The 108,675-nt window shown below is 37.7% G+C and overlaps 3 protein-coding genes across 3 annotated transcripts; 1 reads left to right on the top strand and 2 right to left on the bottom strand.

Moving 5' to 3' along the window:
• The first annotated feature begins 17,150 nt into the window (after nt 1-17,150).
• Nucleotides 17,151-52,034, top strand: LOC143384889 (cytochrome P450 3A9-like). The gene is made up of 13 exons (XM_076840067.1): nt 17,151-17,221; nt 19,722-19,815; nt 30,009-30,061; nt 31,670-31,769; nt 35,671-35,784; nt 36,228-36,316; nt 37,676-37,824; nt 42,741-42,868; nt 43,988-44,054; nt 46,828-46,988; nt 47,216-47,442; nt 49,479-49,641; nt 51,945-52,034. Exons 1-13 carry the CDS (start codon nt 17,151-17,153, stop codon nt 52,032-52,034), a joined length of 1,506 nt encoding a protein of 501 aa, XP_076696182.1.
• Nucleotides 52,035-52,809: 775 nt separating this feature from the next.
• On the bottom strand, nt 52,810-53,748 carry LOC143385093 (olfactory receptor 2AE1-like). Its single transcript, XM_076840365.1, has one exon. The coding sequence runs from the start codon at nt 53,746-53,748 to the stop codon at nt 52,810-52,812; it is 939 nt and encodes a 312-aa protein (XP_076696480.1).
• A 4,328-nt stretch (nt 53,749-58,076) lies between these two features.
• On the bottom strand, nt 58,077-83,217 carry LOC143384891 (cytochrome P450 3A9-like). Its single transcript, XM_076840068.1, has 12 exons — nt 83,147-83,217; nt 80,562-80,655; nt 77,754-77,806; nt 76,060-76,159; nt 72,061-72,174; nt 71,529-71,617; nt 70,021-70,169; nt 64,995-65,122; nt 63,793-63,859; nt 60,855-61,015; nt 60,271-60,630; nt 58,077-58,130 (listed from the first exon to the last, which is right to left on the bottom strand). Exons 1-12 carry the CDS (start codon nt 83,215-83,217, stop codon nt 58,077-58,079), a joined length of 1,440 nt encoding a protein of 479 aa, XP_076696183.1.
• Nucleotides 83,218-108,675: the final 25,458 nt, after the last annotated feature.

The following is a 108,675-nucleotide window of genomic DNA, read 5'->3' on the forward strand; positions in this document are numbered from 1 at the left end:
GAAACCCACATCTGACCCCTGCCTATTCTGCCTGAAGGCAGAAGATGACACCCTTAGCAACTACAGTGATACAATCACTGTATGCCAACAAGGCAGCTTGTAGACCAGGAAAGCCCATTAGATTTTGGCTGTAAAATATCTCTCTTGCCAGGTCCCCCTCTCTTGTTCTCTCTTTCTTATCTTACTTTTGCTCTCTTTCATTCTCCCTCTCATTCTCTTTCTCTCTCTTTTTTTTTCCCTATTAATCACACACTGCCACAATAAAGGTCTCTTGGTTGTTCTCAGTGTCATTGTCACTTTTTTTAGTTATAATGAAAATACAAAGTGAAATTAACAATAGCAAAAACATATATAGCTCGTATATAATTTTGAGCCTTGGCTGAGTTATATATTATATTTTTATTTGAGATTATAGTAATCTTTTTAATAAAATCAATCTTTGAATATAACTTTAAATTAACTGAAATCTGGCCTACTTTGAAGTTATTTTGACATGCTGTGAGGTTGGAGGCAGAGCCTTATCTCAAGTAAGGCAGGGCTCTTCACAAATCTTAGGTAAAGTGTTTTAGTTCTAAAGCTGACCTTTGTCTCTCTTTTTAGATATTATTTTATAAAGTTTACATATATTGTTTTCTGACTCTTTATGAATGTTAGCTATCACAATATGACATACATCTGAAACATTAGCTTATTTTTTAAAACCTATTAGATTTTTACTAAATATATTTTTATATTTTAACCTTTTAATAATTTTTTAATCCATTGATCCTTCTTTCTGTTTATACCTTGAAATAACCCTTATACATTCCTGAATTTAGATAAATTAATCTATTTTAATAAGATGAAATATTTGTTGTTTATGGTACTTTAATTGAAATGTAGTTGAAACCTCTTGACTCCTTGTATGTAGAATTATACCTGTTGGAACTTTTAATTTATAGTAACCTTGTTTTTATGATAACACAAAATATTTTTTAAGAGAGAGAGAGAAAGAGAGAGAGAGAGAGAGAGAGAGAGAGTGAGAGAGAATTTTTAAATATTTATTTTGAGGTTTTTGGTGGAGAGACAACATTGTTATTTTATTTTTATGTGGTGCTGAGGATCGAACCCAGCGCCCCGCGTATTCCAGGTGAGCACGTTACCACTTGAGCCACATCCCCTGTCTGACACAAATAATCTAAATTTTTTTTTCATTTTTTTTATGTTTTTATGTTTTTATTTATTTATTTATGTTTTATTGGTTGTTCCAAACCCTACAAAGGTAGCAGAATACAACAGTTACTAGTATGGTATTATGTAAAAAATGTGGATGTGTAACCCATGTGATTCTGCAAATTGTACTTGGGGTAAAAAAGGGAGTTCATAACTCACTCGAAGCTAATGTATGCTAATGTATGAAATATGATATGTAAATTTTTTTTAATTTACCAACTTATGAAAACACCAACATTGTCTAGGTGTTTTGCCTTATGGAATTTAAGGAGTTAAGAGTACTTGATATTATATTTAACAGTTAGCGTTTTAACTTTGTAAAACCATTAGATGTCTCTAACAAACACATCCATGATTTATTTTATATATGTTTAGATGTAATTTATGTTTCTTTTTTAAAAAACAAGGTATCACACAAGTGCATTCAACAGTGTTAGTAATCGTTTTTTCCTGTTGAAGAAAAATCCTAGAGACAATGGATATCAGACACTTCATAAATATTAACATTTTAACAGCTGTTTAACCATCTAGAAACAAAACTGTGCATTAGTAACTTTAAAGACATTTGTACTTTTATTTATTTTTCCAATTTAAATTGAACCTTTTAAATCATATTAACCAAAAGTATTTGGATTTGTTTTTTAAATTTTAGTTTATGAGTTCAGATGTCAATTTTTTTTGTACCAAATATATGTAGACATGGCAATACACGTAGATGGACAGTACACTGGTGCACCCACACAAAGCAAACAGACAAACAAAAGCCTTGTAGCTTATTTTTAAAAACCTATTAGATTGAGAGTTAACCCTTGTAAATTGGCCTTAGAATAAGTAGAGTGTAATCAGAAAAACATATCAATCTAGGCATATTGGATCAAAATTATCAATTTGATAAATATAGAATTTTAAGTTTTTCTGACCTTTTCCTTGAGGAGGTCCTGTTCATCAAAGCTAAAAAAAGTTAAGGGAATATAGACAAATGAAAGGGTCTTATTTTTTTCCTGAAGGAACTTCCCAAAGATGCAACACCTTTGGTCTCCTTGGGAGAGTCCCCCAGGTTGGGGTTCCATTCTAAACTGTTTTTTTTCTGGTTTCTTGGAGAGTGGCCACCAAATTTTAGCCTGACATTGAAAAATCTTTGGACCACTTTTTTTAATAGTTCTGAGTTATTCATGTTTGCAAATACTGAGAGACAAAATCCAAATTTCCTAGACAAAATTATGCTTTTTGTTATACAATTTAGGAATAATAATTTTATAAAACACTTTAGTTTTAATCTGTTCTTTATAGGAACTGACATGATTTACCCAGTTGGCCACCTGGCCCAGTTCCTAAGTGAAGGCATCTCCAGAATGCTTTTTTTTACCTTTAGCTTTTACTTTTGACAATTCTTTAGTGTTGGCAGCACTTTACATTTTAATGAAAGCTGTAGTGAGCACAGTTAAAACCATTTTAACCATTTTTTCTCATTAGAAACAAATTGAGGTAGAAATTAACACAGAACACAAAGGGAACAACAAAAACAAACCAACAAACAAAAGTTCTGAAAATTGTTAAGAAAATAAGTTAAAGGGGTCCAGGTAGAGATCTCTATAGAGCTTCCTTGTCCCATGATGATGGTGAAGGGAAGGAGTCCTGATGAAATAAGAGCAGCAGTGAGAACAAAAAAAAGGGCCCATGCACAACACACAGACAGATACACACAAGACAGATGGCTGGCAAACAGAAACTGGACAAATGACAAACAGAAAGGCAGAAGCTGGAGAAACGACAAACAGCAGAACAGACACAGGACAAGCAACAATTGGTAAGGTCACACAGGGAGACCTCTAATGGTGCAGAGACCTCCTCTCATTCTGCCCCCAGGAACAGATGAGGTCCCACAGGGAGGCCTCCAGTGGGACAGAGACAATGTCTCCTCTTGCCCCAGATATAGACAGATGAGGTCACACAGGGAGTCCTCCAATGGGTCAGAGACATGACTCATCCTGCCCCCAGGCACAGGTAGGAGCCCACTGGGTGGCCTCCAGGGAGACAGTGACAACACCTCATCCTGTCCCGGGAAAGGTGTAAGCAACTGTATCCAATCTGGCCTTTTCCCCAGAGGAGTCCACTCACCATATCTGACAGGCCAGCAGGAGGAGCATCCTAGGATGCTATAGCCCCCAGATATTATCGTTAAAGCTTCATCCTGGGGTTTCATAAACTGACTTCCAGACCACTCTTGTATAATCGAATCAAGCCTTTATTGAAGCACACTAGTGGCCACTGAACAGAATATAAATCTGTTCCCCTGATCAGCCCTGAACAATTGCAAGGGTGCTCCTTATAACCCTGAAAACCACAAAAGGGATGTTTGGGGGTCCAGTCAATGCAAGCAAGCCAGGTTACAGAAGCGAAAGAGTGCAGTCAAGTGGCAGGAAACCTAACCAATCACAGTTGGCTCAGTCACCCCAGTTACAGAAACAGAGCCCCATTACCCTACTTATAGAAACAATGCCCCATTAAGTAGTTCCATGTCCTTAAAGGTTTTGATAGCAAAAGGAAAAGAACATCTGGACCCAGTCGTGACCCTTCTACTTGGCATGGTCATTTTATAGAATGGAGGCACAAAACGAAATGGAGTCACATTTTTTTTTACTATCACAGTGTTTAATGGCAGGATTTGTACAGAATATATGAAACCTACACTGCCTTAATCATTCTCCTCTAAAAAGCAGCTGCAAGTTCTTATTGCAACTGTCTGGAACACATTATGGGTTCTTATTTTATATTGCATATTTTCTTCTCAGTCAACAGGATAGTTCCTGAACTTTGGAGGGTCCCCCTCCATGTAGATGAAAGGAATTACAGAGCATGCTGGGCCATTTATCCATGCCACAGTTTTCTCCTCTGCCACTATGGTGCCACTTTTGCAGAACTAGCTGTTTCATAGTTAAAATAGCTGCCAGGACTCTCTTGTACACCATTTCTTTTTTTCCATGTTTCCCTCATCTTTTGGGATGGTGGGGCAGGGATTGTATGACATAGAACACTCTGGCATGGGGCTGTGAGTATGACACATCTGAGTTGCTGGCCAGCCAGGCCAAAGGAGCACCAGCCTTTGTGGGTTTTCCTACAAAGGGAGTTGATGCATAGGGGCAATAAACAAACTGTGTTGTGACTGGCCACCTTGGTGAACATGAGCATGCCTGGCTCTGCACTGCCATCTGAGCATCACCAGTTGGAGGAACAGACTCAATGAGAGGGAGAATGGCCTGGAGATGATTCCTCAGTCATTCATTCCTTGCTGTAGCACTCAGAGGACATAGGGAATTCAGCCTTCCCTCTGGCTCAAGGAAACCAGATTGTCTGACAACAGACTTGGGTGACACTCAACATGGCTCACATTTGTGTGAGGTAGAGGGAAGTCTCATTGTTTCAAAATGGTACATTTGCCATTCAACAGAAGGATATTATTACTGCTTCCAAGGATCCTTATAAAGTCAATTTTAAAGAAGGTCTGGATGCTGAACTGGGAGCATGGTATGGAAAGAAGGAAAAGCCCAAAAGTTTTATTACCAAGTTGTAAGAAAAAATGTCACCAGAGGCTCTCAGTGGGCCCTCTGTGATTGAATAGACTGTGTTAAGCAAAATCTCTTCTTCAAAGTAACTTCAAAATATCACCCCCTTTTTAGACTGGGAAATACTACATTAAGGAAGGGCCAACATACCAAAGAGACATGCAAATGAAATGCCCTGGCAGAATGCCAGACTGGACCTTGTAGGAGCACTCAAGTCTGGGAATGTGTATTGAGTACAAACCTAAGAAATCGGGCATGAAGTCTCAATTTCTCTTAGCTCATCATTATGACTTTGGGGTAAGGAGGCTCTCTAAATGGAGTTGGGAAGGAGTGAATGTGCTCACTTTCTCTCACTGTCAGTTGGAGTTGTTGTTATATATCACCTACATGTTACCTCCTTCATTGCCTGGTCCAGTTTCTGAGTCAGAGACTGGTCAGGCTCTTATCTATAGAATGACGATCATAGTGACCTGGCTTTGTCTCTCACTTTATAGATGGTGAACCTATTCACATGTGCTGTTTGAGAAGCTTGGAATTTCTGAGCCAACCCCTTTGCCTTTCTTTGGAATGTTTCTGCACTACTGCAAAGTGAGTATGGTTGAGTTCACTCTTTTTTCTTTGGCAAAAAGAAAATACCAGTTTAATGTCATTGGTAAAAATGTACTTCTTTTGGAGGAAGTTTCCAGCTCTCATCCTTTTTGAAACAGTGTGCAAGCTCCACCCTGACCATGGCCAGATTTTCCCTGGGGCTCTCCTGTCAACTTTTCAAGAGCCTCAGTGGAACAGGTCAGATCTCTAGTTCATCTGCATTGGATGCTCATGATGTTGTTCAGACTTGCACATATCATAAAGGGGATGTTTAATTTTTGCCTTTTCACATTTCCAGGAAAGTTATATTGTATTTAATATTTGATCAAAAATATGTGAAAGAGAAGACATCAAGCACATTCAAACACTCCTATTCATAACTAGATCTCATGAGTAGCTATTTAAAAAATGTTCATGGATAGATTTGAAACTAAAATTTCTTGAGCAATGCAAGTATTCATAGTTAGATAATTTGCACATACATAATTTCTTAATGTCTAAATTTGTGGTTATTTCCATGGCACTACTCAAGTTTTACTACTGAAGGTACATTTAGAGAATTTGAGAGATGAAACCAAAGCATTCTGCATTTCTTATTATCCTCCAAAGATAATACCCTGTCTGTAAGTCTTAGAAGGGAAAAATTATAAATGAGATCAGACAGTTCTTATCTATGGACTTCACATAATTAAACACAAGATGAGTATTGTTTTTTTCAACAAAGGCACATTTAGTGATATCAAATGAGCAGAAATTGGGTGATTTAAAAATTATTAAAATTTAAAAGTCAACTGAATGGAATGTTCCAAAAGAAATGTGAATTTGTGGCTTGCATTTGGGGCTAACCTGGTTAGGTATTTGACTCAGGTCCTGACTACTGGACAAAAATTCATGAGCTCAAAACCAGAGGCCAGAAAAAAGGCTACACTCTGCTCAGATTATCTCTCCCAAACAGGCTTGTTTATCATATTCTAATTCTAAAATTCTGAGACTTAATAACCATCTGAGAATTCCATACTGCTATTTCTGCTGAAAAAGGCATTATTTCCTATTCATGCTTTTCAGTTCAACAGTATACTAGACAGACTGTAAGATCCACATAATTGGGGTCTCCCTGTGCATCATGAAAACATCGTCCCTGAAACATAGCAACAGGAAGATTTATTTTTAAATGTTAGAAGCAAAAACTTAGAGCAAGTACTTAATTTGCTGACTCCCATGGGTAGGAGTGGCATCTCTCCATCTTTTCCATATTGAGCTGGAAAACTGGAAGGTGAGCCCATTTTGTCAATCCTCACTCATTCTTTCTCACTCCACAACATACATGAGAATCACTGTTATGGTGTTGGTGTCCCCCAGAAGCTCATGTGTGAGGCAATGCAAGAAAGTTCAGAAATAAAGTGATTGAATTGTGAAAGCCTTAATCTACTCAGTACACTATTTCCTCAGTAAGGATTAACTGGATGCAACTGTAGGCAGGTAGGATATTGGTGGAAGAGGTGGGTCTCTGAGGGCCTGGCTTCAGGGCATACATTTTTCCCTGGTTAGTGGAGTTTATGTCTGCTTCCTAGTGTCATGTCCTAAACTTCTTTATTCCTTCACACTCTTCTGACATGTTATTCTGCCTCACTGCAGACCACAGCAACATAGAAAGCCATGTATGAACTGAGACCTCTGAAACTGTGAGTCCAGTGGTTCTTGTCAGGGTCACAGTAGTGAAAAAGCCAACTAAAATAATCACATCAACATGGTTAACTAAAGAGGTAATTTGTGCCTTTAATTTCCTAATTTCCCCATTATTCTAGAAGGATTCATGAAAGAAATGAAAAAGATCTGGGGAAAAAATGAGTGAAGTGTCCTTGAGAATGTCCCTGGGAAACTCACTTTCTCTCAGCTTTGATTTTTTCACATCCAGGTGGAGGGAATGATTCAAAGTTGGCAGGATTTCAGAAATAGTCCATGCACATGAGAAAATGATACAGAAAACTAGACTTGCTTCATATTCATATTCAAGGACAACTAGTGAAACTGTGGCACACACCTGTAGTCCCAACCACTCTGGAGGCTGAGGCAGGAGAATTACAAATCCAGGAGTCATTCTGAGGACCTTTAAGAAGATATATCTGCCATTTGTCACAGATATCCTACTCCTCAGTCTATACCCAACATAGAGAACATGGCAAAATCTTATCTCAAAGAAAAAAGAGGATAATTACTTCAATATGAACAATATTTCAAGAAAATTCAAGATTGACCCTAAAATCCCTTTTCTAATATCTTTTTTATTTTTTTCTTTTTTACTTTTAGATGTCTTAGAATAAGATCTTCCCTCTAATCTTCCCTTTTTAGTAAGAAAGTATAGAAGGTGGCATCACCATACCAGAACTTAAACTGTACTACAGAGCAATAGTAACAAAAACAGCATGGTATTGGCACCAAGATAGACTGGTAGAAAAATGGTACAGAATGGAGGACACAGAAACTAACCCACATAATTGCAGTCATCTTACATTAGATAAAGGCACCAAAAACAAACATTGGAGAAAAAAAAACCTTTTCAACAAATGGTGCTAGAGAAACTGGAAATCCATATGCAACAAAATGAAATTAAAATCCTATTTCTCACCATGCACAAAACTCAACTCAAAGTAAATAAAGGACCTAGGAATTAAATCAGAGACACCATGCCTATTATAAGAAAAAGAAGGCCAAAATCTCCATCATGTCAGATTAGGCCCCAACTTCCTTAATAACACTCCTATAGCACAAGAATTAAAACCAAGAATCAATAAATGGGATGGATTCAAACTGAAAAGTTTCTTCTCAGCAAAAGAAACAATCAGTGAGGTGAATAGAGAGTCTACATCTTGGTAGCAATGTTTTACCCCTCATACATCAGATAGAGCACTAATCTCTAGGGTATATAAAGAACTCAAAAAGCTAAAGACCAAAAAAACTAATATCTCAACCAATAAATGGGCCAAGGAACTGAAGAGACACCTCTCAGGAGATGATTTATAATCAACTAACAAATATATAAAAATGTTCAACATGCCTAGCAATTAGAGAAATACAAATCAAAACCACTCTAAGATTTCATCTTACTCCATTCAGAATGCAGCTATTAAGAATACAAACAACAATAAGTGTTGGTGAGGATGTGGGGAAAAAGGTACACTCATACATTGCTTATAGGACTGCAAATTGGTGCAGCCAATATGAACAATAGTATGGAGATTCCTTGGAAATCTGGGAATAGAATTACCATTTGACCCAGCTATCCTTCTCCTTGGTCTATACCCAAAGAACTTAAAAACAGCATACTTCAGGGACACAGCCACATCAAAGTGTATAGCAGCACAACTTACAATAGCCAAACTGTGGAACCAACATAGATGCCTTTTAGTAGATGAATGGATAAAGAAAATGTGATATATATACACAATGGAATATTAGTCAGCAATAAAAGAGAATAAAATCATGACATTTTCAGGTAAATGTATAGAGTTTGAGAAGATAATGCTCAGTAAAGTTAGCTAATCCCAGAAAAACAAATGTCAAATGTTTTCTCTGATATAAAGAGGGTGATTCATAATGGGATTTGGGGGGAGCATGGGAGGATTTAGACAAACTCTAGATAGAACAAAGGGGTGGGAGTGCTAAGGAGGTGGCATGGAGGAATAAAAAGATGGTGGAATGAGATGGATATCATTACCTTAAATACATATATGAAGACATTAAAGGTGTAAATATACTTTCTATAAAACCAGAGATATGAAAAAAATGTGCTTTATATGTGTACTATGAATTGTAACTCATTCTTCTGTCATACATAACAAGTTAAAATAAAAATAAATAAAACAGAGGATTCAGAGTGGGAGTAATAAAACAACTTTGTCTTGCATTGGGGTGCACTGGGACATGGACTTCATGTATGAGAAGATGCAGGCACCAAACCAGAGAGAGACCACAGTGAGGTGGGAGCTGCAAGTGGCAAAGGAATTTCTCTTACACTGTGCAGGATGAAGCCATAGGATGTAGAAACCAGGATGATATTTTATTTATCCTGAGTCCCTGGGGAAATAAGGAGTGGAGACCAAATGTGATGCCAGAAATATGGGATAATGTGTTCATAGTGATAAGGAACTTTTGATCCAAGAAAACAAATTGTAGAAAATTTTTTTTCTGTCTCTAATGATCTAGCAGCTAAAATTATTGAAATATACTTTTTTCAAATCAAGAGAAATCTAAAATCTGCCTTCATGATCATGATCACTCTGAAATTACAAAATTTCTGAACTTTATTAAAGACCAAATTTATGTCTCCTCTCAGTAAAAAAAAATGTGTATGTATGTGTATGTATATGTGTGTATATGTATACATATTATGTGTGTGTGTATATGTGTGTGTGTGTGTGTGTGTGTGTGAGTCTGTATATATGGGGTTGTTTTGTGTGTGAGCATGTGTGTGTTTTATATGGTTTGCTTGGGTTTGTTGCTCATTTTATGAGTCAGAGTTTAAGAAAAGGAGCTTAGCAGCTAATGTGTGTGTGTGTGTGTGTGTGTGTGTGTGTGTGTGTGTTCTGAATTATGTTACAGAATCTTGGTCATATACTGCCACCCACAACCAGTGTGGGCAGCTAAACTTAAGGTCACACGTGGGAATTTCCTGGGATACCAAATAAAACACAGACACACACTTTACCTTTGAATCAAGCTTCAGGATGGCTCCTCTGCTCTCGGCCTCAAGCTCCCCAAATGGGAGAGTGAGGAAAGTCACCAGAGGCTGGCAAGAGAGAGAGCTAGCGTGTTCAGAAGTGAGCTTTTATTGGGGGGAGGGACCCTCATTCTTGAAAAAGTTTCAACCAAAAAAGGTCAAGAGGGGCAGGGTTACAGGTGAGAAATTCAACCCCTGGGGCTGTGGGAAGGAACACCAATGCATGAAGACACATTCGGCTACCTCAAGGATTCAGGCAATATCTAGGTCCCTACAAAAGTAACCGACAGAATCTCTTCCAATCACAAGAAGGAGAATGCCAGTCATTCAACCCAACAGCCACCCTCATATTCCTGCTTTTTTTTCTTTGAAAAAGCAGGCGATGGGTCACTTTTTTGAATCCCTGAATCCTTATTTTGAAGGCTCACCATCCTACTATTACAATAGAGAATTAGTAGAGAGAATTAGCAGCAAAGAGAACAACACAAGAATATAACATGCAGAATGTTTAAGAATGTTTCCAGGGTTTTTTGATCAGCTAAAAAGTAGGATCTTTTAGTAGAGAGAATTAGTAGCAAAGAGAACAATACAAGAATATAACATGCCGAGTGTTTAAGAATGTTTCCAGGGTTATTTGATCAGCTAAAAAGTAGGATCCGAAAAATCAATTTTACTTTTTTTTTTACATCTTGAATATAATGATGGAGCTCCAAAAGATCCAAGCTGTTATTATTATTTTGCCAAATACCCAACAAATGGTTTTTAACCTTCTTCCAATCCCATTGGGAAGCATTGTATTTGGCTAGCATGACATTTAAGTCTTTCCTTAAATTTCAAATCTGAAAGTTCATTACTAATATTTATGACTGTAGCCTCTAAAGCATTTAGCTTAGTCTCAATTCTTTCATCAATATTTATTTGATTATGAAGAGCCTTGGAAGTATTCTGAGCCAAATTATTAAGAAAATTTGCATATTGAATATTTTGAGATATGGCCACTGAAGCTGTGACCATTGAAGCAATAAAAGAAACCAAGGCAACAACTCCCACTATTATGAGCACATTTAGATCTCACTAGCTGGGCATATATTTGTTGTAAGACTTGAAAACCAGCTTCAGTTTACCATGGCTCTGAAATATTAGCTGGTAATAAGACAAAAGAAGGCTGATGGAGTATTCCTTTTCCTCTATTATATCTGGTGATACAGTTAGTTAAATTACATTTAGTACATGTTACAAGATATCTATAATCTTTCCATTTAATTTTTACATTCCAGTAATTAAGACATAAGGAGATTGAACACAGGCTCATAAGCCATAGCAAGAACCTTCCTTACAGTTCTTGCCTACAAAGTCTGGTAAAGGCTTGTCAGTAAAATGTAAGAATTCTGAGGCAGCAATTAAGTACCAAACATCTTTCTGAACACCACCTTTTCTGAAAGTCAAGATGTTTCTAACGAATCCTCCAGGAGTTGGCAGTACTCTTTCTTAACTGCCTTTTATCAATTTTAGGAGACCAGTACAAAATATACCCACTATTTTTAGACACTTTATATTGTAGTGGAAAAGTATTTATACAATCTATCAACTTAGGAAAAGTACCAATTTTTATTGCAGAACAGTTAGGACAATGAGGTATTGTTCATGGACGTTCTGCTGAGATGACTCGTTTGTTATGGGAAAGTCCCATTTTAATAACACATCTAATATAAGGTTTTAAGTCTCCATTAACAGTACAATTAGTTGGTCTAAGTATCCTAATTCTGTCTTTCCCTCAAATAACACTTTTAGACAGCCAGCATGTTTATCATGGAACCAACACAACATAGCCAGAATAATTAAATCCAGTCACATCATTGAGAGTAATATGAGTATCTGTAAGTCCTCCCATCGTATGTGAGTCATTAGTAAATCCTGGGATGGATTCTCCAGTCCACACAGCTGGGTGTACTAGAGGTGGATCTGGAAAATATGTACAATAAGTTTCTCTCTGATTCCCTTTTACCCAACAGCTCAATAGAGCTGTTACTGCAGCAAGCATCACCATTGGAGTTTTAGCTTTCCCTTGCTGTCAAATCATTCCTGTAGCCCATAGCGTCAATTTCTTCAGGTCCTTCCATGAGATTAGCTTCCTTGTTCAGTTTCTCAGGGTCCCTCTTCTTCTCTTCTTTCGAGTTTTTTTAAAAATTGTTTTTAGTTGTAGATGGACACAATATCGTGTTTTTTAACTTTTGAGTGAAGGCTTCTCTGGGTCGATCTTCAGTCATTTGAATCTAGGTTCTAAGTCCTCCATGCCTGATGGTGTGTTCAGATACCCAAATAGGACAAAAAGCATCTTCTGGAAAAATACAAGCATGACCTCTGCCCCACATAATCACTGGGTCTTGTCATTTCCATTGATCAGTCTGTAAGTCCTAAAGGGCCTGTTGCTGTGGAAGACAGAAAATTTAAAACAAATAGAGCATTATTGAGGTTATGTTGGGGAGTCATAGTCCTATATCCCCCTTTTACTTTTTGTAATTGTAGCTTAATAGATAAATGAGCTCATTCTACAATGGCTTGACCTTGAGGGAATATGGAATATTCCTTATGGAATAACTCTTTTATGGTAAATCCAAAACTCTTGGTGAAATTGTTAAAAAGAAGAGCTTACATAAGCCAGTGGATTATTAGTTTTAATCTGTATCATAGTGAGGTCCTAAGCAATTAGCAAGACTCTCTTTCAAAATAAAAAATAAAAAGGACTGGGTAACAAAATCAGTAAGAAATGTTAAATGATCCATTTTACAGGGATCTGCATGGTGGTGAGCAGGTCATTCCCTGGATAAGGCCAGACTGCAGTCCCACCAGGCAAGTTAGAAAGTCACTGGCCCACATAGAGGGGAGAGTGTGCAGGCTTTTCAGGCGTTTTCAACATAACCCCATGATGCACATTTTGTCCTCACTGATTAATTCTCTCAGTTCTCTTTGATTTATTGGCTTTGACCTTTTTTCTTTATTGTTTTCCTGACTATTGGAATGATTCTGATTGCAAAATGGCTGAACTCCTTTTACCTCTGACTGTCTGCTGACTCATAGAATTCAGTCAATTCACATTTAGTAATAAATAAACAAAAGGTCGTCTGTGGATTTGTGTTTACAAGCAGTTCTGCAGCATTTTGTAACTGTGTTGGGAGTGTTCTGGGAGATGTGGAAAGAAATATGTAACCCATGTGAGGTTGAAACATCAACCAGGTTTTTTAGAAGGTCTCTTGAACTTTCAACGGAAAATGGAATCACAAGATTTTGCTCCAGGGCCCTGCTTTTTGATGGTAATAATTAGCTATGTAAGTGTATATGGTGAATTAAAATTTCTGGGGCTTAGTTGCTCTTTCATAAAATGATAATTATAGCCATACATATCTCATAGAATTGTTGGATGGGTTGTGCCAGTTAATGAAGGAGAAGTCCTTACAACAACAACAACAACAAAACAACAACAAAATATTTGAAAGAAAGTAGAAGGAATTGAACGTCACTTTCCTATGTTCATATATGAATACATGAGCAGTAAAATTCCACATAATGTACAACCACAAAAATCGTATCCTAATTTGAATAAGATATACTCCACATATGTATAATGTCAAAATACAATCTTCTGTCATATATATCGAGAAATCCCAAATAAAAATTTAAAGAGTTAAAAAATAAACACTAGCTAGTTTTTCTTGAGGTAAGGGGTGTGTGGGGGTGTGGTGTACCTCTCTCTCTGCACTCCCAGTTGAGAAACTTCTCTAGACTTTAGGGCTCAGAGCTTCCATGGCAGGTGTGTCTTCTTTGAGATCCTGCCTATTCCACCTTTGTGCATCATGATCATAGGATCTCTTGGTTCCTGACTGGACTGCAGGAACTTATGGACTTTAATATACAAGATAAGTAGAATAATGAGGAAGGGGTGTGTTTTATATCAATCCTGAGAGAGGCAGGCAGTCCTGAGCAAGTCCTGTCATTCAGATAACAAGACCCGTGGACATCTTAGGTCAATTCTAGGCAATATCCATCACCTACATGAGGAAAGGAGTCTAGGCACACCCAATGGCTCACAGTTCCCTTCTCTTTAGTTCTGTTGATTCTGCTGTTTCTATATTTTTTGAAAAAGAAGTGAGTTTTAAAAAGGAAAGAATGAGTGAGTCAAATCCTGCTACAAGTTTCAGTAAAGTATACTTTCACTTCACAGAACTCATTCAAATTTATAATTCAAAATCTACATGTGTGGTTTTTTTTTTCTTCTTGCTGTTTAGTGTTTCATTCCCCCAACAAAAGTTAAAATTCATGAAAGCCAAGTTTCTGAATAGTTTATGTGTAATGCTTGACACAGGTCCTGAACACAGTGGGCATACATCTCATTCAATCTGCAGTGACTATGGGGTGAGGAAAATTCCTCCGTCAGTCCAAGAGGATGTGTTCCTGGACCTGACAGTCTTCACACCACTCCAAACACAAGGCCCAGAATACTTGGCTATTCCCTCTCCCTGCCACAAAGCTTAGATACTGTCTGCCTCCCAAAGTAGGCAAGATGAAAATAGTCCCTACTTAAAAGAAAGAGCATTTGAGAGCTGAGTTTAAAAAATCATCTTTCTTTTTTTCTTTCATTCCATTCTTTTTTTTTCTTTTTGCATACTTAAGATTATGACCTGTGAGTTTTGAATGTAAAACAAAAGCCAACACCATGAGCAATTTATTTGCCAGTAAAAGTAATAACAGGCTTCTCAAAAGAGATATTATATGGGCTGACCATGCACAAGAGAATTGAGTGTCCCATGCCAAGAAAGAAGCTCCACTTTTAAAATTGATAAAAATGTTTTCTCTCATACCTCTATGATTACTTTATTTGGCATCCTACAATTGCCTGTTCATGTGTACCCCTCTCAAATCAGCATGGTATCTGGGGCTGAGTCTCTATATAACCAAGTACTTAGAGCAGATCTTTATACTTAAACTATGGAACAAACGTAGGTGTCTTTCAACAGATGAATATATAAAGAAAATGTGATATACATACATATATATATATATATATATATATATATATATATATATATATATACACACACAATGAGATATGACTCAGCCTTAAAGAAGAATAAAATGACATTTACAGTAAATGGTTTTACCAGTAAATTTTTTTTTACCAGCAATATTATGTTTAGCAAAATAAGACAATCCCCCCAAACCAAATGTCAAATGTTTTCTCTGATATCTGGATGCTAATTCACAATAAAGGGGGGTATAGACAAGAATAGAACTACTTTGGATTAAGTAGAAGTGTGTGAAGGGAATGAAGGGGGTTTATGAGTAGGAAGTATAGTAGAATGAATCTCTTGGTTATATATGATGTAGAGTTACCTGGATTGTGTAATTATATATGCACATAAAGTAATACTGTCTGATTCATTTTATTATCCTTCCATTTTTGTATCTTATTTTGAAAGAGGGTCTATCTAACTGGCATAGGGCTCAATGAATTTCTGAGGCTGGTTTTAAACTTGCAATCCTCCTTCCTCAGCTTCCAGAATCTTGGAGATCACAGCAAGGAATAAGTTGTCCTACTGCTCAAGATAAATTAGGAAAGGCTATACCAAAATAGGTGCTGTGGGAGCTGGATTTTGAAGGGTAAGCTGAAGTCTTTTGTGAGGCACAAAAACATTCTAGGTGCAGGAACCTGTGTAGCCAAATATTTATGGATGTAGCTTGTTTTGATGAAGGTCTCATGTATTATCATGTCAGCAGCTATGGTGCCATGAACACGTAAGGAGATTAAATGCTAATGGCTTTGCTTGAGTTCTCATGATATAAAATAACATTTGACATTATTGATTACATAGTGATATATTGATTTTTCCACCAAATATGAACTAAGCATACTACAGAAGTTCCAGGCCAGATATAAAATCTAGGTCTGGCCCCTCACCCCAAAAATCAAACCCAAAGGGTAATTGTAAAAAGCAAGTAAAGAACTTTAATCTGTGTAGCCACCCCAGGAAGACATATTTTTAGCATGTCTTCAGGGTGCTGACTTGACCTGAAGGCTTTAATAGAAGAAGAATTAGGGCAGTGGGGAAGAAGTATGCATTGTTAAGCAATCTTGCCGAAACTGTAGTCTCATGGATCACTATCTCAGTTCTAGCACTGTGAGGTGGCTCCTGAGAAGTCCTAATCACTTGAAAGGGGTAAATTTTTACTTACTGCTCAGGATGTTCATCTACCAGACCTGGAATCCTAGAAGAGGCAATGTAGGTGTCATGATATGATTCCTTTTGTTGAGGGAACCGTCTCTTCGTAGTGATCTGTCTACAAGCCTCTGCCATTCCTGGAAGGAATTGAAAAATGAATAAGAAATTCTAGGCACCACTCTGGGGCTCTGGAAAAAGCTACTGTAAAAGCTGACAATCAGGGCTGTGGCTATAGCTCAGTTGGTAAAGTGCTTGCCTTGCATGCACAAGGCCCTGGTTTCAATCCTCAGCACCAAAACAAACAAAAAACAAACAAAACAAAACAAAATCCCAAAAGTTGACAATCAAATGTCCATTCAATCTTGCCTCATTCTCCAAGGTGGTATCAGATTAGGTATATTGGGGCTAAAAATTCTTATTTTGCTAGTTTTTAGATAAGCACTCCTTAAATGATTAACCTGTCTTGTGCAAAGCTGTGTAGTCACAAATATTAGGTTAGTAAAAGATACCTAATGAAGGCAGAATGCCAAGATTTATTCTGCTTTTAGTTACCCATTGGACAGCTGCTGGCCTCAAAGTTAATGAAATTACCAAAGGAAGTTTGTTTAAGTCAATGGTTTAAAAGATCAAAGGAGGAGAGTGCATGATTCTTTGCCAACTGCAAAGAGGACACCTGACCCCTCCAATTCCAGGAGATGCATAGGTGGCTTTTCCACTGGCCGCATGCCTGGCCCCACCTCCTTTCCTAGCACATAAATTGGCCTCTCTAAATTACGGCTTAACACATTTTGGCAAAAAAAGCCCACATAGCAGAAAAAACAATTCAGAAGACAGAACTGCTGAAGAAAAGTGGTGATGGACCTGATCCCCAATTCTTCCATAGAGACCTGGGTCCTCCTGGCTATCTGTCTGGTGCTCCTATATCTGTGAGTAGCTGTCCAGCCTCCTCTCCTCTGTAACCCTGGAGGTGGGGACCTAATCACGTTCCTCTTTCCCTTGTCTATTTGAAAGATCAAAAGAGATGATGGAATTGAAATTTCTATAAACATTTAAAAAGTTCCTATTTAGCTTAAGCAGACCATTTGAGCTCCCTGCCCCCAAATCCATATTCCTGTGGATAGGGCAATTGGTGTTGAGATTTGTTTCTGGGGGTTATCTGATTGGCTCTGTGTTTGCATCTAGAGGAATAAACCAGAATTCAGCACATACAGCTAAATAATAACTATTATAATATGCAGTGGGAACCTCACTCCCTTTCAAACTTAGGGAATTCTGGGGACAACCAGTTTACTTGGGTTTTGTCTCTTTATCTTCTTGGATTTCTGCCTGTTGCAGAAGACATGCAAGAGGACTATCCCCTGTGCATGTGGTGACTCCTGCCCCCTCTTGCCCCCAGCACCATCTATACAACACACCAATTTCCCCTCAGACTCCCTGGAAGGTTGACTGCACAATTCCCTCTTTTTATCATGGCAGTTCCCTCCCTTGTAAAACTCAATTATTTCACCCTGAAATTCACAGAACTGTTTCCTTCTAAATGATAAGAGCACAGAATACCTGACAGAAATTTTAAGAAGTTTTATTCTTTCCTTTTGTATTATTTTTCCTCTCTCTGAGATATTAGCATCAGTAAAAAGACTTATTTCCCCTCAAAATGAAATCTTCTAGCAGCCTGAACAACATCAAAAAAACAATTTGGCTTTACTTTTTTTCCTTTACACTCCAATATGAACACATGAATGAATATCATCTAGTAGGGAAACTGCTTTTACTAATGGGATCTTGACATCATGAAGCAGAGGGAAAAAGGTTATTTTGATTGTGGGTAGGAGAGATTCCACACAGGTCACATCTGACGTTTGTCTCAATTTCACTCTTAAAAGTAAGGAATCAAAATAGCATGAAAAATGAAAATATAGAACTGGCTTTGATTCTCTGAAAGAAAAGGTACTAATTCAGGGTGTTGTGGCAACATACTCCTCTCTCTGTAGACATTTTCTAGTGAATCAATGTAGTTTAAGTTTAATGTATGTAATGACAGGATTTGTACAGAGTATGTAAAAACTATACTGCCTTAAACATTCTCCTCCAAAGAAGTAGCAAGTTCTTATTCAACTGTCTGGAACGCATTATGGGTTCTTATTTTATGTTGCATATTGTCTGCTCTGTCACCAGAACTGTAACTGAAATTTGGAAGGTCACCTTCCATGTAGCTAAAAGGAATTGCTAGGCATGTTGAGCTATTTAAACATGCCACACTTTTCTCTTCTGTGCTACTATGGGGCAATCTTTGCAAAACTGGTTGTTTCGTGATTGAAGTAGCTGCCAGGAATCTCTTGTTCACCATTTTTCCTTTACCTAGTCTTTCATCTATTATCAATGCTGATGGGGGTGAAGATTTTAGGATCCAGAACCCCCAGGCATGGGGCTGTGTACATGACATATCTGTGTTGCAGGTTGGCCAACCCAAGGAAGCACCAGCCTTTGTGGGTTTTCATACAAGGAGAGTTGATGCGTAGAGGCAATAAACAAAACTGTTTTGTGATTGACTGCTTGGTAAACATGAGCGTGCCTGACTCTGTGCTGCCATCTGAGCATCACCAGTTGGAGGATCAGACTCAGTGAGAGGAGGAATGGCCTGGAGATGATTTCTCAGTCATTTATTCCTCACAGTAGCACTCAGAGTATAAGGGAACTCAGCCTTCCTTCTTGCTCAAGTCACTTAGATTGTCTGACAATGGACTTGGGTGACACTCAACATGGCTCACATTGGTATGAAGCCAATGGAAGTCCCAGTTTTCTTAAATGTCACATTTGTCATTCAACAGAAATAAGAATACTATGACTGCTTCCAAATATCCATGTGAAGTCAAATTTAAAGAAGGGCTGAATGCTGAACCAGAGACATGGCATAGAAAGAAGGAAAAGTATGAAAGGTTTATGTCCAAATTGCAAGAAACAATGTTACCATAGGTTCTCAGTGGACAGTCTGTTCTTGAATGGATTTGGTTACCCAAAATCTCATAATGAAAATCATGTCAGAGCATTGGCCCTTTTTTTACTAGGAATCTCTACGTTAAGGAAAGGTTAACATACCAAATACACATAGCAACTGCGATGCCCTGGCGGAATGCCAGCCTGAACTTCTCAGGCGCATTCAAGGCTGGGAATGTTTATTAAGAACAAACCCAATTATTGGGCCCATGAAGACTCAAGTTCTTTTACCTAATCATTGTGCCTCTTGTGGCAGAAAGTTATCTCTAAGTGGTGTTGGAAAACAGAATGTGCCATTGGAGTTTTGTTGTTATGTATCACCTACATGTTACCTATCTCACTGCCTGGTCCAGTTTCTGAGTCAGAGACTGGTCAGGCCCTTATCTATAGAATGACAATCAGGGTGACCTGGCTTTCTATTTCACTTTATAGCTATGGAACCTATTCTCATGGGCTATTTAAGAAGCTGGGAATACCTGGGCCAACACCTCTGCCTTTATTTGGAACTCTTCTGTACTACCACAAGGTGAGTGTGCTTGAGCTTCCTCTATTTTTTCTCCTGAGTACAAATGCCAGTTTAGTGCCATCAGTCAAAATGTCCATCTTCAGGAGAAATTTAGTAGTTTTTATCCTTTGAGAAACAATGTTCAGGCCCCTCCTGGAGCATGGCCAGGTTTTCCCTGGAGCTCTGATGTCAACTCTTCAAGAGCCTCAGTGGAACAGCTTGGATCTCTGGTACATCTGCATTTGATCTTCATGATGTTGTTCGGACTTTGAATTCGTCATAAAAAAGATGTTTATTTATTTTCATTTTTTTACTGGTTGTTCAAACATTACAAAGCTCATGACATATCATCTTTCATACATTTGCTTCAAGTGGGTTATGAACTCCCATTTTTACCCCAAATACAATTTGCAGAATCACATCGGTTACACATTCATATTTTTACATAATGCCATATTAGTGACTGTTGTATTCTGCTACCTTTCCTATCCCCTAATATCCCCTCTCACCTCCCCTCCCATCTTCCCTCTCTACCTCATCTGCTGTTGTTCAATTCTCTCCCTTTCCCCCACTTTCCCCTCACAACCTTTTATATGTAATTTGTGTAACATTGAGGGTCTCCTTCCATTTCCATACAATTTCCCTCTCTCTCCCTTTTCCTCCCCCCACTCATCTCTGTTTAATGTTAACCTTTTCATCATGCTCTTCCTCCCTACTCTGTTCTTAGTTGTTCTCCTTATATCAAAGAACACATTTGGCATTTGTTTTTTAAGAATTGGCTAGCTTCACTTAGCATAATCTGCTCTAATGCCATCCATTTCCCTGCAAATTCCAAGATTTTGTCATTTTTTTAGTGCTGCGTAATACTCCATTGTGTATAAATGCCACATTTTTTTTTTATCCATTCATCTATTGAAGGGCATCTCGGTTGGTTCCACAGTCTAGCTATTGTGAATTGTGCTGCTATGATCATTGATGTGGCAGTATCCCTGTAGTACGCTCTTTTAAGGTCCTCAGGGAATAGTCTGAGAAGGGCGATAGCTGGGTCAAATGGTGGTTCCATTCCTAGATTTCCCAAGAATCTCCATACTGCTTTCCAATTTGGCTGCACCAATTTGCAGTCCCACTGGCAATGTACAAGTGTAACCTTTTCCCCACATCCTCGCCAGAACTTATTGTTGTTTGACTTCATAATGGCTGCCAATCTTACTGGAGTGAGATGGTATCTTAGGGTGGTTTTGATTTGCATTTCTCTGACTGCTATAGATGGTGAGCATTTTTTCATGTACTTGTTGATTGATTGTGTGTTCTCCTCTGAGAAGTGTCTGTTCAGGTCCTTGGCCCATTTGTTGATTGATTATTTGTTATCTTATTGTTTAATTTTTTGAGTTCTTTGTATATTCTGGATATTAGGGCTCTATCTGAAGTATGAGGAGTAAAAATTTGTTCCCATGAAGTAGGCTCTCTATTTACCTCTCTTATTGTTTCTCTTGCTGAGAAAAAACTTTTTAGTTCAAGTAAGTCCCATTTGTTTATTCTTGTTATTAACTCTTGGGCTATGGGCGTCCTATTAAGGAATTTGGAGCCTGACCCCAGAGTATGTAGATCGTGGTCAACTTTTTCTTCTATCAGATGCAGTGTCTCTGGTTTGATATCTAGCTCCTTGATCCATTGTGAGTTAATTTTTGTGCATGGCGAGAGAAAGGGATTCAGTTTCATTTTGTTGCATATGGATTTCCAGTTTTCCCAACACCATTTGTTGAAGATGCTATCCTTCCTCCATTGCATGCTTTTAGCCCCTTTATCAAATATAAGAAAGTTGTACTTTTGTGGATTAGTCTCTGTGTCCTCTATTCTGTACCATTGGTCCACCTGCCTGTTTTGGTACCAGTACCATGCTGTTTTTGTTACTATTGCTCTGTAGTACAGTTTGAAATCTGGTATCGCTATGCCTCCAGATTCACACTTCCTGCTTAGAATTGCTTTTGCTATTCTGGGTCTTTTGTTTTTCCATATGAATTTCATGATTGCTTTATCTATTTCTACAAGAAATGCCGTTAGGATTTTGACTGGCATCGCATTAAATCTGTAGCGAACTTCTGGTAATATCGCCATTTTGATGATGTTAGTTCTGCCTATCAATGAGCAGGGTACATTTTCCCATCTTCTAAGATCTTCTTCTATCTCTCTCTTTAGGGTTCTGTAGTTTCCATTGTATAAATCTTTCACCTCTTTTGTTAGGTTGATTCCCAAGTATTTTATTTTTTTGAGGATATTGTAAATGGAGTGGTTTTCCTCATTTCCATTTCAGAAGTTTTGTTGCTGATATACAGTAATGCCTTTGATTTATGCGTGTTGATTTTATATCCTGCCACTTTGCTGAATTCATTTATTTACTCTAGCAGTTTCTTTGTAGATCCTTTTGTGTCTGTTAGATATAGTATCATGTCATCTGCAAATAGTGATAATTTAAGTTCTTCTTTTCCTATTTTTATGCCTTTAATTTCTTTTGTCTAATTGCTCTGACTAGTATTTCAAGAACTAAATTGAAGAGAAGTGGTGATAGAGGGCATCCCTGTCTTGCTCCAGATTTTAGAGGGAATGCCTTCAGTTTTTCTCCATTTATAATGATGCTAGCCTGAGGCTTAGCATATACAGCTTTTACAATGTTGAGGTAAGTTTCTGTTATCCCTAGTTTTTCTAGTGTTTTGAACATAAATGGGTGCTGTGCTTTCTCAAATGTGTTTTCTGCATCTATTGAGATGATCATATGGTTCTTATCTTTAAGTCTATTGATGTGGTGAATAACATTTATTGATTTCCGTATATAGAACCATCCTTACATCCCAGGGATGAATCCTACTTGATCATGGTGCACAATTTTTTTGATGTGTTTTTGTACCCGATTCGCCAGAATTTTATTGAGGATTTTTGCATCTAGGTTCATTAGAGATTTTGGTCTGTAGTTTTCTTTCTTTGAGGTGTCTTTGTCTGGTTTCGGAATCAGGGTGATGTTGGCCTCATAGAATGAATTTGGAAGTTCTCCCTCTTTTTCTATTTCTTGAAATAGCTTGAAAAGTATTGGTATTAATTCTTCTTTGAAGGTTTTGTAAAACTCCGCTGTATACCCATTCGGTCCAGGGATATTCTTGGTTGATAGTCTTTTGATGGCTTCTTCTATTTCTTCCTTTGTTATTGGTCTGTATAAATTGTGTGTGTCTTCCTGACTCAATCTGGGCAGATCATATGACCTAAGAAATTTATCGATGTCTTCACTATCTTCTATTTTATTGGAATATAGGGTTTCAAAATACTTTCTAATTATCTTCTGTATTTCTATGGTGTCTGTTTTGATATTGGCTTTTTCATCCCTTATGTTACTAATTTGAATTCTCTCTCTTCTTCTCTTTGTTTGCGTGGTTAAGGGTCTGTCAATTTTATTAATTTTTTCGAAGAACCAACTTTTAGTTTGGTCAATTTTTTTCAATGGTTTTTTTTTTGTTTCAATTTCATTGATTTCCACTCAGATTTTAATTATTTCTTGTCTTCTACTACCTTTGCTGTTGCTTTGCTCTTCCTTTTCTAAGGTTTTGAGATGATGTGTGAGTTCATTTATTTGTTGGCTTTTTCTTTTTTTGAGGAATGAACTCCAGGAAATGAATTTCCCTCTTAAAACTGCTTTCATTGTGTCCCATAGATTCCTGTATGTTGTGTCTGTATTGTCATTTCTCTCTAAGAATTTTTTGATTTCCTCCTTTATGTCTTCTGTAACCCATTGATTATTCAGTAACATATTGTTCATTTTCCAGGTGATGCAGGATTTTTCCTTCCGTTTTTAATCATTGATTTCCAGTTTCATTTCATTATGATCAGATAAGGTGCATGGTATTATCTCCACACCTTTATATTTACTAAGAGTTGCCCTATGACATAGTATATGGTCTATCTTTGAGTAAGATCCATGTGCTGCTGAGAAGAACGTGTATCCACTTGATGATGGTTGATATATTCTATATATGTCGATTAAGTCTAGGTTATTGATTGTGATATTGAGTTCTATAGTTTCTTCATTCAGCTTTTGTCTGGAGGATCTGTCTAATGGAGAGAGCAGTGTGTTGAAGTCACCCATAATTATTTTGTTGTGGTCTATTTGACTCTTGAACTTGAGGAGAGTTTGTTTTGCGTACGCTGCAACACCATTATTTGGTGCATACAAATTGATAATTGTTATGTCTTATTGGTGGATGGTTCCTTTTAACAGTATATAGTGTCCTTCTTTATCCCTTTTGATTAACTTAGGTTTGAAGTTGACTTTATTCAATATGAGTATGGCCACTCCTGAGTGCTTCCGAGGGCCATGTGAGTGGTATGATTTTTCCCAACCTTTGGCTTGAAGTCTATTTGATATGAGGGTGGAAACCCCTACTTGTCTCCACAGTCCACGAGCATGTGTCTTTTCCCAACCTTTCACCTTTGGTCTGTGGATGCTTTTTTCTATGAGATGAGCCTCTTGAATGCAGCATATTGTTGGGTCTTTTTAAAAAATTCAACCTGCCACTCTATGTCTTTTGACTGGTGAGTTAAGGGCATTAATATTGAGAGTTACTTTTGATTACCTTAGGTTTGAAGTTGACTTTATTCGATATGAGAATGGCCACTCCTGCTTGCTTCTGAGGGCCATGTGAGTGGTATGATTTTTCCCAACCTTTCACCTTCAGTCTGTGTATGTCTTTTCCTATCATATGAGTTTCCTGAAGGCAGCATATTGTTGGATTTGTTTTTTTAATCCAGGTTACTAGCCTATGTCTCTTGATTGGTGAATTTAAGCCATTAACATTTAAGGTTACAATTGAAATATGGTTTGTACTTCCAGTCATGTTTATTTATTTATTTATTTTAGATTGGCTAGTTCTCCCTCTTTCGTTATTTTTCTTCCCCTTTACTGAGATACTTCCCACTGTTAGTTTTGGGTGCTATTTTTCAATTCCTCTTCCTGTAGTATTTTGCTCAAAATGCCTTGCAGTGCTGGTTTTCTGGCTGCGAATTCTTTTAACTTTTGTTTATCATGAAATATTTTAATTTCATTGTCAAATCTGAAGCTTAATTTTGCTGGATACAGTATTCTTGGATGGAATCCATTATTTTTCAGCATTTGAAATACGTTGTTCCAGGATCTTCTCGCTTTCAACGTATGTGATGAAAAATCGGCCGTAAACCTAATTGGTTTACCCCTGAATGTAATCTGCCTCCTTTCTCTCGTAGCTTTTAATATTCTCTTCTTTTTCTGTATGTTGAATATCTTTATAATTATGTGTCTTGGGGTTGGGCTATTACGGTTTTGAATGTTTGGGGTCCCATAGGCTTCCAGGATTTGGCAATCCATTCCATCTTTCATATCTGGGAAGTTTTCTAGGATTCTTTCATTTAATAGGTTGTCCATTCCTTTGGTTTTAACTTCCATACCTTCTTCTATCCCAATGACTCTCAAGTTTTTTTTTTATGACATCCCATATCTCTTGGATAGATTGCTCATGAGTTTTAAGCATCCTTTCTGTGTTGACTATATTCTTTTCAAGTTGATAAACTTTGTCTTCATTATCTGATGTTCTGACTTCTACTTGATCTAGTCTATTTGTAATATTCTTGTTTGAGTTTTTAATTTGGTTTATGGTTTTAAGCATCCTTTCTGTGTTGACTATATTCTTTTCAAGTTGATAAACTTTGTCTTCATTATCTGATGTTCTGACTTCTACTTGATCTAGTCTATTTGTAATATTCTTGTTTGAGTTTTTAATTTGGTTTATGGTTTCCTGCATTTCTAGGATTACTGTTTAATTTTTTTTAAAAAATCTCTATCTCCTGGTAGAGCTCGTTCTTTACCATTTGAATTTGTTTGTTTAATTTGTTTTCAAAATATACTTTCATTGCTTGGACTTGCTGTCTCATGTCTTCTCTAATATTCCGTTCCATCTGTGTTAGTTATGCCTTGAGTTCTTTCTCTGTCCATTTTTCTGATGCCTCTAAATCCTCCTGTAGATTTAAGTTGTCCTGCATTGTTTGTAATTCTTTTTTCCCTTGTTTTTTCATGTTGTTCACGTTACTTTCCAGCTCTGTTTGATTGCTGTGTTTCTGCTTTCTCCTATAAATTTGTTTTGGCTTTGTATATCTCTGTGGTCTCTCCTTTGTGGTGGGAGACTATGCCTAGAAATGTTGGGCTTTATTGTACTTTAAAGCTGATTCATTCAATTCATAAAAGGCTTCCAGATTCTGTATGCATGTAGTGATTTGATGTCTGTTCTGAGGACTTTATGTTTAGGTTAGGTGCTATGATGGTATGTGGGTTAGTATGTCTTGGCTACTTTAGAAGATTGCGCTACTGAAGGGGGATACTAACAGGTGATTGGATCAGGGTGTTGGTAGTAGCTAGGTATTTAGGAGCCCTATAGACAGCCTCAAAACATTCACCTATTTGCATTTAGACAATTACACATAATGGAAGACGTAATGCTTGGGATGAAAGTTGGTGGGGTAGGGGAAGGAAGGTGCTCTTAAAAAGAAAGAAGGAGAGAGATATAGATAGCTTAGAGGAGAATGGAAAGAACAATAAAACTTGAAACAGGAAAGGAAGAAAGAAGGAAAAGGGGAGAAAAGAACAATGAGAGAAAAAATTGAAGTCTTAGAGATCCATTTTCTCCTCTTCCAGTAGGCGGAGTTGTGCCCTCAGAGCCGAGCTTCTGCCCTGTATGGGCTGATAGCAAGCCCTGTAAGGTGGCTCCTGGGAGTCTCTCAGACCTGTTAGTCCAGAGCCATTTCACTTTTCCCGCCCCTCCCCCCTTCCTCCTGCCAGCCAGCCAGCCAGGTCCTGTTCACCGGAAGCAGTTCCCCAAAGATCTGGTTACACTTGCAGCCCCACCGCATGTCCTATTTCCTGAATGACTGAGCGCTCTCTCCATCATTCATCTAAGCCCCAGTGCTGTGGTGCGGTGATCTGGGGACCAACAGTTTTAATTTTTCCGGATCCCTTTGGTGGGCATGCCCCCAGAAACTGGTGGCTAAGACCTTGGGTGTTGCAGCTAGTGTTAAGGGGAGTTGGGGATCGGGAATCCCCTCTGCTTCCCTACAGACATGCCCCTAGGGAGATTCCAGTGGTTACCTAGCTGCTTGTTTCTGGAGGGGGTTGGAGTCACACACCTGCTAAAGTGGATTCTGCTGGGAAGGAATTCCGTAAGCCGAACACTGGTGACGTCACCTCTCTGCTATGGCGGGCCCCAGGCTTCTTGTCAGAGTGTCTGAAGGGAGGGGTGGGACTGATCTGTCTCTGGTTGGTTTCAGCTCCCGGTTTGCTACTTCATGAAGTCCTGGCTAGAGACCTCTTCATAGATTCCCTGCGCAGCACCTGCTGGGCTGTGCCTGGGGGTCTAGCCGCCCAGTTGTGGGGGCTGCTGGCAGGCGGGCAGGCGGTTGCTGGAGGGCTGGCGATCCCCGGCAGATGGGCGGTTGCCAGCGGGCGGGCAGTAGCGGAGTCGAGTTGCGCAGGCAGTGGCTGGCGGGTCCGGACCTCTGTGCTGCGCTGCGTGGTGGAGATTCACTCCTCTGGGGCAAACATTTTTGGCTTCTGTGGTGACCCGGCGTCCTCTGGAGGAACTTCCGGGCACCTGAGATCCCCGGGAACACAGGTAGCAGCAGAGTCAAATGGGTCACTGGAACAGAAACTCGGCCAGAGACAAAAAAAGATGTTTAACTTGCTGGGTGCACATTTCCAGGAAGATTATATTGTGCTTAGTATTTGAGCAAAAAGTCTGTGAAAGAGGGCATGGTAAACACCTTCAAATATTCCTATTCTTTGAAAGGTCTCATGAGTCCCTTTGTAAATAAAAATGAAACTAAAGTTTCTGAAGTACCCCAAGCATTCATAAGTTGACAATTTGCACATACTTAATATTTGAATGTGTAAATACCCTGTGGTTATTTCCATGGCTTCACCCAAGTTTTACTTCCTGTGACATATTTGTAGGATTTAACAGATGAAACGACAGCATTCTGTATTTCTTCTTATCGTTCAAAGATAGCACCTTAGCAGTGAGTCTTAGCAATGAATAAATATGAATGATATAAGGTAGCCCTTGTCTATAGATTTCACATAATTAAACACAAGATGTGTATTGTTTTTTAACAAAGGCAGTATCACATATAAAATGAGCAGTAATCACATGATTAAAAAAATTAAAATTTAAGTTAACTGAATGGAATGTAACATGTTCCACAAGAAATGTGAATTTTCATCAAGCCTTTGTCATTAACCCACTTAGATATCTGACTCAGGGCCTGACTACTGACAGAAATTCATGAGCTCAAAACCAGAGGCCAGAAAAAAAGGCTACACTCTGCTCAGATTATCTCTTCCAAACACTAAGGCTTGTTTATCATACTCTAATTCTATAATTCTGAGCAGAATTATAGACCCCCCTGAGAATTATAGACCCCTCTGACCCCCTGAGAATTCCATTCTGCTATTCCTGCTGAAAAGGCATTATTTCCTATTCACGCTTTCCAGATCAACAGTATACTAGACAGGCTGTAAGATCTACATAATTGGAGTCTCCCTGTGCATGATGAAAACATCATCCCTGAAACATAGCAATAGGAAGATTTATTTTTAAGTGTTAGAAGCAAAAACAAGTACTTAATTTGTTGACTCCCATGGGTAGGGGTGGCACCTCTGCATCTTTTCCACGTTGAGCTGGAAAACTGGAAGATGACTCCATTTTGTCAATTCTTACTTAGTCTTTCTCACTCCACAACATACATGAGAATCACTGTTATGGTGTTGGTGTCTCTCAGAAGCTCATGTGTGAGGCAATGCAAGAAAGTTCAGAAATACAGTGATTGGATTGTGAAAGCCTTAATCTACTCAGTACACAATTTCCTCAGTAAGGATTAACTGGAGGCAACTGGAGGCAGGTAGGGAGTTGGTGGAAGAGGTGGGCCACTGGGGGCCTGGCTTCAGGGCATCATTTTGTCCCTGGTTAGTGGAGTTTCTGTCTGCTTCCTGGTGCCACGTCCTGAGCTTCTTTATTCCGTCACACTCTACTGCCATGTTATTCTGCCTCACCACAGACCACAGCAACAGAGGAAGCCATGTATGAACTGAGACCTCTGAAACTGTGAGCCCAGTAAATCTTAGTTTTCTACATGGTTCTTGTCAGGGTCACAGTAGTGAAATAGCCAGCTAAACTAATCACATGAACATGGTCAACTTAGAGGTGACTGGTGCCTTGAACTTCCTAATGTCCCCAGTATTCTAGGGAGATTCATGAGAGAAATGAAAAAGATCTGGGGAAAAATGAGTGAAGTGTCCTTGAGAATGTCCCTGGGAAACTCACTTTCTCTCAGCTTTGATTTTTTCACATCCAGGTGGAGGGAATGATTCAAAGTTGGCAGGATTTCAGAAAGAGTCCATGAACATGAGAAAATGATACAGAAAATTAGACTTGCTTCATATTCATACTCAAGGACAACTAGTGAAACTGTGGCACACACCTGTAGTCCCAACCACTCTGGAGGCTGAGGCAGGAGAATCACAAATTCAAGGTCATTATAGGAAACATGGCAATACCTTGTCCAAAAAGAAAAAAGAGGATAATTTCTTCAATATGTACAATACTTCAAGAAAATTCAAGATGGACTGTAAATTCCCTTTTCTAACATGCCGCAGTCTGGCTGGGAACAAATTAACTGAGCCACCACAAAGCCTTGTAGGTTCAACAAGCAACTCTTTATTCCCGAACTCTCACCAGCACTCTACACACACTTCCCGGGAACACACTCCCTCCATTGGCCTCCACGCAGCCAATTCTCTCTGAACCCTGCGAGAGAACTCAATGGGAAATCCAAAGTAGTGAGTGCCCTAATCCCAGCAGGATCTGCCTTAATCCTGGAGCCACCCTAATCCCAGAGAAGGGTCACCTTTCAACCATTCCCTCTAGCAAAATGCCAGGCATCATTCCGACTAAACTGTGGCTCTCAACACTAATATCCCATTTATTTTCTCTTCTTTGCCTTTGGATGTCTTAGAATAAGAGCTTCCCTCTAACTGACAGTGATGGACCGTATTTCAATCTGATTTCAAGGGATTGGAATCATTGGTTCCTGAATTAGAAGCAGGGTTCAATATTTTGAAAATAACAATAAAATTCTCTTGTTTCTCCACCCAGGGTTTTTGGCAGTATGACGTCCAATGTCACGAAAAGTATGGGAAAATGTGGGGGTGAGTATTTTGGAAACTTCCCTTGGGTAGACTTGTTGGATGAGGCACTCCAGGGCAAGAGGACAATGCCAGCCCAGAGCTATTACTAGGAATTAATTATCATAAAGCTTTTAGAGGCTCCTCCTCCTGCCAAGGGTCCCATATTTCACCAGGTGTCAAGGTTCATAGCCAAGAATGTCAGTCATACTTCTGACTTTTCTCAGTCTCTGATGACCCAAAAACTCTTGGCCTCACCTTCTCTCCAGTGCCCAGCCTCTACCCCCTTTTCCATTTTTTCTTCATTAGGAGCCTTTAATACTGCATAGGAGGCATCAAGTCAGACCTTTCTAAAATGTGCATGGCTTTATCTCCTTTGAAGATTGCCACATTGAATAAAAGTGACCTTTATATAAATTTGGGGGTTATTATGTACATTTGAAAGAAAAGCTGAGAGAGAGATGAACAGATTGGGAAATGATTTGACCTCTGCTTTCTTTTATTTTAACTTTCTCTGCAAGTGTAAAGTCTTGGGGATTTCATTTGTTTTTCCCTGTCAATTAGGAGTTTTCAATAGAAGTGTACACAGGGATTTCTCTGCCTACCTCATTCTACTGACTTTGATGAATGGATGGCCAGTACACTTTAAACCACTGTGTTCCCATGACCTTGTGTACTTCATAATTGGCTAGGGTGAAATCAGCTAATTTCAGAAGCCATTTTCTTAATAATGCTTGGTGAAAGCAGCTCCAGAGGTATCATTGTAGTTCTTGTGTTCTATAAGCAAGTGGGAGATGGCTTTGCCTCTTCCTCCCTCTTCATATTCTCTCATCAAGTCCTCAAAACTGCAGAGCTGGCAACATCATCCTGCCTAACTGGCATGGCTCATAAAGGCCATGTTGTTGAGTGGAAAGAGCATACAGGGCTGAGTCCCCACTGAGTCCCCACTGATACAACTCCAGCTGTCTCTTACATCTTAAACACTTGTAAGAACTTAATAATTTACTTGTCCATTTTTCTCTAATTAATATCCTTTCACATCAGAAGAAACAATTAAAGCATAAAAAGAGAACCTTCAGAAGTGGATAAAATCTTTGCCTCCTGCCCTTAATTTATGGTGTTAATATTCACACTATACAAACAACCCGATAAGCTTAACACCAAAAATTCAAATAACCCAATCAATAAATGGTCAAAAGAACTGAGCAGACCCTTCTCAAAAGAAGAAATACAAACTATCAATGAATATATGAAAAATGTTCAACATATCTAGCAATTAGAGAAGTGCAGGTTAAAACTGCACTGATTATGAAATATTTTTTAAAACAAAAATTATTGGAGAATGAGATAGAAAACATGTACGCACCATTTAGATATCTCCGACCAGGCTCTTCTTATAAAGAATTTTTTTCATCTTTAAATATCTCTTCCCTGCTTCAGTTACATGACCTTCATTTCATATGGCCAGAATCTCGTTGTGTGTCATCACCTACCTTGAACTTGTATCTAGTGTCACTGTGAATTCTTCAGTCAGGCATATGAATTATGGAATATCAGTTTGTATTCCTGGGTGTTGCTCTAACTGAAGAATATGGCTTAGTAGGTTTAATGAGCTCTTCTTTCCCAACACAGATTGTATGATGGTCAACAGCCTGTGTTGGTTATTACGGATCCAGAGATGATCAAAACAGTGCTGGTGAAAGAACATTATTCTGTTTTTACAAATCGGCCGGTAAGTATTCATTTTTTAAATTTCTTTTTTCTTTTTTTTATTGATTTTTTAAAAAAATAAATGACAGCATAGTGCATTACAATTCTTATTACACATATGTAACACAATTTTTCATATCTATGGTTGTATATAAAGTATGTTGACACCAATTCATGTCTTCATACATGTACATTGGATAATGATGTGTATCACATTCCATCATTTTTGCTAACCCCGCGCCTTTACTTTTCCTCCAACCCCTCAGCCCATGCTCCCCTTCCCTAACCCTCTATGCTCCCCTTCCCTAACCCACTATGAATCAGCTTCCTTATATCAGTGAAAACATTTGAGCATTTGTTTTTTGGGGGATTGGTTAACTTCACTTAGCATTATCTTCTCCAATGCCATCCATTTACCTACAAACTCCATGATTTCATTCTCTTTTATTGTGGAGTAAAATTCCATTGTGTATATATCCCCCCCCCCTTTTTTTATCCATTCATCCACTGAAGAGCATCTAGGTTGGTTCCACAGTTTAGCTATTGTGAATTGTGCTGCTATAAACACTGATGTGGCTTTGTCCCTGTAGTATGCTGATTTTAAGTCCTTTGGGTATAGACCAAGGAGAGGGATAGCTGGGTCAACAAATGGTTCCATTTCTAGATTTCCAAGGAATCTCCATACTACTTTCCATATTGGCTGCACCAATTTGCAATCCCACCAACAATGTATGACTGTGCCTTTTTCTCCCCATGCTCGCCAACATTCATTGTTGTTTATCTTCATAGTAATAGCCATTCTGACTGGAGTGACATGATAGTGGTTTTGATTTGCATTTCTCTGATTGCTAGAGGTGATGAATAGTTTTTCATATATTTGTTGATTGAGTGTATGTCATTTTGTGTGAAGTGTATGTTCAGGTCATTTTAAAAAATACAAATATTTATTGATTAAATTTGTGTCTTGAGTAATCACAGCTTCACAGAAATTTGCTCCAAAACTGTTCAGGGGGGTTCATATAACTTTTCTTCTGTTTTTACCAATTGACATGCTTTGAATATCATATTACTTATCTCTGAATGTAGTTTATTCCTGTTACTAGAGTAACCAGAAATTGACATTGATACAATCCACAGAAGTTATTTAGATTTCACCAGTTTTATGTGACCGTGTACATGTGTGCCTATGTACATTTGGGCAAAGTTGCTGCTGTGGATAAATCCATATAATCACCAGCTTTCTCAGGATACAGTGTTCCCCAAGGCTCCCTCTTGCTAGTCTTTTAAAGTCCTGATGGGTCACTTGTCTTTTCCTCTTAACAGGGTCTCCATAAGAGCAAATATTGTCTTTTATGGGGGAGGCTAATACATGAAAAGATTTGCCTCTGACTTCTATGTTGTTCTTGTTCCTCTCCTAAAAGTTATAGACTTTACAATTTACATAAAAACCTATGATCTATGTCATGCTCATTGTAAGACACGGTGAGGGTTCATTTGTTGTTGTTGTCTTGTTTTGTTGGCCTGTGGCTGTCCAGTTGTTTCAGTACCATCTTTAGAAAGACTGTCCTCCCTCTGATCATTCTGTTTTCACCATTGTCAAGCATCCATTTGGGCTGATAGAGTGTGTCTATTTCTCACTCTGTTTCATTTTAGTTGTGCCTGTGCTCTTCTCTCCATTGTGTTTTTTGTTGCAATGAGTCTCATAACTATTTTAAGTACCTACCTTGGGGGATGGTGACTATGTTAATAAAGCAAAGGAAAAAATATGTTATCATCTTGGGGCCAGGGTTGTGGGGTTCAGTGGTAGAGTGCTTGCTTAACATGTGTAAAGTGCTGGGTTGAGTCCCCTGCACCACATAAAAAAACCCAAACAAATAAAATAAAAATATTGTGTCCATCTACAAATATATATATATATATATATATATATATATATATATATATATATATATATATATATTTTAACCAAGAAGTTACCATCTTAACTTTTCTATGCATGCATTTGCCCCTTAGTTCAAAAAGATATGACACCTCATCTGGGGGAGTCCGTAGTATTATTATCAGAACAGGGCAGACTAGTGGCCTCTCTCAGTGTGTTTTATTGTAATGACCTGGTCTTTGCCTCTGGCTTGTTGGTTTTTCTGATGACTTCATAGCCTCCGAATGCTGAGCTGACTTCTCACACTCCTGTCTCCTGGTGTGTTAAGTTAGCATTAGAGACTATCGTACTGTTTAACTCCTAAATTTTTGTTATGTTTGTTAACCTGCTAAGACTGACTCAGTTTGTCTGTTTCACTCCCACTTTATTTATTTATTTATTTATTTTTAGAGAGAGAGAGAGAGAGATATTTTTTTAATATTTATTTTTTAGTTTTCGGCGGACACAACATCTTTATTTGTATGTGGTGCTGAGGATCGAACCTGGGCTGCACGCATGCCAGGCGAGCACGCTACTGCTTGAGCCACTTCCCCAGCCCTCCCACTTTATTTATGTTGGTCCCTTAATTTTTCATACAAATTCAGAATAAGTTTGTCTGCAAAAACCCATTTGGTGAGATTTTGATAAGAATTCAATCAAATCGATAGATTAATTTGGAGAAAATCTGTATCTTTCTTGGGTTAAATCTTTCAATCCATGTTATGCTTCTCCATTGCTTGAGATTTTCTTTAATATCTTTGATCAACATTTTATTGTTTCCAGCATAGCAATCCTGTATTTGTTTTTATGTCTGTTCCTAATATGTCTCATTTTCTTTGGAGTGACAGCGAATAGTATTGTGTTTTTAATGTTTTTTCACATTTTCCTTGTTGTTATATAGAAATGCAGCTTGTTTTTGCATGTTAATACTGTATCTTACAACACTGGTGAACCTATTTTTTAGTTCTAGAAGTTTTAAGATATTCTTTGAGATTTTCCACATTGATAATTTTGTCCCCTGAAGACAGGGTCACTTCAGGTTCTTTCATTTCCAATTTACATGCCTTTTTAAAAACATTGTCCCATTGCTCCAGTAAGGATTTAGAGTATGGTAATATTGGATAAGAATGATAAAAGTAGAAAACTTTAAATTGTTACTGATCTTAGGAGAATAGATTCACCATTTCACCGGTAAATGTTATGTTAGCTGAAGGTCTTTGTTGTTGGTGTTGGGTTTTTTAGTATATAGAGTCTCTTTAAGATTGAAGAAGTTTTTTTTTTCTTCCTAGTGTTTTGAGCTTTCATCATGAATGAGCACTGGATGTATACCTTTATAAACAAAACACAGTATTGGAAGCTGAATGACAGCTTTGAGCAGGTTGGATTGACAGGCCAGTCTCAAGCTGGGAAACATAATTATCTTTCCTTTTCCTTCTGTCCCTCCATGTGTGTGTAGTGGGGGATGATTCAAAAAAAGTACTTCCATATAATTGCATTATTTTTTCAGAATTGAGAAGTTCCTAATCTTTTAAGTTATTAGTTACTATTTTTAAGTGGCTATATCCTGGCATCCCTTGCAAGATATTCATGCTGTACATACATGGAAAAGCATAACTGGTCTGGGCAACCTAGTTTTCCAAGGTTATCTGGATGACCGTCATCAATCATTTCTTTCCTGTGCTGCCTGTGTAGGATGCCCTAGGTCATAATGCTCTCTGTCCCCTGGGAGAACAGTTTACCTACCATGAGGGGCCTTTGTATTTACACAACAGCTGTAATATAAATACTGAACATGCATCTGGTGCCTGGGTACCACCTCTACCCTCACAAGAGAAGAGGAATTTGGGATAAAAGTTTATGGAGCATCTAGCACAGGGCCTTCCCCCTAGTAGACACTCAGTAAATAACTGATTAAAAAAACTGATGCCTGTTTAACAAGTTCTCTACAATGTGGAGACTTCAAAACATACCTCACACAAAATGTCTTTTTCTTTGTGAACTTCAGGCAGTTGTGCCCCTGGGATTTATGCAAAAAGCTCTCTTTGCAGCAAGGGATGAAGAGTGGAAGAGACTTCGAGTCTTGCTGTCACCAGTGTTCTCCAGTGGGAAACTCAAGGAGGTAATAAACTAAGAGGACTTTAATTAGAAACTTAAATAAGGATTTGGGGATGGAACATACGTGAGAACATCATCGTTTTCCAAAGAATATTCCACTAAGTTTGAAATTCCTAATTAAATAAAACTAAAAGTAAATATCAGAAAGATCAATAGAGTAGAAGGAAGGGAACAGAGGGAAGGAAGAGAGGAGAGAAAGGGGAAGTATTGGGGCTGAGTTAGAACAAATTCTTTTTCCATGCTTTTATAATTATTTCAAAAGGAAATATTGTTATGTATAAATAAAAAGAACTAATTAAAAATTTCAAATCACCTTTTGTCTTTATGTCCTAGAAGAGTTATTATTTGATTCATTATAAATATCTCATACTTTGTAATCCTGGGAAAACCAGAACCTTGGGGACTCGATTCTCTTCTAACTGTGGTTGGAGTTGTGTTTGTTCTTAGATGTTCCCCATCGTTAACCAATATGGAGACGCATTGGTGAAGTACCTGAGCCAGGAAGTGAAGAAAGGCAAGCCTGTCACTATGAAGGAGTAAGTAGCAGGCAGCTCTGGGGTTCTGAGCTGTTTTAAGACCTTCCAGCAGCCTGCCAGGGAACTGAAATTACCACTGTTGAGCTACACCCCTGACCAGACAAAAGTAAGTGTGGGGGTGTCACAACCACAATGGGCCACCCAAGGAGGAGAGGCTCCTAGGATGAGGCAGGGTCCTGGAACATCTGTGCACAAAAACAAAATTAGCTTATCTGCTTGATCATCAATGTGGATATTATGTAAGTCAAAACACATGTTTTACAATGAAGAACATGATCACTCAGAAGTTGAGGGTAGAGACTAGGGAATGTTGGATGGGGGGAAGTTTCTGGTACCTACTGAGCAGGGATAGAAAGATATAACGCAGGGCTAGGGTTGTAGCTCAGTGGCAGAACATTTGCCTAGCATGTGTATGGCACTGAGTTCGATCCTCAGCACCACATAAAAATAAACTGATAAAATAAATGCATGCTGTCCTCTACAACTAAAAAAATTATTTAAAAAAATTTTAAAAAGAAAGTTACAATGCCGGCTATGGAACAACAAATCTCTTCATGGTTGCACTGAGAATGTCAGCAAAATACAAAATATGAAATATTCTCACCACTTCTTCCTCCAGTCTCAAAAGAGATAAGGTCCTGAAAGGATATGGATTACAACGACCATATCATTTGTTGTATAAAATGGGTTATTTTGACCGATGAACAAGCACCGATACTGTCTTGGGAAATCTGAGAGAATATGTTCACCAAGTTGTGAGCTCATTCAAGTACATTTTAGGAGATTTTCAATGTTTTAACTGAGGATATTCTTACTCATTCCCTTTTGCGAGATTCTGCCCTTGGGGCCACCTTGGGTCCTGGAGGCAGGACCTCTCGGGAGCAGTAGCAGTGGGTGCAGAGAAGGGGGGCCAATGTTTCTGCCTCTCAGAACAGGGTGTTGCTGTTATGTGATGTGTTAGTGAGGAATCAGCTCTGCACAGACTGTGCTTAGGCAGGGCCTAGGTCAAGGTCACCTATCTTGGATCCCCTAGCAGGAGTCAGTTATAACACCCTGGTCCTGCTGATGCTCTGTACTTAATCACTTTTATCATCTACACTCCACTCACTGATGTAATTTGTCTGATTAAGGGTGTCTGTCTCTCTGTGACTGAACTCCTTGAGCTCACTACCCTAGTGTCCCTAACTCCCCTGGCCCAGGGGCAGCTGCCTCATGGCATTTGATAGGAGCATGGACTAGTCATTTGATCAACAGATATTTCTGACAGTGTGTGAATGTGCTCATATCACTTCTTCCAGCATGTGTAGTAGGAGAGTAAAGCAGTACAGATTAAAATTTTACATTTCTTTCTCTACTCAGAATTTTGGGGAGCTACAACATGGATGTGATCGTTAGCACCTCCTTTGGAGTTAATGTCAATTCCCTCAACAATCCACAAGATCCATTTGTGAAAAAAGCCAAGAACGTCCTTGGTTCGGATGTCCTCCAAACATTTTTGCTTATAATTAGTATGTGGATTACTGTTTCTTTTTTTCTTTTAAAATAACAACTTCATTAAGATATACATACTATATGATTCCTTAAAATGTAAAATTCCATAATTTTTAGCAGGTTAAATGATACATGCAGCCATCACCATTGTCAAAACTCAGAAAACTCATTATCTTTTAACTGTCAGCTTTCAAAATTATTTACCCTAAACAAACACTACTCTATTTTCTATCTCTTTAGCTTTGCATATGATGTATACATTATAAAATCGGAGACATGTAATATGTGGTTTTTTGAGATGCAAAGTGATATCATTTAGCATTCTGTTTCTAAGTAAAATATATATCAGTACTTCATGTTTATGGCCAAATAATATTCCATTGTATAGATATACTACAATTTAGTTATCAGTTGATAGAAATTTATGTTATTTCCACCTTTTGGCTATTATGAATGTTGCCATTATGAACATTAGTGTGGAACTTGTTTGTGAACTCTAGTTCTCAATTTCATCTGAGTGCATACTCAGGAGTGAAATTTCTGCCTTACAAAGTACTTCTGTCAGTGTTTTCCATAATAGCTGTACCATTTAATATTCTTACCAAAAATGCATGAAGTTTCCAATTACTTCACTTATTTCCTAATACTTCCTGTTTCCATCTCTTATTTTAGACATTGTAGTGGATGTGAGATGGCGTCTTATGAGGTTTTGATTTGCATTTTCCTGTTGGTTACTGATAACAAGCAATGTTAATCACTTTTTATTTGTTCTTTTTAGATATGCATGACATATTTATAAAAACATAAAGTATACCTTATTCTAATTAGGATCCCAGGCTTGTGTATGTACATGATGTGGAGATTCACTATGGGATGTTTATCTATGTACATAGGAAAGATAAGTCAGATTCACTATTTTTAAGATTATCTATCTATATCTTTTGCCCACAAAAACCTGAAGCATTTGTCTTTTTGTTTTGAAGTTTAAGAATTTTACTGATGTGAGTCTGTACCATGTACAACCAGAGGAAGGAAATCTTGTGCTCCATTTGTGTACAATGTGTCAAAATGCATTCTACTATCATGTATAACTAATTGGAACAAATTAAAAATAAAAGAAAAAAATAATTTTTAAATAATTTAATTGAAAAAATACTTCTTCATATATTCTTTACACAGTTTCTTACCAGATTATGATTTGTAACATGTTTTTCCTATTCTATAGATATCTTTTTACTTTCTTGATAGTGTCCATTGAAGCACAAAGTTTTTAATTTTTTGCAGTTTATTCCTATCATGGGAGGTACTACATATCCCAACCATTACAATGAATGAGCTGGATTTCAAAATATTAAAATGTATTAATCTCAAAGCTGTAGTGATCTCAAAAGAGAGCAATTGAGTAGATGCATGAAATTTGATGCCATTTATATAAATGTTAAAAACTCAACAGATCTTGGAAACTTACATTTAAATGATGTATGATTTATGTCATTTCCTTTTATTATTTGTGTTTTAAGTATCAAATCTAAGAATCGATTGATACCATATGGACTTAAGACACTTTTTATGGTCTACTACTAAAGATTGTAGTTTAGCTCTTATATTTAGGGTACCCAACTATTTTAATTTAAGTTTCACACACAGGGCCAGGTGAAGTCAACATGTTATTCTTTTTCATGTGGCTATCCAGTTCTTTCAGCACCATGTTTTTGAAGAGTGTCTGCTCCATTCAATGGCCATGGCACCTTTCTCAAAATTCCATGGGCCATAGACATGTGGGTTAATTTCTGGACTCCTATTCCATTTATCTATATGTTTACCCATCTTCTAGGACCACATTTTATTTTTGCTTTGGAGTAGGTTTTAAAATCAAGAAATGTGAGTCCTACAACTTTAATCTCATTTTTCAACATCATTTTAGCTATTCTGTGTCCCTTTGAATTCTATGTGAATTTTAAATCAACTTGTCAATTCCTCAAAGAAGCCAGCTAAGATTCTGTTTCAAATTCAGTAGGATCTGCAAATCAATTTCAATACTATTTCCATTTGGATAATATTAAGTTTTCTGATCCACAAACCTGAGATGTTTTTCTTGTCATGTATATCCTCTTTCTTTTATTTCAACAGTATTTTGTAGTTATTATTGTGCTTGTCTTGCACCTTGGTTAAACTGATTCCTACGTATTTTATTCTTTTTAATGACATTGAATATAGAATTATTTTTTAACTTCTTAGTTTTTCTTTTGGGTTGCTTATTACAGTATATAGAAATACAGTTTATTTTTGTGTACTGATCTTACATATTGAAATGCTGGTGAACTTGTTATTACTTGCAATACTCCAAGAGAAGTGGTGAGAGAGGAGAGATGCTTGTCATGTTCTTGATTTGGGGTGAAATATTAAGCTACAAGTTTTCATAGCTATCCTTTATCATGTTTACAAAATTTCATCCTATTTCTAATTTGTTGAGTGTTTTATCACAAAAGAATGGTTTTGAGGATTATTTTTCAGGGGGGAGGGTTGGTTTTGATTTTTATCAAATGTTTTTTCTGCATCAATTGAAATAATCCTCTGTGTTGACTTTTTATTTCATGTATTTGGTGTATTACACAACCTTTTCCTTGTTGTCTTTGCTTTGTGTTAGTATTAGGGTAATACTGGCCTTTTAGAATATATTTAGAAATGCTCTTTTAATTTTGGAAGTGTTTGGGAATAATTGTTATTAGTTCTTTATTTCATAGAATCTACTATTAAAACAATCCAGATCTGAGCTTGTATTTGTGAATAATTTTCTATTTCTAATGCAATCATGTTACATTTTACAATTTTAGACAGGTTGTATATATAATTCTCAATCAATTTCTATAGTTTACGTCTTTAAGGATTTTCTGCAGAAAGATATGTTCAATTAAATTGTTAGAATTCTTTCAAAATCTGTCTCCAATGTTAGTAGTAATTTCTCCTTTCATTTCTCTTGCTATTCATTGCATTCATTTCTTTTTTAATATTTATTTTATTTTTTAATCAACATGTATGTATTATGCAAATAAATGCGGTTCCGAATGATGTCTCAACACATGTACACAGCATACACAAATAAAATACAGCCTTTCTTTATCCACCTTCTGCCATAACCCTTCCCAACCTTTAATAATCACTATTATACATTCAGGTCAAATATTTTACCTTCCACATATGAGAAAGAACATGTGGTACTTGTATTGATGTGTCTAGTTTAGTCCATAAGCTGAATGTCCTCTAATTCCATCCACTTTTTGCTACAAAATACAGGATTTCATTCTTCTTTATGAATGAATGTTCCATTGGGCATATATGTATGTGTGTGTATACATATTTTTTATTATAATGTATATTATAAATACATAAATTTTATATTATAATATATTTTATATATATATATATATATATATATATATATATATATATATATATATATCACTTTCTTTATCCCATGCATTGATGGATACCAAGATTTAATACACATCTCAGGTATTCAGAATAATGTAGAAATAAATCTGGATGTACAGATGTTCCAATCATTTAGATAAAAAAATAGATTAATATAAAGTATGTTTTATATATCTATAGAGTATTACATTTATAAATGATATATATTTCCATAATATAACAAATTTTTAAAAACTTAATGTCCAAAACCCCCAAGTAATCCAGTTTAAAAATAGGAAAATGCTCCAAATAGTTATTTCTCAAAAAAAAAAAAAAAAACCAAAAACAAATGACTTAAAAATACATGAAAAAACTATTCAATATCACTTGGTGTCAGGGAAATGCAAATCAAAACTACAATAAGACATCATCTCACCCTGGTTAGAATGACCATTATCAAAAAGAGGAAGACTGAATGAAAAAATAACAAATGCTGGCTAGATGTAGAGAAAAAGTTCTCTTACACATTGTAGGTGGAAATGTACACCATTCTGGAAAAGAGTGTGAAGGTACCAAAAATAAATAAAAGTAGATATACCTTCTGATCCAGATGCCCCCTTCTAGTACATACTGAGAGGAAATATCATCACATGAAACTGTTATCCCTTTGTATTTCTTGGTCAATCTGGCTAAGGGTTTGGCGATTTTTATGATATTTTCAAAGGGGTAAGATGACTTATAGACACCTTTGGTTTTCGTCAATTTTATTTGTTTTCTATTTCATTTGTTTCTACTTGGGTTTTTATGATTTTCTTCCTCATGCTTGCCTTTTGGTTAATTTCCTCTGTTCACCATTTTATGATTTAACTTAGACTATTGACTTGAGAACTATCTTTTATAAAACTTATACATCTGTAGCTATATGTTTATGAGCGTTGCTTTTGCTACTTCTCCTAAGTGTGATATAATATGTCTTCACCTTAATTCACCTAAAAATAACTTCTAGTTGCCTTTGGATACCATCTTTGATGCTTGACAACTGTATCTAGAAGTTTTATGGTTAATTTGCACTTCTGTCTGAGTTTCCTGATTTTCCATCTGTTATTGATTTCTGGTTTCATTTCTTGACAGCTGAGAAACATAGGCCAAATTGTAACTATCCTGCCTACTTTCCTTGAATGCATAATTAATTATAGCACAGACTATGGACTGGTTTACCCAGAGACCCTATTACAATACACAAAAGGGTAAGGGGCCAGGGAATTTAATCCTCTTTCTTTGCTCAGTCCAGTGGCATTGATGGGGCCACTGATTCCCTGCTATGGTGGCTGCAACCCCATGTATGAAGTGCCCTTGCTCAGCCATGAATCAGACACCAGGTACTGGCCACAGAGGGAATGACTGCTGGTTGAGAAAACTGATGATTTTTGTCTTCTGTATTTTTTACAAAATGATCAATGCTCCTGGGATGTTGCCTTTTCATCAAGGTTTCTCTTTATGTTTTCTTTCATTTTCTTTCTAGTGCTATTTCCATTCCTTAGACCAGTGTTTCAAGCATTAAATGTCGGCAGGTTTTCAAAAAGTGTTCTGGATTTTTTTAAAAATGCTGTAATGATGATGAAACAAAAACGCCTAGAAGATAAAGAAAAGGTAAAACCTGGTGGTGGTGACATGACAATGTTCGCTTTCTGATCATTTATTTGCTGTGTACATCTGACTTGTGCATATATAAATATACATGTAATTTTTTAAGTGGTGCTGGGGTTTGAACCCAAGGCCTCATATGTAGGCAAATACTGTTATCACTGAGCTTCATTCCCCAGCCCCTCTGTACATTTTTTAAAGTTGATGGAAAACTTTAAGATTTGCACTGGAGAATTTTTACATTTTGGTTAGAATGAAGATCAAATTTAAAAAAGGCAAACTGATAATGAGTAAGATTGACAATGTTTGATACAATAATAGATGTGATGTTATGTCTTGAAATAAATATCATTCAAATAAATCCTTATCATTTCCCTCCCATTCAGTAAATTGTCAAAATAAAAATCCTATTTCAAAATGATTTTACTGTTAAAAAGTATTCTTCAAATCTTAGATTGGTGAACAATCATTACAATTCCAAGCCCTTTACATCTTAGTTGACACATTCTTCAAAGGAAGGTCCTATTGGGCACCTGGTGAAGTATGTGTATGTTAAATCTGAGTCGTTTCCTGTCCACAATCAGGCCGTGCTCTTCAGTGACCATGAAGGTGATATGCTAACCGAGCTTTGCCTTCTGCTTTGCCTGAAGGTCGGCACAAGAATGTCTCCAGGTCAGGGAGGCAGGACAGCCATCCCCACATGTCACTGAAGATTGAATCATGTACCTAATGGGTGGAGAATTTGATGATACACAAACAAAAGCTAGTAATCATCTTTGAAACTACCAAGTGTATTCAGTGTGGCCATTGAATAAGAATCAAGGCAAACTAAAAGAATTGAAGTTCAGGACCACTTCCTGGGCAAGCAGGTGTGACAGGAGAAGGAGACAAACCCCAGCATTAGGGGGAGCAAAGACCAACAGATATTGGATTTCTCTCAGGAAAATATCCTGTTTTCCATGGCTTATACATGCATGTCTTGTTCACTGGTGGGTTGTGCAAACCTAGACAGACTTCTGGACTTAAAGGAGCCATATTCTAAGAAGGGAGGTGAAATGCTACATTCCAGATTTACTTCTGATTTATGGCTGATTTAGTCATTTCCATTTCCATTTCTGCCTCCAGCACCGCATTGATTTTCTCCAGTTAATGATTGATTCCCAGAATTCCCAAGACAAGGAGCCCTACCAAGGTAACCAAGAATGTTTCATGGTCCATTGACAGGGAAATTCAAATAAGCAAATTATCCTGAAAATATACACATTAGAAAACGTGTATATTTCTCTAGAAAGAGAAAATAGATTTCCACCAAATTGCAGGAAGATACACATTTGGATATTGTAAATGGTGCCCACATGTACTGTCTAGAATCATACAGGTGTAACAAGGCTCAGAAATTGAAGGGAAACTAGGAGAAAGCATTTCAGTCTTGAAGTTAGTCTGTTTTCTTTTTACCATCGACATCAGAACAAATGCTGATTCGCAGCCTCATTCAGATGCACTGAATCAGAACCTCTGCCTGGATATTTGCATTTGTACATCCAATCAGGAGGTTCACTGTCCCACTAGTGGTGAGGGTCACTGGCAGTACTGGGTGAAAATGTGTTCACTAGCTTCATCTGATATTAATATTAATTTTTTCCCATGTAATTCATAAGAATGTTGTGGGGGAAACCTCTGGCACTGTGTAAGCATCCTGTTCCTCAACATATATTCACCAACTAGTTTTATCATTCATGTATGATTTTTTGATAGAAAGCATTTTTATTATGATGTTTACAAACTGCTATCTTATCATTCTATCATCTACTGTACATATATGAGTTGGTATTAGATTGTAAGAGAGTTCCATTTTTATTTATGTCAGTATGATGTTATATACTATGAATTTATTCTCTTGCTATCATTTTTTATTTTGATGGTCAAATTCTCTTGGGCTTAAGTCTTTTAACAACTTCTCCCTTCTCCTTCTGTTCCTCCTCCCTCTCCTCTTCCTCATCTTATATTTTGATTGTTAAATTTGACTATATTTTATAGCAGTTTTAGTTTCATAACAAAACTGAGAAGACACAGAGATTGCCCATATCCATTTTTTTCTCTAAATTCATATGTTGCCCCCATTACAAACACCCCTCACCAAAATGATATATTTGTCATAATCAATGAATCATCACAGATAAGTCACCTTACCCCTAAGTTCATAGGTTAACATAAGGGTTCTTGAGTTTGTACATTCTCTCAGTTTTGATACCTATATAATGATATATATCCACATTGTAGAAACATACACAGTATTGCATATGTTTTCTCTTATTGTCTTGGGAGAACATTCTTGCTTTCTGGTGCAAGAAACTCTAGGTTCCTTGTCTATTTCCTCTGATCAGGCCTGGAATCACCCATATTTCCAGAAGCCCTGGCTCCTTTAAGTGAGAGACGGTATTAGAAACCAAAATCTGGAAGTGTAATGTGACCATTAATGCTGTAGTTTCTTCTAGATCCTTTGTCTCAACAGAGATATGAGAATAAAATATATTAGTGTAGACTGAGCAATATAAATATTTCTATGTGAGTCCATATACATGGTTTAAACAGTAATCCTCTCCCTGATTCCACTACAACTTTCTGTGGTGAAGGCAGTACTAAATATTGTTCATAAAGTAAGCCCTGGACACATGGCTATGGAGCTTTTGGCATGTAGGTAATGTTACTGAAGAAGTGTACTTTCTATTGTTATTTAGATTTAATTCATTAAAATTTAAATTTAGATAGACACATATGGTTACTGGCTACCAGATTGTATTGAACAGTTGTAACTTAAGTTTATAATCCAATTTCATTTCAGTATCATTGGGTTTATGCCAGTAGTGGGGAAAACTCGGTTTGAGTTTTCCTACAATAGCATCATAGAAAGCTTCTGTAAGCGAGAATTCCATGTAGATCTTTCTCACACTCATTTTGCATTAATTTTTGTTATGAATTACATGGTTGGAATGTATACCATGTTTCTTTCAGATATTTGAGTATCAACAAATCCTAATCATTTCTCCAATCAATGAGATGAATACTTGAATGTGACTTTTTAGGAGAAAAGTCAAGAGAAACAACACCTTCTATCACAAAGGCTGTTTGATGATTATGAAGTTGAGCAAATAGAGGGGACATGTACTAGGGAAGATGACATTCAGCCCAAGATTGATAAGCAATGTTAATTCCACCCCCGAACCCCATTGTACTATGGTTTCTGCCTAATGCCTTGTATCAATACATTCTTTCTTGTGTGATTTTAATACCACTCATTAGACTCCGGTTAATCACTACTCTTCTGGGGTTTTTTCTCTGTATAGTTTCTGCACACCCTGAGATCATCCATTTAGAAGACTGGTGCCCCAGCTCTTCTATTACCTGATGATTCTTAGGCTAGTTTGTGAACAGAGTTGACCATATTTCATGAAATTTCAGATTTCAATTTGGTAGCTCTAGAGCAATGCTTGAGATTCTGTGTTTCTAATAGGCTCCTTGAAGCTGTTGATGCTGCTGGTCCATGGACCATAGTTTGTGTAGAAAAATTTCTCTGTGGCTCAGTATAGTTCTGTCAGTCATGGCCTTTATTTTCCCTGCAAAGATGCCAGTATTTCAAATGCTTTCAAGGTTCTTCTATCTACATTCTAGATAGAGTAAGTTTATTTTTTTCCAGGGGAAGAGTGCTACCCACTATTTATAGCTAAATAACTTTCATGATATGCAAGGCACATTTGAAAAATACTGTGTTTGTTTGACATCCATACTGTCCCTTGAAATCACCCAGTTGTGTTTGTGGTGGGGGGGAAGGAGAATGAGGAACATTATGAATTGCTCTTCCAGTTTTTCCTCATGGGATTTTGGATCATCATTCTGATTTATGTTCATGTAAACGGTAAAGTGTGTATGGACCCACTTAGACTAAATTGTCTTTCCTCTCCTTTTAGGTCTATCTGATCTGGAGATTGCAGCCCAGTCTATTATCTTTATTTTGGCTGGCTATGACACCACTAGCACCACTCTTTCATTTATTATGCATGTACTGGCCACCCACCCTGATGTCCAGAAGAAGCTTCAGCAGGAGATTGATGAGACTTTGCCCAATAAGGTGAGTGAATGGCACCTGGAGGGGAGAGGAGAGGTAAAAATCTCTGGGCATCTCAGTGTGCCATTGGGCAGTTCTAAAATCATGATGGTTATTAAATGTTTTGTAAATGCTATGGTATTTTACCAATATGAGTTATTTGAGGAGCTCTGAAAACATCAGTGTACTGTGTCAACAGAGTTTTAAGTCATTTCCAAATCTTAATTTCCAAAATATTTCTTTCTTGCCAGGCACCTGTTACATACGATGTACTGTTTGAGATGAAGTATCTGGACATGGTGGTGAATGAAACTCTCAGATTATATCCAATTATTGAGAGAATTGTGAGAGTCTGTAAAAAGGATGTTGAACTCAATGGGGTGCTCATTCCCAAAGGAACAATCGTGGCTATACCAACATATAGTCTTCATCAAAACTCCACGTACTGGCCAGAACCTGAAAAGTTCTACCCTGAAAGGTACAGGGCTCCTGAGAAAGGAAATCCACCCTTAAGAGGCTGTTTCACACATATTCTGAGGTCTCTTAGTGCAGATGACATACATGTGATTTTAAAATTTTCTTGTTTTAAGAAAATTTTAAGAAGTCTTTTACAAAGTGGTAATTGTTTTAGAAAACAAACATTAGAAAAAATAAATGACTATAGCATTTAAGGCCCTAGAACATCAAGATAAGCCCTATCTATTATTAATGTGATAAATATCAGTATGGACATTTTTATATAAATGTGTAGCTTTTAAGGGCTGAAATGCTATCACATTTCATTTGATGTTGAACTGTTTTTTATTTTATTTAACAGTAATCTATAAACCTTTCTGCCAGTTGACCACTCTCTTATTTTAGGTGCTTACCTTTTTTAATCGTTTTAGGGTTTTTGTCCTGTTCACTTTAGCTCCTTGAATTTTCTACCAGCTTTAGGAAGCACTTCTATCTTCCACTTGAGTAAACATTGGTTCCTGGTGCCTCCAGCACATTTGTTAAATACAACTTAAGACCTGGGAATCCCCCCACCCCAGATGGTTTAAGCAGCCTCACTGAGGATGGAGAGAGCTCAGATCCTCTGAGTCTTGTCTCTGGAGTGTTCTGGGCCAGCTTCTCATACTCTCCACAGTTGATGAGTCTTTCAAAGCCAAGTAACCTGCCCCCAAGACACCTGAGATATTCATCCTTAAATATGTCTTGACCTTGGTCTTCTGAAAATTTGGATCCAACCTCACAGTTTGCACTCTGGAAAGAGTTACTGTTCTCCTGTTGTACTGAAGAGCAACATAGAGAAAGTTTTCAGGGTAGTGTCTGGTGGGTCAGGTGGCATGGGATCAAGACTTCTTTTGGCCCCTAACTTTACACTTCTTGATTAGAGTGACCTAGTCTTTTTGGTTTTTATGAGTTCCTCAGCGCCATTTTCCTCCAAATTCAGCACTTGCAACTTTTGAACTTCACAGATACAAAAATCAAAGATTACAATTCTCTGTGATTCACTGAGGCATGATAAGATACTAAGTGCTTAAGGTGCATCAGGGACTAGACCAGGATGAGGAAAATTACAAAGATGTATGGTATGAAGGACTCTTGACATACATGCAATCATAATCTACAGACGGTAGTTCGGAAAATGCTTTTAATGCTTCCGCATCTGCCCATCATCTGCCCAAATAACAATCCACCAACCTCAGCAGACCCTCCACACACCACCACACCCTCCAATAGCTTCCATGTTACTTTGAATCACAATCACCTATAATTTTGCCAAAATGTTCTCAAATATATAAGAATACATTTAAAAACAATCACAATGTCATTATCACTTTCTCCAAATCAACACTATCTCCTTAAAGCAATCAAATAACTAGGACTCAATTTGAGTAAAACCTGCATTCAAAATTCAAGGAATTATTTGTAACCTGATGAGACAGACTCAGAAGACAATGATGATATTCTATGGTGAGAGAGGCAGAGACAGAAGGAGAAGGAGGAAAAAGAAGAATGAGGAGGAGGTAGAGGAAGAGAGGAATTGGGAAAAGGAAGGGAGTTAGAAAGGAAGGGAGACAAGAAGATCCAGAAAAAAAGGAGTATAGAGAAGAGAGGTAATTACAGTGGGAGCATTTTCTCCTCCTTCATCAATAAAAATATGAAATGCAGGAGTGGGAGTTGAGGCAGGAACACACTTTTCTTCATTTATAAGCTCATTTTCTAATTTTCTCAGAGTGTGTATGGATCACAATCCTGAGTATAATTTCAGTACTTAAAGACATATTTTCTTTTAAATAGCATTCATCACATCTTAAGAAGACAGAGAGCTCCTCTAGTGTAAGGAGAATGAAAAAGTTTTGTAGGTTTCAATTTTTATAAGCAAAGTCACAGCAGGATTTCAATGACCATTCCACAAAAGAATCCTGTGTTTTGCTGGTTATGAATGTTTAGGAGACAACCCCAATTATGTAGGTTTCATAGATTTATGTCTGAATAACTTGTTTTCATCTACTATTGTGGAATCAGGTTCAGTAAGAAGAACAAGGACAGCATCAATCCTTACGTATACATGCCCTTTGGAAATGGGCCCAGAAACTGCATTGGCATGAGGTTTGCTCTCATGAACATGAAACTTGCTCTCATCAGATTACTGCAGAACTTCTCCTTCCATCCTTGCAAGGAAACACAGGTCAGGACACTTTATGAAAAAGTAAGGTCTTGTGGGTAGTTACTTTTAGTTGAGAAACCTATTTAAAGAAAGGTACCTGCTCATTTAAAGAATCTCTTTTGAGACACTTGTGCGATGTTAGGCTTCTTCAGTTTTGGAGCTCTATATCTGTGGCTTTATAAAAAACAAGAGTTTAAAGATCAGGTAGAGTCCATTGAGATTAGGTTGACATGCTTATGTGCAGTGTTTTTGAACTTTATCAAAGTATAAACCCGATTATAATTCAAATGAGGATGAGGCTGCTTTACATAATCAATCCTGAACTGTGAAAATCATGTTCTGATGATGTCAAGTGCTGTTTTCCTCAACAGAACTTATGGAAATTTTGTGATAGTTTTTCTCAACTATTTTCTGAACATTGAAATCAACATAGAATTTTAAAAATACAAGATATTTGGGTCTTCTCCAAAATGCTAAAATCACTTGCCTAGAGTTTGACTCTAAAAGCTCCCTGTTGGTCTCATTCTCAGACAAAGTTGAGAAACATTGACATCAATCACTTCTTAAAGATAGGAAGGATTTATGCAGTTCAGTGTTTCCCTAATTGATCCAACCTTCCTGGAGTCCTGTTGCAGAAAAACTATTTTTACATTTCAATAGTAACTCTTTGAATCTTATTTCCCCATTTTCCTCATTCTATTCTCATCTTTCAACTTGTAGTTCAATCCCCGAACTCCTCTAAGGAGTCCTCCCATCAATGCAAGACCCATTCATTCCTCTCTTTTGATATTGGTTACTCCAAACTTTTATGATCATCTAAGTTAACATTTTGTCCCAAAAGCATCCCATTTAGAGGCCCGTTTATTTCTGTATATTAACTACATCATTACCACTTAACTACACCACCTCATTTTTGCCCTTCATGAACTCTCAGTGGTGACTTAGAGGAAAACTTGTTCATGGAAGGATTCAGGAAATGTTTAAGGAGAGACTTATCATTGATTTAGAGTACTTGGCTCTCAATTTTTTGCTTTTATTAATTTGAAAATTTAACAAATGACCTCTCTCTCTCTCTCTCTCTCTCTCACTCTCCCTTTTTCTCTTCTAATCTAATGTCAACCTAATCTAATGTTTGTGTTTCTCTACATGAAGAAAATATTTTCAAACTATTTGAAATTTAAGAATAGTAATGTGTTACATTTATGGAGCTATGTGGAATCTCTCCTCTGAAGAATACACTTTTCATTGAGTCACAAAAAGCAAGGTTCTATATGGCTTATTCTAGGGACTGATCATTTATTATGCAATTACTTTCCCATTTGTTCATGTTCCATATGGGAAAGGAGGAGACAGAAGTGGTGACCATTTTAATTGAGAAGTCAGGGCAGTCAGGTAGCTACCTTCTAAGTAGGAAGGAACTTAAATCTCAGAGAAAGTAGGTCTCTAGTACATCTGAGATGGGGCAGGTACTTTCTGCAAGCTCCTTGTATTTCCCAGACTGGAACTCCTCAATCTCCATGACAATTGTCTTCCCTTCTCTCTCTTGGTGTAGAAGATTACTCTGTTGGAGGTACCCCCAACACTAAAGGAATGCCTTGGTGAGAATGGGACAAAAGAGATACTCAAAAGTATGTAGGACTCAAATGTTCCCCATTTGCACTTCAAAGAGGAAGAGAAACTTTAGGGGGAGAAAGCATGTTGTTCCCTGAAGGTCTTTTCCATCTTTAAACTTCATGGGTTCTATCAAGAGGCATGCCTGGACTCTTAGAAGGGAAGGACTGCTCATAGAGTTCAAATTATAAAACCTGATCAGGGTTACCTATGTAACCCATCCGTGAAGCAACCTGAGCAAACATCCATGAAGTTCGCTTTATTTAGCTTTACAAAAAAGCGTTTGAAATAATACCAAAAATCTAGTTTAAATTATTTAAATTCATCTATTTTGCTGAAAATTTTTTATTTGTGTTGCTGGTGAACGAAGGGCATCACACATGCTAGGCAAATGTTCTACCACTCAGGCTTGTCGTCACCTGTTTTCCTAAAATTTAAATTAAAAAGAACACAAACCAACATTATTTTATCTCAGCGGTGGTAGAGAATAGATGCTCATGAAATACTTCTTTAAATGGACAGGGGATGTGTGCTTTCATTCTACAATATTGTCAAAGCTTAAAGAATAAATGTAAGGAATCCCAGACACATGAGGCTGAAAGTAGTTTTTATATGTTTGTATAGCTTTATTGTCTGAAATGTACCTTTTCCGATTCTTTCTGTTGTTCGGGTTTCGTTTACTACATCTAAATATAGTTGCTTAATGTTTGCAGATTCCTCTGAAATTAAGCAAGACACCATTTCTTCAACCAGAAAAACCCATTGTTCTAAAGGTTGTGTCAAGAGATGAGCCTGGAAAGTAGAGTCTAAATCTCCCTAAAAATCTCTGCTCTGTTCTTCAAAGAAGATGTATCTCAGAACAAAAGACCTATTGATTTTCTCTGTGAATAAAAATTGGTATTGAAGATGGATTTATGGGTGGACGCTGCTCTTGAGTTACTAGGGATGCTGGACCTTTGCTGGGCTTGTTCAGTGTCTGTGCACAGTATTATGTGTTGTGTGATGGAAAGGAGGTGACCATCTGTGTGCCAGATATGAAGACTCAGCCTCTCTGGTATTGGGGGGTATTCCATCCACCCACCTCTGCACCCTCACCTCTTCATATTTGCCCTTATAAATTCTTAAACACTGATTCAGTAACTCAAAAGATCTGAGTACAAATATTTTATCATCAACTCTTTCTTTCAAAACACGCTTTACTTCACAGGTTTCTAATATTAATCAACACATTCTAATTTTATACTCCCTAAATAGTCTTTGGTGTCATGATTTACATATGTATTATCAATAAAAATAATGTTAGAAAAGGTCTTTATATATTAATATTTTTAGAGTATCACTGAACTTCATATGTCTACTTTAAATGGGATTTGTAAAGGTTTTTCCATAATACTCTGAAGGATTATAGACACATACACAATGCTACTTGAATTCCTGCAACTAAGTTAAAATAGTGAAGGTATACGTAAACCACTTTATTCTTGGGATAGTCAAAGTATGTCATGGATCTGGATTCTTGAAAATTCTTAGAGGTTTACCCATAATAACACTCTATACTTGGGCCAACTACAGGTGTAGTCATTGGGTGATAATACCTCTCCTCAACACTCTCCTCAGAGCCTTAGCTACATCCTTATTCTGGAGAGCATAAATCAGAGGATTCAGTGTGGGAGTAATGATGCTATAGAACACAGAACCAACTTTGTCTTGCAGTGGAGTGCGCTGGGACCTGGGCCTCATGTATGAGAAGATGCAGGCACCAAACCAGAGAGAGACCACAATGAGGTGGGAGCTACAAGTGGCAAAAGCATTTCTCTTACTCCCAGCTGAACGCATCTCAATGACACTGTGCAGGATGAAGCCATAGGATGTAGAAACCAGGATGATGGGGAGGAGGAGAAGCACGATGCTACAGATATACACTGTGGTCTCATAGACGGTGACATCACCACATACCAACTTCACAACAGCTGGATATTCACAGTAGAAGTGGTGTATTTTCTGAGATCCACAGAAGGGAAAGTGCATCAAGATGACTGTGTGAATTAGGGAGTTCAGAGATGCTCCCAACCATGAGGTGAGGGCCATCATCAGTGCCACCTTCCTGCTCATGAGCATAGTGTAACGCAGAGGATGACAGATGGCAACATACCTGTCATAGGACATGAGAGCTAGCAGAACACACTCGGCGCCACCCAGAGACAAATAGAGGAAGTGCTGGGTGGCACAGCCCAGGAAGGAGATGGACTTGCTGCCAGACAGGTAGTTGGTAGCCATCTTGGGGATGGTTGTGCAGACGTGCATCAGGTCCATGAGGGAGAGCTGGCTGAGCAGGAAGTACATGGGGGTGTGAAGCCCATGATCCACACAGATGAGGAGGATGGTGAGGGTGTTGCCACTCAGTGCAACGAGGAAGACCACCATGGTCAGGCAGAAAAGGAAAAGGTGGGTCGGGGAGTCATCGAAGAGCCCTTCAAGGATGAAGTCTGCCAGAGACGTCTGATTCCTCAACCACATGGTCCCTTCTCAGGCCCTAGGGAAACAGGGAGTGGAGACAAAGTGTAATGCCACAAATATGGGATCCTGTGTACAGGGTGATAAGCTCTCTTGACCCAAGAAAACATTTGTAAAGAGATTTTTCTCTATTTGTAACTATCCAGAAACTGAAAGTATTGAAATTCAATTTGTTTCAAAACAAACAAGACCATCACGATCATGGTCATTTGAAATTCCAAGACTCTATTAAGGGCCAGAATTTATGACTCTTCTTACTAAAAATAGGCATATATGTGTGTAATCATATGTGTGATTTGTGTTAGTGTGTGTCTGTGTTTGTATGGTTGTTGGATTATGTTTCCTATTTTACCAGGCAGGTTCTAACAAGAGCAGCTGAACCACCAAGATGTTTCCAGTTATGCATGTAATTGTTAATGGTTGTGTTACAGAACTTTGGCCTTATTTCTTTGTGGAAGCTGGTTAAGGAGTTGGTATACTGCTGTCATGTTTAAGCCTGATGTGGAAACTTAAAGTCTACAGGACAAGCAGTAGAAAGGGAAGACAGTACAAAGCAGGGCAGACAAGAGACAGACGAAATCCCAAAGCATGAGCTGTGACCCCACAAGAGAAAACAAAAAGAGTCAGTCTGTTTGCCTATAGAATTAGGCACTAAGGTTCTTCTTTTTGTATTGGCTCTTTTGAATTCTACAAAACATTAGGGTTTCTTTTGACATAATTAAAAAGCATAAAATAGGCCTCAATTCAGTCCCCATACTTCCCCTTTCCCTCTCCTCCTCCCTTCCTCTGATCCCTTCCCTCTACTCTGCTGATCTGCTATTTATTTATGGGTTTTTTATTAGTTACTTGTGGTTACACATAAAGATGAGATCCATATGGTATGTTCATACAGGCACATTGGAAATTTAGGTCAGATTTCTAATGAAGCTGAATGCACACCCCTAGCCCAGAATTCCAAGAGCCTAAAGGAGAATCCTGGGGAAGGTAGAGCAACTGCAGGCCCAGCCACTGCTCCCTACCAGTGAGGTGTGAGCCAGCAGACCAGCAAAAATGTATTAGTACTACAGGATGGCTGCTTCCCTTCTGCCCTCTAATCTCCCAGGAAGCTCCTCTTGAGACCCACCTTAAACAGAAACGATGGATTAGAGGGAATTTGGTGAGATGTAGTTCATCCTAGAAAACGTCACACATCGCAAAGTCACTGCAGTTCATCTTCTGCCCTTTTGGTACACATGCACACCTCCATCAGTCAGGTTAACCTCCAAATACAAAAATGATACCTGTGTAACTAAATATAATACATCCAGCATGAAGGCAAACACGTTAACCCTTTCTCCAGAAGAAAATCCAAAGTTCTTTATTTTGCCTAGGGGAGACATTCATTCCTCTGATACATGTGTTCCCTTTAATATCCTGGAACTTCAAAATTTTCTGGATAATATATATGAAAAATATTCTTATGGAAACAAAAAAGAAATACTCATTACTACCACCCATGGGATAGAGATTCTTATTCAAAAGATGGTTAACCAGTAGTTTGGATATCAGCCCCTGTTTCCTCACTCAGTCCTGGCATCTGCCCCATAGATCCATGAACAAACTGGACATGGCATCAGGGGTAAAGTTTATCCCTGGATTCAGCATGATGGACGTACACTCACCAAGGCCAATCTGTCTGAAGCCACTGCTGAGTACTCATGGCTAACAGCAAAGACCATCGTGAATTCCCCACAACGTGAATTCCCTGGGGTGATCAGCCAGCCACTGCATAGCACATTGATGACATTGGACCACATTCAACATGAAAGGACACTCCTTTTTTTTCTGGACTGGACATTCACTCTTGGTATGGATTTTGCTTCCTCTCCTGAAGTGCTGCTGCCAGAACTACCATCTCTGGACTCACAGAATGCTTTATTCACCATAAGGGTATTCCATGCAGCATTGATTCTGAACAAGGAGCTCGATTCACAGCAAACAAGTGTGTAATGTGACCTGTGTTCATGGGATTTGTTATACTTAACATAGGTCCTCCATCTTCCTGAAACACAGAACCTGATAGAATGGTGAAATACCCTTGGAAGACTCTGCCTCAAGCAACACCTAGGTGGCAACACCTCTCATTGCTGGAGCAATGTCCTTTAGGATGTGATACATGCTCGACGTCTGCATCTAATTTATGGTACTGCTTCTCCCACAGCAAGAATTCATAGGATCAGACCCCCAAGCATTTAATGGATAGAAATGAGAGTGTGTTCTCTCCCTATAAGATTGATGTCTATGAACCACTAACATTTCTGTTCTGCTGCTTTAGAAAACTCTTAGCCACAAAGGGAGAGATTCTTCCACCCAGACACAAAGTGATTCCATTTTCTTATGGAAACAAGAAAGAAATACTCATTACTACAACCCACTGGATAGAGATTCTTATGCAAAAGAGGGTTAACCTGAACTTTGGATATCAGCCCCTGTTTCCTCACTCAGTCCTGGCATCTGCCCAATAGATCCATGAACAAACGGGACATGGCATCAAGGGTAAAGTTTATCCCTGAGAGTTGAGGTAGCCACTTTAGGATGCTCATTATAGCTGAATCAACAGGTGAAGAAGAAGGTCACTCTGTGGCATGGAGTGATTGATTCTGACTAGGAAGGGAAACTGAGTTGCCACTACACAATACAGAGAGGAAGAGCAAGTGTGACATAGGACATTTTCTCGGTGCCTCTTCAAACTCCCAGGTCCTGTGATGGAGGGCAATAGGAAACTAAAGCCCAAGTCAGGTCACACTGATAAGGGCTCAGATACTTCAGAGATGAAGGTTTGGGTCACCCAACTGACCAGGAACAATGTCCAGCTGTGAACCAAGGCAGTATGGACTGTGGAGTGAAATAGGATAGTTATAAAGACCAGTAATGACCATGTGGACAAACTCTCAGGAACACAAACTGCCATTCTTTTGCATTTCTTCCTAATGCTGATAAGAATTTGTATATTTATATTATACAAATTAAGTGTTTATTTCATTGTCATCCTCCTCTCAAACATGAGGTGTGGATAATACCTAAAATCATATCTCAGTATTTAAATAACTGGATATAAATGAAGGAGTATGAATCAGTAGAAACAGAATATATTTCACACAAAATGCAAAAAAAAAAAAGGATTTTTCTCCCTTAATGAGGAAAGGGTTGCATATTTTACATAATCTCCTTGGGAAAAGATGATGATGTCTTAGGTTATACATAGAATAGTCATATCAGATTAGGTAGAAGGATATTTTAGGTTGTCTTTATTTGAATAATGAGCAAAATTTTTTAAAAAATGCCTGAGTGCTGTGTTGACACAAAACAAAGCAACCATACCTATGTCCTGGGTAGATTTGTGAGTCAACAGATGACAAAAAAATGCTGACAAAACTAGTTTTTTCACATTGATTCAGCCACACTTGCCAATCTGCCCCCTCTCCAGTTCTCCCACAAACACTAATCAGAATGAGAAGTTGATCTCCATGGGGAAATTAGACTCAAAAAGGTCATAAATTAAGTAGAGCCTTCTATCACTTCTTGTGTCTTACCTCCTAAATATCTTCCTATACTTCACATATTCTTAATTCCTGATGTACATTAACAGGAAAGAACCACCACCATTGAAGGAAAGTGATCATGACGATTATAGGAATGAATACCAGTAATTACAAATAATTATGAGAGTATAAAAAATAAACTTTAAAAATAAAAGCAAAAAACACAGGACTTAATGCATTCTGATCAAATTTCAACTCCGCCAGTAAAAATGAGCTCACATTTATTTTTCTTCTGTCCTAGGGTCGCTCTAGGATTATGATGACAGTCACGTCACACTGTTACTTCCTGCTCAGCTTCTGTGGACTAAGAGAACAATTTCAACCCTGATGCCCCTGATTACTCCAACCCAGTCAACATGATCTGCATACTTCTTTTCTACCTAATTATAGACATACATCTCTTTCTCTTTCTTCATTAGTTTCTGAATATCTCTATGAACCTCCTTGGTATAAGTTTTCCATGATCTGGCTCTATTCTCTCTTCCTTCCTCAGGCAACCCATTCTTACTTGTACCCCTTAAATTATGTTTTTCTCTATCTTCTCAGGAAGCATCCTCATGTGCTGATGAAATGTCACCATTGATTAAAGGATAACACAATGCCCTAGTTTCTGATAAAGGCTTCTGAACACCTCAAGCCCCAACACTATCTTACCTGCAATTTTCTCTGCAGAGATTTGTGCACAGAAGTGAAATGGATTGAGAAGAACAGTCCTCCCAGCCACACATTGGCTATTGGTCTTCCACAGAATCACTTGCTGAAGTACTCCTCAGACTCCTCCTCTAACCCTGGAAGCTGCATCTTCTAGCAGAATATCAGAGACAATATTTGTCCAGCTCACTCATCATGGTTTGCACTAATTACCCTAGGATCGAACATCACACAAACAATAGGACATGGTGTTCTGGGAGCCTCTCAAAATCTGTGTTCATTATTTTGAGCCCTGTCAGACAGATTAAGTAAAACTGAACGCATTTAGCCCCTACTAGTTGGGACTTGGTGTGGTGCATATGTTTCCTCTTGACTCTGAACTTATATTTGAACTTCCTTCCATTACCAGATCGAGAGCCTGGGAAATAGAAATGGCCATTCATGTTACCTGAGTAAGGTACTAAACATAATAGCAGATTAATCCTCAATGCTCCCAGAGTCCAACAAAAAACCTCTTTGCAGTCTCTGTGGTTTTGGATCACTGTAGCACACTTGCCATAGTTAACCTCATTCCCTAGTAGTATCATACAAGTATGTATGTATTATGAGTTACTAAGCTCCTTCCTTATCACAGAGATGTTTCCTCAACAGTAATCAAAGGGGTCAGAAGAGGCCAGACTGGCCTGACCTGAGCCAGTCATGAGGGAAGAGGAGTATGCTCCATGAGGATGAAACATCCCCCAGGTCCTCAGGACCTCTGATGTCAGCATAGGTGAATAGAGATCTGAAGACCTGATGGCATCAGGGATTCCCACTCAGAAGACACACCGGATGTCTTCTGGGCACCATTCCCCAAGATACCAATTATTCTGTGCTGTGTGCACTGAAGTGAGTATCCCATGGTGCTGTACTTGAAGTTTGTTTGCAGGGGTTGGGGATCTGGTTCTGAAGATAACATGGGAATACTCTCTCTAGGGGCTAGTTAATAAGACAGAGTAACTGTTCCTACAGTCCCTGATTTGTTCTGTTCATTACAGAATCCAGGTCTCAGTAGCCCCTTTCTATGCTACTCTTTTGAGAAGACAGTCTGAGTATCTTCTTGCCCAGTGGCCACTTTTCTGCTTTTTCACATGTGTCATGTATAGAAATGGCAGCAGGTCATTCCCACATTGAGTCTTGTTGGTGCTTCAATTCTAAGGAACACACAAAATAGCTTGTCAGTAGAGTTAGAAATAACAGTGCATTTCCCTACATTTCATTTACTCCCATGTTTTATTCACTCACTGCCCTCCTCTCATCATGAGCATATTTGAGCTATTCTTGTTTCTCTTTTCTCAACTCAGATATTAAAATGCCTTGCTTCACTCTATATCATGGCTTGTTGTTTAAGTAGAGGAAACGTATTATCACTTGCTTCAAAACCTACAGGCTATTACTTTTATCTGGTACCTCCCTTTATGACAGATATAGTTTTAATTTAGGCAGTCTTGGCATTTATATGATTTATTCATGGTGTGTGAGAGAGAAAAAGATTAAAGGAAACTGGGGGATTCTATCAAAATAGAAGTAAGATATGTGGACTAGATAAGGGGAAATGAGAAGGGGGAGACGGTACATGATAAGGGAAGAACAGCAGAGTGAATCTGAACTAAGTTTCACATATAGGAATATATGTAAAATACATATATGATTATACCACATACATGGATATTCCACAAGGAATCTCACCATAATGTATATCCACACGTTTCTATTTAAAAACCCTGAAAGTAAATGGCGGAAAGATCAGTAGAGTAGAAGAAAGAAAAGGGAAAGGGAGGAAGGAAGGGAAAGGGAAATACTACGGACTGAATTGGGACAAATTATATCCATGCTTTGTAATTATGTCAAAATGAATCCTAATGTTAGACATAACTAAAAAGAAAAAAAGATTCAACACCTTCTGTCATATGTCACTTGTATTACAAATCCTTATCACAAGTTGACAAAGTGTGTCTGTAACTCCTAAGGAGGAAAAGACCCCTCATGCTTGTTAATCACTATGTAATCAGTACAGTTCTTGGAACGCAGCAGGCGCTCATGAGATATTTCTCACACCATGGAAAGGGGCTACTGGGACCTGGATTCTGTAATGAACAGAACAAATCAGGGACTGTAGGAACAGTTACTCTGTCTTATTAACTAGCCCCTAGAGAGAGTATTCCCATGTTATCTTCAGAACCAGATCCCCCAAATTACCCAGATCCCCCACCCGTGCAAACAAACTTCATGTACAGCACCATGGGATACTCACTTCAGTGCACATGGCACAGACTAATTGGTATCTTGGGGAATGGTGCCCAGAAGTGTCATCTGCACTAAGAGACCTCAGAATATGTGTGAAACAGCCTCTTAAGGGTGGATTTCCTTTCTCAGGAGCCCTGTACCTTTCAGGGTAGAACTTTTCAGGTTCTGGCCAGTACGTGGAGTTTTGATGAAGACTATATATTGGTATAGCCACATTTGTTCCTTTGGGAATGAGCACCCCATTGAGTTCAACATCTTTTTTACAGACTCTCACAATTCTCTCAAAAATTGGATATAATCTGAGAGTTTCATTCACCACCATGTCCAGATACTTCATCTCAAATAGTACATCGTATGTAACAGTTGCCTGGCAAGAAAGAAATATTTTGTAAATTAAGATTTGGAAATGACTTAAAACTCTGTTGACACAGTACACTGATGTTTTCAGAGCTCCTCAAATAACTCATATTGGTAAAATACCATAGCATTTACAAAGCATTTAATAACCATCATGATTTTAGAACTGCCCAATGGCACACTGAGATGCAGAGATTTTACCTCTCCTCTCCCCTCCAGGTGCCATTCACTCACCTTATTGGGCAAAGTCTCATCAATCTCCTGCTGAAGCTTCTTCTGGACATCAGGGTGGGTGGCCAGTACATACATAATAAATGAAAGAGTGGTGCTAGTTGTGTCATAGCCAGCCAAAATAAAGATAATAGACTGGGCTGCAATCTCCAGATCAGATAGACCTAAAAGGAGAGGAAAGACAATTTAGTCTAAGTGGGTCCATACACACTTTACCGTTTACATGAACATAAATCAGAATGATGATCCAAAATCCCATGAGGAAAAACTGGAAGAGCAATTCATAATGTTCCTCATTCTGCTTCCCCCCCACCACGAACACAACTGGGTGATTTCAAGGGACAGTATGGATGTCAAACAAACACAGTATTTTTCAAATGTGCCTTGCATATCATGAAAGTTATTTAGCTATAAATAGTGGGTAGCACTCTTCCCCTGGAAAAAAAATAAACTTACTCTATCTAGAATGTAGATAGAAGAACCTTGAAAGCATTTGAAATACTGGCATCTTTGCAGGGAAAATAAAGGCCATGACTGACAGAACTATACTGAGCCACAGAGAAATTTTTCTACACAAACTATGGTCGATGGCCCAGCAGTATCCACAGCTTCAAGGAGCCTATTAGAAACACAGAATCTCAAGCATTGCTCTAGAGCTACCAAATTGAAATCTGAACTTTCATGAGATGTGGTCAACTCTGTTCTATTACCTAAGAATCATCAGGTAATAGAAGAGCTGGGGCACCAGTCTTCAAAATGGATGATCTCAGGGTGTGTAGAAACTATACAGAGAAAAAAAAAACCCCAGAAGAGTAGTGATTAACCGGAGTCTAATGAGTGGTATTAAAATCACACAAGAAAGAATGTATTGATACAGGGCATTAGGCAGAAGCTATAGTACAATGGGGTTCCTGGGTGGAATTAACATTGCTTATCAATCTTGGGTTGAATGTCATCTTTCCTAGTACATGTCCCCTCTATTAGCTCAAATTCATAATCATCAAACAGCCTTTGTGATAGAAGGTGTTGTTTCTCTTGACTTTTCTCCTAAAAAGTCACATTCAAGTATTCATCTCATTGATTGGAGAAATGATTAGGATTTGTTGATACTCAAATACCTGAAAGAAACATGGTATACATTCCAACCATGTAATTCATAACAAAAATTAATGCAAAATGAGTGTGAGAAAGATCTACATGGAATTCTATCTTACACAAGCTTTCTATGATGCTATTGTGGGAAAACTCACACTGTGTTTTCCCCACTACTGGCATAAACCCAATGATACTGAAATGAAATTGGATTATAAACTTAAGTTACAACTGCTCAGTACAATTTGGTAGCCACTAACCATATGTATCTATCTAAATTTAAATTTTAATGAATTAAATCTAAATAACAATAGAAAGTACACTTCCTCAGTAACATTGCCTACATGCCAAAAGCTCCAAAGGCACATGTCCAGTGATTACTGTATGAACAAAATGTATATTGAGTACCTCCTTTACCACAGAAAGTTGTAGTGGAATCAGGGAGAGGATTACTGTTTAAACCATGTATATGGACTCACATAGAAATATTTATATTGCTCAGTCTGGACTAATATATTTTATTTTCATATCTCTGTTCAGAGAAAGGTTCTGGAAGAAACTACAGTAGTAATGGTCACATTACACTTCCAGATTTTGGTTTCTAATACTGTCTTTCACTTAAAGGAGCCAGGGCTTCTGGAAAATTGGTGATTCCAGGCCTGATCAGAGGAAATAGACAAGAAACCTAGAGTTTCTTGCACCAGAAAGCAAGAATGTTCTCCCAAAGCAATATGAGAAAACATATGCAATACTGTTTATATTTCTACAATGTGGATATATCATTATATAGGTATCAAAACTGAGAGAATGTACAAACTCAAGAACCATTATGTTAACATATGAACTTAGGGGTAAGGTGACTTTTCTGTGATGGTTCATTGATTATGACAAATATATCATTTTGGTGAGGGATGTTTGTAATGGGGGCAACATATGAATTTAGAGAAAAAATGGATATGTGCAATCTCTATGCCTTCTTCTCAGTTTTTTATGAAACTAAAACTGCTATAAAATATAGTCAAATTTAACAATCAAAATATAAGATGAGGAAGAGGAGAGGGAGGAGGAACAGAAGGAGGAGAGAGAAATTGCTAAAAGACTTAAGCCCAAGAGAATTTGACCATCAAAATAAAAAATGATAGCAAGAGAATAAATTCATAGTATATAACATCATACTGACATAAATAAAAATGGAACTCTCTTACAATCTAATACCAACTCATATATGTACAGTAGATGATAGAATGATAAGATAGCAGTTTGTAAACATCATAATACAAATGCTTTCTATCAAAAATCATACATGAATGATAAAACTAGTTGGTGAATATATGTTGAGGAACAGGATGCTTACACAGTGCCAGAGGTTTCCCCCACAACATTCTTATGAATTACATGGGAAAAAATTAATATTAATATCAGATGAAGCTAGTGAACACATTTTCACCCAGTACTGCCAGTGACCCTCACAACTAGTGGGACAGTGAACCTCCTGATTGGATGTACAAATGCAAATATCCAGGCAGAGGTTCTGATTCAGTGCATCTGAATGAGGCTGCGAATCAGCATTTGTTCTGATGTCGATGGTAAAAAGAAAACAGACTAACTTCAAGACTGAAATGCTTTCTCCTAGTTTCCCTTCAATTTCTGAGCCTTGTTACACCTGTATGATTCTAGACAGTACATGTGGGCACCATTTGCAATATCCAAATGTGGATCTTCCTGCAATTTGGTGGAAATCTATTTTCTCTTTCTAGAGAAATATACACGTTTTCTAATGTGTATATTTTCAGGATAATTTGCTTATTTGAATTTCCCTGTCAATGGACCATGAAACATTCTTGGTTACCTTGGTAGGGCTCCTTGTCTTGAGAATTCTGGGAATCAATCATTAACTGGAGAAAATCAATGCGGTGCTGGAAGCAGAAATGGAAATGGAAATGACTAAATCAGCCATATATCAGAAGTAAATCTGGAATGTAGCATTTCACCTCCCTTCTTAGAATATGGCTCCTTTAAGTCCAGAAGTCTGTCTAGGTTTGCACAACCCACCAGTGAACAAGACATGCATGTATAAGCCATGGAAAACAGGATATTTTCCTGAGAGAAATCCAGCTATGGTGTCCAATATCTGTTGGTCTTTGCTCTCCCTAATGCTGGGTTTGTCTCCTTCTCCTGTCACAATGCTTGCCCAGGAAGTGGTCCTGGACTTCAATTCTTTTAGTTTGCCTTAATTCTTATTCAATGGCCACACTAAATACACTTGGTAGTTTCAAAGATGATTACTAGCTTTTGTTTGTGTATCATCAAATTCTCCACCCATTGGGTACATGATTCAATCTTCAGTGACATGTGGGGATGGCTGTCCTGCCTCCCTGACCTGGAGACATTCTTGTGCCAACCTCCAGGCAAAGCAGAAGGCAAAGCTGGGTTAGCATATCACCTTGATGGTCACTGAAGAGCACGGCCTGATTGTGGACAGGAAAGGACTCAGATTTAACATACACATACTTCACCAGGTGCCCAATAGGACCTTCCTTTGAAGAATGTGTCAACTAAGATGTAAAGGGCTTGGAATTGTAATGATTGTTCACCAATCTAAGATTTGGGGAATACTTTTTAACAGTAAAATTATTTTGAAATAGGATTTTTATTTTGACAGTTTACTGAATCAGAGGGAAATGATAAGGTTTTTATTTGAATGATATTTATTTCAAGACATAACATCACATCAGTTATTGTATCAAACATTGTCAATCTTACTCATTATCAGTTTGCCGTTTTTAAATTTGATCTTCATTCTAACCAAAATGTAAAAATTCTCCAGTGCAAATCTTAAAGTTTTCCATCAACTTTAAAAAATGTACAGAGAGGGACTGAGGAATGAAACTCAGTGATTCAGTATTTGCCTAGCATATATGAGGCCTTGGGTTCAATCCCCAGCACCACTTACAAAATTACATGTATATTTATATACGCACAAGTCAGATGTACACAGCAAATAAATGATCAGAAAGCAAACATCGTCAGGTCACCACCACCAGGTTTTACCTTTTCTTTATCTTCTAGGCGTTTTTGTTTCATCATCATTACAGCATTTTTAAAAAAATCCAGAACACTTTTTGAAAACCTGCAGACATTTAATGCTTGAAACACTGGTCTAAGGAATGGAAATAGCACTAGAAAGAAAATGAAAGAAAACATAAAGAGAAACCTTGATGAAAAGGCAACATCCCAGGAGCATTGATCATTTTCTAAAAAATACAGAAGAGAAAAATCATCCGTTTTCTCAACCAGCAGCCATTCCCTCTGTGGCCAGTACCTGGTGTCTGGTTCATGGCTGAGCAAGGGCACTTCATACATGGGGTTGCAGCCACCATAGCAGGGAATCAGTGACCCCATCAATGCCACTGGACTGAGCAAAGAAAGAGGATTAAATTCCCTGGCCCCTTACCCTTTTGTGAATTGGAATTGGGTGTCTGGGTAAACCAGTATATAATCAGTGCTGTAATTAATTATGCATTCAAGGAAAGTAGGCAGGATAGTTACAATTTGGCCTATGTTCCTCAACTGTCAAGAAATGAAACCAGAAATCAATAACAGATGGAAAATCAGGAAACTCAGACAGAAGTGCAAATTAACCATAAAACTTCTAGATACAGTTGTCAAGCATCAAAGATGGTATCCAAAGGCAACTAGAAGTTATTTTTAGGTGAATTTAGGTGAAGACATGTTATATCACACTTAGGAGAAGTTGCAAAAGCAGCGCTCATAAACATACAGCTACAGATGTATAAGTTTTATAAAAGATAGTTCTCAAGTCAATAGTCTAAGTTAAATCATAAAATGGTGAACAGAGGAAATTAAACAAAAGGCAAGCATGAGGAAGAAAATAATAGAAAACCAAGTAGAAACAAATAAAATAGAAAAGAAATAAAATTGACAAAAACCAAAGGTGTTTATAAGTCACCTTACCCCATTGAAAATATCATAAAAATCACCAAACCCTTAGCCAGATTGACCAAGAAATACAAAGGGATTATAGTTTCATATGATGATATTTCCTCTCAATATGTACTAGAAGGGAGCATCTGGATCAGAAGGTATATCTACTTTTATTTATTTTTGGGACCTTCACACTCTTTTCCAGAATGGTGTACATTTCCACCTACAATATGTAAGAGAACTTTTTCTCCACATCTAGCCAGTATTTGTTATTTTTTCATTCATTCTTTCTCTTTTTGATAATGGTTATTCTAACCAAGGTGAGATGATGTCTTATTGTGGTTTTGATTTGCATTTCCCTGACACCAAGTGATATTGAATAGTTTTTTCATGTATTTTTAAGTCATTTGTATTTTTTTTTGAGAAATAACTATTTGGAGCATTTTGCTATTTTTAAACTGGATTACTTGGGGGTTTGGTCATTAAGTTTTTAAAAATTTGTTATATTATGGAAATATATATCATTTATAAATTTAATACTCTATAGATATATAAAACATACTTTATATTAATCTATTTTTATCTAAATGATTGGAACATCTGTACATCCAGATTTATTTCTACATTATTCTGAATACCTGAGATGTGCATTAAATCTAGGTATCCATCAATGCATGGATAAAGAAAGTGATACACACACACACACACACACACACACACATATATATATATATATATTATAATATAAAATTTATGTATTTATAATATACATTATAATAAAAATATATATACACACACATACATATATGCCCAATGGAACATTCATTCATAAAGAAGAATGAAATCCTGTATTTTGTAGCAAAAGGTGGATGGAATTAGAGGACATTCAGCTTATGAACTAAACTAGACACATCAATACAAGTACCAAATGTTCTTTCTCATATGTGGAAGGTAAAATATTTGACCTGAATGTATAATAGTGATTATTAAAGGTTGGGAAGGGTTATGGCAGAAGGTGGATAAAGAAAGGCTGTATTTCATTTGTGTATGCTGTGTACATGTGTTGAGACATCATACGGAACCCCATTTATTTGCATAACACATACATGTTAATTAAAAAATAAAATAAATATTAAAAAAGAAATGAATGCAATGAATAGCAAGAGAAATGAAAGGAGAAATTATTACTAACATTGGAGATGGATTTTGAAAGAATTCAAACAATTTGATTGTTCACATGTCTTTGTGCAGAAAATCCTTAAAGACATGAACTATAGAAATTGATTGAGAATTATATATACAACCTGTCTAAAATTGTAAAATGTAACATGATTGCATTAGAAATAGAAAATTATTCACAAAAGAAGCTCAGATCTGGATTGTTTTAATAGTAGATTCTATGAAATAAAGAACTAATAACAATTATTCACAAAACTTCCAAAATTAAAAGGGCATTTCTAAATATATTCTAAAAGGCCAGTATTACCCTAATACTAACACAAAGCAAAGACAACAAGGAAAAGGTTGTGTAATACACCAAATCCAAAAATAAAAAGTCAACACAGAGGATTGTTTCAATTGATGCAGAAAAAAACATTTGATAAAAATCAAAAAAAATATTTTTCCTCCCCACCGAAAAATAATCCTCAAAACCATTCTTTTGTGATAAAACACTCAACAAATTAGAAATAGGATGAAATTTTGTAAGCATAATAAAGGATATCTATGAAAACTTGTAGCTTAATATTTCACCCCAAATCAAGAACATGACAAGCATCTCTCTCTCTCTCTCTCACCACTTCTCTTGGAGTATTGCAAGTAATAACAAGTTCACTAGCATTTCAATATGTAAGATCAGTACACAAAAATAAACTGCATTTCTATATACTGTAATAAGCAACCCAAAAGAAAAACTAAGAAGTTAAAAAATAATTCTATATTCAATGTCATTAAAAAGAATAAAATGCTTAGGAATCAATTTAACAAAGGTGCAAGACAAGCACAATAATAACTACAAAATACTGTTGAAAGAAAAGAAAGGGGATCTACATGACTAGAAAAACATCTCTGGTTTGTGGATCAGAAGACTTAATATTATCCAAATGGAAATAGTATTGAAATTGATTTGCAGATCCTAATGCATTTGTAACAGAATCTTAGCTGGCTTCCTTGAGGAATTGACAAGTTGATTTAAAATTCACATAGAATTCAAAGGGACACAGAAGAGCTAAAATGATGTTGGAAAATGAGATTAAAGTTGTAGGACTCACATTTCTTGATTTAAAAACCTACTCCAAAGCAAAAATAAAATGTGGTCCTTGAAAATGGGTAAACATATAGATACGTGGAATAGGATTTAGAGTCCAGAAATTAACCCACATGTCTATGGCCCATGGAATTTTGAGAAAGGTGCCATGGCCATTGAATGGGGCAGACACTCTTCAAAAAATGGTGCTGGAACAACTGGATAGCCACATGCAAAAGAATAACATGTTGACCTCACCTGGCCCTGTATGTAAAACTTAAATTAAAATGGTTGGGCAACCTAAATATAAGAGCTAAACTACAATTTTTAGTAGTCGACCACAAAAAGTGTATAAGTTCATATGGTTTCTATCAATTCTTAGATTTGAAACTTAAAGCACAAACAATAAAAGGAAATGACATAAATCATATATGACTTAAATGTTAAGTTTCCAAGACCTGTTGAGTTTTTAACATTTATATAAACGGCATCAAATTCAATGCATCTATGTCAATTGCTTTTCTTTTGTGAACACTACAGCTTTAAGATGAATACATTTTAATATTTTGAAATCCAGCTCATTCATTGTAATGGTTGGGATATGTAGTATCTCCCATGATAAGAATAAACTGCAAAAAACTAAAAACTTTGTGCTTCAATGGACACTATCAAGAAAGTAAAAAGATATCTATAGAATAGGAAAAACATGTTACAAATCATAATCTGATAAGAAACTGTGTAAAGAATATATCAAAAAGTATTTTTTCAATTAAATTATTTAAAAATTATTTTTTCTTTTATTTTTAATTTGTTCCACTTAGTTATACATGACAGTAGAATACATTTTGACAGATTGTACACAAATGGAGCACAAGATTTCCTTCCTCTGGTTATACATGGTACAGACTCACACCAGTAAAATTCTTAAGCCTCAAAACAGAAAGACAAATGCTTCAGGAAATTGTGGGCAATTTCTATCTATCTAGATAATCTTAAAAATAGTGAATTGGACTTATTTTTCCTATGTACATAGATGAACACCTCATAGTGATTCTCCACATCATGTACATACACAAGCCTGGGATCCTAATTAGAATAAGGTATACTTTATGTTTTTATAAATATGTCATGCATATCTAAACAGAACAAATAAAAAGTGATTAAAATTGCTTGTTATCAGTAAACAACAGGAAAATGCAAATCAAAACCACATAAGATGCCATCTCACATCCACTACAATGTCTAAAATAAGAGATGGAAACAGGAAGTGTTAGGAAATAAGTGAAGTAATTGGAAACTTCATGCATTTTTGGTAAGAATATTAAATTGTACAGCTATTATGGAAAACACTGACAGAAGTACTTTGTAAGGCAGAAATTTCACTCCTGAGTATGCACTCAGATGAAATTGAAAACTAGAGTTCACAAACAAGTTTCACACTAATGTTCATAACAGCACCATTCATATTAGTCAAAAGGTGAAAATAACAGAAATGTCTATCATCTGATGAAAGGATAACTAACTTGTAGTATATCTATACAGTGGAATATTATTTGGCCATAAACATGAAGTACTGATATATATTTCACTTGGAAACAAAATGCTAAATGATATCACTTTGCATCACAAAAGACCACATATTACATGTCTCCATTTTTATAGTGTATACATCATATGCAAAGCTAAAGAAATAGAAAATAGAGTAGTGTTTGCTGAGAGTTAAAAGATAATGAGTTTTCTGAGTTTTGACAATGGTGATGGCTGCATGTATCATTTAACCTGCTAAAAATTATGGAATTTTACATTTTAAGGAATCATATAGTATGTAAATAATATCTTAATGAAGTTGTTACTTTAAAAGAAAAAAAGAAATGGTAATCCACATACTAATTATAAAAAAAATTGGATGGAGGACATCTGAACCAAGGATCTTCTTGGCTTTTTTCACAAATGGATCTTGTGGATTGTTGAGGGAATTGACATTAACTCCAAAGGATGTGCTAAGGATCACGTCCATGTTGTAGCTCCCCAACATTCTGAGTAAAGAAAGAAACGTAAAATTTTAATCTGTACTGCTTTACTCTCCTACTACACATGCTGGAAGAAGTGATATGAGCACATTCACACACTGTCAGAAATATCTGTTGATCAAATGACTAGTCCATGCTCCTATCAAATGCCATGAGGCAGCTGCCCCTGGGCCAGGGGAGTTAGGGACACTAGGGTAGTGAGCTCAAGGAGTTCAGTCACAGAGAGACAGAAACCCTTAATCAGACAAATTACATCAGCTAGTGGAGTGTAGATGATAAAAGTGATTAAGTACAGAGCTTCAGCAGGACCAGGGTGTTATAACTGACTCCTGCTAGGGGATCCAAGATAGGTGACCTTGACCTAGGCCCTGCCTAAGCACAGTCTGTGCAGAGCTGATTCCTCTCTAGCACTTCACATAACAGCATCACCCTCTTCTGAGAGGCAGAAACATTGTCCCCCCTTCTCTGCACCCACTGCTACTGCTCCCGAGAGGTCCTGCCTCCAGGACCCAAGGTGGCCCCAAGGGCAGAATCTCGCAAAAGGGAATGAGTAAGAATATCCTCAGTTAAAACATTGAAAATCTCCTCAAAATGTACTTGGATGAGCTCACAACTCGTGAACATATTCTCTCAGATTTCCCAAGACAGTATCAGTGGTTGTTCATGGGTCAAAATAACCCATTTTATACAACAAATGATATGGTCGTTGTAATCCATATGCTTTCAGGACCTTATCTCTGTTGAGACTGGAGGAAGAAGTGGTGAGAATATTTCTTATTTTGTATTTTGCTGAGATTCTCAGTGCAACCATGAAGAGATTTGTTGTTCCATAGCCTGCATTGTATCTTTCTTTTTAAAAATTTTTTAAATAATTTTTTTAGTTGTAGAGGACAGCCTGCCTTTATTTTATCAGTTTATTTTTATGTGGTGCTGAGGATCGAACTCAGTGCCTTACACATGCTAGGCAAGTGTTCTGCCACTGAGCTACAACCCTAGCCCTGCGTTATATCTTTCTATCCCTGCTCAATAGGTACCAGAAACTTCCCCCCATCCAAAATTCCCTAGGCTCTACCCTCAACTTCTGAGTGATCTTGTTCTTCATTGTAAAACATGTGTTTTGACTTACATAATATCCACATTGATGATCAAGCAGATAAACTAATTCTGTTTTTGTGCACAGATGTCCCAGCACCCTGCCTCATCCTAGGAGCCTCTCCTCCTTGGGTGGCCCATTGTAGTTGTGATACCCCGACACTTACTTTTGTCTGGTCAGGGGTGTAGCTCAACAGTGGTAATTTCAGTTTCCTGGCAGGCTGCTGGAAGGTCTTAAAACAGCTCAGAACCCCAGAGCTGCCTGCTACTTACTCCTTCACAGTGACAGGCTTGCCTTTCTTCACTTCCTGGCTCAGGTACTTCACCAATGCGTCTCCATATTGGTTAACGATGGGGAACATCTAAGCACAAACACAACTCCACCCACAGTTAGAGGAGAATCGAGTCTCCGAGGCTCTGGTTTCCCCAGGATTATAATGTATGAGATATTTATAATGAATCAAATAATAACTCTTCTAGGACATAAAGACAAAAGGTGATTTGAAATTTTTAATTAGTTCTTTTTATTTATACATAACAATGTTTCCTTTTGAAATAATTATAAAAGCATGGAAAAAGAATTTGTTCTAACTCAGTCCCAATACTTCCCCTTTCTCTCCTCTCTTCCTTCCCTCTGTTCCCTTCATTCTACTCTATTGATCTTTCTGATATTTAATTTTAGTTTTTTTTAATTAGGAATTTCAAACTTAGTGGAATATTCTTTGGAAAACGATGATGTTCTCATGTATGTTCCATCCCCAAATCCTTATTTAAGTTTCTAATTAAAGTCCTCTTAGTTTATTACCTCCTTGAGTTTCCCACTGGAGAACACTGGCGACAGCAAGACTCGAAGTCTCTTCCACTCTTCATCCCTTGCTGCAATGAGAGCTTTTTGCATAAATCCCAGGGGCACAACTACCTGAAGTTCACAAAGAAAAAGACATTTTGTGTGAGGTATGTTTTGGAAGTCTCCACATTGTAGAGAACTTGTTAAACAGGTATCAGTTTTTTTAATCAGTTATTTATTGAGTGTCTACTAGGGGGCAGGCCCTGTGCTAGATGCTCCATAAACTTTTATCCCCAATTTCTCTTCTCTTGTGAAGGTAGAGGTGGTACCCAGGCACCAGATGCGTGTTCAGTATTTATATTACAGCTGTTGTGTAAATACAAAGGCCCCTCATGGTAGGTAAACTGTTCTCCCAGGGGACAGAGAGCATTATGACCTAGGGCATCCTACACAGGCAGCACAGGAAAGAAATGATTGATGACAGTCATCCAGATAACCTTGGAAAACTAGGTTGCCCAGACCAGTTATGCTTTTCCATATATGTACAGCATGAATATCTTGCAAGGGATGCCAGGATGTAGCCACTTAAAAATAGTAGCTAATAACTTAAAAGATTAGGAACTTCTCAGTTCTGAAAAAATAATGCAATTATATGGAAGTCATTTTTTAAGTCATCCCCCACTACACACACATGGAGGGACAGAAGGAAAAGGAAAGATAATTATGTTTCCCAGCTTGAGACTGGCCTGTCAATCCAACCTGCTCAAAGCTGTCCTTCAGCTTCCAACACTGTGTTTTGTTTATAAAGGTATGCATCCAGTGCTCATTCATGATGAAAGCCATAAACACTAGGAAGAAAAAAAAACTTCTTCAATCTGAAAGAGACTCTATATACTAAAAAACCCAACACCAACAACAAAGACCTTCAGCTAACATAACATTTACTGGTGAAATGGTGAATCTATTCTCCTAAGATCAGTAACAATTTAAAGTTTTCTACTTTTATCATTCTTATCCAATATTACCATACTGTAAATCCTTACTGGAGCAATGGGACAATGTTTTTAAAAAGGCATGTAAATTGGAAATGAAAGAACCTGAAGTGACTCTGTCTTCAGGGGACAAAATTGTCAATGTGGAAAATCTCAAAGAATATCTTAAAACTTCTAGAACTAATAAGTAGGTCACCAAGGTTGTAAGATACAGTATTAACATGTAAAACAAGCTGCATTTCTATATAACAACAAGAAAAATGTGAAAAAACATTAAAAACACAATACTATTCACTGTCACTCCAAAGAAAATGAGACATATTAGGAACAGACATAAAAACAAATACAGGATTGCTATGCTGGAAACTATAAAATGTTGATCAAAGATATTAAAGAAAATCTCAATCAATGGAGAAGCATAACATGGATTGAAAGATTTAACCCAGGAATGATACAGATTTTCTCCAAATTAATCTATCGATTTGATTGAATTCTTATCAAAATCTCACCAAATGGGTTTTTGCAGACAAAGTTATTCTGAATTTGTATGAAAAATTAAAGGACCAACATAAATAAAGTGGGAGGGCTGGGGAAGTGCCTCAAGCAGTAGCGTGCTCGCCTGGCATGTGTGCAGCCCAAGTTCGATCCTCAGCACCACATACAAATAAAGATGTTGTGTCCACCGAAAACTAAAAAATAAATATTAAAAAAATATATATCTCTCGCTCTCTCTAAAAAATAAATAAATAAATAAAGTGGGAGTGAAACAGACAAACTGAGTCAGTCTTAGCAGGTTAACAAACATAACAAAAAATTAGGAGTTAAACAGTATGATAGTCTCTAATGCTAACTTAACACACCAGGAGACAGGAGTTTGAGAAGTCAGCTCAGCATTCTGAGGCTATGAAGTCATCAGAAAAACCAACAAGCCAGAGGCAAAGACTAGGTCATTACAATAAAACCCACTGAGAGAGGCCACTAGTCTGCCCTGTTCTGATAATAATACTAGGGACTCCCCGAGATGAGGTGTCACATCTTTTTGAACTAAGGGGCAAATGCATGCATAGAAAAGTTGAGATGGTAACTTCTTGGTTAATATATATATATATATATATATATATATATATATATATATATATATATATATATATGGTTGTAGATGGACACAATATCTTTATTTTATTTGTTTGTTTTTTTATGTGGTGCAGGGGACTGAACCCAGCACTTTACACATGTTAGGCAAGCACTCTACCACTGAGCCACACAACCCTGGCCCCAAGATGGTAACATATTTTTTCCTTTGCTTTATTAACATAGTCACCATCCCCCAAGGTAGGTACTTAAAATGGTAATGAGACTCATTGCAAGAAAAAACACAATGGAGAGAAGAGCACAGGCACAACTAAAATGAAACAGAGTGAGAAATAGACACACCCTATCAGCCCAAATGGATGCTTGACAATGGTGAAAACAGAATAATCAGAGGGAGGACAGTCTTTCTAAAGATGGTACTGAAACAACTGGACAGCCACAGGCCAACAAAACAAGACAACAACAACAAATGAACCCTCACCGTGTCTTACCATGAGCATGACATAGATCATAGGTTTTCATGTAAATTGTAAAGTCTATAACTTTTAGGAGAGGAACAAGAACAACATAGAAGTCAGAGGCAAATCTTTTCATGTATAACCTCCCTCATAAAAGACAATAATTGCTCTTATGGATACCCTGTTAAGAGGAAAAGACAAGTGACCCATCAGGACTTTAAAAGACTAGCAAGAGGGAGCCTTGGGGAACACTGTATCCTGAGAAAGCTGGTGATTATATGGATTTATCCACAGCAGCAACTTTGCCCAAATGTACATAGGCACACATCTACACGGGCACATAAAACTGGTGAAATCTAAATAAGTTCTGTGGATTGTATCAATGTCAATTTCTGGTTACTCTAGTAACAGGAATAGACTACATTCAGAGATAAGTAATATGATATTCAAAGCATGTCAATTGAGAAAAACAGAAGAAAAGTTATATGAAACCTCCCTGAACAGTTTTGGAGCCAATTTCTGTGAAGCTGTGATTACTCAAGACACAAATTTAATCAATAAATATTTGTATTTTTTAAAATGACCTGAACATACACTTCACAGAAAATGACATACACTCAATCAACAAATATATGAAAAACTATTCATCATCTCTAGCAATCAGAGAAATGCAAATCAAAACCACTATCATGTCACTGCAGTCAGAATGGCTATTACTATGAAGATAAATAACAATGAATGTTGGCGAGCATGGGGAGAAAAAGGCACAGTCATACATTGTTGGTGGGATTGCAAATTGGTGCAGCCAATATGGAAAGTAGTATGGAGATTCCTTGGAAATCTGGAAATGGAACCATCAGTTGACCCAGCTATCCCTCTCCTTGGTCTATACCCAAAGGACTTAAAATCAGCATACTACAGGGACACAGCCACATCAGTGTTTATAGCAGCACAATTCACAATAGCTAAACTGTGGAACCAATCTACATGCTCTTCAGTGGATGAATGGATAAAAAAGGGGGGGATATATACACAATGGAATTTTACTCCACAATAAAAGAGAATGAAATCATGGTGTTTGTAGTTAAATGGATGGCATTGGAGAAGATAATGCTAAGTGAAGTTAACCAATCCCCAAAAAAACAAATGCTCGAATGTTTTCTCTGATATAAGGAAGCTGATTCATAGTGGGTTAGGAAAGGGGAACATGGGAGGAATGGATGAACTCTAGATAGGGCAGAGGCATTGGAGGAAAAGTAAAGGGGCAGGGTTAGCAAAAATGATGGAATGTGATACACATCATTATCCAAAGTACATGTATGAAGACATGAATTGGTGTCAGCATACTTTATATACAACCATAGATATGAAAAATTGTGTTATGTATGTGTAATAAGAATTGTCATGCATTCTTTTATTTTTTAAAAAATCAATAAAAAAAGAAAAAAAATAAATTTAAAAAAATGAATGCTTACCGGTCGATTTGTAAAAACAGAATAATGTTCTTTCACCAGCACTGTTTTGATCATCTCTGGATCCGTAATAACCAACACAGGCTGTTGGCCATCATACAATCTGTGTTGGGAAAGAAGAGCTCATTTAACCTACTAAGCCATATTCTTCAATTAGAGCAACACCCAGGAATCCAAACTGATATTCCATAATTCATATGCCTGACTGTAGAATGCACAGTGACACTAGATACAAGTTCAAGGTAGGTGATGACACAAAACAAGATTCTGGCTATATAAAATGAAGGTCATGTAACTGAAGCAGGGAAGAGATATTTAAAGATGAAAAAGATTCTTTATAAGAAGAGCCTGGTTGGAGATGTCTAAATGGTGCATATATGTTTTCTATCTCATTCTCCAATAATTTTTGTACTTAAAAATATTTCATAATCAGTGCAGTTTTAACCTGCACTTCTCTAATTGCTAGATATGTTGAACGTTTTTCATATATTCATTGATAGTTTGTATTTCTTCTTTTGAGAAGGGTCTGCTCAGTTCTTTTGCCCATTTATTGATTGGGTTATTTGATTTTTTGGTGTTAAGCTTATTGGGTTGTTTTTATATTGTGAATATTAACACCATAAATGAAGTGCAGGGGGCAAAGATTTTATCCACTTCTGAAGGTTCTCTTTTTATGCTTTAATTGTTTCTTCTGATGTGAAAGGATATTAAATTAGAGAAAAATAGACAAGTAAATTATTAAGTTCTTACAAGTGCTTAAGATGCAAGAGACAGCTGGAGTTGTTTCAGTGGGGACTCAGCCCTGTATGCTCTTTCCACTCAACAACATGGCCTTTATGAGCCATGCAAGTTAGGTAGGATGATGTGGCCAGCTCTGCAGTTTTGAGGACTTGATAAGAGAAGATGAAGAGGGAGGAAGACGCAAAGCCATCTCCTACTTGCTTATAGAACATAAGAACTACAATAATACCTCTGGAGTTGCTTTCACCAAGCATTATTAAGAAAATGGCTGCTGAAATTAGCTGATTTCACCCTAGCAGATTATGAAGTACACAAGGTCATGGGAACACAGTGGTTTAAAAAGTACTGGCCATCCAATCATCAAAGTCAGTAGAATGAGGTAGGGAGAGAAATCCCTGTGTATACTTCTATTGAAAACTCCTAATTGACAGGGAAAAACAAATGAAATCCCCAAGACTTTACACTTGCAGAGAAAGTTAAAATAAAAGAAAGCAGAGGTCAAATCATTTCCCAATCTGTTCATCTCTCTCTCAGCTTTTCTTTCAAATGTACATAATAACCCCCAAATTTATATAAAGGTCACTTTTATTCAATGTGGTAATCTTGAAAGGAGATAAAGCCATGTACATTTTAGAAAGGTCTGACTTAATGCCTCCTATGCAGTATTAAAAGCTCCTAATGAAGAAAAAATGGAAAAGGGGGTAGATGCTGGGCACTGGAGAGAAGGTGAGGCCAAGAGTTTTTGGGTCATCAGAGACTGAGAAAAGTCTGAAGTGTAACATTTTTGGCTATGAACCTTGACACCTGGTGAAATATGAGACCCTTGGCAGGAGGAGGAGCCTCTAAAAGCTTTATGATAGTTAATTCCCAGTTATATCTCTGGGCTGGCATTGTCCTCTTGCCCTGGAGTGCCTCATCCAACAAGTCTACCCAAGGGAAGTTTCCAAAATACTCACCCCCACATTTTCCCATACTTTTCATGACATTGCATGTCATATTGCCAAAAACCCTGGGTGGAGAAACAAGAGAATTTATATTGTTATTTTGAAAATATTGAATCCTGCTTCTAATTCAGGAACCAATGATTCCAATACCTTGAAATCAGATTGAAATATGGTCCATCACTGTCAGTTAGAGGGAAGCTCTTATTCTAAGACATCCAAAGGCAAAGAAGAGAAAATAAATGGGATATTAGTGTTGAGAGCCACAGTTTAGTCAGAATGACACCTGGCATTTTGCTAGAGGGAATGGTTGAAAGGTGACCCTGCTCTGGGATTAGGGCGGCTCCAGGATTATGGTGGATCCTGCTGGGATTAGGGTGGATCCTGCTGCCTCCAGCACTGGCTACTTTGGAGTTCCCATTGAGAATTTGCTCTTGGAGCCCGGTGGAGGGAGTGTGTTCCTGGGAAGTGTGTGTAGAGTGCTGGTGAGAGTTCGGGAATAAAGAGTTACTGTTTGAACTTACAAGGCTTTGTGACGATTCCGTTAATTAGTGCCCAGCCAGACTGTGGCATATTAGAAAAGGGAATTTAGATTCCATCTTGAATTTTCTTGAAGTATTGTACATATTGAAGAAATTATCCTTCTTTTTTTTTTAGACAAGGTATTGCCATGTTTTCTATAAAGACCTTGAATTTGTGATTCTCCTGCCTCAGCCTCCAGAGTGGTTGGGACTACAGGTGTGTGCCACAGTTTCACTAGTTGTCCTTGAGTATGAATATGAAGCAAGTCTAGTTTTCTGTATCATTTTCTCATGTGCATGGACTGTTTCTGAAATCCTGCCAACTTTGAATCATTCCCTCCACCTGGATGTGAAAAAATCAAAGCTGAGAGAAAGTGAGAGAGTTTCCCAGGGACATTCTCAAGGACACTTCACTCATTTTTCCCCAGATCTTTTTAATTTCTCTCATGAATCTCCCTAGAATACGGGGGAAATTAGGAAGTTCAAGGCACCAGTCACCTCTAAGTTGATCATGTTGATGTGATTAGTTTAATTGGCTATTTCACTACAGTGACCCTGACAAGAACCACGTAGAAAATAAGATTTACTGGGCTCACAGTTTCAGAGGTCTCAGTTCATACACGGCTTCCTCTGTTGCTGTGGTCTGTGGTGACGCAGAATAACATGGCAGAAGAATGTGAAGGAATAAAGCAGCTCAGGACGTGGCACCAGGAAGCAGACAGAAACTCCACTAACCAGGGACAAAATGATGCCCTGAAGCCAGGCCCCCAGTGACCCACCTCTTCCACCAACACCCTACCTGTCTCCAGTTGCCCCCAGTTAATCCTTACTGAGGAAATAGTGTACTGAGTAGATTAAGGCTTTCACAATTCAATCACTTTATTTCTGAACTTTCTTGCATTGCCTCACACATGAGCTTCTGAGGAACACCAACTCCATAACAGTGATTCTCATGTATGTTGTGGAGGGAGAAAGAATGAGTGAGAATTGACAAAATGGAGTCACCTTCCAGTTTTCCATTTCAATGTGGAAAAGATGGGGAGATGCCACTCCTACCCATGGGAGTCAACAAATTAAGTACTTGCTCTAAGTTTTTGCTTCTAACACTTAAAAATAAATCTTCCTATTGCTATGTTTCAGGGATGATGTTTTCATGATGCACAGGGAGACTCCAATTATGTGGCTCTTACAGCCTGTTTAGTATACTGTTGATCTGGAAAGCGTGAATAGGAAATAATGCCTTTTCGGCAGGAATAGCAGAATGGAATTCTCAGGGGGTCAGAGGGGTCTATAATTCTCAGGGGGGTCTATAATTCTGCTCAGAATTATAGAATTAGAGTATGATAAACAAGCCTCAGTGTTTGGAAGAGATAATCTGAGCAGAGTGTAGCCTTTTTTTCTGGCCTCTGGTTTTGAGCTCATGAATTTCTGTCAGTAGTCAGGCCCTGAGTCAGATATCTAAATGGGTTAATGACAAAGGCTTGATGAAAATTCACATTTCTTGTGGAACATGTTACATTCCATTCAGTTAACTTAAATTTTATTTTTTTTAATCATGTGATTACTGCTCATTTTATATGTGATACTGCCTTTGTTAAAAAACAATACACATCTTGTGTTTAACTATGTGAAATCCATAGACAAGGGCTACCTTATCTCATTCATACATATTCATTGCTAAGACTCACTGCTAGGGTGCTATCTTTGAACGATAAGAAGAAATGCAGAATGCTGTCGTTTCATCTGTTAAATCCTCCAAATATGTCACAGGAAGTAAAACTTGGGTGAAGCCATGGAAATAACCACAGGGTATTTACACGTTCAAAAATTAAGTATGTGCAAATTGTCAACTTATGAATGCTTGGGGTACTTCAGAAACTGTAGTTTCATTTTTTATTTAAAAAGGGACTCATGAGACCTTGCAAAGAATAGGAATGTTTGAAGGTGTTTACCATGCCCTCTTTCACAGACTTTTTGCTCAAATACTAAGCACAATATAATCTTCCTGGAAATGTGCACCCAGCAAGTTAAACACCTTTTTTATGATGAATTCAAAGTCTGAACAACATCATGAAGATCAAATGCAGATGTACCAGAGATCCAAGCTGTTCCACTGAGGCTCTTGAAGAGTTGACATCAGAGCTCCAGGGAAAACATGGCCATGCTCCAGGAGGGGCCTGAACATTGTTTCTCAAAGGATAAAAACTACTAAATTTCTCCTGAAGATGGACATTTTGACTGATGGCACTAAACTGGTATTTGTACTCAGGAGAAAAAATAGAGGAAGTCCAAGAACACTCACCTTGCGGTAGTACAGAAGAGTTCCAAATAAAGGCAGAGGTGTTGGCCCAGGTATTCCCAGCTTCTTAAATAGCCCATGAGAATAGGTTCCATAGCTATAAAATGAAATAGAAAGCCAGGTCACCCTGATTGTCATTCTATAGATAAGGGCCTGACCAGTCTCTGACTCAGAAACTGGACCAGGCAGTGAGATAGGTAACATGTAGGTGATACATAACAACAAAAACTCCAACAGCACATTCCGTTTTCCAACACCACTTAGAGATAACTTCCTGCCACGAGAGGCACAATGATTAGGTAAAAGAACTTGAGTCTTCATGGGCCCAATAATTGGGTTTGTTCTTAATAAACATTCCCAGCCTTGAATGCGCCTGGGAAGTTCAGGCTGGCATTCTGCCAGGGCATCGCAGTTGCTATGTGTATTTGGTATGTTAACCTTTCCTTAACGTAGAGATTCCTAGTAAAAAAGGGCCAATGCTTTGACATGACTTTCATTATGAGATTTTGGGTAACCAAATCCATTCAAGCACAGAGTGTCCACTTAGAACCTATGGTAACATTGTTTCTTGCAATTTGGACATAAACCTTTCATGCTTTTCCTTCTTTCTATGCCATATCTCTGGTTCAGCATTCAGCCCTTCTTTAAATTTGACTTCACATGGATATTTGGAAGCAGTCATAGTATTCTTATTTCTGTTGAATGACAAATGTGACATTTAAGAAAACTGGGACTTCCATTGGCTTCATACCAATGTGAGCCATGTTGAGTGTCACCCAAGTCCATTGTCAGACAATCTAAGTGACTTGAGCAAGAAGGAAGGCTGAGTTCCCTTATACTCTGAGTGCTACTGTGAGGAATAAATGACTGAGGAATCATCTCCAGGCCATTCCTCCTCTCAGTGAGTCTGATCCTCCAACTGGTGATGCTCAGATGGCAGCACAGAGTCAGGCACGCTCATGTTTACCAAGCAGTCAATCACAAAACAGTTTTTTTTATTGCCTCTACGCATCAACTCTCCTTGTATGAAAACCCACAAAGGCTGGTGCTTCCTTGGGTTGGCCAACCTGCAACACAGATATGTCATGTTCACAGCCCCATGCCTGGGGGTTCTGGATCCTAAAATCTTCACCCCCATCAGCATTGATAATAGATGGAAGACTAGGTAAAGAAAAAATGGTGAACAAGAGATTCCTGGCAGCTACTTCAATCACGAAACAACCAGTTTTGCAAAGATTGCCCCATAGTAGCACAGAGGAGAAAAGAGTGGCATGTTTAAATAGCTCAACATGCCTAGCAATTCCTTTTAGCCACATGGAAGGTGACCTTCCAAATTTCAGTTACAGTCCTGGTGACAGAGCAGACAATATGCAACATAAAATAAGAACCCATAATGTGTTCCAGACAGTTGAATAAACTTGCTGCTTCTTTGGAGGAAAATGTTTAAGGCAGTATAGTTTTCACATACTCTGAACAAATCCTGTCATTACATACAGTAAAATTAAACTACATTGATTCACTAGAAAATGTCTACAGAGAGAGGATTATGTTGCCACAACACCCTGAATTAGTACCTTTTCTTTCAGAGAATCAAAGCCAGATCTATATTTTCATGCTATTTTGATTCCTTACTTTTAAGAGTGAAATTGAGACAAACGTCAGATGTGACATGTGTGGAATCTCTCCTACCCACAATCAAAATAACCTTTTTCCCTCTGCTTCATGATGTCAGGATCCCATTAGTAAAAGCAATTTCCCTACTAGATGATATTCATTCATGTGTTCATGTTGGAGTGTAAAGGAAAAAAAGTAAAGCGAAATTGACTTTGTGATGTTGTTCAGGCTGCTAGAAGAGTTCATATTGAGGGGAAATAAGTCTCTATACTGATGCTAATATATCAGAGAGAGGAAAAATAATACAAAAGGAAAGAATAAAACTTCTTAAAATTTCTGTCAGGTATTCTGTGCTCTTATCATTTAGAAGGAAACAGTTCTGTGAATTTCAGGGTGAAATAATTGAGTTTTACAAGGGAGGGAAGTGCCAGGATAAAAAGAGGGAATTGTGCAGTCAACCTTCCAGGGAGTCTGAGGGGAAATTGGTGTGTTGTATAGATGGTGCTGGGGGCAAGAGGGGGCAGGAGTCACCTCATGCACAGGGGATAGTTTTCTTGCATGTCTTCTGCAATAGGCAGAAATCCAAGAAGATAAAGAGACAAAACCCAAGTAAACTGGTTGTCCCCAGAATTCCCTAAGTTTGAAAGGGAGTGAGGTTCCCACTGCATATTTTAATAGCTATTATTTAGCTGTATATGCTGAATTCTGGTTTATTCCTCTAGATGCAAACACAGAGCCAATCAAATAACCCCCAGAAACAAATCTCAACACCAATTGTCTTATCCACAGGAATATGGATTTGGGGACAGGGAGCTCAAGTGGTATGCTTAAGATCAATAGGAACTTTTTAAGTGTTTATAGAAATTTCAATTCCATCATCTCTTTTGATCTTTCAAAAAGACAAGGGAAAGAGGAATATGATTAGGTCCCCACCTCCAGGGTTACAGTGGAGAGGAGGCTGGACAACTACTCACAGATATAGGAGCACCAGACAGATAGCCAGGAGGACCCAGGTCTCTATGGAAGAATTGGGGATCAGGTCCATCACCACTTTTCTTCAGCAGTTCTGTCTTCTGAATTGTTTTTTCTGCTATGTGGGTTTTTTTGCCAAAATGTGTCAAGCTGTAATCCAGTGAGGCCAATTTATGTGCTAGGAAAGGAGGTGGGGCCAGGCATGCATCCAATGGAAAGGTCACCTATGCATCTCCTGGAATTGGAGGGGTCAGGTGTCCTCTTTGCAGTTGGCAAAGAATCATGCACTCTCTTCCTTTGATCTTTTAAACCATTGATTTAAAGAAACTTCCTTTGGTAATTTCATTAACTTTGAGGCCAGCAGCTGTACAATGGGTAATTAAAAGAAGAATAAATCTTGGCATTCTGCCTTCATTTGGTATCCTTTACTAACCTAATATTTGTGACTACACAGCTTTGCACAAGACATGTTAATCATTTAAGGAGTGCTTATCTAAAAACTAGCAAAATAAGAATGTTTAGCCCCAAATATACCTAATTTGATACCACCTTGGAGATTGAGGTAAGATTGAAGGGACATTTGATTGTCAGCTTTGGGGATTTTGTTTTATTTGTTTGTTTGGTGCTGAGGATCAAACCCAGGGCCTTGTGCATGCAAGACAAGCACTCTACCAACTGAGCTATAGCCACAGCCCTGATTAGCAGCTTTTACAGTAGCTTTTTTTTCAGAGCCCCAGAGTGGAGCCTAGAATTTCTTATTCATTTTTCAATTCCTCCAGGAATGGCAGAGCCTTATAGACAGATCACTATGAGGAGACTGTTCCCTCAACAAAAGGAATCATATCATGACATCTACATTGCCTCTTCTAGGATTTCAGGTCTGGTAGAGGAACATCCTGAGCAGTAAGTAAAAATTTACCCCTTTCAAGTGATTAGGACTTCTCAGGAGCCACCTCACAGTGCTAGAACTGAGATAGTGATCCATGAGACTACAGTTTGGGCAAGATTGCTTAACAATGCATACTTCTTCCCCACTGCCCTAATTCCTCTATCAAAGCCTTCAGGTCAAGTCCGCACCATGAAGACATGCCTGAAAATATGTCTTCCTGGGGTGGCTACACAGATTAAAGTTCTTTACTTGATTTTTACAATTACCCTTTGGGTTTGATTTTTGGGGTGAGTGGCCAGACCTAGATTTTGTATCTGGCCTGGAACTTCTGTAGTATGCTTAGTTCATATTTGGTGGAAAAATCAGTATATTACTGTGTAATCAATAATGTCAAACGTTATTTGATATTTGATATTTGAACTCAAGCAAAGCCATTAGCATTTAATTTCCTTATGTGTTCATGGCACCATAGCTGCTGACATGAGAATACATGAGACCTTCATTAAAACAAGCTACATCCATAAATGTTTGGCTATACAGGTTCCTGCACCTAGAATGTTTTTGTGCCTCACAAAAGACTTCAGCTTACCCTTCAAAACCCAGGTCCCACAGCACCTATTTTGATATAGTCTTTCCTAATTTATCTTGAGCAGTAGGACAACTTATTCCTTGCTGTAATCTCCAAGACTCTGGAAGCTGAGGAAGGAGGATTGCAAGTTTAAAACCAGCCTCAGAAATTCATTGAGCCCTATGACACTTAGATAGACCCTCTCTCAAAATAAAATATAAAAAGGGAAGGATAATAGAATGAATCAGACAGTATTACTTTATATGCATATATGATTACACAATCCAGGTAACTCTACATCATATATAACCAAGAGATTCATTCTACTATACTTCCTACTCATAAGCCCCCTTCATTCCCTTCACACACTTCTACTTAATCCAAAGTAGTTCTATTCTTGTTTATACCCCCCCTTTATTGTGAATTACCATTCAGATATCAGAGAGAACTTTTAACATTTGGTTTGGAGGGATTGTCTTATTTTGCTTAACATAATATTCTCCAGCTCCATCCATTTACCAGTAAATGCCATTTTATTCTTCTTTTAGGCTGAGTCATATTTCTCTCTCTCTCTCTCTCTCTCTCTCTCTCTATATATATATATATATATATATATATATATATATATATATATATATCACATTTTCTTTATATATTCATCTGTTGAAGGACACCTACTTTTGTTCCATAGTTTAAGTGTAAAGATCTGTTCTAAGTACTTGGTTATATACAGACTCAGCCCCAGATACCATGCTGATTTGAGAGGGGCACACATGAACAGGCAATTGTAGGATGCCAAATAAAGTAATCAGAGAGGTAAGAGAAAAAACATTCTTATCAATTTTAAAGGTGGAATTTCTTTCTTGGCATGGGACAGTCCATTCTCTTGTGCATCGTCAGCCCACATAATATCTCTTTTGAGAAGCCTGTTATTACTTCCACTGGAAAATAAATTGCACATGGTTTTGGCTTTTGTTTTACATTCAAAACTCACAGGTCATAATCTTAAGTATGCAAAAAGAAAAAAAAGAATGGAATGAAAGAAAAAAAAGAAAGATGATTTTTTAAACTCAGCTCTCAAATGCTCTTTCTTTTAAGTAAGGACTATTTATTTTCATCTTGCCAACTTTGGAAGGCAGACAGTATCTAAGCTTTGTGGTGGGGACAGGGAATAGCCAAGTATTCTGGCCTTGTGTTTGGAGTGGTGTGAAGACTTTCAAATCCAGGAACACATCCTCTTGGACTGAAGGAGGAGTGTTCCTCACCCCATAGTCACTGCAGGTTGAATGAGATGTATGCCCACTGTGTTCAGGACCTGTGTCAAGCATTACACATGAACTATCCAGAAACTTGGCTTTCATGAATTTTAACCTTTGTTGGGGGAATGAAACACTAAACAGCAAGAAGAAAAAAACCCACACATATAGATTTTGAATTATAAATATGGATGAGTTCTGTGAAGTAAAAGAATACTGAAACTTGTAGCAGGATTTGATTCACTCATTCTTTCCTTTTTTAAACTCACTCCTTTTTCAAAAAATATAAAAACAGCAGAATCAATGGAACTAAAGAGAAGGGAAGTGTGAGCCGTTGGGTGTGCCTAGACTTCTTTCCTCATGTAGGTGATGGATATTGCCTAGAATTGACCTAAGATGTCCACGGGTCTTATTAGCTGAATCACAGGACTTGCTCAGGACTGCCTGCCTCTCTCAGGATTGATATAAAACACACCCCTTCCTCATTATTCTACTTATCTTGTATATTAAAGTCCATAAGTTCCTGCAGTCCAGTCAGGAACCAAGAGATCCTATGATCATGATGCACAAAGGTGGAATAGGCAGGATCTCAAAGAAGACACACCTGCCATAGAAGCTCTGAGCCCTAAAGTCTAGAGAGTTTTCTCAACTGGGAGTGCAGAGAGAGAGGTACACCACACCCCAACACACCCCTTACCTCAAGAAAAACTAGCTAGTGTTTATTTTTTTACTCTTTAAATTTTTATTTGGGATTTTTTGATATATATAACAGAAGATTGTATTTTGACATTATACATACGTGGAGTATATCTTATTCAAATTAGGATACCATTTTTGTGGTTGTACGTGATGTGGAATTTTATTGCTCATGTATTCATATATGAACGTAGAAAAGTGACGTCCAATTCCTTCTACTTTCTTTTCTAATATTTTGTTGTTGTTGTTGTTTTGTTGTTGTTGTTGTAAGGACGTCTCCTTCATTAACTGGCACAACCCATCCAACAATTCTATGAGATATGTATGGCTATAATTATCATTTTATGAAAGAGCAACTAAGACCCAGAAATTTTAACTCACCATATACAGTTACATAGCTAATTACTACCATCAAAAAGCAGGGCCCTGGAGCAAAATCTTGTGATTCCATTTTCCGTTGAAAGTTCAAGAGACCTTCTAAAAACCCTGGTTGATGTTTCAACCTCACATGGGTTACATATTTCTTTCCACGACTCCCAGAACATTCCCAACACAGTTACAAAATGCTGCAGAACTGCTTGTAAACACAAATCCACAGACGACCTTTTGCTTATTTATTACCAAATGTGAATTCACTGAATTCTATGAGTCAGCAGACAGTCAGAGGTAAAAGGAGTTTAGCCATTTTGCAATCAGAATCATTCCAATAGTCAGGAATACAAGAAGGAAAAGAGTTCAAAACCAATAAATCAAAGAGAACTGAGAGAATTAATCAGTGAGGACAAAATGTGCATCATGGGGTTATGTTGAAAACGCCTGAAAAGCCTGCACACTCTCCCCTCTATGTGGGCCAGTGACTTTCTAACTTGCCTGGTGGGACTGCAGGCTGGCCTTATCCAGGGAATGACCTGCTCACCACCATGCAGATCCCTGTAAAATGGATCTTTTAACATTTCTTACTGATTTTGTTACCCAGTCCTTTTTATTTTTTATTTTGAAAGAGAGTCTTGCTAAGTTGCTTAGGACCTCACTATGATACAGATTAAAACTGATAATCCACTGGCTTATGTTGCCGCAGTCTGGCTGGGCACAAGATCACGAGCCAGGCTGTGGCTCCCAGCATTATGTAAGCTCTTCTTTTTAACAATTTCACCAAGAGTTTTGGATTTACCATAAAACAGTTATTCCATAAGGAATATTCCATATTCCCTCAAGGTCAAGCCATTGTAGAATGAGCTCATTTATCTATTAAGCTACGATTACAAAAACTAAAAGGGGGATATAGGACTATGACTCCCCAACATAACCTCAATAATGCTCTATTTGTTTTAAATTGTCTAAATTATGACTCAGAAGTTCACACTGCACTGAGTGACACATGTCTTCCACAGCAACAGGCCCTTTAGGACTTACAGACTGTTCAATGGAAATGACAAGATCCAGTGATTATGTGGGGCAGAGGTCATGCTTGTATTTTTCCAGAAGGTGCTTTTTGTCCTATTTGGGTACCTGAACACACCATCAGGCATGGAGGACTTAGAACCTAGATTCAAATGACTGAAGATCGACCCAGAGAAGCCTTCACTCAAAAGTTAAAAAACACGATATTGTGTCCATCTACAACTAAAAAAAATTTAAAAAAATACTCGAAAGAAGAGAAGAAGAGGGACCCTGAGAAACTGAACAAGGAAGCTAATCTCATGGAAGGACCTGAAGAAATTGATGCTATTAGCTACAGAAATGATTCGACAGCAAGGGAAAGCTAATACTCTAATGGTGATGCTTGCTGCAGTAACAGCTCTATGGAGCTGTTTGGTAAAAGGGAATCAGAGAGAAACTTATTGTACATATTTTCCAGATCCACCTCTAGTACACCCAGCTGTGTGGACTGGAGAATCCATCCCAGTATCTACTAATGACCCACATATGATGGGAGGACTTACAGACACTCATATTACTCTCACTGATGTGACTGGATATAATTATTCTGGCTATGTTGTGTTGGTTCCATGATAAACATGCTGGCTGTCTAAAAGTGTTATTTGAGGGAAAGACGGAATTAGGAGACTTAGACCAACTAATTGTATTGTTAATGGAGACTTAAAACCTTATATTAGATGAGTTATTAAAATGGGACTTTCCCATAACAAACCAGTCATCTCAGCAGAACGTCCATGAATAATACCTCATTGTCCTAACCGTTCTGTAATAGAAATTGGTACTTTTCCACTACAACATAAAGCGTCTAAAAATAGTGGGTATATTTTGTACTGGTCTCCTAAAATTGACAAAAGGCAGTTATGCAAGAGTACTGCCAAATTCCTGGGGAATTTGTTAGCAACATCTTGACTTTCAGCAAAGGTGGCATTCAGAAAGATGTTTGGTACTTAATTGCTGCCTCAGAATTCTTACATTTTACTGACAAGCCTTTATCAGACTTTGTAGGCAAGAATTGTAAGGAAGGTTCTTGCTATGGCTTATGAGCCTGAGTTCAATCTCCTTATATCTTAATTACTGGAATGTAAAAATTAAATGGAAAGATGATAGATATCTTGTAACATGTACTAAATGTAATTTAACTAACTGTATCACCAGATATAATAGAGGAAAAGGAATGCTTATACTCCATCAGCCCTCTTTTGTCTTATTACCAGCTAATATTTCAGAGCCATGGTACACTGAAGCTGGTTTTCAAGTCTTACAACAAATACATGCCCAGCTAGTGAGATCTAAATGTGCTCATAATAGTGGGAGTTGTTGCCTTGGTTTCTTTTATTGCTTCAATGGTCACAGCTTCAGTGGCCATATCTCAAAATATTCAACATGCAAATTTTCTTAATAATTTGGCTCAGAATATTTCCAAGGCTCTTCATAATCAAATAAATATTGATGAAAGAATTGAGACTAAGCTAAATGCTTTAGAGGCTACTGTCATAAATATTAGTAATGAACTTTCAGATTTGAAATTCAAGGAAAGACTTAAATGTCATGCTAGCCAAATACAATGCTTCCCAATGGGATTGGAAGAAGGTTAAAAACCATTTGTTGGGTATTTGGCAAAATAATAATAACAGCTTGGATCTTTTTGAGCTCCATCATTATATTCAAGATGTAAAAAAAAGTAAAATTGATTTTTGGGATCCTACTTTTTAGCTGATCAAATAACCCTGGAAACATTCTTAAACATTCTGCATGTTATATTCTTGTATTGTTCTCTTTGCTACTAATTCTCTCTACTAAAAGATCCTTCTTTTTAGCTCATCAAATAACTCTGGAAACATTCTGCATGTTATATTCTTGTGTTGTTCTCTTTGCTACTAATTCTCTATTGTAATAGTAGGATTCAGGGATTCAAAAAAGTGGCCCATCACCTGCTTTTTCAAAGAAAAAAGCAGGAATATTAGGGGGGCTGTTGAGATGAATGACTGGCATTCTCCTTCTTGTGATTGGAAGAGGTTCTGTTGGTTACTTTTGTAGGGACCTAGATATTGCCTGTATCCTTGAGGTAGCCGAATGTGTCTTCATGCATTGGTGTTCCTTCCCACAGCCCCAGGGGTTGAATTTCTCACCTGTAACCCTGCCCCTCTTGACCTTTTTTGGTTGAAACTTTTTCAAGAATGAGGGTCCCTCCCCCCAATAAAAGCTCACTTCTGAACACGCTAGCTCTCTCTCTTGCCAGCCTCTGGTGACTTTCCTCACTCTCCCATTTGGGGAGCTTGAGGCTGAGAGCAGAGGAGCCATCCTGAAGCTTGATTCAAAGGTAAAGTGTGTGTCTGTGTTTTATTTGGTATCCCAGGAAATTCCCACGTGTGACCTTAAGTTTAGCTGCCCACACTGGTTGTGGGTGGCAGTATATGACCAAGATTCTGTAACATAATTCAGAACACACACACACACACACACACACACACACACACATACACACACACACACACACACACACACACACACACACACACATATTAGCTGCTAAGCTCCTGTTCTCTGACTCAGAAACTGGACCAGGCAATGAGTGAGGTACCATGTAGGTGATATATAACAACAACCCCAACTGACAGTGAGAGAAAGTGAGCACATTCACTCCTTCCCAACTTCATTTAGAGAGCCTCCTTACCCCAAAGTCATAATGATGAGCTAAGAGAAATTGAGACTTCATGCCCGAATTCTTAGGTTTATACTCAATACACATTCCCAGACTTGAGTGCTCCTGCAAGGTCCAGCCTGGCATTCTGCCAGGGCATTTCATTTGCATGTCTCTTTGGTATGTTGGCCCTTCCTTAATGTAGTATTTCCCAGTCTAAAAAGGGGGTGATATTTTGAAGATACTTTGATGAAGAGATTTTGCTTAACACAGTCTATTCAATCACAGAGGGCCCACTGAGAGCCTCTGGTGACATTTTTTTCTTACAACTTGGTAATAAAACTTTTGTGCTTTCCTTCTTTCTCTGCAATGCTCCCAGTTCAGCATCCAGACCTTCTTTAAAATTGACTTTATATGGATCCTTGGAAGCAGTAATAATATCCTTCCGTTGAATGGCAAATGTACCATTTTGAAACAATGAGACTTCCCTCTACCTCACACAAATGTGAGCCATGTTGAGTGTCACCCAAGTCTGTTGTCAGACAATCTGGTTGCCTTGAGCCAGAGGGAAGGCTGAGTTCCCTACGTCCTCTGAGTGCCACAGCAAGGAATGAATGACTGAGGAATCATCTCCAGGCCATTCTCCCTCTCATTGAGTCTGTTCCTCCAACTGTGATGCTCAGATGGCAGTGCAGAGCCAGGCATGCTCATGTTCACCAAGGTGGCCAGTCACAGCACAGCTTGTTTATTGTCTCCATGCATCAACTCCCTTTGTATGAAAACCCACAAAGGCTGGTGCTCCTTTGGCCTGGCTGGCCAGCAACTCCGATGTGTCATACTCACAGCCCCATGCCAGAGTGTTCTATGTCATAAAACCCCTGCCCCACCATCCCAAAAGATGAGGGAAACATGGAAAAAAAGAAATGGTGTACAAGAGAGTCCTGGCAGCTATTTTAACCATGAAACAGCTAGTTCTGCAAAAGTGGCCCCATAGTGGCAGAGGAGAAAATGTGGCATGGATAAATGGCCCAGCATGCTCTGTAATTCCTCTCATCCACATGGAGGGGGACCCTCCAAAGTTCAGCATCTGTTCTGTTGACTGAGAAGAAAATATGCAATATAAAATAAGAACCCATAATGTGTTCCAGACAGTTGCAATAAGAACTTGCTGCTGCTTTTTAGAGGAGAATGTTTAAGGCAGTGGAGGTTTCATATATTCTGTACAAATCCTGCCATTAAATACTGTGATAGTAAAAGCAGATGTGACTCCATTTTGTTTTGTGCCTCCATTCTATAAAACAACCATGCCAAGTAGAAGGGTCATGACTGGGTCAAGATGTTCTTTTCCTTTTGCTATCAAAACCTTTAAGGACATGGAACTACCTAATGGGGCATTGTTTCTATAACTAGGGTAACCGGGCTCTGTTTCTGTAACTGGGGTGACTGAGCCAACTGTGATTGGTTAGGCTTCCCACTGCTTGACTGCACTCTCCTGCTTCTGTAACCTGGCTTGCTTGCATTGGCTGGACTCGGAAACATCCCTTTTGTGGTTTTCAGGGTTATAATAAGCACCCTTGCATTTGTTCAGGGCTGATCAGGGGAACAGCTTTATATTCTGTTCAGTGGCCACTAGTGTGCTTCAATAAAGGCTTGATTCGATTATACAAGAGTGGTCTGGAAGTCAGTTTATGAAACGCCAGGATTGTGCCTTGGGGCAGGATGAGTCATGTCTCTGCCCCATTGAAGGACTCACTGTGTGACCTCATCTGTATGTATCTGGGGGCATGAGGAGACATTGTCTCTGTCCCACTGGAGGCCTCCCTGTGGGGACTCATCTGTTCCTGGGTGCAGAATGAGACGTGGTCTCTGACCCATTAGGGGTCTCCCTGTGTGACCTTACCGATTGTTGCTTGTCCTGCATCTGTTCTGCTGTTTGTCGTTTCTCCAGCTTCTGCCTTTCTGTTTGTCATTTGTCCAGTGTGTGTTTGCCAGCCATCTGTCTTGTGTGTATCTGTCCGTGTGTTGTGCATGGGCCCTTTTTTTTTTGTTCTCACTACTGCTCTTCTTTCATCAGGACTCCTTCCCTTCACCATCATCATGGGACAAGGAAGCTCTATAGAGATCTCTACCTGGACCCCTTTAACTATTTTCTTAAAAATTTTCAGAACTTTTGTTTGTTGGTTTGTTTTTTTTGTTCCATTTGTGTTCTGTGTTAATTTCTACCTCAATTTGTTTCTAATAAGAAAAAAGTGGTTAAAATGGTTTTAACTCTGCTCACTACAGCTTTCATTAAAATGTAAAGTGCTGCCAACAGGACTAAAAGAATTGTCAAAAGTAAAAGCTAAAGGTAAAAAAAAAAAAAAAAAAAAAGCATTCTGAAGATTGCCTTCACTTAGGACCTGGGCCAGGTGGCTAACTGGGTAAATCATGTCAGTTCCTATAGAGGACAGATTAAAACTAAAGTGTTTTATAAAATTATTATTCCTAAATTGTATAACAAAAAGCATAATTTGTCTAGGAAATTTGGATTTTGTCTCTCATTATTTGCAAGCATGAATAACTCAGAACTATTAAAAAAGTGGTCCAAAGATTTTTCAGTCAGGCTAAAATTTGGTGGCCACTCTTCAAGAAACCAGAAAAACCAGGTTAGAATGGGACCCAACCTGGGGGACTCTCCCAAGGAGACCAATGGAGCTGCATCTTTGGGAAGTTCCTTCAGGAAAAAAATAAGACCCTTTCATTTGTCTATATTCCCTTAACTTTTTTAGCTTTGATGAACAATACCTCCTCAAGGAAAAGGTCAGAAAAACTTTTAAAATTCTATATTTGTCAAATTGATCATTTTGATCCAATATGCCTAGATTAATATGTTTTTCTGATTACACTCTGGTTTATTCTAAGGCCAATTTACAAGGGTTAACTCTCAATCTAATAGGTTTTAAAAAATAAGCTACAAGGCTTTTGTTTTTCTGTTTGCTTTGTGTGGGTGCACCAGTGTACTGTCCATCTACATGTATTGCCATGTCTACATATATTTGGTACAAAAAAATTGACATCTGAGCTCATAAATTAAAATTTTAAAAATAGATCCAAATACCTTTGGTTAATATGATTTAAAAAGTTCAATTTAAATTGGACAAATAAATAAAAGTACAAATGTCTTTAAAGTTACTAATGCACAGTTTTGTTCTAGATGGTTAAACAGCTGTTAAAATGTTAATATTTATGAAGTGTCTGATATCCATTGTCTTTAGGATTTTTCTTCAACAGGAAAAAATGGTTACTAACACTATTGCACTTGTCTGATACCTTGTTTTCAAAAAATGAAACATAAATTACATCTAAACATATATAAAATAAATCATGGATGTGTTTGTTAGAGACATCTAATTGTTTTACAAAGTTAAAATACTAACTGTTAAAAGTAATATCAAGTACTCTTAACTCCTTAAATTCCATAAGACAAAATACCTAAACAATGTTGGTGTTTTCATAAGTTGGTAAATTGAAAAAAAATTTAAAATTATTTGTGTCGGACAGGGGATGTGGCTCGCCTGGCATACGCGGGGCGCTGGGTTCGATCCTCAGCACCACATAAAATAAAATAACGATGTTGTATCCACCAAAAACCTCAAAATAAATATTTAAAAATTCTCTCTCTCTCTTGAAAAAAATACTTTGTGCTATCATAAAAATAAGGTTACTATAAGTTAAAAGTCCCAACAGGTATAATTCTACATACAAGGAGTCAAGAGGTTTCAACTACACTTCAATTAAAGTACCATAAATAACAAATATTTCATCTTATTAAAATAGATTAATTTATCTAAATTCAGGAATGTCTAAGGGTTATTTCAAGGTATAAACAGAAAGAAGGATCAATGGATTAAAAATTATTAAAAAGTTCTAATATAAAAATGTATTTAGAAAAAATCTAATAGGTTTTAAAAAATAAACTAATGTTTCAGATGTATGTCATATTGTGCTAGCTAACATTCATACAGAGTCAGAAAACAATATATGTAAACTTTATAAAATAATATCTAAAAAGAGAGACAAAGATCAGCTTTAGAAATAAAACACTTTACCTAAGATTTGTGAAGAGCCCTGCCTTACTTGAGATAAGGCTCTGCCTCCCACCTTACAGCATGTCAAAATAACTTCAAAGTAGGCCAGATTTCAGTTAATTTAAAGTTATACTCAAAGATTGATTTTATTAAAAAGCTTACTATGATCTCAAATAAAAATATAATATATAACTCAGCCAAGGCTCAAAATTATATACAAGCTATATATGTTTTTACTATTGTTAATTTCACTTTGTTTTTTCATTATAACTAAAAAAAGTGACCATGGCACTGAGAACAACCAAGAGACCTTTATTGTGGTAGTGTCTGATTAATAGGGAAAAGAGAGAGAAAGAGAGAGAGAGAGAGAGAGAGAGAGAGAGAGAGAGAGAGAGAGAAAGGAAAGTGCAAAAGAGAGAGGGGGGAAACAAAGGGTACAAGAGAGGGAAAGAAAGAAAGAGAATGAGAGGGAGAATGAAAGAAAGCAAAAATGAGATAAGAAAGAGAGAATGAGAGAGAGACCCGGCAAGAGAGATATTTTATAGCCAAAATCTAATGGGCTCTCCTGGTCTATAAGCTGCCTTGTTGGCATACAGTGATTGTATCACTGTAGTTGCTAAGGGTGTCATCTTCTGCCTTCAGGCAGAATAGGCAGGGCTCAGATGTGGGTTTCCATTATACCAGAAGGGTGAAAGTCCACTGTTCAACCTTGAATGGGGTTGAGTGTTCAGACTTGAGGCAAACAAGTGAAGCTAACATTTGTTCAGCCTGCTCCACAACTAACAATAACAGATGCCTGTTAATGTTTTATAGAGGTAATACTTCATGAACACACAACCTAAGTTAATTTGAGATATTAAGCCATCATCTGTAGACAGATAATAATTAAAAGGGATTAAACTAACTCTAAAGGGATTAAAGTTATGGCTCAGCAGTAGAGTGTTTGCCTTGCATGAGTGATTCAGTGGGTTCAATCCTCAACATTAAATAAGTTAATAAATAAAATAAAGATATTGTGTTATGTAAAAAAATTAACTCTAAAGTTATAAACATTAAAGTTAAAACAGAATATTCTCAGTTTAAGACTGATAAAACTGACTTGCTGGAAGATAAAGGTCAAACTTAAAAATTAAGTTTAAAATAAAGGGGCCAAGAAAACCAATATTTGGCTCTTGCCCTCTGAGTCAGCCTGAACCCAGGATAGGGGGAAGAGCTTTGCAACTCTGGGCCACATAACCTCCTGATAAGGGAGAGTAATGAGACCACTGAATAACAGAAAGCCAATGAGTGTACATGCTGCAAAAGAGGAGGATCATTAAAAAGGGGGAGAAATGCCTGATGCTTCCAAGGGAAGTCACATGGTCAGCAAGACCTTGACCCATCCTAATGCAGATGGCACTAACAGAGCTGAAATGCTGCTCACAAGTTCCCCACGAGTGTCCTCCAAGGAAACTCAGCTGACTCTTACCAATAAATAGGAAAAAGTTCAGTTTGACCAGCTTGGTCTTAAGCACCTAGCAAAAACAGTTAAAATTCAAAGCACAGCCATTCCTGGGCATTTAAAATAAACAACAGTTATTTTAATGTAACTTAAAATGTATACTTGTGTTAACACCTCCCAAAATAAGTAAGACTGGAGGCAACAAAAGAAAAATTCTTAGGCAAGAATGCCTGATAATAAAAATTGCCAGAGTCAGAAGTTTTTAGTCAGTTTAAGGACTACATATTTTCCTAACCTCATACACAAGTAGACTTAATCAGTGTTTGCTAGTATAACCCTAAGTAACAAAGAAATCTCTACTGAATGTAGAGTTCATGCCAATAAAGATATTTTACAAAAATCAGATGACATTAACTAACTTAACTAAATGTTGTGTCTACATTCCTGATAATTCTGACAATGTTAAAGATTTATGTCCCTAAAAAATGGCCTTATTAGGCTTTTTTAGGCCTTGTTATGAAACAATTTCTCAGGTCTTCTGCCTCCTGCTAAACAATTATTAATTTCTATCATTTTCATAATATTCATGAAAAGATTTCACGTGTTACAACTGCTATTTTGCATTAATCTTATATCAGTACTCATGTCTTTTTGTTTCTCTCATAGAAGTGCCCACCCCCAGGTGAATTTACAATCTTTTCTTCCTGAACCAGATTTTTACCATGGACTCCTTGACCCTCTCAGTTTCTACACAGGGACTCCAAACTGCTTGCCCACCGCACATCGCTACCTCTCAGCTCAAAGCTGTAAGAACAGTCATCGCCCTTTTCTTTTACAACAGTAGTAGGTCCCTAATATTAGTGAAAAAGTTATGGTCAGTATAGATGTTCGCCAATATGTCTAGCTCAGGAAGATGTGCCTGGAGAACTAACCCCAAGATCACCCTGAGTGATCTCCCAGAAAGAGACACTTGCTTCCACAACCCAAATTATAAGTGGGACAACTCCCTGTTCACCAAAAATTGTGCTTCCCAAGTCCCACTTCAAACTCCTTGCCTAAATCTCAAAACTGTCAATAACTCTGAACTATGTAACCTACTATTTTGATGGAGAAAAAGGAAAAGAACTTGGGCTTATTAAAAGGCCAGGTCCCACTGATTTATCAACATAGACAGGCTGCCCCCATTTTAGTTCCCCTCCTGGCTGGTATGGGAATAGCTGGATCAGTATACTGCTTTGAGAACTTCAGATCTTATCACAGGCTCTAAAAATTTTAAGTCCCTCAGCCATCAAATAGATATAGATTTAGGAGAACTAAAAATGTCAGTCTCCAAACTAGAATTTTCACTAGACTCTCTGACAGAAATAGTATTACAAACAGATGGGGTCTAGATCATCTCTTTCTAAAACAAGTAGGACTTTGTTTGGCCCTAGGAAAAATGTGTTGTTTTTATGGAAACCATGCTGGGAAAAAAAAAAAAAAGTTTGGTGCTAGTGAGAAAGAAACACAAAACATAAGACCCTTCAGGCAATTAGTTCCAAAACAATTTCTCATGGTCTCCTTGGCTGACTACCATCATCTCAGCCATAGTTGGGTCCCTGGTCCTTCTCCTGATTAGGACTACTATAGGGCTCTGCCTATTACACAAGAGTGTAGGTGAGGTCCAACTTATGGTCTTGTGAGCCTAGTATGGTCCCTTAGACACAGAAGGATGAAAAAAAAAAACTGAAGCCTAATGATATGCAAGATTGACATCAAATCTACTAAAACCAGTGGGAATGTGATAGTAAAAGCAAATGTGAGTCCATTTTGTTTTGTGACTCAGTTCTGTAAAACAACCATGCCAAGTAGAAGGGTAATGACTGGGTCAAGACGTTCTTTTCCTTTTGCTATCAAAACCTTTAAGAACATGGAACTACCTAGTGGGGCATTGTTTGTGTAACTAGGGTAACGGAGCTCTGTTTCTGTAACTGGGGTGACTGGGCTCACTGTTATTGGTTAAGCTTTCCATCACTTTACTTCACACTCCTGCTTCTATAACCTGGCTTGCTTGCATTGACTAGACCCCCAAACATCCCTTTTGCAGTTTGCAGGCTTATAAGGAGCACCCTTGAAATTGTTCAGGGCTGATGGGGGGAACAGCTTTATGTTCTGGTCAGTGGTCACTAGTGCATTTCAATAAAGACTTGATTCAATTATATGTGACTGGTATGGAAGTTAGTTTTTTAAAACCCTGGGACAAAGCTTTAAATATAACAATACAATAAAACTAAATTACATCACTTCTAGATGGTATAGATTCATTCTTTCATGCTGTAGTGTGGAGGGAAATAAAAAAGAAAAGCCCATTTGGGTTTGGGGTGTTTGTCAGATTGCTAGTAGATTTTATAATGGGGGTAAATAAGTCTCTTTACTGATGCTAATCTCCCAGAGAGAGGAAAGATAATACAAAAGAAAAGAATAAAACTTCTTAAAATTTCTGTCAGGTATTTTCTGTTCTAGACACTCATCATTTAGACATTTCTGTGAATTTCAGGGTGGGAGAATTGAGTTTTAGGAGGGAAGGATGTGCTAGGAGAGGTTCACAGAAAAGAGGGAATTGTTTAGTCAGCCTCCCAGGGAGTCTGCGGGTCTATGGTGCATTGTACAAATGGTTCTACCACCAGGAGGGCATAGTAATCACCATATGAACAGGTAAAATCCTCCAGAATATTTTTAGCAGATAACCCAGAAGATGAAGAGACAAAACCCAAGGAACCTGGTTTTCCCCAGAATTCCCAAAGTTTGAAAGGGTGAAGTTCCCACTGCATGTGATAAGAACTTACGCATTAGCTGTATATGGTGAATTCTGGTTCATCACCCTATGTGCAAACTCAGAGCCAATCAGATTATTCCTGGGAATACACCTCACCATGAATCCCCAAACCCATAGGAATATAGATTTCAGGACAGGGAGAAGCTCAAGCAGTCTGCCTAAGATCAATAGAAAATTCTTAAGTGTTTATAGCAATTTCAATTCCATCATCTATTTTGATCTTCCAAATAGTTAAGGAAAACAGGAACCTGATTAGGCCACCAACTCCAGGCTTCTGGAGGAGAAAAGGCTGGACAGTGACTTACAGATAGAAAAGCATAAGGCTGATAGCCAGAAGGATCTGGATCTCTATGGAAGAATTTGGGGTTAGGTTTTTCACCACTTTACTTCATCAGTTTTGAATTCTGTACTTTTCTTACAGTTATATGGGCTGCCCTTTGGAGAACTGCCTGCAGAGTGTCCCTTCTGTGACAAGCTATGATTCAGTGAGGCCAGTTTTTGTGCTGGGGAAGGAGGTGGGGCCAGGGATGAATTCAGTGGAAAGGCCACCTTTCCATCTCCTGGAATTGGAGGGGTTAAAAGTCCTCTTTGCAGTTGGCAAAGAATCATGCAAGGTAGACGGAACCGTGACCACTGACAAAACAGGCCCAGTGGCCCGCCAGACACATCGCCCCGGTTGGGGGAGGGGCAGAACCGCCACCAGCGCCTGTTAGGTAGACAGACCTGCAACCGACAGACAGAACAGGCCTAGCGGCCAGCAGAGGGGCAGAGCCACTGCTCACGCCTGCAAGGTAGGCGGACCTGTGACCACTGAAAGAACAGGCCCACTGAAAGTACAGGCCCAGTGGCCTGCCGGCGTGGTAGGCACATTGCCCCAATTGGAGCAGGGGCAGAACCACCGCCAAAGCCTGCGAGGGAGACTTTGCAACTATACAAGAGCAATATAAATATATAGGGGGAAAAATCAATAACACAACAGTTTCACCAAGCAGAAAGAAACGTGATCAGTATGAAAAGACAAGGAAAGAAAGGACCACAAGCAATGCAGGTCAACTCAACTTTAGAAGAGGTAATATCTGCAGCAGATGGAATGTCAGATAAAGAATTCAGGATATACATGCTTCAGATGATCTGGAGTCTCAAGGAAGACATTAGAGAGCAAAATCAGACAATGAAAGACCACTTCGACCACTTCGACAATGAATTACATAAACAAATCCAAGAAGCAAAAGATCAATTATACAGGGAGATAGAGGTTATAAAAAACAAACAAACAGAAATCCTGGAAATGCAGGAAACAATAAACCAACTTAAAAACTCAATTGAGAATACTATCAGAAGTGTAGAACACTTAGAAGACAGAACATCAGACAATGAAGACAAAGTATTTCAACTGGAGAAGAACATAGACAGCTCAGCAAAGCTGTTAAGAAACCATGAGCAGAACATTCAAGAAATATGGGATAACATAAAGAGACCAAACTTAAGAGTCATTGGGATACAGGAAGGTATAGAGGTCCAAACCAAAGGAATGAGCAATCTGTTCAGCGAAATAATACGAGAAAACTTCCCAGACTTGAAGAATGAGACAGAATCCCAAATCCTAGAATCCTACAGGACACCGACTGTGCAAAATCATAAGAAATCCACACCTAGACACATTATAATGAAGATGCCCAACATACAGAATAAGGAGAGAATTTTAAAAGCTTCAAGAGAAAGGAAGCAGATTACATTTAGGGGTAAACCAATCAGGATAACAGCTGATCTTTCCACACAGACTCTGAAAGCTAGAAGATCCTGGAATAACATATTTCAAACACTGAAAGAAAATGGGTTCCAACCAAGAATTGTGTATCCAGCGAAATTAAGCTTCAGGATGGAAGATGAAATTAAAACCTTCCATGATAAACAAAAGTTAAAAGAATTTGCAGGTAGAAAACCATCTCTTCAAAACATCCTCGGCAAAATATTACAGGAAGAGGAAATGGAAAATATCAATGAAAATCAACAGCGGGAGGTAGTACAGTAAAGGGGGGGGAATAATCAAAGAGGAAAACAAACCATGTTTAGTAACATAAATAAACAAATATGGCTGGAAGAACAACCCATATCTCAATAATAACCCTAAATGTTAATGGCTTAAACTCACCAATTAAGAGACACAGGCTAGTAGAATGGATCACAAAACAAGACCCAACAATATGCTGCCTTCAGGAGACGCATTTGATAGGAAAAGACATACATAGACTGAAGGTGAAAGGTTGGGAAAAATCATATCACTCATATGGACTTCGGAAACAAGCAGGAGTGTCCATACTCATATCAAATAAAATAGATTTCAAGCCAAAGTTAATCAAAAGGGATGAAGAGGGACACTACATACTTCTCAAGGGAACCATACACCAACAAGACATAACAATCATAAATATATATGCCCCAAACAATGGTGCAGCCATGTTCATCAAACAAACTCTTCTCAAGTTCAAGAGTCTAATAGACCACCATACAATAATCATGGGAGACTTCAACACACCTCTCTCACCACTGGACAGATCTTCCAAACAAAAGTTGAATAAGGAAACTATAGAACTCAATAACATAATTAATAACCTAGACTTAATTGACATATATAGAATATACCACCCAAGATCAAGCAGTTACACTTTTTTCTCAGCAGCACATGGATCCTTCTCAAAAATAGATCATATATTATGTCACAGGGCAACTCTTAGACAATATAAAGGAGTAGAGATAATACCATGCATCTTATCTGATCATAATGGAATGAAATTGAAAATCAACGATAAAAGAAGTAAGGAAAAATCATGCATCACTTGGAGAATGAACAATAGGTTACTGAATGATCAATGGGTTATAGAAGACATCAAGGAAGAAATTAAAAAATTCTTAGGGATAAATGAAAACACAGACACAACACATCAGAATCTATGGGACACATTGAAAGGAGTTCTAAGAGGAAAAATTATTGCTTGGAGTTCATTCCTTAAAAAAAGAAAAAAACCAACAAATAAATGATCTAATACTTCAACTCAAAGTCCTAGAAAAAGAAGAGCAAAACAACAGCAAAAGAAGTAGAAGACAAGAAATAATTAAAATCAGAGCTGAAATTAATGAAATCGAAACAAAAGAAAAAATTGAAAAAATTGACAAAACTAAAAGTTGATACTTTGAAAAAATAAATAAAATCGACAGACCCTTAGCCACGCTAACGAAGAGAAGAAGAGAGAGAACTCAAATTACTAGCATACGGGATGAAAAAGGCAATATCACAACAGACACTTCAGAAATACAGAAGATTATCAGAAATTATTTTGAATCCTTATACTCCAATAAAATAGAAGATAGTGAAGGCATCGATAAATTTCTTAAGTCATATGATTTGCCCAGATTGAGTCAGGAGGATATTGACAACCTAAACAGACCAATATCAATTTAGGAAATAGAAGAAACCATCAAAAGACTACCAACTAAGAAAAGCCCAGGACCGGATGGGTATACAGCAGAGATTTACAAAACCTTTAAAGAGGAACTAATACCAATACTTTTCAAGCTATTTCAGGAAATAGAAAAAGAGGGAGAACTTCCAAATTCATTCTATGAGGCCAACATCACCCTGATTCCTAAACCAGACAAAGACACTTCAAAGAAATAAAACTACAGACCAATATCTCTAATGAACCTAGATGCAAAAATCCTCAATAAACTTCTGGCGAACCGGATACAAAAACATATCACAAAAATTGTGCACCATGATCAGGTAGGATTTATCCCTGGGATGCAAGGTTGGTTCAATATACGGAAATCAATAAATGTTATTCACCACATCAATAGGCTTAAAAATAAGAACCATATGATCATGTCGATAGATGCAGAAAAAGCATTCGACAAAGTACAGCATCCCTTTATGTTCAAAACTCTAGAAAAACTAGGGATAACAGCAACATACCTCAATATTGTAAAAGCAATCTATGCTAAGCCTCAGGCTAGCATCATTCTGAATGGAGAAAAACTGAAGGCATTCCCTCTAAAATCTGGAACAAGACAGGGATGCCCTCTCTGACCACTTCTGTTCAACATAGTTCTCGAATCACTGGCGAGAGCAATTAGACAGACGAAAGAAATTAAAGGCATAAAAATAGGAAAAGAAGAACTCAAATTATCACTATTTGCAGATGACATGATTCTATACCTAGCAGACCCAAAAGGGTCTACAAAGAAACTATTAGAGCTAATAAATGAATTCAGCAAAGTGGCAGGATATAAAATCAACACGTATAAATCAAAGGCATTCCTGTATATCAGCGATAAATCCTCTGAAATGGAAATGAGGACAACCACACCATTCACAATATCCTCAAAAAAAAAAATAAAATACTTGGGAATCAACCTAACAAAAGAGGTGAAAGACTTATACAATGAAAACGACAGAACCCTAAAGAGAAAAATAGAAGAAGATCTTAGAAGATGGAAAAATATACCCTGTTCATGGATAGGTAGAACTAACATCATCAAAATGGTGATATTACCAAAAGTTCTCTATAGGTTTAATGCAATGCCAATCAAAATACCAATGGCATTTCTTGTAGAAATAGAGAAAGCAATCATGAAATTCATATGGAAAAATAAAAGACCCAGAATAGCAAAAACAATGCTAAGCAGGAAGTGTGAATCAGGCAGTATAGCTATACCAGACTTCAAACTATACTACAGAGCAATAGTAACAAAAACAGCATGGTACTGGTACCAAAACAGGCGGGTGGACCAATGGTACAGAATAGAGGACACAGAAACCAATCCACAAAACTACAACTATCTTATATTCGATAAAGGGGCTAAAAGCATGCAATGGAAGAAGGATAGCATCTTCAACAAATGGTGTTGGGAAAACTGGAAATCCATATGCAACAAAATGAAACTGAATCCCTTTCTCTCACCATGCACAAAAGTTAACTCAAAGTGGATCAAGGAACTTGATATCAAATCAGAGACATGGCGTCTGATAGAAGAAAAAGTTGGCTATGATCTACATACTGTGGGGTCGGGCTCCAAATTCCTCAATAGGACACCCATAGCACAACAGTTAACAACTAGAATCAACAAATGGGACTTACTCAAACTAAAAAATTTTTCTCAGCAAAAGAAACAATAAGAGAGGTAAATAGGGAGCCTACGTCCTGGGAACAAATCTTTACTCCTCACACTTCAGACAGAGCCCTAATATCCAGAATATACAAAGAACTAAAAAAATTAGACAATGAGATAACAAATAACCCAATCAACAAATGGGCCAAGGACCTGAACAGAAATTTCTCAGAGGAGGACATACAATCAATCAACAAGTATATAAAAAAATGCTCACCATCTCTAGCAGTCAGAGAAATGCAAATCAAAACCACCCTAAGATACCATCTCACTCCAGTAAGATTGGCAGCCATTAGGAAGTCAAACAACAACAAGTGCTGGCGAGGATGTGGGGAAAAGGGTACTCTTGTACATTGCTGGTGGGACTGCAAATTGGTGCGGCCAATTTGGAAAGCAGTATGGAGATTTCTTGGAAAGCTCGGAATGGAACCACCATTTGATCCAGCTATTCCCCTACTCGGTCTATTCCCTAAAGACCTAAAAAGAGCACACTATAGGGACACTGCTACATCCATGTTCATAGCAGCACAATTCACAATAGCAAGACTGTGGAACCAACCTAGATGCCCTTCAATAGACGAATGGATAAAAAAAAATGTGGCATTTATACACAATGGAGCATTACTCTGCATTAAGAAATGACAAAATCATAGAATTTGGAGGGAAATGGATGGCATTAGAGCAGGTTATGCTAAGTGAAGCTAGCCAATCCCTTAAAAACAAATGCCAAATGTCTTCTTTGATATAAGGAGAGTAACTAAGAACAGAGTAGGGATGAAGAGCATGAGAAGAAGATTAACATTAAACAGGGATGAGAGGTGGGAGGGAAAGGGAGAGAGAAGGGAAATTGCATGTAAATGGAAGGAGACCCTCAGGGGTATACAAAATTACATACAAGAGGAAGTGAGGGGAAAGGAAGAAAAATATAAGGGGGAGAAATGAATTACAGTAGAGGGGGTAGAGAGAGAAGAGGGGAGGGGAAGGGGGAGGGGGGATAGTAGAGGATAGGAAAGGCAGCAGAATACAACAGTCACCAGAATGGCAATATGTAAATCAATGGTTGTGCAACTGATGTGATTCTGCAATCTGTATATGGAGTAAAAATGGGAGTTCATATCCCACTTGAATCAAAGTGTGAAATATGATATATCAAAAACTATGTAATGTTTTGAACAACCTACAATAAAAATTAATTAAAAAAAAAAGATACTGCCTTGTGTAAAGACATTGACCGTGGGGCCTGCAGCTGTACAATGAGTAACTAAAAGCAGGATAAAGCTTGGCATTCTTCCTTCCTTCAATATCCTTTACTAACTTAATATTTGTGACTGCTCAGCTCTGCACATAGACATGTTAATAATTTAAGGAGTGCTCATATAAAAACTAGCAATAGTTTACAAATTTATCTAATCTCTTATCCCCCTTGAAGACTGAGGCAAGATTGAAGGGATTCAACTATCAGCTTTTTTAAAATATTATTTTTAGTTGTAGATGAACAAAACACTTTTGTTTAATTCATTTATTTTTATGCAGTGCTGAGGGTCAAACCCAGTGCCTCACACATGACAGTTAAGTGATCTACAACTGAGCCACAACCCCAACCCCTCAAGTGTCAGCTTTTACAATATCTTGTTTCAGAACCCCAGGGTGGTTCCCAGAAGTCTTCAGTCATTGTTTATTTCCTTCCAGGAAAGGCAGAGCCTTGTAGACAGATAAATACAGGAGTTTATTCCCTCAACAGGAGCAATCATCTCATGGGACCTACACTGCCCCTTTTAGGATTCCAGGTCTGGTAGATAAACATCCTGAACAATAAATAAAATTTATTCCTTTCAAATGATAAGGACTTCTCAGGAGCCACCTAACAGTGCTAGAAGTGACATAGTGATCCTGCAGACCTCAGTTTGGACAAGACTGCTTAACAATGCATACCTCTTCCCCACTGGCCCAATTCTGCTTCTATTTAAACCTTCAGGTAATGCCAGCACCCAGAAGACATGACTAAAAACATGGATCCCCTTGTCTCTCTGGAGTGGCTGCACTGACTAAAGTTCTTTTCTTGATTTTTGCAATTACTTTTTGGATTTCGATGAGGGTGAGTGGCCAGACCTGGATTTTGTACCTGGCATGGAACTCCCATAATTTTTCAGTTCTTATTTTGTGGAAAATCAATAAATCACTGTGTAATCAATAATGCCAAAGGTTATGTGATATTATGAGAAACTCAAGTGAAGGCACTGAGATTAAACTCCTTATATGTTCCTGGAACCTAGCTGCTTTTCTTTTTGCTGCTGTTACTTTTGTTGTTGTTGTTATTATTGTTATAAGTGGACACAATATCATTATTTTTATTTTCCTGTGATGCTGAGGATCAAACCCAGTGTCTCACACATGGTGGATGAGTGCTCTACCTCTGAGCACGACCCAGTCCCATAGCTGATGTATGTACAAAACTTTGTCACACAAGCTCCATCCATAAACCTTTGCCCACACAGGTTCCTCTGCCTAGAGTATTTTTGTGCCTCATAAAAGACTCCTGCTGAGCCTCCAAAACCCAGCTCTTATAGCACCTATTTTGGTAGAGTCTTTCCTTACTAATCTCAAAAGAGAAGGGCAACTTATTTCTTGTCTGTTCTCCTCAGGACTCTATTGGCTGAGGCAGGAAGATCATGAGTTCAAAACCAGCTTCAGAAATGCAATGAACCCCTAAGCATCATATATATATGAATGATAGTAGAAAGAACTGGTCACTACCCTATGTGCATATATGGTTACATGACTGGTGTTTGTCTGTATCATGTACAACCAGAAGAATAAGAATTTATACTCCATTTTTGTATAATGTCTCAAAATGCATTCTACTGTCATGTATAACTAATTAGAACAAATAGTGAACTGTTGGGGATAGGGCTCAGTGATTAAGCACACCTGGATTCAATCCCCAGTACCAAAATAAATAAACAAATAAATAAAAATAAATGAATAAAGGCTGCACCTCAGTGGAGAATCACCTCTGGGTTCAATTCCCAGTTCAAAACAAAACAAAACAAAATTCTCACAAACCAAGAAATGAACAAACCACAACCACCACCACCATCAACAGCACTTATTCCTCTGAAGCAACTTCTGTGCTCTGTACACACTTCTGTTGTCTTCTCTACTCTTCTAGCACATTGCTTGTTTCAACCAGTGTTTCCCTGAACCAGACATTGAGCTTCTCAAGGGCCCAGTCTGGGTATTATCCACTACTGTAGCCTGATATCCAGCAGAAGGTTTTATTCCTGGCATCAAGAAAAGTTGGCTGAGTTGAATTGGGTGAGAGTGTTGTGGTTGTGCATGATCCTTTCTGGGGAGTCTTTGGTGACCACTTCATCTTCTTGCTTTGCTAATATACCAAGAAAAGTTGTCTCTGTGTCTGTCACCTTCACTGTACTTTGAGGCTGATCTGTACTAATTCTGTTGGGAAGATGGCCTCTCAAGGAGAGATAGAACATAGACAAGATGGAGCTGATGGTCCCACTAGTGTGTATTCATGTTGCTGTGCAGTCCCTACGATAATATTGCAGTAGACAGAAGTTACCCAAATTCTTGACAAAAGAGAGGTTCATGCTTTCTGGAAAGTCTACATGTCCCAAACCAATGGATGTTAAAGGAAAGAAAAAGAGAACAGCGGCCTGCATGGACACATAGACCTCCAAACCCTTTGGTGCAATGCCAGAGCAGATACAAGGTCTAGGAACACCAAAATATGATTTGAGCTTTTCCTTTGGAATGATAAGTCAGAATATATGGCCTCCTGATTTTTGGTGAATAGAGGATTAATTAAGTGGGTGGACATCAAGTTTGGGCAGCTAAGAGAGGAACAGCTCTGTAACAGGTGTTATTACTACCTGTGAGCCCCCATCACTTTAGTGATGAAAGACAGACCCTGATTGTTTGGAAATAACACCAGTTTTTTTTAATCTAATGTCACCATATGATGGACTATCTATCTAATTGGAACATTGTCTAATATTCTGTGTCTACTTGGTCTGAGTAATTAAGGATTAGGTGATAAATCTTCAAAATTTTTAAAAATCAACAGAAAGAGTAGAAATTTAAGCAGCATAGGCAGGTCATTCTTCTTTTATCTGTTCTCAGTGTCAACCTTCTGTATAAACTTATAACCAACCCAGGCAACTCTTCCCATCCCTCTGGTCTGTAAATCCCCAGGGATTCCTGACACTAGCCTCAAAATGTGGACTTCTCACTGGCAAAATATGATAAGGTTTGAATGCATGTAAAACAACATTCATTCAACAAGGAAAGTTTGGAATATCATTTCATAACTATAAACAATTTAATTAGTCCACCCAAACCCCCAAACATTTTTATTTTCTTTTGGAAACACATTCCTATGGAAACTATATGTTTTTATGTTATAAAAACATGTGTTTTTCTGAGATAATGTTATGACTAAATCTAATTTGACTTTCCACCTGCTCTGCTTACATGAGGAACAGCTCACACATGTTAAAATGGACATAATGGAGTTTTACTCAGCCATAAAGAA

The sequence above is a fragment of the Callospermophilus lateralis genome, chromosome 19, assembly GCF_048772815.1.
Source record: "Callospermophilus lateralis isolate mCalLat2 chromosome 19, mCalLat2.hap1, whole genome shotgun sequence".
NCBI lineage: Eukaryota > Metazoa > Chordata > Mammalia > Rodentia > Sciuridae > Callospermophilus > Callospermophilus lateralis.

What these genes read in the sequence shown, in the direction of transcription:
- LOC143385093 (XM_076840365.1), bottom strand. Translation starts at nt 53,748, where the DNA reads ATGTGGTTGAGGAATCAGACGTCTCTGGCAGACTTCATCCTTGAAGGG.
- LOC143384891 (XM_076840068.1), bottom strand. Translation starts at nt 83,217, where the DNA reads ATGGACCTGATCCCCAATTCTTCCATAGAGACCTGGGTCCTCCTGGCT. An exon ending in CTCTTCTGTACTACCGCAAG is followed by an intron (nt 77,807 to 80,561) that starts GTGAGTGTTCTT and finishes TTCTCCACCCAG; the next exon opens with GGTTTTTGGCAATATGACAT. An exon ending in AAGCCTGTCACTGTGAAGGA is followed by an intron (nt 70,170 to 71,528) that starts GTAAGTAGCAGG and finishes TTCTTTACTCAG; the next exon opens with AATGTTGGGGAGCTACAACA.
- LOC143384889 (XM_076840067.1), top strand. Translation starts at nt 17,151, where the DNA reads ATGGACCTGATCCCCAATTCTTCCATAGAGACCTGGGTCCTCCTGGCT. An exon ending in TGTCTGGTGCTCCTATATCT is followed by an intron (nt 17,222 to 19,721) that starts GTGAGTAGCTGT and finishes TTCACTTTATAG; the next exon opens with CTATGGAACCTATTCTCATG. An exon ending in GAAAAGTTCTACCCTGAAAG is followed by an intron (nt 47,443 to 49,478) that starts GTACAGGGCTCC and finishes TTGTGGAATCAG; the next exon opens with GTTCAGTAAGAAGAACAAGG.